The sequence below is a fragment of the Pipistrellus hanaki genome (assembly GCF_964339955.1).
Source record: "Pipistrellus hanaki genome assembly, chromosome: 17".
Classification (NCBI taxonomy): Eukaryota; Metazoa; Chordata; class Mammalia; order Chiroptera; family Vespertilionidae; genus Pipistrellus; species Pipistrellus hanaki.
Window position 1 is genome coordinate 11,702,170 of NC_140519.1, and position 144,179 is coordinate 11,846,348.

General features: G+C 37.3%; 1 long non-coding RNA gene across 2 annotated transcripts; it reads right to left on the reverse strand.

Annotated features, from left to right (window-relative positions):
• Positions 1-61,388: 61,388 nt before the first annotated feature.
• On the reverse strand, positions 61,389-111,489 carry LOC311612266. 2 transcript variants are annotated; one of them, XR_014793264.1, is made up of 5 exons: positions 111,216-111,489; positions 104,735-104,822; positions 72,193-72,260; positions 68,573-68,667; positions 61,389-62,340 (listed from the first exon to the last, which is right to left on the reverse strand). It is a non-coding gene; the product is annotated as an uncharacterized lncRNA (long non-coding RNA). The 2 variants fall into 2 exon arrangements; XR_014793265.1 differs by lacking the exon at positions 61,389-62,340 and adding an exon at positions 65,697-66,479.
• Between the last annotated feature and the right edge of the window lie 32,690 nt (positions 111,490-144,179).

A 144,179-nucleotide genomic window follows, 5' to 3' on the forward strand; every position in this document is an offset into this window, starting at 1 on the left:
ACATTCTCCCCGGCTTTCATTCTCGTTTGCAGGGGAAGGCTACTATCAGCTCTCGCTGCTGTCTCCAAGCTTGACAGCTCTGCGGTCATAACTCATAAAGCATCGGGATCCAGGAAATTTGTTAGACTTCAAAAATGAAAAGAACTGCATAATTTTTATTTCTTAAATAAAATAAAGTCTGATTTAGAATGCAGATGTTTCTGTCTTTGATGTTTCAGTTTTCTGGGTAAGCATATTAATGAGACTCAGCTGTATTAGTTTAGCTCAGGTAGATTGGAGTTTTATGATCTTGTGAAGTTGAAAGAATAATTGTGTTCTTTTTTTTTTTTTTTTTTTTATAAATGCTTTTGTGGATCATCCCTCCCCCCACCAAAAAAAAAAAAAAAAATTAAAGCAGAGGTTACTCTGGCATGCTCTTTTGAACATGAGCAATATGGATATTGACAATATTTATTGTAAATCTCTATCGAGGAGGACTTTCTTTTTGAAGAGGAGTTTGGTGGCAACAGTTAAGTGGCTCAGAAAAGTTTAAGCCAGTAAAATAGTAGGCATATTTTCCACAGTTGGCTGTTTTCCATGCAATGGGTGTGTTTTTTTAGCACACATTCTTGGCCTTTATCGAAAAACCACAGATAGCTATAATTTGGGTTGCTTTTACAGATAATTTATGACTTTTGCACTCAACTTAATGGCCCATAAAGAACTCAACCAGCAGAGTTAGGGCATTGCTTTAGCAGTCGAAGGATTCTGGAGGCTGAGAGGGCTTTAGAAAGGGACTTCCCTGTCAATGGAAATTTTGAATTGGACTTAGAGCATTGTTCCTTGGTACAAACATCGTTTGTTTCAAAGTTACACCCTGCTCTGCCTCTGGGCAAAAGAAAACCATTCCTGTGTTTTAGGTAACCTCCTTTTTTAATATGCAAGTATTCACTAAAGCAGTTGTCAGGCTAGAAAACTAATGAGAATCTGTTGTGACTATTCACTGGACCTGGACTGAATGGATGTATTTCGGCCATAGCAACAGATGCCTATGTTTTTTGTTTTATATTTTCCTCCATGGGTTTTAAACAGTTAACATCACCTGCTGCTGCTCCTGGTGAAACCCCACAGGAAATGAATGCCAAAGGTACAAGATGAAAGAGAAAGTAATTTTCTGGGAGGGGAGGAAGAGTAATTTTGTGCTGTGAGGTGAAAGGGTGAGAAACCAAAAGACGTGTGAGGAATTACTTTATGAAAGTGGAAATGAGGGTGAAAGTTAAGGCAAGGGGAACAAACACAGGAAAGGGGAAAAGAAGAAAAATCCTTGAGCCACAGAGAAATATAAAGGGACTATAGATGGAAACATAAGGTGCTATTCAGAAAGTAAGTCATGTATTATATATATATATATATATATATATATATATATATATATATATAGAGAGAGAGAGAGAGAGAGAGAGAGAGAGAGAGAGAGAGAGAGAGAGAGAGGGATATCAGAAACCTAGTAAAATATTGCATACTAACTCAATATATGCTTATATGCTTGATGGGAAATATTTTTAATATATTCGTATTGATTTCAGGAAAGAAGAAAGAGGGATAGAGGGATGGAAATATCAATGATGCCAGAGAATCACTGATTGGCTGCGTCCTGAATGCCCCACACTAGAGATCAAGCCTGCAACCCAGGCATGTGCCCTGATGGAGAATTGAACTGTGATCTCTTGGTTCATAGTCAATGCTCAACCACCGAGCAATGCCAGCTGAGTGGGGAAGATTTTAACAGATAAATATTCTTAGGTATTTCTAATTCCTCACTGTTATGAATTATTTTTTTCCTGGTCTTTCTTTGGAAGAATAAAGGGAATGAATGTGTAGAGAGGGTGAGCAGATGCAAAAACTTCTATAATTATTATTATAAAGGAGAGAATTACAGGATACATTGGTAGATGATAGATGATAGGTAGATTACAAATATGATTGTGGGCTGAATTGGGGAATAGAAAGATAGGTATTTGCAAGGCAGGGGGTAGATAGGCTGAAAAATGAAATGGAGAAATTCTGACTGTATTATCAACTGAGGAACATCAGAAGATATTTAGACAAGTTTCAATAAGCTGGTTGTTATTGAAACTACAATACGTTTGTGTGAACATAGCGCTGTTTTAGGACTGGGCCTCTATAAGGGTTATAGGTGAAAATGCATACCAACGAAATATTGGAGTGTTTGTCTCACTTAAGATCATCATTGATAAATTTATCCCTGGTGAATAACAAGCATTCATCACTAGCTATCAGTATCAACTTCATGTGGGCCTCTTTCTTTTCTGGACACTATCTAAATAAAAAAAAAGAAAAAAAAAAGAATAGTGGGATGAAATCTCTAAGAACTACAACTTGCATTAGTTTGGGAGAAACGTATGTTCTCTAAGGACAATTCAATGTTGTCAAAATTAGTAGAGATGAGAAAACAATGGAACAAGTGAAATAAAGAAAAAATGGTCCTAGCTGGTTTGGCTCAGTAAATACAGAATCAGCCTAAAGGGTCCCAGGTTCGATTCTTATCAAGGGTGCATGCCTGGCTTGCAGCTCAGTCCCCAGTGGGGGGCATGCAGGAGGCAGCCAGTCAGTGATTCTCTTTCATCACTGATGTTTCTATCCCTCTCTCCCTCTCCCTTACTTTCTGAAATGATATACAAATAAAAGCATAATATCCTAATTAGACCAGACATCCTTCTGTACAACCTTCCAGATGAAGCCAAGGCTGCAAGGGAAGCCTGGGTCCTGGGTGCCTGCCAGCAGCTGGAGGGAAGCACCGGTCCTGGGTGCCAGAGGGAAGTCGGTGCAGGCAGCCGGCGGAAGGAAGGTGTGCTCTTGCATGAATTTCATGCATCAGGCCTCTAGTGTGTGTGTCTTTGTGTGTGTGTGTGTGTGTGTGTGTGTGTGTGTAAAAGAAAAATGAAGGTGGCAAGTGGACTGTAGTTCAATAGTGGTAGCAGTAAGAGCATGACCACAACATTATACTTCCGAAGAACAAAGACCATCCCTTGGAGTGTGGGCATCATGCATGCAGACTGATAACGGTGCAGCCCCTGCAGTGGAAGGCCAGATGGTAGTAAGTTTTTTGAAGCCAGTTTTGTTCTTAGAAGCAGAGGATTCAAGGCTACACCAGGGGTGACGGGTGAGTCTCACTTTAGAGAGCAGTAAGTTTCTGTTATCACCCAAAGAAGAAAGGCATTCAGGAGGAACTCAGAAGGGTAGCACAGAAAAATAAATAAAGCTGGTCAAATAACAAGTAACAGGTACAGACCAGGCATGCCGTTTGTATTGGTTTTCTACTGCTACATGACACATTTCAACAAACTTAGCATCTAAAAATCATCTACAACACTGAGATGTTTGCTTAATGATGAGTAATGACTGTAGTAGGTTTGGGAACAACATGAAATTGTAACTCTCTCTATGTAAGCTATGTTAGAACTAGGATTTGTAATATCCTTATAAAGGAAAGCACAGTACAGCACTGCCTTCCCATAGACAGCATGGTGGTTTGCCTCAAGGGTGGACACAGTGCATTTGAGGTGCGGAGAAATGAGGATGCACATGGGCGTGCTGCAGCCGCCTCCCCGCACATATTCCGAGTCTCCGGCCTGGGATTTCTGTTCCCCTGTGGGTGTAGTTGTTGTTGTTATACTGTTCTCCATTTAAACTTTCCTATCATCAGCATACATTGATGCAATTGGGAATAAGTAATATTCTCTAAATTGATGTTTTTCTAAATTTTCAGTAGTGAATGATACAATTATTTTAAGGCTACTCCTAGAAGATGAATAAATTAATTTATTACGATGATTCCTTCCTTCTCTACAATGTGTGAATCTGATCTCCATCAGTTCTCTTTTCTCCCTTTCACACTTTTACCTATTAAATCATTCCTTTAACATCCAACTCACAAGGCCATTAAAATATATCTTAAAATGTGTATTGCATTTAACTATTTCCAACACACATTGTCAGCCCCATGTTTCTCATTTTTAATTTTTTTTTTTAATCTTCACTTTTAGTATATAAATTATATGAAGTAGAAGTTGTTTCCATTTTGGTTCTTTTCCTCTTACTTCTTTCAAGATATATTTTATTTTGACTTTCTAAAATGTGAATATGATATATTGAGGTGTGTATTTTCTTGTCGGTGGTGGTGATGTTTTGCTGTTGTTGTTTGTTTGCCTTTTTTGCATTTATCCAAAAATGGTCAAGTATTGACATTTTCACACAGTTCAACTAATAATGACCACATAAGGATTTGAACTGAGTGCATATTATTCCATTTCCTTTACACTTGGAATTCCTGCCCCTTAATTCTTTCTACTCAGAAACACTTCTTACCACCACCCTCAGTTAGGTTAGAAAAATTGTATTTGTATGCCTAAAAATATAGGCAATTTCATATTGTTCTTCCCTGATGCACATTTTTTAATCCATCAATAATAATAAAAGCATAATATGCTAATTAGACCAGGCATCCTTCAGGACAAAGCCTGGGCTTCGAGGGCAGCCTGGATCCTGGGTGCCAGAGGGAAGCCTGTGCCAGCAGCCAGGGAAAGGAAGGCCTACTCTTGCACAAATTTCGTGCATCAGGCCTCTAGTTTAAAAATTATAGTGAAAGGAAAGCCACTTTTTTTCTGATCCTATATCTTTGAAAATCCTCTCCGTCAACATGCAAACCTTGCTTATTCCACACCCTCCTCTCCTCCATAGTCCTGAGCACTGACTAAACTCTTGGCTTTCTCTTTTATGATAACTTTTGTTCCCACCATTGTTAAGATATATAATGAGTTTTTGTTTTGCTTTTTCAATATTTGAGTACACTTTTTGGTAAAATTCCTACATTGACATAGGAATCTTACAGGTTTTTAAATATGTTTTTTCTCTACCTCTGATCATTTTCCTTTTAATATAATTGCTTTTAAAATTACTTTTCCATTGAGTTCAAAACAGGGAGTAATGGTTTTATCAGATGTTCTCAAACTGTGACCTTTAAATCAAAGTATATGCAAGAAAATAATTTTCCACTGTAAAATGTTACTTTATCCAGTAAGTGGTGTTTAAGTCACTGCATATATACAGTGTTAAGGAAAGTAGGTAATTTGTAATCGCATTTGAAGATACTAGAGCTAAGCGTCAGATCAGATCCTGCTAATCAACGCCCAGCTTCAAAGGGCTAATGCAGCATTACCATATACTCCCTAAGAGCAGCATTTCCAGGCATCAAGGTGATATAATGATCATAGACACAAGAGAAAGATTTCAATTAAGGGTAGCACAGCAGCACATGCTAAAGGCACACAGCATCTCGCTAATTAAAGTACAATAAGCCCACCAAAGTCATCAAACATTATACCACCAGAGGCAAAATAGAAAAACTGATGAACCAAAGCAATTGTTTTGTTTTTAAAATCAAAGTGCCAATACACTACTGACTAATGAAATAAGAATGAATGCGGGTCTCTACGGACTGGAACAGTATCAAGTATTGAAAATTTAAATCAACGCTTTAACCAGCTGACAAGAACTGGAACTGGGGAGATCTGAATATGCCCCCCAGTTACAGTAGGTAAATAAAAATATATAATTCTATCGCACTAAAGTTCATGTGTAACATGACTGAACAAATACCCTTATTGAACATCTAATATAAGAAAATCAGCGATCAAACTAAATGATGCATTCTTATGCTTATCAGTGAAATCGTCTTGAAATGGAAACATGTTTAGCTTCAACATTTCTCTTTGTACATGAAACACCCATGTTTGCAGGAGACGTGGGGTTACATCTGCCTGTTAGACTGAAAGCGACAGGCAAGTCGAATAAGTGAGCATAAGAATACACAATTGTAGAAGTCAATGAAGTAAGCCAAATGAATGCTTAGGAGCATCCTTTCTCTAAAACAGAAATGGAAAACAATTTTTTTTTCAATTAGGAGCTAAAATCACTGAATAGGCATCAAGTGAAGGACATTATTTTATAGATACAATAATCAAAACCATTTTAACTTTGTAGTGATGTAATTTGGGTTTGTAGCCTGTGGTTTTAGGGCCCCGTGCACATCAAAGCGTGGAAGACGGGTCCAAAACATTTTGAAGAGATATAAAGAGTATAATTAAAAATAGCATGATGGGTGCTCAAAGGAATTCTTTGAAAGATCTCAAATAAACAGGACATTAATGAGAATGTTGTAATAATGGGCTATGATTCTCGGTTGTATAATGTGAATTACAACATATAATTATAGCATTTACAATCCAAGTTATGAAATCAGCTAGTACAAATGGCCAGTGTCCACACATGCTGTTGCTAATGGCTGGCAAACATACACAGCAATCACTGTGGTTTAAAAGGACTCCCAATTCTCATCTTTTATCTTTGAAAGCCAGTCCATTGACATCTAGCATTTGAGCTAATCCTTCCACAAAATGTTTAAACAAGCAAATTTGGGGCGTTTTCACAATATTTTTATATGAAAGAAAGAAGACGCATACTGTATCAATGAAGGATATCTAAGCAATTACTGTCACTATAGGGTAATTACATATGATTGCTCCCAGTCCTATCAGATATCAAAGTTGTCAATTAATTCAGCCAATGTTGAGAGATACATATTCACAGGTGATAGGGATATTTTAAATTTATCAACTCTTGTGAACTGGAAAGGCACTGTCGATTTTGCAAACTGAAAAACAACACAAAGAGAAGTAGTCTATCTCCAGTGTTATTATCTACACAGATCTATATTACCCTTCATGGAGAGACCTCTTCACCAGATAGTAGAAACAAACAGTAAATTGATATTTGTTTCAATTGGCGTTCATATACATGGTCTATATATCTATATGTTTGCTTTAAAAAATTGAGGCTGCAAGGCAGGATTCAAAGGAACCTGTTATTCTGAACAGGTACAAAGGAAGTGGTTTCCTTAGCAACAGAAAATAGGTTTCAGCTCCCAGGCGCGATCCTTCCACCCATGCCCCTTTTGAGTTTGGTAATGTTTCCAAGCTCAAGTAGGAAAAAGCCTGAATTTATCATGTAGACATAACGCTGCTAGTTAGGGACTCTTCGAAGAGCTGATGAGCTGGCTGATCCCTTGTTTGTGCTTGTTGGCATGACAGAGGTAGCCATCCTAGAGGCTGGGTTACTTTTATCCTCTCTGTATAGTCCTCTACGTCTGGAAGCTTTTAAAACTATGTTCCTAATTCTGAATAAATGAGAAGGCCCATCCTGACAAAATAGCCACACATAGAAATAGATTCACGGGGTTTTGTATAAACATGTAGTCATTCCATGAATTTATGAATTCACCTATGATTGTGTTGCCTGTTATTTTTTAAACAGAGACATAGCAACTCCGATTACATAGGAAATATTTTAAACACGTTAGGAAGAACCTTACATTAATTAGTTAATGCCATGAACTCTTCAATGATAAGTCTAAAACAGACACATAAATATTTGTTTTAACTTAGGTTTTTAGCAACACCTTTGATGTTTGGCACAGTGAAGATGTGCTAGAAAAGGAATGAATAAATTGGTTCATTTTTTATGTGTTTCTGTTTTTTAATCATTAAACCTATTTTACTGTAAGGAATCATAGAAATCAGAACTTTCTGAGGTAATTTTATTTAAATACTTAATTTATCATGCACTATACTAGAGGCTGGGAGTATAAAAATGAAGAATGAGAAGCACTGGCCCCCAAAAGGCCTGCAGTCATATTTACTCCAGGAACTTTAAGAATTCAAAATAGCTTAATAATTAGGTCCATTTTTCCTGTAATCGTTCATAATTCTGTAAATGAATATTCTTGCATCACATGTGAATTTCATAATTATTATGCTTAGTAATAATAGAGGACAAAGAAGAAAAATGAAGCAATACAATTAGTCACTGACAAAAGTCTTCAGTAGGAATTTGATTATTTTAGATGTTTTGAAAAAAAATTTTGTAATAACTCTTATGAAGCAAAGAAGGCTGGGAAAGCACATTTTATGTAGAGATAGCTTTAATGTTTAAAGTAGTAGTGATGGTTAAAGAAAAAGTCACTCTTAATCCAAGTGAAATAGTATAATTAATCAAAATTCAAAGCATGTCACACAAAATACATTTATCTCAAAATTAAAATAGCTTTATTTTCTTATCATAAAAATAATCCATGTGAAGTTAGACAATGCATAATAGTTCACTTAAATACATAGCAAATAACTGGTGATCCCATCATCTAACTAATCTTACTGTAGGAAACAAATATAAACAGTAATTCTAGAGGAGTGAATTTTACTAAGTTATTACCCTGTGTTACCTCTTGTGCAATGTGATTTATATGGATTGAGTTCATCTCATTTAATAAACTCGCCAACATTGGGAAATAGGTGATATTAATAATCCTGATTTCATAAGTAATGAAACTAAATAACGTCTAATGTCAAGCAGCTAGAGAATAGATTAGAAATATCTCTAAAATTGTGCATATATCTAGTAAAAACCCAAGCGACCATTATGGTGGAATGACCAGAATGACCGGTTGCTATGATGTACACTAACCATCAGGGGGCAGATGTTCAGCACAGGAGCTGCCCCCTAGTAGTCAGTGCACCCCCAAAGGGGAGGAGGGGGGAACACCGCTCAGCCAGAAGCTGAGACAGGGATAAGAAGCAGCCAACGAATGGTAAGGAACAGTGTGCAGAAGCGTGGTAAGGAGTGAGGGGTCCGAGACTGCAAGAGGGCAAAGGCCAGGCTGAGGGATCCCTGCCCAGTTAGACCTTTAAGGCATGATGGAATACATGAAGTATATAGTGTCTCTCGTTTCAGACACAATAATTTAATAATATTGTGCAGTTGTATTCTTGCCAATTTATTTCAAATGTAAAGTGTAGTGTAAAGATGATAAATCTGTAAGTGGTATTACCTGAATAATGTAGTTTATCCTGCATGTTTTTCATTAACTAAGAATGTTTAAAAAAAGAGAAAACATTATAATGAGGAGAAAATGACCATTTATTTTCTGAAATATCTACATGATCTCTCTAACTGCTGTGCAAACATGTTTTGATCATTAAGAATGGATAAAAGGAAAACATGAATTAAATTAAAATTTAAGAACCTTGAACAAAAATATAAAGTGACTGTAAAGTGTTAGAATGGAGACATGGGTTACACCATCAGGACTAAATGTATCTGGGCCTTTGTACACAAATGTCAATTGAACTTTGTGTTCTTTAGAATCTGTTTACTAGGTTCTGCAGATACTCCAGTGAGTGAAACAAGTTAACTGTAATCATGGATAATCTATTCTAGATGGTCTCTGAATTTTGTTATAAAAGATGAAGGAGCCCAGCCCCTGTTGCTCAGTGGTTGAGCATTGATCTATGAACCAGGAGGTCACTATGCGATTACAGATCAGGATATATGCCTCGGTTGCCAGTTAGATCCCCATTAAGAGGCATGCGGGAAGCAGTGGATCAGTGATTCTCTCTCATCATTGACGTTTCTATCGCTTTCTCCCTCTTCCTTCTCTGATCAATAATATAGATGTAGATGTAGATAGATAGATAGATAGATATAGATAGATATAGATATAGACATAGTATAGATATGTATTTCTTTAAATATATGAAGGAAACAATCCCGGTGCCTGATGAATACAGATTGCTCAGGAACCAAAGGAAGGTGTTCATAAGAATCCAAGTCCTATGAGCTTCTGCCTTCTCTTTTTCCTCAAAGGCAAGAAGCAGGGGTGGTCTTTCTTTTCTTTAAAAAAAAAAAAAGTCCTTTATATTTCTACAGCTTTTATTTCATGTTGTGAAGTTTTATTAGAGTTCCGCAGCTCCATGGAGTGCTGTTCCAGGGTAGAGTTAAGTTGATTGTATATTTAGATTTTGCATCATTTTACATATTTGCAGGGTTAGATATTTGATTTTATTATACTTTCCAGGGTGCAATATATAAACAACCACAATTCCTTGCTTGTGTAGCTTTTCATATATTTAAAAATATTGTTATTCCTCATACAACTTACTATTCATAGTGTCTTTTAAGGTAAAGAAATACTTAATATTAATAAGAATATGAAGTAATTGAATATTAGAAAGTCTAATGCCCTCAGGTGTGGAGGTAATGTTGACAGAGTTGGGGAGGAAATTTGGATTTCTACACTCAATCACATTTACTACTTAGTTTATTTGGTTAGGTCCTGATTAACAAATTTACTATAAACAAGCATGTGTTCAATTACTCAAGAGAGAGATTTATAAGACTGAAATCAATGATTAACTGACCACACAAAGTATGTTTAAAAGAAACACCGTTATTGCCCATTGCATTTCTTTTTAGATAAAGTATCTCAAGATTTCCCCCCCCCAAAAAAAAAAAAATTGAGTTGCTTGGTAAATACAGATTGGTCTATGAGAACTGAGAAGTTTCGTAGGAGTGATTCTGATCAACTGTGGAGGTCTCGTGCATTATACATTACAAATTTGGGGATACTTCTGATTATTTAAAATGAGAGCATACTCATCCCATGGACTGTGCTAGAGAAATATGATAACTTCTTCCTCAACTTCTGTTTTGTCCCCCTAGGCTCTTGGATGATCATCATCATTGAGTTTGCACCTGTTATTATATCATTCTTTCTCATTTTAACATACTCCCTTTTCATATTAAAATTTTAAAAATTTCCATCTTCATTTACATTTATTAATGACTTCTGGGAGGCACCTTAATCATATCAGTAATGAGTTGTTGGCTTCAATTAAAGAATGTGGCCCTTCTCTAACCTGGTTGTCCTTTTCCTGATCTTTATCTATCAAATTTCACAGGTTACACTCACAGCCTGGCTGGCCAGTAATGACATGAGTCAGTTTCTCGCAGCCCTAAACCTGTGCCATGGACTCCTTCCTTGCTTTATTTGGAATTGTAAGTGAAGTAGGAAAGGGGATGTATGTTGTAAAGGCGTATACTTACAGCAGAGAGAAATATAATGTAGTACATAAACACACGCACACGCAACAATCCATGACTCCTGCTATAAGAAACAAGGGGCATTTTTGTGATAGTTTTCTCTGTAAAATACAGGTGCTGAGCATTCATGTGAAAGAGTGTCAGGGAGAATCACCTCATTTTTGGTTAGACCTGAAAGGCAGGTGGAATACATGTAGTATCAGGCGTCCTTACAGAGGAGAAAGCAGGGGTAGGCAGAAAGTAATAATGCAATATATTCTTAAAAAGTCACGGGACTTAGTAAAATATTTCAAATATTCAAGTTCTGCTTCATGTTATACTTTAACTCGTAAGTGATATCAGACATGGGAGACTTTGACAGAAATCTCTGAGTGCTAAATAACCAAAGTTCTGCCTTAAGATTTAGATGATGCCGATCTACACAGCTGCATGACAGGAATCACTCACACACAGTATATATGGACCTGCTATTAGTTAATAGGATATTTATGAAAACGTAAAGGGTAATTCAAATTAAGTATGTCCAGTTTCTACAGAGCATGCTCACTCTGCATTAACATTTCCCACATTCTGCTTGGTAGTTATCTCCCTAATGTAGCAATCTACCTTCCGTTTTTTAAGAGTTCTGTCTGGCAGTTTGTACCTCCCAATCTCCCTCACCTTTTCTGCCCATCCCCCTTCCCTGCCACCCCCATAAGCCACAGGATGTGAAGCACAGCTCAGGGAATAAGGTCAATAATGTTGTAATAACTTTGTAAGTGGACAGATGGGTACTAGACTTACCATGGTGATCAGTTGAGGTATATAAATGTCAAATCACTATTGCTGTACATCTGAAACTAATATAATATCAAATGTCAACTATACTTTCATAAAAACAATAATAATAAAAGAATAAAAGTCTATCTGGGTAAGACATTTGCATGAGGATTGAGTAACCACTAAAGTAATCTAAACTTTTGGAAGGAACTTTGCCTGTCTCTCTCACATTGTATTTAAAAGTACATTTCTGTAGGAAGATATTATCACAGTAGTTGGCGGATAACTCTTTTTAAAATGTGGAGAGGAAGTCTGGGTGACCCATTCAGATAAAAGGCAGTCAAAAGATAATGTGGATAAAATAAGACAGTGACACAAAACGTAATATATGACAACTTGGAGAGACAATTGAGGGGGAAAATGTAAGTAAGATGGATAATGAGAAATTAAGACTATTTGAAAAAGAAGTCTCAAAACAAAAATTATATGATTATCATGGAGAAAACTAAGTTGAACATAATTTGAAGAAGAAAAATAGGTGAAATGTATAAAAATTTCACACAAAAGTTTAAAATTAGCTATAATTGAATTGTTAAAATCGTTAGAGAGCTAGGAATCTATTTACCACATAAAAGAACAGGATATTGAGAGATATTGAGGATCAATTTCTATAATGTAAATGAGCAAGTGGAAGGAAGTACTTTTGTCTTAATTAAAGTACATTAGAGGATATCTTGTATAATCAACCTCACCTCATTAATTCTCTTGCTCTTGCATTTTATTGTTGTTTTGATGCGTAAAGAAAAAGAAATAGTGGCTTTGAGCTTTAAGCTTTGATTATGTTGCTAGATTTAAGAAGTTAGATACTATAACGAATTGAGTAATTGCTGTAATCTTTTGAGTTTAAATGGTGCAGATTCAATTGAGTTTTCTTCTTCCATTAGAACAAACACACATTTATATGCATATGTATAATTAAATGTTTTGAGTGACAATTGCATAAAACAGCACATAATGGAGAACATAGGTGAATAAAGTAGCATTTTAGGAAATCAAACATCTCCTCAATCTAAAATTTTATTATTCAAAATACATTATAAAATGTGTATTTGACTATTGTTTTAATCAAACTCAGAAAAAAATGATAAGTGTAATAAGAAAGATGAACAAATTCATAAAGCCACTAGTCATGCCTGCATCGATAAAATAATTATCACATATAGTTTTAAGTTAACTTTGGTCATTGTGTTATTGCACTTAAATCATTGTACAGAAATTATAACAACTTCCATTTGAAGAAACTGGGTAGATATAGCATTAAGACTTGATCACCTTCGATGTACTGTCTAACATATGCCTTTATTTTTGACACTTTTATGTGGTACTAATTCAACTCAAGTTAAAAAATTATTAAATACCTGATAATTAACTAACAGGGTTAAATAGAAAAGTAAATTAAAATAAAGGTAAAAGAAAAAGGTAGTTTATTGAAAAGGCTATCCTTTTCATTGAGTAATCTTTATTAATCTGTGTTTATTTCTGGGCTCTCAAATCTCCCATTAGTCTGTCTATTTTTACACATACTGTTTTGATTATTGTAGCTTTATAATAATATTAATTTAAGTCAGGAAGTGTGATGCCCCAGCTCTGTTCTTGCTCAAGTTGATTTACTGCTTGAAGTCTTTTGTGATTACACATAAATTTTGTTTGCTTATTATATCACTGTGGGGGAAAAAAGCCATTGGAATTTAAATGGGGATTACATTGAATCTATAGATGGCTTTGAGTAGTATGGGTATTTTAGCATTATTAATTCTTCTAATCCATTAACATTAAATTCTTCATTTGTATCTTTAATTTCTTTCATCTAAGTCAGTATACAGGTCTTTCAACTCCTTGGATAAATTTATTTCTAAGTATTTTATTATTTTGCTGCTATTGTAAATATTTTTTTCACTTATTTTTCCTATAGTTCATTATTAGTCTACATAAATGCAACTAATATTTTGCAACTTTACTGAATTCATTTATTAGTTCTAGCAGATTTTTGTTGGTCTTTAGGTTTGTTTACATATAAGATATGTAACTTGCAAACAGGGTGTCATCTATGGAGTAATCAATGATGAGGAAAGGATAGTAAAATAAGTTTGAAATTGAAACCTTATCTTATACCACTCACAAAATTTAACTCAAAGTGGATAAAAAAAACTTAAATGTAAGACCTGAAACCATAAAACTCCCAGAAAAAAAAACAGAGAGAGAAAACTCATTGGCATTGGTCTTGGCAACAATTATTTTGGATATGACAACAAAAGTACAAGTAACAAAAGGAAAAATAAACAAATGAGACTACATCAAACTGCAAAGCCTCTACACAGTGAAAGAAATAAGCAAGAAAATAAAAAAGAGAACCTACAGAATGAGAGAAGTATTTGCAAACCACATATATTTTGGAATGTGTGACAATTGACAAAGGGTTAATATCCAAAATATATTAAGTACTCAGACAACACAATAGTAAAAAAAATAAATAACACAAAGAGAAATACAATTTTAAAAATGGGCAGACCACCAGAACAGACATTTTAATAAAGAAGATGTATCGTTGGCCATCAGGGAAATGCAGAATGAAAGCACAGTGAGCCATGTCCTCACACCTGTTGGAATGCCCATTTCCAACAAGATAGTAGAAGAGAAGACTGACAAGGGTGTGACGAAAAAGTCACCTTTGGACACTATAGGTGGGAATGTAAAATATGCCATCACTATGGAAAATAGTGTGGGTGTTTCTAAACAAAATAGAACTGGAACTACCATATGAGTCAGCAAACCCGCTTCCGGGCATCCATTGGGCGGAAATGAAACCTGCACTCCCTTGTGTATGGCAGCATGATCCAAAATAGCCAAGACACAGAAAGCAAATAGACACATTGCTAGATGTTGTTGATGAGTAGATGATCCAGGCCACATGGAAAGATTAAATTCGAGTACAGTCTATGTTGACTAGATATATGGTAGCTGAGGTTGAGGACGACCCAGAACCCAATGTAAGAGAGCAGCAGCCTGAAATGCTAAAGGAAGAACTCTCCGAGATAGAAAATGACAGCTGTCACGTTCCTGTTCAATGGCACGCTCATGGGTTGCTTCCTTTCATTAGAAGGCTTAAAAAAACAAAACAAAACAAAAAAACTTCCAATCTCATACTTTACCAATCTAAGCACTCTTCATAAAGCAGCTATTTTCTCTTTAACATTTCTAAAACCTTGGCTTCCACATTTGCTTGATAAGTGGAAAACATTATTTGGACAACATTTACTGTACAGTTTTGCTTTTCTCTGAGGTTCTGTCATGCAGCATTTGTCACAGCTTTTAAAAATACACATCCTATAGTCTAAACGGGAAGTAACTTTGTACATACATTTTACATAAATGTGATGTGTGCCTTTACTGTTGGATTGATTTTCAAATAGGATCATTAGACTTACAGATCATATGAAGAGTTCTTATAGATTTTTCTGGGGGCCATAGTACCTAGGGAATTAGAGAACGATTCTGTGAATAAGAGATGGTATTCTGAAATGCTAAGTCATATGACAATATTTTTCTCACATTATATCTTGCTGATCAACAGGAGAGAGAGAGAGAGAGAGAGAGAGAGAGAGAGAGAGAGAGAGAGAGAGAGAGAGAGAGAGAGAGAGGAGAGAGAGAGAGAGAGAGGAGAGAGAATTATTAATATGACCACTCCTTCAGTGTAATTGGACTGAAACATAGTGTTAGGAAGGCGGCCTCAGCAGGAAGTCCTTACAAACCTCTGTTCCTAAGTTTTCCTCAGCATCTGAACTCAGTCTCTCAATTCACACTTCATATCTGATGAAAAATGACCTGTCACCTTAAGCACAATTCTAACACTTAATGTTCTGGACATTTTATAAAACTTGAGTTCACATTCAATGGACATTTATCTTCTACAGTATGTAGTAGCTGCTCATTTCACAGGAGACCATTTCACATATCTTATCAGACTGTCAGTAATGATTGCTAAATAGTGAGCATTTTAATATATTCTTTGATTTTCATGAACAGATTTGTTTTTCTACCAAAATTAGAGTTTCTCACCTCCACTAAAATTTTCCTTAAAAATTAAGGAAATTTAAATTGATGTACATAATTTATGTCCAACACAGATTTTGTTGGCTCTGGAATACCTGGTTATATTTTTTAAATGTTGAAAACTTTTACTAGTATTTTTATTGTTTGGTCATAAGCATGTACCTTGGTTAAGGCTGATTTATTACAAGATTTTTAGTAATTAAACATAGGAAAATTGAGTAATTTATAATGAAAATGTAATTTTAGTTGAAAGAAATCATTAATGGTTTTATAAGTGAAATTCATCAAATACCAGCAATTACCAAACTCTACTTCCTATAGTGATCTATAGGCCCAAAATTAAATTTTACAATATGGACCTTCGAGTCAAATATAAATTTTTCACTAAGTGCATAGCATTATGGGGTTTTTCATCAACAAACGTGCCGATGGCTTTTGCAAAGCCTAGAAAAAATAATATTTGCTTTCCCCCCACAAACCATCTATTCTTCTATATAGTCAGTCAATTTCAAATATAGAAAGCTGACTATTTCTGTGGCTGTGGAATTTGTAATGGTTGTGTTCCATTTCTCATGTGGATTGCTGACATCATCATGATGCCCATAGACAAGCTGCTACCCTAATTTCAAGCTCCATTTGCAGCGTGGGGCATATTACATTGCTTATATTTATAGAATTGAAGAAATACAGACTTTCAAATAATTGAAAGCAAAATAAAGAGTACTACTGTTCAAGTTTGAAATATAAAGATTATACATCTAATATCATTTACTTTTTCATTGTTGTACTTACAGTCCTAAGAACAAACTGCATTTTGAATAAAACTAATCTTTGAAAGTTTTTAGGGATCATCATATTTGGAATCCCACTATTTTTAATAATAACTTTCTGCCTTGGTATATAAAAATATTTAAGTAAAAATTTGCTTTGAAACACAGTAGTGTATTATTTATGCAATGTGTCTCAGACTGAAATAAATACATTCTAGAATGAGAAGAAGGTTAAAGAAATGTAAACATCATAATTCTAATTTGGATATTTTCTATCTCTCTCACTCCTCTTTCTGTCCCTCTAACATTGTGCATAAATCTTGCCATTGTGTCTGGGTACCAACTCCTTTATTTGCCTGGAATTGCTTTGTCTCCAAGTTTTGTTATTTGTTCCTTCACTCACATATCACATCCTTGGAGGCTTTCCTCAAACCTCCAAATTAAGTGACTCCAGACCAACCCTCCTCATTCCTTTAACTTCTTTTGTTTCTTCATAATTATTCCCAGTTGAGATTGTGATGTTTCCACAGTTATTGTCATCATCCACTTTCTATACTCACAATGCCAACTCCACTAGTATTTGAATTCCAAGAGGCCAAGCAATAAAGTTTGCCTCTTTCCCTCACTTTCATATCCATAGTACCTGGTATAAAGCTTGTATTATCATAGATGCTCAAGAAGTATTTTTAATTAATTAATTATAACTACCTTAATTCCTTCTTCCATGTGGTCAAACCTCCCATACTCTTGGGATGCTTATTTGATTCAAATTGAATTTCTTTTTATCTCTTCAAGGTAGGTACAATAAGAACCATATTCAGATCAATGAGTAACTTTGTTCCCTTTGACTATTGTTGATATTGTAACCACAGTTTTGCTACTGAAAATAGTGTTGGCTGAACTATATGTGTGGGTTTTTTATTATTTTCTCATTGCTCAGTGATTTTAACGGATGAAGGAAGATGATGGTTACTGAGATATAGAAAACTACAATATCTGCTGCACCTGACTCAGAGACCCCTCCTTCAGTGACATGGTACTGCCACTGGCCCAATTTTTGTTCAGGCACAGGATGGGAAAGTATTGAGGAGGGAGCAACTCTTTTTACTCATGTAAACACTGTTTTGGTCAGTCCATATTCCTTAGGCATAAATTTCTAATGCTGAGGCTCAATGCTCTTATCAGTCCAAAAAATTTTGTAATAGGACAACAGAATATGTAATTAAAGGCACATGAGAAATGAATAATATTTAATGCATCACCTGATAAGAAAACTGTGTTCAAGTTCTCAACACTGTCTTCAAGAAGAGACTCTTCTTATTACTCTTCATTCTCAGAGTAATTTGCCTAAGCACATTGTTAAAGATGGCTGTAGCACCCTAACCGGCTTGGCTCAGTGGATAGAGTGTTGGCCTGTGGACTGAAGGGTCCCGGGTTCGATTCCAGTCAAGGGCATGTGCCTTGGTTGTGGGCACATCCCCAGTAGCGGGTGTGAAGGAGCAGCTGATCAATGTTTCTAACACTCTATCCCTCTCTCTGCCTCTTTGTAAAAAATCAATAAAATGTATATATTTTTAAAAGATGGCTGTAGCAGTTTCAGGCATCAGAGGTAAACAAAACCACACCTGGTTGATGAGGCGCTCTGTCCCTTGTGTGTCTTTTCATTGGTTAGAAAAATAGTTTGAAGAGCCTCCCCACAAACTTCCCTTTAGACTAAATTGGCCAAATTGGATCACATGCCGATGCCCTCATTGCAATGAATTATGGGAAAATGAGTTTCTGGCCTCTTTATTCTTTGTAGTGGGAGACAGATTCACATCTTCAGAAAAAAAGGAAACAACTCTTTGTCTCAGAGCTCTTGTTTGCTATACACATGAAGCCATTCTCCCAGTGGGTGAGAACCCGGTGACTCAACAAGAGGAATTTTCTGTCTTCAACACCTCATTCCCTAAACAAACTCTTTTCATGCCCTCTCTGTCACATTTCTGAAGCAGTGAGTCAGGGTTTTCTAGTTCCTGGGCATAATACATTTCTAAACATTGAATATGCACTTATCTCCTAATAGAAAATCCCACATAGATATAACTACACTAGAGATAAGACAAACATTTAGGGAGGTCATCAAAGATACCTACCTGCATCCCACCAGGAGGGGCCAGTGGCTAACTCTCTCTCTCTCTCTCTCTCTCTCTCTCTCTCTCTCACACACACACACACACACACACACACACACACACACACACACACACAGTGTATATGAAGGGAAAACCAGAGCTTTCTGGGCATTTTCTCAGAACAGAATATGAAAAGGCACAGGGGAAGTTTTTTCCATGAATGTACAGCTGATCATTTTTGCTGAAGCATAGAATGCATGAGCACTAGGAATGTGAGTGAACACAACCATGGAGAGCAAAAAGAAGAAGAATATTTTTAAGGGATTAGCCTTTGAAAAGGGGAACAATATTTCTTTGGTTGGAGTTGTTTTATTTGTTGCAGTCAGCTGGATAGACTGAGGGAACCTGATTTGGAAAAACTGTATGTGTATACTAGAAGTGAACAGTTTTAGATGGGTACTCAGAGGAGGGTCTGAGCAATGGGCAGCACCCAGAAGAGAAATGGAGGAACAAAGTTGTCATAATCCTGACTAAAAATTAGCAAGGCAGGAGTTATGGAAGAACAGAGGACATTGGAACCCCAAATGCCAATGAGCCAATAAAAGTTTCTAAGCAGAAACCTCATTTAAAATGGAGATAGTTTGTATTTGAATACTCAAAACACAAAATCTTACATGGAGAGCTCTTTCAAGAAACAAAAAGAATGTAGTCATGTCAAAGATGAAAAGCCAAATGGGAAGGAAAGTTGTAAGAATGGGAACATCAAGAAATTGTGAGGTTGGTATGAACCTTTCCAGTTTCTGGCTGCTCATCACCCATTTCTTCTTCTTTTAGTAAAAGTAGCTCTTAAGGAAACATTCCTCCTCTTTGTATTTTTTTATTGTTTTTTTCCCCTTAGAAGTGGAGGAGGGAAGATGAGAGAAAGAGAAAGAGAGGGAGGGAGGGAGGGAGGGAGGGAGGAAGGGAGAGAGAGAGAGAGAGAGAGAGAGAGAGAGAGAGAGAGAGAGAGAGAGAGAGAGAGAGAGAGAGATTGATTGATTCATGTGATAGAAATATGCATTGGTCACCCTCTGCATGCTTCCCAACTATGGATTGAACCAGAAACCTGGGTATGTACCCTGACCGATAATCGAACCCATGACTTTCCGGTACACAGAACAACCTTCCACCTAACTGAACCACACTGGCCAGGACCTTTCCTCCTATTTTTTAAGTCCATGTCGTTCATGTTAAATCTGATTCTACCTCTACCCCAAGGGTGGTGATAAAACCCACCTGAGACAGTCCATGCCACATATGAACATGGCCATAATAGTTACTTTAGGACTGGCTGAATACACAATGCACTCCAGTCTAAAAATATTCTAAAAAAAAATCTGTGGCCACTCAAAGTTTAAAATGTAAGCTTGGAAGAGTTCTGAGGCCTAATGTCCCTCCGGGGTCACCTGCTTTAGAATTGAGCCAGATTCATTGAAAAGCACAGAGGAAGAGGAGAAAGTGAGGCCTAAGAAGGATGATGTAAGAGCCCCTGGATGCAGCCATGCCTGAAGGTAGACACACTCTCCAGACAAGTTCTACATCCGTTCCCTTTTCAGCTGATGTCTATTCACATTGAACTTCTGTCATTTTCAACCACAGACATTTCAGATTATAAATAACTGCTACCAAGTTTTACACTTCTTGAGGAACAAGGACAAAGAAAAAAATTCAATAATAGGATCTCAGCAGTAAAAGATTTCTGATAGCTTTAAGTTGATTATTGTTCTTTTTAAATCCCTGTTCATTTCGTACAAATCTTAGTAGTTCTAATCAGGACATTAAATAATTAGATTTAATCATATACAGTGTGACTTTTTTTTTTTTTTTCACCTGAAGTGACTACATTTAAAACACAAGCAATAGCTGCCGTCTTTTATGCTCTTAGGGGAAACATGGAAGCAGTGATGTAACTTCTTTATAGTTTTCACCCTCTTCTGTGCAAATGTCTGCTATTAAGGAAATACTTCTCTGTACTATCGAGCTACCCCAGAAAGGGTTGAAAGTATTATCAACCTCGGTAAATAATATAATAAGTACAACTGGAAGTAAATTAATATTTAGTGCCAAAAATAGACGCTTTATTTCAGTGACTTGGGGAGAAAAGCTACAATTAGGGAGCTTTCAAGGATGATAGCATAATGACACAGCTCGCTATCTGATTTACGGAGATGGTGGTGGCTGCTTGAAACAAAGGAGCAAAGTAACGAGCTCAAATTAAATGACCTGGATACTCAGATTTCCCCCCTCTTAGATAAGAAGATATCATTTGCCCAAAAGAAAGAGGGGGGGAAAAAAGGTGGACTCTCTGGCTTAGGTGACTGCAAATGGAATACCTTTCACCTCTAATTGACTGACTGAAATGAAGGCAGTCTCCATAGAGACTGAAATTCCTCCACGAGAGGCTGCTGATGGAGGGCCCTGTCTCCAATTCTATGAGATAAGGAGCGTGACATTAGGATGAGATGCCCGCCTTTCCATAGCTAATCTGAGCTGTTATCATTCCCCCATATTTTAAAATATAGAGCTCTTGAAAAGGATTCCATTTAAAGAATGATAACTTGTTTATGGTAATACATGGAGGCTTTGGGAAATTTTTTGAATCAATCTCTTTTCCGAAACTACCGCTCACACTCTTAAGCTTCCTGTCCTGTCCATCAACGTGGATCGGATTTGGCTCCTGTATGATTATGCTCTGAAATCCCGTGATTATGTTGTCACAAATGTGTTATGATTTAAGGCTTCGTGCATTCTGCCTCTCAAGTGTAGGCAGCATTTGAATAATAAAATGAAATATTTTAATAGTAAAATAAAGGAAAGGGAGGTCTTTCTTTAACTGCTTAAACTATCCTTGTTCTGCTCCTGTCCTCCACCCACATTTTTAGGGTTTTCCGCTGACCTCATGGGCTGCTTCTGCTTTGAGCGTTTCTCTCTGGACTTTTCTCTCACTGAGGAGAGCCTGTGAGGACAGGGTGCTCTGACAAGGACACCAGGCCCTTATCCTATCTGCCAGGCAAGGCCTCCTAAGCTGGTGCTCTCTCCATGTCCATTCGTGGTCCCTCTACTCCAACTCAGAGTGCAGTGTTTTTCTCAAAACATGAATGGGATCACATTACTTCCATGCTTAGAGCCTTTCATATCTCTGTTACAGAGAAAAAAAATTCACACTCTTTGCAAGACTCCGATTAAGTGTTCCTTCAGCCTTTTTCCCGTTCCTAAATGCCAAATCTGTCTCCTCTATTTATAGAGTTCTTACCACAACTCCAGTGCGCTCCCTCTCCCTCCCCCTCCCTCTCCCCCTCCCCCCCCCCTCTCTCTCTCTCTCTCTCTCCCTCTCTCTCTCTCTCTCTCTCTCTCATCCTTTGTTCTCATTGTATACACAGTTCGTATGTACAATTGATTCAAAGATGTTTTTCCTAAACATCTACTTATAGTGTCCCCAAATAGTCTCAATATCAGTCCTTAGCATGCCTCCTCCAAAGACATACTAGCACCTGTACTAATGGTCAGGATTAGCCTATTTGCTTCTATATTCTTTCCTCTCCACTAGAATATAAGCTGCACAAAGCCCAGCTTCTGCATGACTCAGCACCAAATCCCCAGAGCCAGCACTGAACTGGATGGCTCTTCATTGGGCTCTAATCTAACACGTTATCATTTTTACACACACTCATCTATACTGTGATTCCAAACACAGGCGTTCCACCTGCTCTTACCTTAGTTATTACCATGACGTCCTCCCTGGTCCCTCATGACTTCGCTTAGTTGGAACCTTTTCGTTGAGATTACCCTCTCTCACTAGTCCAGGTCCCTGCCTCCTTTTTATTTTCCTCAAAACCTTTATCAAATTACAATGTAGAATGCCTTTAAATTCATTATTTTTTATTGGTTCTCTGTTCTGTCAACTCATGAGTCATTTTATGACTTTTTTTTTTTTATTGTTGTTTGGTTGTTTTCTACTGAGATAGCCTCGGTATTCAATAAATGTTAGTTGAATATTTGGTTGATATTCCATATTGAGTATAGGGAAGGGTTTCTTGGTCCTAATGAGTTTGGGAAACAAGTCAATGTATATCACTGTCTTGAACATTCATAATATTCACCAGTTCCCAGCACCTAAGAAGGTGCACTTTGTAGCTGATAAACCATGCTGACTAAACTGACAAATACTTGTGCTGAACATCATTCCCGATAAAGGAAAATTTATGTGCGCAGACTCAAATCACTCCTATGATGGATATGCATATAGCTTGGTGCCTGAAACATAATAGATGCTCAACGAATATTTGTTGTATATAAATAATGTGTTGTCTCTAAACACCTTACTTCAGTAGGACACAAACTATTTTAACCAGCCTGACATATCCTGTTTAGTTAGGGAAAGTAACGTGAAATACAAGAATAGAAGTGGTTGGAGCCCTGAGAAAGTTATTTTAAAAGGAAACATTCTTCAAAATGCCTCCTAATGGTTCTGCTGTTGTTAAATTATCTTGCAATGAGCACCTGCCTCCTCTGGTAGCTCATTACTTCCTGGCATTTAGCATCATGGTATAACCCCTTCATTTTTGCTCTTAAACCATTCAACCATCTTACAGGTGCTAGCTTCTTATCTCCTGAGTTCAGTTCTTTTCTTAATATACTAGAGGCCCAGTGTATGGATTCGTGCACCTGTGGGGTCGCTAAGCCTGGCCTGTGGGGATCAGCTGAAACCAGCAGTCCTACATCCCCTGGGGGATATAGTAGTGTGGGGAGCAGCAGGCGGCCCTGGAGGACCCCATGCCCAGGCCAGGTGCCATGCCACTCCCACTCATCCCTCCCTGCTGAACCTGCAGCTGCCACTGCTTGGTAGCACTGCCCTGGAGGTGGGAGAGGCTCCCATGGCCTCAGCTGCACTCATCAACTGTGAGCCTGCGTCTGGAGCCTATTTGTCAGCTGAGTGGCGCTCCTCCTGTGGGAGCACACTGACCACTAGAGGACAGCTCTGGCATTGAGTGTCTGCCCCTGGTGGTCAGTGTGTGTCATAGCGACCAAACGGTCAACGGGTCAATCACTCAACCGGTTGCTTAACATTATATATATATATATATATATATATATATATATATATATATATATATATATATATATATATGACAGCAAGCAATCATTTCTTCTTCAGACTTGCTTGGCAGTATACATGAAGTCATCCTGCTCTTACAGTTATATGATTGGTGACTGATATAAATTTTTTCAGAGCTGAGCCTTTGAAAATATGTGTAAGGAAGACAGGAAAGCTTTGATTCACTTCAGAACCCAGAAGGGTTATGGCTTATTTAGAGTATGTTTGTTGACTAAACTCAATCATAGTTACTAGGGCATGGAAATAGCATCCTAGCAGTTTTCCAACTGAAAACTTCTATTTTTTATGCTTTATCACTCCATATCAAACTCATGCAATCTTGAAGAATATGTGAGGGCTTGTATAACTTTGGCACGAAGTTTCATTGAAAAATATATTGAAAGGTATCTTGGTATATTACTCAAACACACTACTCTGCTCAATCCCAATTGTATTTGGCACAGAAATACTTTTGTAAATAAAGCCTCCTACTAAAGTACCTTTTCCTACAACCCCTGTGTAAGGACAAGGTCCCTGGGAAATTGAATCTGAAATAGAGATTTTCATGAAGAAAGCCCATCAGGTTTTCTCTCAGTGACATGTGTAAGTCAGGGAACTGGAGGGGAAGGTGGCATGTACCGCAGGTGAGACAGACCTCTCAGCCAATGCAGAGACCTCTGGAATTGGGGTGCTCCCTCAGACAGGTACTGATTGAGGCAAGGAGCCAAGTCACACTTCTGTCACTGCTAACAAGCTGCATCTTGGGAGAGGTCATGACCTTGGTCTGGCAGCTCTGTTCTACTTGAAGGCAATTCCCTGAAAATGACATAGCTGTGAGCCATTAGCACCAGGCATGTGGGACAATGAGCATCTCAATCCTAAAGGGATCTGAGTGGTGGACTACAGCATTTACTTTATTTACATATTGATTAGAAATTAACTATAATTTCCAGCTATCACATTTTTGTTTGTTTTGTTAATCCTCACCCAAGGATATTTTTCCCATTTTATTTTTTGAGAGAGAGAAAGGGAGGGATAGAGACAGACATCAATCGGTTGCCTTCAGCACGTGCCTTGACCAACTGGGGCCGGGGACTGAACCTGCAACTGAGGTATGTGTCCTTGACCAGTATCAAACTCACAACCCTTTGGTCTTCGGGCCGACATTCTAACCACTGAGCAAAACTGGCTAGGGCAAGTATCACACTGTTAAGTAATAAAGTTAACCTCATGTCAGATATATTTATTAAAATAGCCATTCCTTGGTTGAACTTGAAATCCTCCATTTATATATTTTATTTCTTTATGTGCTTGTTTATATCCTGTCCGCTGACCCCCCTTATTAATATAGAGGTGCATAAAGACAGGGATTTTGAGACTCTTGTTCACATCTGCATCTCTGTCACTAGAATATTATCAAGCTAATAGCAGACACTCAGTAATATTTGGTATATAAAGGGATAGATCAATAAGAGCGAACCACTTCTAGAATGTGTATTATCTCAGATTTCTAACCGGAGCTCATGTACTAGTTTCCATAATTCTAACATGGATTTTTAAGTTTGAATTGTTTCTGAATTTGTGGTGGCTACATATCATGCATCCTGTTGACATGACTCTCAAGAGGTATGTGCTCTGAACCTGGACTTGATTCATCATTAGATGCCTATTCGTGCATTTCTGTGATATGTTGTGACTCACTATCACTAGATAAAATAGGGAAGATATCAAGTGTGGTTCAGCCAAAGGTCATTCTTTTAGAATTTTATGAAGTACATGCGTAAAGCAAACTTATAACTGTCCAAGAAAAGCCAGAGCTGGAGAAGTGGGAAAAACAAATTGCATCCATGACTATTGCAGTAGAGAAAAGAGACCTCACTATAAATCCTGGCACAATTCTGAATACCCCATGGGCACGTGGAACGTATAGCCAATGAGCAAGTGGATAGGAAGTTGCTAAAAAGAAACACCAGGGGTGCAGAGGGTTCTGGTTAAACCAGCCTAAAACCCTCTTTCCTGGAGATGGGCCAGGATGATCAGACATCACCTGGGAGACAGTGGAAGATGAGGAAACTGATCAGATATATCCAAAGTGGGGAGTTCTGGTTAACCCAATTAGCATGGTTCTTGCTACACTAGATTGTTGTAAGGACATGCACAGATGAGTGAAGGAGAAGGTTTAGGAGCCTGGATAACATTCAGTCAAGAAAACCATCTGTGACACCAGATGATGATGATGATTATTATTATTATTATTCTTTTCCTTGGTATGCTGAGAAAAAATGCTGCCCATCTGGTGCATGAAAAGCCTCCTTGATGCAATTAAATAATTTGAAAATTTATAATACCCAGTAATCTGCTGAACTATTTTGTTTTTAACAATCACACGTGCCTTTAAAAAATCTTAGTTGCAGATCTTTTATACTTAAGGGAGAAGGCCAAGACCTGAAGAGCTTTAAGGGACTTGCCCCAAAAAATCACATCTTAGGTTAGACCAGGAGTGAAGACCAGAAGAGAGATCTTCCATACATGGGGTCTTCTCCCTGGCTTTTCTAAACATTTGTGTTACTGGCCTCACTCCTGAAGACATTGAATTGGGGACTCCAGCAGGCAACTACTCACTCCACCCACTCAGACATGTGTCCTGTGTTTTATGTTGTAGAGAGGCCAGGCTTCCTAACATGGAGGTTCTGGAGGAGAGACAGAAAGGTACACACGTGTGTCTCCGTCCAAGTGGGCAAGGCGGTGATGAGGTGCTACTTCCCCAAACCTCCCCCTTGACATGCCATCCGCAAGAGGTGCATTTCACAAACGGTGACTCCGAGGCCCACCTTTGTATCTCCCACAGTATCGTGTTTCACTGCGGTTTGTTGCACGGAATATAATGGGATTGAGTGAAACGTGAAACCCCTAGTTCCTATGGATTTTTGTCCTACATGTGCTCCCTGGCTGTATTTCTCTGTTCTCCAGATCTCACATCTCTGTCCTCACTACTGCATGCAATTTCACCGGTGCTGCAAATTTGATGTTAAAACTATTTGGGGGTTCCTAAGGGCCCAGCTTAAAATTAAAATTTAAAAAGGTGGCAGTGGTCTATTTTTGTAAGGATACTTTCTTATGACAAAATAATTCTTTAAACTAACAATACCCATTAAAGAAGTTAATTTTATCCCTGAGTGGACATTTGGAAATCCTATTCTCTGATTACATGAAGGGTCATTACATGTCTGTTGGCTGGCCTCATTCAAATCAGTTGTTGCCAATGAATTCAAATCAAGTCACTGAAGTAAGCTGTCAGCTGGGATATGAAGACTAAACTGCCATTTATCAGCTAATAACCTAATCCTCCAAACCAAAATATTAAGTAGTGATCATTTCGGTAGGTAAATTAATTAATATTGAATCGATTTATGATGTCCTCGCTGAAAAGTTCAGTATTGGGCTTACCCCCTCTTTGTTTCTAAGTTTCATTTGTTTCTTCTAATAGGTTTGTTTTGCACTTAGAAAATGCTCCTATGTCAAAATAAAAAAATATATTTATGCCCAATCTTTAAAAATCTTTAGAATGAGGCTCCCTGAAAGATCAACCTCTTTCATGGTTTTAATTTTTTTTATAGCAATTGAAAAGGTCTTCTGCATACTAACACCTATTATAACTGTGCACCTGAAATGTTAACCTGTCCAAGATGTTCTGTGTACAAGATAATTAGGACATTTTCTCCAAAGCAATGATATTAACTAAGGTTGGTAAGGGACTGATGACATAGGAGAAATAAAAATGTGGAGAAAATTGTCGGAGGCAATCTTTTAAAGATCACCAGTTGAAATAGAGAGCATCACTACTTGACCTAACCCAAAACAAGCCAAAGGAATTACAAGTCTCCCCCTAATTCTATGCAATACTGATTGAAAACATATAGGAAAATAATTAGCGCCTGAAGTTCTAAAAGTGTTCAATAACCAGTTGCAAGTCTTCAAATGGAAGACGGCAAACATCTGTGGCTCTCCAACATTTCTTTCCTTCAACACTTTCAGTGGATTTAATGACACAAGTGAAACCTTGTGGCAGTCACAGAACTGCACAGCTTCAAGATGGACTTTGGATATATGGTGTTCCTTTCAGGATGTGTCAAATATTGCAAACACCCAGAAAAACGAATACTCGGTGAACACATCCATCACTTGGTAATAGTTTGATGGTGGTGTTTTTATTTATTCAACTTTTTGCTTTCTTTGCTTTTCCTCTTTTTTTTTTTTTTCAACCAGGGTCAAATGTTGTCTCTCTGATCTGCTACCATCAGGTGCTCTCTGTAGAGCGCCCCTTTGTTCTTCTGTGGGGCCAGCGTTCACCCCCTTGATGTGGCCCTTTTGAGGATCTGAAAAACCAGGGTATTCTTCAAGGGCTACTGATGTAGATGCCTTCATTGCCGGAAATAGATCAACGGAGGCTTTCTCCCCAAATCCAGAGTCACATCACAAAGAAAACCAGGAAGATTAAAAGTTTTGCTCTTCAATCACACCCTCACCACTAAGCAAAACCTACACCTTCTTTAAATTATGTTTAGTAGCATTACCAGGGAAAGTGGCTGTATTAACATGCTAAGTCAATAACTCGTTGTTCTGCAAAATGGACAGATGATCCCAGTTCTTTCAATTACTTAATGGAGCTTATTTCCGCCAGAATCAGCAATACGTTTCAGATTTAACGCATCTGTATTGCCAGGAGTTATTATGACGTTTGAGGCTGTTGAGGCATCAGGACTTTCAAAAAGACAGTGAAAATACTTACCTGCCTGCATTGTGCTGAGGAAGGGAGATGAAGGCTTGAATTGACAATATACATGAGGGAATTGTGAAAATAGTCATCTTGGAGCTAAATGCTGCAAACTAATTATAAGTGGACTTTGGTAAAACAAAACAAAACACATACACACACACAAAACGGTGTACTCTAGAGTTGGTAGAAGCAGTTTGGTAAATATAATAACATGATACATTTAATTGTTGTGATTATGATTATGGTAAAACCCAAAATAATCCTATGTACCCACACCATAAATTAATGCCATTTTTAAAAAATACATGAACATTGAAAGTTTAACTATAGCAATGTAATTTTTACAAAGCATCTTCGCCATTAGTCTGGCCTAAAAATGCGTTCTACCAGAAAACATAAGCTGGATGGCTTTTTGATTCATGAAGCCCATTCTCACATTCTCTGATATCCAGTTACTTATTTTTGCCATATGCACAACCGAGATAAAGTTACTCAGTATTCTATCCAGGGGTCAAAAGTCACTCCCAGCCTCTTGTTCTTCTGAGCACAGAGAGGGACATTCAACCCCTATTTCATCATGTTATTATTGACAAAATGAAAAGAATAAAAAAATACAACAAAAAATAAAATCAGAGGATTATGAAAAGAGGTGATGTTTTAGAAATGCTCGATAATGTTTGGGAAAAAGACGACCAAACATAAATACAAGTTATTATTATTAATGACTTTAAAAAAAAAAAACACACAAAAAAACACCTGTCTAGAGTTTGAAGAATTGGGAATTATTTAGAGGATCATGAGTTGAGTCACCTGCCAGATGTAAAGCTGTTGCAAATTAACCAGAGGGGAGCAAGGAGCTGAAGAGGAGACAGGGACATCACAGGGAGCTTTTAGTCACAGCTTAATATTTATAGTTCTTTTAGGCAGGGTGAGATTAGTGAAACTTGTCTAAATTGGATTCAAAGTGATACCATGTGGCCTGGATTCTGGATCCACACAGCCTTAACACTATTTTACTGAACCAATTGTCTTTATAGTAAGCAACCTATTGCCTTTTTATGTGCTGCTGAAATTTATATAACGTGAAGGTAATCTTTGAAAGAATAAGGTAAAGGTGATATGAAGGATCCTAAAAAATCGGAGCTGATTAAGATGTGTATCCTTTTAAATACTTTATGCGAATGATGATCTATTCCTTTCAGAAAAGCACAAGGAAGCAAAGATGTTGAATTTAGATTTGTATAAACAAGTGTAGGATCTTTGACTATAATGCTTAAACTGTCGTGTGATCTGCGGTGAGAGCTGCTGTAAACTCACTCAGTTTCCTTTCATGGTTTTTAGCTTTCAAACGAAGGCCCCATTCTTCAGCCAACCCCTCAGTAGAACTGAAAACAGTGATAATATTTAACTTACAGAGGTGTTTTTTCTATCAAAGGTACTTTTAAAAGTTTATTATATTGTGTGTGTATAAAATATCATACTGAGACCATTTATAATCACCCAGTTCAAGGGAGCACAATTTCAAGAAATGCAGTTTTTAAATGTTTTCCCATAAAATGTCGATTTATGGCTCTTTTATGGTTTGAATCATGCTGCATCTTTTTTTTTTAAACAAAGAGGAACCACAATACCCATGAAATATTTTCAAATAAGAAGTAAAGCAACATTGTGTATGTAATAGGAAAACATTTAAAGCTCTTGCACAAATGAGTACACATAAACTGATTTCAATTGAAGTGGTTTGATCTCTGAAAATCAGGCTAACTTCAAGGAAAGTCATTAGGACACATTTGGCTGTTTCACAAACTTACCTCAAACGATTGTTTTAGAATCAGAACTGGGTGATATTTATCATGTTGAATATTTTACACCCACAAAAGAGGGGGGAAATCCCAGTATCCAGCAAAAAGTAGGCTGTATATTACCTAGTCACTAAGTGGCTCTTGATCAGAATGGAGCTTAGCTAAGAGGCTTTCAATGGGAGAGGTCACTGCTCTCTGTCCCCGATGGCCATGCTGCATCGCTCTTTACAGCCTATTTTAGGAGAGCTCTAAAGAGAACCAAGCTGTGAGTAAAACAAATGTCCAGTGTAGCTGGCCAGTTCAGTGAAGTGCCCAATTGCAAACCCTGAAATCCAGTGAAGATACTTCTAAGGTGTATCTTGTGAACGAATTATTTTTTTTTCTTAAGAATATTAGCATTCTATGTTACTAGAATATTCTATAAATGAATTGCTATCATTCAGAGGATTGGATGCTATGGAGATATTAAATGTTGAAAGTCATGGTGCTATTGAATGCAAAAGGCTGAATATAAAAAACATTTCACCAGGACATATATATATATATATATGTAAAATCTCCAGGGACTGGAACAGTGGAATGACCAGAATGACTGGTGACTATGACCTGCACTGTGACAGCCAACCAGCTTGATCCAGGCTGATTCCCAGTCCCGGGCCAGCCGGGCCCCCGATCAGCCCCCAACATCCAGACTGGGAGTGGGGCCAGCAAGCCAACCTCCTGAGGCCACTCCCTCTTATTGGCTTGGCCTAATGGGCCCCCATTGGGGCAGGCCGACCAGACCCCACCTGTACACATATTTGTGCACTGGGTCTCTAGTATGAAATATAAAATAGCAACCAAAATGGGATGCAGAATATGACATATGGCCAATTTTTATTTTTTTCTTCTATCCTCCTTTCTACTCTTCTGCCCCTTGTTATTTGTCAGCTTCCTTAAACTCTATGGTCTAATGAATAAATTTATTTTAGCCCCCCACCTCCAGCCTCAAAATTAATCTAACTTCCTTTCTCTGGCTACGCTGGATATTTCACTGTGACCTTTGTGTCACAGTTGGCTGTTTTTATTACCCTCTCCCTGTTCTCTGCAAACATAGTTTCTTCTCACATGTGTTTATTTTCTGTGTTCACCTCAGTGCTTCTCAAGTTGGGCTGTGCCCTCTGGTCAGCAGAGGGCCTTGAAAACCACCTCTTTGTGGCCCCAGGATGCTTTTTATTGATTTTATTGCTATGAATGGGTCTTAGGGAATCTTTCTCTAGTTCACCAATTACTTCTCATGTTCAGCTAGTGATGCAGTCCACAAAGCAAGCAAGGCATACATCCTCTTGGAGATTCGGACAATATCACCTCCATGTTTTGTTGGCTCCGTGATCACACCCTCTGGGGAAAATCCTTGCTTTTCTGCCAACCAAAAGCAATTGCGCTCCATTCTACTTCTATGGTTCTCAATACACAGGGTTTTAGACTTCTGCCACTTGTAGGTATTGTTTTTCCTGCTGTCTCGGGATCAGAGATGATGTGGGTTTTTTCATCTTTGGTTGGTGCTGTGCCTAATATTCTCTAGTTGACAATAAGGTTTGTTATATGAGTCTAATTAACTGTTGTGATGCATTATCCACAACTAAATATTTTCTGGGTCCCATCAGAGTAAATATACATGTTTTATAATCCACATATGCAATTTGTCATGAATTACAAATCAAGTAAGGACTGCACTCTTAAATACATATGCATATTTTGAGATGTATGTGTATTAATAGGAAATAAAGGTTAACAATAAGAAAAAAAAAAGAATGACAAGAAACATATCCAAGGTAACATCTTTTTTATTTAAAAAAAAGGAACAAAACAAAAAAGATATACCAGATATTTGTCTTTATAAGGTATATACATAGTTTCATTGCCCCTTGAATTCTTCATTATTTTAATAGTACTTGAGCAAAAATAGGTAATTAATAACATTTTATGTATTTTGAGAATTGAATAATGAATCTATTTTTATGTCTTTTAGAAAACAAGCATATTTAAGATGTTGAATCATGGATTTAAACTAGAAGCAACTTGAATTTTCCACTGTAATAATCAGGGAATGATGAGAAAAAAAATGTAATCATATAGATTTAACAAGTTACTCCCTGAACATTAGTCCAAGCAATCTGGGACATTATTTGTATAAAGTGGTTTAGGTATATTCTTCTTGGTTAATCTACTTGACCGTTGGATGGTATTTTACCTTTAAGATAATAAATTTTTACCAGACCAACCTTGATTTATGAAGCAGAATTATTGGCAAAGTAAGATTAAAAACACAACTTCAATATATAATGTGTGCTACGCATTTTGTTCAAGTGGCTTTCTTTTCTGGACTAGAATGAGTTTTATACCATGCTGATTCTGAGCTGTTGCCATGGTAACTATGGATGTCTTGGAAAACTGTAAACAATTGTGTAAAATGGTTAAATAGAGCACATGTTTATAACTGTCCTAAATCAGTTCAAATGTATACCCCCTCCCATTTTAATGTTATCTTCATAAAGAAATATTTATTCATTTCAGATGTAGGCTCCGAAACTTCTTCCAAAAGATTAGGACTATTTGTGTGTGGGTACATGGTGTGTAATTGGGGAAAGTGACTTTCCTTTCCATTTTCCAAAACATAAAACGAGGTGATTATAATACAGACAACTAGAATCCACGGTTCATCCGTATCATTATTATGAGTTGTCTATGAAAACATGCCAAGAGCTTTGCTAAGAATTAGGCCCTCAGGTATAAAGATTAGCATGGTTAAATTGACTGCTGGCGATTTGAACAACCTCTAAAGGTTCTGCATAAAATCCACCAACAATGAAAATTTTCATTAAAAAAAAAAAATGTGCTGCCATGGGCAATTCATGGTAACCAATTTATAGTCTATTTTAATAGGACTTTGGAAAAAAATGCTTTTAAATCAGCCAAACAAAACCCCCTGAATTTGTTAGAGATTAATACATGATGACTTTGCCACCATAAAGAAAAGGAAATTATAGGTAGTCAGGGGGCATGCATCTACTACGGTTGAATTGGGGGTGATGTTTGTGGTGTCCTCTATGCTAAATTTCTGAATGAGACAATGAAATGTTGAGATAAAATCCTTTTCTAAAACTTTTTATTCCCCAAAGAAAATTTAAAAAGCCCTCACAAGATAGATGTTAATTGTTTGTAGCAATATGACAGTCTTTAGATATTCCTATGTTTAAAAGGACATACAGAAATAGTAACTATATAAAAATTGGCTCACTCAACTAATAAGTGTCTTTTCTAATCATCAATACATACATAATCATGGTCACATTTGGGGTTTCCAATGGAACTTGGATAGTACTGTTCAGCAAAGAATGTCCTATCTAGTGACACAAATTTTCTTTTAAATGTACTTTTTTTCTATTTTATGTACATGTTTTCCATTTACCCTATTTTCCAGACTTGATATGCAAAGTAACAGTAGTGGATAAAATTAAAACTTAACAAAGTATGTGAAACAAAAGTCTAGATAGCAGATTTTCCTAACCAGAATGAAAATGCAAGAATTCACATGAGTGCTGTTTTCTTTTTTCTTTTTTTTTTTTGGTTTGTTTTTTGTTTTTGTTTTTGTTTTAACGGGGATGTGCACTTTTTCTGTAGGCACAAAATATACAGCATATTTTCTCATTTCCATCATATGATAGATGCCATTTTCTTATCCTAAAAAAGTGTTTACTTCGTTTTTAGCTATCTTTCATATACCAACACAGAATAAAATTACAGAAACAACTAAGTAAATCCAAGAGAAAATTGCTGTTGTAGAAATTACAACATCTAGCTTCTTAAAACCTCCAAGGAAATCTTTAGAATTGTTTAAAGTCAGAAACCAAAGGTTGCTAAGTACCTGAAGCAGTATTATAATGTAACAAATACCAAGAGAGAATATCGGTAAACATCTCAGACTAATGTAATGATGGTAATAAGCAACAGGCCTGTAGAAAACTTACTTTATCCCAGGAAAAACAGATTGTGTTTTTATTTTATTTTTTAATATTTTTTAAAAATATATCTTTTATTGATGTTTTTTAGAGAGAGAGAGTGGACAGGGATAGAGAGATAGAAACATCGATGAGAAAGATCTGCTGCCCCCTACATGACCCCATAAGGGGATCCAGCCTGCAACCAGACATATGCCCTGACCAGTAATTGAAATGGGGCCTCTTGGTTCCTTGCTCAATGCTCAATCACTGAGCTATACTGGCTGGGCAGATTGTGTTTTTAATAGACTTGTGAGATGAGCAGATGGATCAAAATGCAATAGCATATTTATATCTTTAACAAAATGCTCAATATTATGTTTCATGTATTTTACCTGCTAAATAATTCAAAAGGCAGCTAGCAATATGAATTGTTTTCACATGCACTTAAAACTAAAGCATACAAAAGAGTTCCTACAGACAGTAGCTTTTCTTCTAGTAGGGAGTTACCTACCATAAAAAAAAATTAAATTTAACTTCTGCTGTATGACTATGTGACTTAACCATATACTGATATAATTTTAAGGAAATTGGGAGTCTATAAAAGAGAATCAAGAAAGGACACCATCAACCATGAGGGGATACAGCCATTGCTCCCTATTGTCCCATGGCCTCTTCCACATACAAGATCAGCACATCCTCTGTTCTCTGGAGGAGATTTAGCACAGATGGGCTATTGGTATTTCGCAATTCCATTATTATAATAACCTGATACATTTAAAAATATCTATTGGACAATTATCGAGTACCAGTTCCATTTCTAGACACTGGGAATAAAGTAAGCTATGAGACATAGACCATCCCTCCTGAATATAAACACATTATAGTCTAAATAAGCAAAAACTAAGACAAAAATCTAAACTTTAAATTGATGGGCTAATGGGGGCAGATATAAGATTGGTTGTGAATGGCATTTCAAAAGCAAAAAATGAACTGTATTTGTGATAATACTGTGTAATTCCTGCACCATATAATTTCTTTATTTTACATCAATGCAATGCAAGAAAATTTGGCACCACTTATCCATAATAAAATGAATACAGAAGAAGTGCTTAGGACTTTGAAAATAATAATTACTGGGGTACTGAATTTGGTTCAACCAGCTATGTGTGTGTGTGTGTGTGTGTGTGTGTGTGTGTATGTCAGACACTCTGGGATAGTAATTGTCTACAAAGAGTAATGACTACCACATAAATTTTTCTCTCAAGGACTAGGTGAAAGGTAAATTTTTAGTTAAAATAATGTTATGAATGTTAAGAAGAAAAGGAATGATAGTGTATAGATAGGAAATTGCCATGTATGGGTGTGTGGAGATTTTTCCGGAGTCAAAGATGTCCCTTACTATGTGGTAACTAAGAAAAAATATGTTAGGACAGTAAGTCTATTTTCTGGGACGAATTAGAAAAAACACACAAAATAATAGTATGTGTGTAAGAGGTCATAGAGTTTTATCATTAAACGTAGTACAGGAAAATGAAGCAAATTTAGTTATGTAAGTCATCAACTTTTGGTATTTGTGTTAAGTTTGATATTTATTCTAAGAATGTTGGGAAATTGTTTAACTGTTTTCTTTTACTTTAAACTGAAATGTTTTAATAACTGGGGGTGGGGGGAACAAGCTGAAAGTAGTGAACTCAGAAACACAGTATTTCAGGAAAGAGATGATAAAGTGTTTACATGGAATCAGAGTAGTAGAATAGACAAGGGGCACATATTCCTGGATAGGTACTTAAGAGATAAAATAAATAAGAATTAGTGATGAATTGTATCTGACTCTGGAGCAAGAGAAAATTGAAGAACTTTCTACAACTCTGCCTTAAAAACTATCCTTTTTAAAACATTAAAATATAATTGGTATACAACATTGTAGTAGGCTATAATAACTTCAGGTGTACAATATAGTGATTCAACATTTTTGTACCTTAAAATGTGATCATCCTACTAATTCTAAAATCATCTGCCTATAAATTTATGGCAGCATAATTGACTATATTCCTCTTTACCTTTTTCATCTGTCCCCCACCAACTCACCTCTGGAGACCATACCTTTGGTGTCTATTTCTATGAGTCTATTTTGTTTTGTTTGAACATTGACTTTGTTTTATTTGTAGATTTCACATGTAAGAGAAAGTATATTTTGTTTTGTTTGAACATTGACTTTGTTTTGTTTGTACATTTCACATATAAGAGAAACTATATAGTATTTATATTTATCTCTCTAATTGATTTTACTTAGCATAATATCCTCTAGGTCCATCCATGTTGTCTCAAATGGCAGGTTTTTTTCCCCCTTTTTAAATAATATAATATATAATATTCCATTGTACATGTGTGCCACATCATCTTATGCATTCATCTATTGTAAATAATGCTGCAATGAACATAGAGGTGCCAAGCACTAGTCTTAAGTGTAGTAAATTTGGGTACTTGAGAGAAATAAGTGACAATTGAAGCTTTCCACACTTTTTAGTCTTGTCAGATATTGAGAGGAATGTGGCCTCCTGTCTAGAGTGAGCCTACTTAATTATTTTACACTTCACCATCTACTTCTTTTCTTCAACAAAAAACTTGAGCTTGATCTGGAGGTTGGGTGTCAGTGCAGGAGTGAAGTTTATTCCAGCAATATGTGGAGTGCTTACTTACATGCCCTGTTGATAAATTTCCTGAGAAACTTTTCCTAGATTAAGGAAGCTACGTATACAAACTAAAATGCTATGCTATGAGTTGATTAATAGATTGATCCAATAGCATTTAATATATTTAAAAATATTTTAAAGGATAAATATTATTGCAACAAAAAAACCCTGGGATCCATGGGGAAAAAAAACCCACAAAAAACAAATTAATACTAACAACCAGAAACTGTAAATTTATTAAATTGTAGCCTCAAACTCATCAGCATTACATGGTGTAACCACTAGACAGCAAGGTTTGTGAACATAAGGAACAAACTACAAGCACCTGCCCTGAAAATTCTCAAGTGGAAGGAGTGACCTGAGGTGATTACTGGCTCTGCTGCGACCTTGGTAGATTGAGCTCTAATTTGACCCTCGAGTGACAATTTCTCTGAAGAACAGCAATGAGGGATACATGAGGACCAGCCATTTCCACAGAGCACTGTCAGAGGTGAGCTGGCTTCATGTCAGTGTCAAAAGGGAGAGGAAATTGAATGCATTTTCTAAAGAGTGAAAATCCGGAAACATTTAAGGATCTAACTTATCAGTAGCCAGCCAAGGATCTTCAAAGAGAAAGCACAAGTGAACTCAATGGACTGTCATATATCGAGTACACATAGTGGGTGTATTTTATTTCCTAAGATTCTACAAACACAAAAATTATGTAAATGTGAAGGTGGGTATATTGACTTATGTTAGTTTATGTAAATTTAAATACTGTACTATGTGCAAAGCTTTGTATGATCTTATGTACTTTTACTTTTGGGTCCCATATTTGTAGTAACACAATCATGAAACCAAGGTTGCTAATAGAATGATCTAGATTTTGCCAAAACACCACTTAATTTTACCTCCAATTTTTATTTTCCCTCCTGGGCTATACCCTCTTCTTTCTGTTCAATTAGTCCAAAATGTCCTATTTATCATTTATAGCACATGTCTAATTTCTTTGTGATTATTTTTCATTTTCTGAATTCCTATTTTATTTATTTTTATGGCAGGAAAGTATCTTTTTTCTCTATTTAGATTTTACAGGCTACTCAGAGCTGAGCCATAGTAATTGGTTCTCACTAAATTTTATCTAATACTGATTTAATATCCAGTTATGTGCAAAAGTGGTAACAAAAAAATATCTCCATTCCGCATATCTGGGTTATAAAACATTTAAAAAAATATATCTTTACATTATTTTAAATACTCAAATAATTGGCTCCCATATAAAGTTTCTCAATGAATACTTACTAATTAATTGATTATATACTCCCCCAAAGAAAGTATCCCTACCTTCAAATATTTCATCACTCTAACATTTTTTTGTCATAAATATAAATGTTGTATATGTTTCTTCTCCGGCATACATGAAAAGAAAAAAGGAATAAGAATATTTAACCCTTGCAGTGAATGCTCCCGTGCCCCTGCCAATTAGTTGGGGGAGAGGTGGAGGCACCTGTTCCGCTGTTCTGTGAGTGCTGGCTAATACAGGCAGACATCAGAGATACTGTGGCTTAGGTTCCAGGGCACTGCAATAAAGAAGATATTGCAATGAAGAGTCACACCATCTTTTTGGTTTCCCAGTACATATGAAAGTTATATTTATTCTCTCCTATAGACTTTTAAATGTGCAATACAATTCTGTTTAAAAAACAATGCACATACCTTAATTAAAAATATTTTATTGCTGCTCAGATGGATGGCTCAGTGGTTGAGCATTGACCTATGAACCAGGAGGTCACAGTTTGATTCCCTCTCAGGGTTGTCACAGGTTGTGGGTAGGAAGTAACAGATTAATGATTCTCTCTACTTATTGATATATCTATATCTCTATCCCCCTCCCTTCCTCTCTGAAGTCAATTAAAAAATACTTTATTGTTAAAATGCTAATCGTCATCTAAGCCTTCGTGAATCTTCTTTCCTGATGGAGGGTCTGGACCAACAGACTTCCAAAAAGAGGCTGCCTTCCCTGCTTGCCCCTCTCCCAGACTTGAACCAGTGACCTACTGACACTTCAGCACAAGAGGTTTGTCTCTCCTTCAAAGGGAAGGATGTGTACAGGTCCACGTCCTTCCTTCACAGAAGGTTTCACCTTCATCGTTACTTTATTCATTTTCCTACTTGGGAGTGTTCATTCCTCCCATCTGCCTGACAGCTCTCCAAAAGAGATAGAGACCACGTCTCTCTTAACCTTACCGTTAAAACACCAACAACGAGTGAGTAAACTTTCAATAAATATGTACTGTTTGTATAAGGAGGACAAAGTAATAATGTAGTTTACCAAAACAGAAGTGGTTTCTCTTGGCCCTGTGTAAACCCAAAGCATGACCTGTCTTTTCTGTCTTGACTTCTTATGTCTAGAGTTTGAGTATGTCCTAGTTTGCCCAGCAGAGTCCCAGGTTATACCTCTATGACATTACCAGTACCTTCTCTGTTTAGTCTGAAAAATATCCTGGCTTGAATAACAAATTAAATGGTCATTCTAGTTATGTCTCTGGAAACCTCTCTTTCCTAGTCTGTTATTTTATTACTTTTTTCTTTGTGACATTATCATCATTTTTGGATGAGTAAAATTTCACCACTTAAAAAGTACAATATCTTACATTACTCACTTAAACCTCTTTAAGTTTATATTTAGCAACTTTAAAAATATACTAATCATGACATTAATTATTTATGACGTGTATAGAGATAGGAACCTACAGAAACTGATATTAGGTGTTCAAATATTTTAAATAACCATGCAGACCAAGTTACTTCATTTTTTGAGTTATTTATGTGTTATTTCCCATCCATTGCATTGAGGATAGGTAATTTATCTAAAGGGAGTTTGGAGAAAGTTAGTACATAGGCAATGTACTTTCTAAAAATTTGTTCTCTCCTTACCAACTTCCTATTTTGATGAGCAAGTTTTAAAATGTGTATATGTAAATTTCAAATATTTAATAAAACATATTAAACTTGTTCATTTAAATTAGGAGTTAATTCTTTCCATGCACACATCCAAACTAATCTGCAAACATTAATCCAAATAAAATAAAGTGTAATTATCATTTTTAGTTGCTTTCAGTGAGTTTTCTTTTTTTCTTTTTTTTTTTTTAAGAATCAGAAAGGAGGACCCATTTCAATACCATCTGAAAATGAAATTTGTTTAATTTTATGTTACCTTTTAAGTAATAATTTGGGTACATACGGTTGAAAATACTAATACTTTGAACAGTTTTTGTTTATTCCAGTTTAGCCATCAAAGCAAAGGAAAACCTATAAAATCATGACAAGGAAATTAGAAAACCAATTAATTCCCTTTTAACAGTGTGAAGATTTCCAGGTAGAAGCCCAACTCCCCAAATACATTGAAAAATTATGTCTTTAATTGAGTTCACCGGAGTCCAATAACATTGACTCTCCCTCTCCCAAAAACTGGCAAGTAAATAAACAAAAACCCTTAAGTCTCTAGTCATTTACACAAAGGTATAGGAGAATTGAGTCAAGTGCCAAGATTACTCATGCCTAAAAAATATTTTCTAAAGCATTCTATTCTAGAGGCCCATTGCAGGGAGATTCCTGAAATAGGGCTTCCTGCTGAGGTCTACACTGCCCCGGCTGCTTCCCTCCCTTCTCCCCTGCCCTTCTTGCCTGCCTCTCCACAGCTTCACTCCCTTCTGCAGCACTTGGCTTCCTTCTATCCTGTCTTTAGTCTTTGCTCTGCTCCTGGATATGCAAAGTAACCACCATCTTGGTTTGGTTAATTTGCATATTTGCTCCTGATTGGCTTCTGGGCATGGCTTGTGGGAATAGCAGAGGTATGGTCAATTTGCATGTTTTCTTTTAATAGGATGAATTCTGCAACTTTAAATAAGTGCTGTTTTATTTATAAAATGATTATAAGGATCAAGTCAGAACTTTAAAACTACAATTCGCTGGCCTTTCTTTCCTCCACAATTGCAAGTAATAGCAATGCTGGAAAATGAGGGACAGCTAACCAGGGAGTGATGAAGAGGAAGATTATCTGTATCTGTCAGAAGCCCTATAACATCTGAAATTATTCAATTTAGTTCATGTGAGCAATAAAACGGAAAAACTAATGGGTAGCGATTTAGTGCACTCTGGGTGTTTCAGTTCATTTGATACGTGTTTTTGTTTTGAATGTTAAATGGTCTTTGTTATGTGAATGGAACGAGCCACTTGGTGACTATGGAGACATTGTTTCTACAACCTGCCAAACATTAGCTGAACAACTGCCATGAGTGATGATGGGGAACTAAGTCCTTGCATGTGCTAAAAAAATATAAGAAATAAACTCCATGTGTATTGCATGGCCTTCCATTCACAGATGGTTAAGCCATTAAAAAGTACTGCACTTTTCCAATCTGCTTCACACTGAGTGGAATTTATGATTACATTTGTAAAATTAACATCTATTCCCCTCTGTAATTCAGAGGCTGACGATCTTGTTTTCAACTTCCAAGACTACAACATCAACTCTTTCTCCTGCTAGTCCTTTATTTGTTCTTTATTTGTTAGTAAGTTAAATAGGGCTTGAAGTGGGGAAATGGTGATTTTAAAAATTGTGTGACATAGGAGGTTGGTAGGTAAGTAATGGATGGATGGAAAGAGAGAGAGAGGGAGAGAGAGAGAGAGAGAGACAGAGATATATGACTAACTACATAGATAAAGCAGAAGATGGAGGGGAAGAGATATATATGCTAATACCATTAGTCAAATCTTGCTAGAGCCAAGGACCCTTTCCTCCTTCCTGGTTCCTCCCATGTTAGGTTTGTAATTTTTTACTTTCAGTGGTCTATTTATATTGGACAAATTGGTTTTATTTACTAGTTTCTTTCTGGCTTTCTTGATCATACAGATGCTTCTACTTCCTATTCAGTGTCTGATTTCACCTGTATATAAAGTGTTCCTCTGAGAACACGGGATTGAAGTTGATTTAATAGCTTCTTATTTAATAGTTGTATAACCTCACATAGGCCCACTTTTCTTCTCTGAGTGCCATCTAACAGGTGAACTTATAGTTATGCTTTTTTTTTTTTTTTACCTCATAAGAAGGTTGTAAGAATTGAGTGGGTAGTAAATGTGAAAATTTTTGTATGGTATGATGTGTACTTAAAATTAAAAAAAAAATAAAGCTCAAAACCATATGCAAGATATGCCTTGAAGGACGTTTCAGTCAATTCAATGTGCCATTCACACACATAAATAATTAGGCAAAGGGTAAAATAATCATTTGGCTTGATTACCTTTGTTTATTAAAAAATATTTTCACATATATTAAAAGGTAGAAATAAACTAATGGAATATTCCATAATGACTGAATTCCTTAATGGTTGAAATGATTGCTTTTAACTAATTTTGATAGAAAAAAATGTATTCAAGCATTCACATTAGAATCACAGTTTTGTTTCAACCCTGGGAATTATAATAAAATGTGATTAGTGTTTCTAATTAAAGGTTGCAATCAGTGCAAAACTTGAATATGGTATACATAAGATTAATTTATAGCAATATATACATAAAATGATACTGATTTTTACAAAGAATCATTATGAATAAATATGTGACAGCACAAGTTAATTTATTCAGTAATACAAGTATTTATTCATTTAATCAAGTAGTTTTTCAAATGTATTTTTCTACAAAGATAAACCTTAAATGGACCACACACTGTTCAGTTTGTATCATTGAATATGAAGACCCTAAATTAAACAAACCATAATATGATTCTGAATATGAAACAAAGGGGAATTAACTTTGATCTTAATTTAATTTGATAACAAACCAAGGTTTAGAACATTACCCAGACATAGAAGAAAATAAGTAGTCATTTGGGAAATTGGGGGAAATGGACAACCTTAATACTTTGAGACCCAAGACATTTGCATACTTTTCAGAAGTGTTTTGAGAATAACAGATATTTGCACATGTTTTTTATATTAAAAACAATTTCAATTGCCAGTTGGAATGTTTGTAATTCCCATACCCTCATAGGTAATGTAAAGTTTCTTGGAAGAAACAGAGATAATCATTCTATGTTTTCAATAATTACAAAAGCCATTGAATGCAGCTTACTTTTCTCAAACTCTTTACTAAGACTAATGTAGAGGATCTGAGGCATTACAAAGCTGTGTAATTTTGTTACTTCTTAGGAAAATAGAAGAGTTTGATTATGCTAACTATCTAGTAGATAAATAAACAATAAAAGCAGAAAGGCTGTACAGAATCTAAAGTGCAATTCAGGTCAAGTTAGTTTAGAAATATGCTCTTCAGTTAAGATAAACTCCTCTTCATACCAGTCATGGTGATAGAGAACTGTAGTGTTTATGGCACATGTTTTTCTGAGATTTGCTTAATGAATTAACAAATTCTATTTTAAATTGGTTTTCTTTTTTTTCAATATTTCTGGAAATTTATTTATAAATTCTCTAAGACCTTGGGAAACGTTATATTTTTTATCAGGTCATTGTATTAATTGGGTGTCCCAGATGAGCCATTAATTCTGAGAGTTTTTCTCTTTGAACCGCCTGAATTAAGACTTGCATATACTTTACATGAAGCCCCTCCCTTCATTTATTTATTTTTCTTTATTGATTAAAGTATTACGTGTATGTGTCCTTACCACTCCTTTCTTGTCCCACCTCCCACCCCACGCCCCTGCTCATGCCTTCACCTCCCCCTGCCTTGTCTGTGTCCATTGGTTATGCTTATATACATGCATACAAATCCTTTGGTTGATCTCCCTTTATTACCCTCACCCTTCCCAACCTTCCCTCTGAGGTTAATTGTTTTTCTATAATTTCTTTTCATATCAATGCAAAATCATTATTTTCTTGAGACACAAGACACTCTTTGGCTTTAAGCTAGTAGTTCAGAAGGTATGTGTGTCATCCTGAAAGTCTTGATAAGTTCTTCCCCAGAGATGATCTGGCTTAAACAAATGGCTTTGGAGTTTTCTCCATTACAGCTCATTAGAGAAGGTCTGCAGATTCTCTGGTATATTGCTAAGGAATATTTGTCCTAACAGACTCAGAACCTCCCAAAGAGTATTCACAGAATCAACTCGGATTACAAATTAGGCTCGTCAGTATAGTAGCCAGGGTTCAGAATGCCATAAGACAGGCAGGTAAAATTTGGTTTAACTAGTAAAGATATTGTTTTAGTTCAGTTGTTTTGAAAGTTGTCTCTGTGGTGCATATTAAAATTATGTGGATTTTAAGTATCTGATCACTTGAAACACTGGTTATTTTTTAAGCTAAAAAAATACAGTTTTAGAAAGAGAAGAAGGAAAAAGAGAGAACGAGAGAGAAGAGGAAAAAGAAAAAGGGAAGAAAGAGGAAGAATAGAAGAGAGTGGGAAGGGAGGAAAGAAGAAAGGAGAGGAGAGGAGAGGAGAGGAGAGGAGAGGAGAGGAGAGGAGAGGAGAGAGAGAGAGAGAGAGAGAGAGAGAGAGAGAGAGAGAGAGAGAGAGAGAGAGAGAGAGAGAGAGGAGGGAAAGAGAGAGAGAGAGAGCGAGAGAGAGAGAGAGAGAGAGAGAGAGAGAGAGAGAGAGAGAGAGGAAGAAAGGGGAAAGATAAGGGAGTTATAAAGAGTATGAAATAAGTTGAGAAGTAAATTGTGAATGCTTTAATTGTTTGGGTCCAAAGGAAATGAAATCCGATTTTTTTAAAGAACCCAGTCTCACTCACTTTGTGCTTTGATCCACTGATTAACATTTGCAACCATTAACTCCCTTTCCTGATGGAGGGACTGTCAGATGGTGCCGCTCCCAGAGCCGGGCCCAGCGTTTCCAGCTGTGGATGCAGACAGATCAAAGCATCTGATGGACCCTCTACAACACAGTCTATCTGGAATACTAATAATAGTCTGTACTACTTGTAAAGAATCAAGTCATTTTTCTCCACTCTTTCAAATAATCAGCGTTTCCTTGTACATGCTATTAATTGATTCAATATGCAGAAGGAATGTCTGAACTTTTCCCACGCCTTACACTTACTCGCTTTTTATTATATACATTAGTCTACCTCGAGAGGTTGTTTTAATTCAAGTCAGGTTTTTTTTTTTCCATAAAAAAAAATAGAACGGGTACTTGTTATGTTTAGCTTTATATGCTATGCATTTTCTTATGTTTTATAATTGTGGGTATATTAGTCATCAACTACCCTCCTCAATTTTGATGCTGCTTAACTTGCTTATAGTATAATTTCATGATCTGCTGTGCTAAGTTTTGAGATTTTTTTACTATAGATATTTTATAAGATTGCTCTCTCGCTGAGACCGGTTTGGCTCAATGGATAGAGCGTTGGCTTGGGGACTGAAAGGTCCCGGGTTCGATTCCGGTCAAGGGCATGTACCTTGGTTGCGGGTATATCCCCAGTGGGGGGTGTGCAAGAGGTGGCTGATTGATGACTCTCTCTCATTGATGTTTCTAGCTCTCTATCTCTCTCTCCCTTCCTCACTGTACAAAATCAATAAAATATATTTTAAAAAATAAATAAATAAATAAATAAATAAATAAATAAATAAAGATTGCTCTCTCCTCAAACCCTTCATTAAGATTTTGAACCCAGTAGTTCAAAATCCTTGCTAATAATTGACAATGATTTTTAGGCTTATTATACTATGAAAGACTGACGTGTTTTTTTTTGTTGGTGGTGGTGGTAGTGGTTTTTGTGAGTGTGTGTGTGTGTGTGTGTTTGTGTTTGTTTGTTTGTTTGTTTTTGTCTGTTTGCTTGTCAATATATTCGTTTGCTTTTGATGTGACTAAAACTATTTGCTTTTATTTTATTTCTAATTTACCTTTTGTATGTTTATAGTTTACTCTCTTCTCAGGAAATTCTACAGATTACTTTTTCTTTTTTACTTAAGAAATAGTTTCTGTTGTCTGAGTATCTTGGGGTTCTGGGCTATTAAAGACTCACCTACAGTTGTGATATATACCTAACATCTTTAGAAGATAGAAAGGTTGAGGGGCCTAACTCTTGGTCAAATAGGCAATTGTTAAACAAGTCAGTTGTGCAAAAGCTGTGTGGTTGAGGGAGAGTAGAATAATAAGGTATTTAAAAACAAGATTTCTTCCCTCACATAGTTTAGCATTCATTTTTTTCTAAGATGATATAAAAGGTCCCTGAGAACTCAATGCAATCATTTCTTGTATAAGCACAGAGCAGGTAGAGCCGTGCCCTTTAAACTTTCTATATGCCTGTGAGTGAAGGGAAAGGATAAGCCTGGAGTGTGATGAACAACTGAAGTCTGTAGGGCTAACAAATGTAATGCCATAAGAAGGGCAGTGACACGGTCTTACTTTGTCATCAAACAGGGTTTTCCATCTTCCCACTACACATTTCTCACAGCTACCCTGTTAACCCAAAAATAAGACAGTGTTTTATATTAATTTTTTCTCCCAAAGTTGCACTAGGTCTTATTTTCAGGGGATGTCTTATCTTTCCATGCGCTAGGTATTATTTTCGGAGGATGTCTTATTTTCGGGGAAACATAGTAGTTTTATTGTTCTCAGTTGACTGAAAGAGTTAGATTCAGTGTTATCCCTCTGGTTGGCATTGCATATATGGCATAAATGTGTGTGTTTTCTTTTGTAGCAAGTATGATAGAAAACAAAATAAAGGAAAAACCACATGGGATTTAGGGAACGCTAAAAGGTTTCCCTAAAATACGGCGGTTTGGTGGGAACTTGGTTTATAATAAAATGCAAGTCTACCTGTGGTTGTTTGTGAGAGTCTATCCGGACTATTGTATTCTATCACAACACTACTTCTAAGGGGCTGCATTTCAAATGTGCTGCTTGTGTAAGTCAGCGGCCGAAAAGAAGTGGTCAGAGGCAGACAGGAGCCAGCTTGCAGGTTTCTCAGTTGGGCGTCTCAGGAATGATCTGAGAGAAACAAAATGTGGAAAGCAAGCAGAGTGTGTTCTGCACACTGATGCTTGCCCATGGCACAAAGGAACACAGACGGAAAGAATTTCTTTTTATTTTGTTTTTTTAAGGTTTCTGTTTTTATTGAGTTTTAAAGAATTCACTTTCCCAAGAATTATACACCTAGGTTTTCAATGTATTGGTATGAAGTCTATTTCTGTTCTATTCATATGATAGATTTAATTTAAACTGTATAGTTACCCATGCTCCTTTCTTCATTTCTAATCATGCTTATTGTAAGTATGATTTCTTTTTTTCTCACTAGTGAGTTTATAAAGAGGTTCCTCAGTATTATAAACTAGAGGCCTGGTGCATGAAATTTGTGCACTCAGGTGGGTCCTTCATCCTTGCCTGCACTCTCTGGCAGTCTGGGAGCCCGTGGGGGACGTCTGACTGACTAAGCCATCAGTTGGACATTCTTAGCACTGCTGTAGAGGCGGGAGAGGCTCCCACCACCACTGCTGCACTCATCAGCTGTGAGCCTGGCTCAGGACTTCTGGCTGAGTGGTGCTCCCCTTGTGGGGCTTCTGCCCCCTGGTGGTCAGTGTTCATCATAGTGACCGGCTGTTCTGCCATTTGGTTCATTTGCATATTAGCCATTTATTATATAGGATATTTTCAAAGACAGCAACAATACAGAAATGTTCATAGTGATTATCTCTGGACGATTTCTGTTATCTTTACTTTCAAAGAATTTCTAAATCCTTTTTTTTCTCAAATTAGTCCAAAGTTTTTGAAAAATATAAATGTAAATGTAGATCTAACACAGTTTTACTAATTAAAAACCTAAAGCGTTGAGTAAATGAACATGCAAATGTTAAATGAATATTAACCCTTGAATTTATAAGGAATGATTGACAGTGTCTGATTGTTATGAAGTGGACTGTATGGAAAATAAATGAGAGTGAATTGGTATGTCTTCAGAATTATCATTCCTTCTACAGCTTTTTAAAAGCAATACACATATGCCTAGTTCTCAAATAATGATGTAGACTTAAAAAACTGCTTCTTTTTATAAGGGTCATCATTTTTTCAGAGTTGAAAAGAATTCTCCTTCCAAAGTAGACTACATTTTTATCATAATTCAATACCTTGATATTTTAAAAGTTGTTAATATAATAAATATTTGATTATTGTACAAGAGAGCCTATTATAGTATTACCGTGGATAATACATAATGGAAGAGATAATATACATCTAATCAAAGTCAAATCAAAATTAATATTGCAATACTCTTTTGAGACTCATCTCTTATGTATGTTAATATTATGTAATAGATAATAAAAAGAGAGCAGGAACAATTTACATTTTGGAAAAAGCCTTGAAACATTCTGCATTATTAAATTAGACAAAATTAATTCTTATGTTGTCTCATAACAATGTAAAAATATTTAAAGACAATGCTGTCAGGAGACAAGTATTCTGATGAGAGCGGAGAGCATAAATAAACATTCTGCACAAAGTGGTGTCTCCCATAGCCAGATGTTATCATAAATGTAGCAATTTTAAAATAATTGTATTCGAAGATGTGCTCACAGGAAAGATAACCAAAAACTTGAAATTGCAAGCTCTTGGAAATTAAGCACTTCATATTTTTATTGTGCATTCTCTGAGGTAATTATCTTTTATGATATATTTCAGAGAAAGCTGATAACCAATGGGACAGTTGACCATTAAAATAGGTAGACTTGTAGACATTTGAAGAACTATTTTACTCCTAACAGTCCTATTTATTGTACATTTAATATGTGTTTATCACATATCTATGAATGTTACCATGTATGAAACCATTTGTCACCACAATCTTAGAAGATAGACGCTAGTTTTACTCCCCATTTTACATTTGAGCAAAGGTAACAAAACTTGCCAACATTAGCACTAGGTTTCAGTCAAGTACTGGCAGCCTGGACCCTGGGGTTCTGCTCGGAACAACAAAGCTACAGAGGGTAAGAGTCATGGAATTATTGTCCATCTAAAAGAAGAAAGCTTGGGCTAGCATTTTTTGTCTGTTCCTTAAGACACTCAGAAGATGGACTCATCAAATTTGCAAAGACAACATTGTTGAGTAAACTGATATAATAAATACATTCTTAAGTTGAATGTTTGAGATGAACTTAAAATTAATTACAATAAGCACACTTTAAAAATTCTAAGTGTGAACATACCCTGTAGTCTTTTTAAAAAGATAGTGCCATAAGAGACCCCAGCCTCGGTGCCCTCTTCGAGATCAATATTCAGTCAGCTGTCCACAAACAAAAGCAGCTCTGGGAGAACCCTGGGGTCCAATTAATAAACATCAGCAACACAGTGAGACAGTAAGAGCAAAGCATTCTGCTGCATTATCCCATCTCCCAAGGCAGCACTGCTCAGGGCCACAGGATTTTGTATGCTATTTTCCATGTGTTTCAAATGCCTCTCAGATTCCTGGGTCTTTCCTGGCTCTCATTCTCGACAATGCTGTCTCCTAAACATCATGCAGAGAGCTCTGAGTCTATCAGTGTGTGTGTGTGTGTGTGTGTGTGTGCATGCACACATCTCAGAAGACTACCTAATGTGGGAAAAGGTAAATTATCAAGCCCATAATGATTTCATAACCAAAGGCCCCGTGCATGAATTCGTGCACTCCGAAAGGAATTGTGGGCCGTGATGCTGCAGTGAACACAGGGGCAGGTCTTGGTCCATCCTCCATGCCCCTGCCTGGCCCCTCCTACCCCTGGGTCCCTTCTCTGCCAGCAGCCCCTGCCTCTGCTGCTCCCAAGCACTGAAGGTGCTGGCCCCTCTCACACCCCCACAGAGCAATTGGACCAGTGCCAGCAGCTGGTGTGAGTTGGGCCTGTGCTGTCAGCAGGCAAGCAGGGGCAAGCAGCGGCTCTGGTGCTGGCTGCAGGTGCGAGCGGGGCCAGTGCCGGCAGTGGATATGAATGGCGGCTGCTGCCCTGATTGTCCTTCAGGAGCAGGGGGAGGTGGAGAAGCCCTGAGGAGCTATTGGGGCTGGCAGCCAACATTCGTACCCATTGACAGCACTGAGCAATCGGGGCCATTGCCGGGTGCTGGCAGCGGGTTTGAGCAGGGCTGGTGCTGGCAGCAGGTGCAAGCACCAGGTAGGACCATGGCACATGGGAGCAAAGAATTTTCAGTGACCACCAGAGGCTCACCCTGATGACATTGACCAGCACCCCGATTTGGTCTGGCGCCCTTGCTCACCTGCTCCACCATCCTGCCACAGCCAATGCCCACCATGTTCCGCACTCTGCCACCTGCTGCTGATGCCCATCATGTTCCACGCACGGCCCCTGAGAGTCAGCATATGTCATAGTGACTGGTTGTTCAGTTGTTCCACCATTCAGTCTATTTGCATATTAGGGTTTTATATAGATAGATGATAGATGATAGATAGATAGATAGATAAATAGAGATATATGTAGCCCTTACTAGTCTGTTGCCTTTGAAAGTCCACAAGAACCAAAATAGTTTCATCATTTTGTGTTTAGTGTGAACCCAAAACATGTATTTATACTATTTAGTTTGGAAATGACTAAAAAACTAGTCCACTGGCTGCGGCATGAAGCAGACGTATATCCTGGCAGTGTTGAGCATTCAGATAAACCACCTTTCACAGGAGTGAACAGAGACTGGACAGTGTGGCTGGCTGACATTCCCTCAGCCTCAGTATCCTGCTTGGGCTAGGTTGGAATAAAAGAAAACTCTGCGACAGAAGCAGCTCCCACCTCTACCGCTGTTCATGGCCTTGATGTTGGAGAAAGGAGTTATTTTGGTGCCTGTCATTGACTTCATTGGAAGATGCATCATCTCCTACCCGTCACTAAGGTCAGCAGAAGGAAATGCACTGACTGACGTAGGTCTGGATGACAAGGTCTAAGTGTCATAGATCTGGGAGTGAGGGCAGGAATCAGCTCTACTCAAAACAGACAAACTGAGTGAGCAGAGGCTGGGTCACCAAAGCTCAAACCATAACCTGTCACTTTAAGAAGAGAAGGTGAGGATCGGGTGGCAAGAACCATGAGTATCTACATTTCCCGTCACACATAGGGGACTCAGCAAATGTCTGTGGAATGAATGAACAAATGGCACCTCATAGAAAGTCATGCATTTAAAATATCATTGAAACCTGATACAGTCAATAACATGCAGCAAAGGATATAAATAAGTGTATTATACAATGAAAAATATCAAAGAAAGCTTAGACATGAAACAGAAACCTTGTAAAAATTATTCATATATACAAACTCTATAAAATATTATCCATTAAAGTGAATAAACCAATATTTGGCTTCAAACAACTTTATATAGAGAAATAAAATATAGTATGGTCTTTCCGGAGAGTAATAGGCAATATGTAAAAGGAGAGAGAAAACCTTTGAAGCTGTAATCCCACTTTGGTTATAATATCCAAGGAAAATAATTCCAAATGAATAAAATATTGCAATATACCACTATATTAATAGCTATCGTGTGTGTGTGTGTGTGTGTGTGTGTGTGTGTGTGTGTGCAGCCATGCACCACATAATGCCTTTCTGACCCAAGCCAGATTGCATATATGATGGTGGTCCCATATCATTATAATAGAGCTGAATGTCCTATAAGAAACCAAAGAATATCTGATTCAGAAGGGATTTTTTTTTCCTGTGATGGGAGTGATATCTGTGGTGCTTGGCAGTAGATTCCCTCTCACTTACAGCACCTCACTGTTGAGCAAATAGATTCCATCTGATCAGTCTGTCACTGGCTGGTGTCAGTCAGAGGAGCCTGTCCCGTCCACACTGCATATTCTGAGGGTGCCATGGCTTTCCCAGGGCTAGCCAATGATCCTCAGAGCACACTGCTGCAAATTCATTGTTGAGGACCTAAGAGTTTTCACAGGACACAGGTCCACAGGCGCTACCTTAACAAGGATTAGGATCCATTGTCACCGTAGTGGAGGTGTTCTGTGCTAGTGTTGAGTTAGTCTGTACTTTGGAAATATTTATAATTCTTAATGTTGTAAAGCGATAGTTTTATTTTTTTCCCCATCAGTTCAATGCCAAAGAGAGCCCTTTCCACCAGATAGGGTCAATAGGAGCAAAAACAATATCCAAAGTCACACATTGAGTCCTCAGTTCTACACCTTCTCCATGTTAAACACCCTCTTTCTCTTTATGAATACCATGAAGTTCCTTAGTCTGATCACTGCCCCAACATGCAAATGCACATGGCCATGCCAATCTCTCTGTCCCATTAGCTTTCCATCCTGGTTTCTCACTCCTGCTGACCCCTGGCCCCCATTCACTCCCTCCCGGCAGTCCCTGTAATGGTGACCTATTCCTCCCCCAGCCAGTTTCTCCTCCACATTCCCAATCCAGCCAGACCACATCCCTGTTTAAGGAGCAACACTGTACGTGTTCTATTTCTGAGCCTGTGGGAAGGAAACAGGGGGAGGGATTGTGGGAAAGTACCTATAAAGTCTACAGTAGTACATGGTTATGCCCAGGCCTTCCCATTCACTCACCACTCACTTGCCGACTCACCCAGAGAACTTCCAGGCCTGCAAGTTCCATTCATGGACCTGCTCTGTTTAGGTACATACTTAGCCATTATGTTTCTGCTGCCTACATATTCAGTATGTGGTGTGCTGTGTGGGATTTGAGCACAGGAGCAGTAGGCTGTGCCATATAGCCTTGTAGTGCAGTATGCCGTGCCATCTCTGTGGAAATACACTCTGTGATGTCTATACAATGAAGGAGTCCCCTAACGATGCAATTCTCAGAATGTATCCCCATCATCATGGCTCTTGACCATTTTTTCTTTATCCATGCGTCTGTCCTATCAAACACTCGGGTGTTCCCATTTCTTGGCTGTTGTGAATAATGCAACAACGAATACGAAAGTGCAGTACTTCTTGAGATACTGGTTTCATTTTCTTTGGCTAGCATACCAGGAATGGGAAAGATGGATCATGTAGTCAGTTCTATTTTTAATTTTTTGAGGAACCATGTTGTTTTAGGTACTGGCTATACCAATTACTTTACCACTTGGAGTGTATCAGGGGTCCCTTTTCTTCACATCCCATCCAGCACTTGTTATTGTTTGTCTTTTGGATAATACCCATTCTGACATTGTGAGGTGATACCCACTGTGGTTTGTATTCACATTTCCTTGATGGTTAGTGATATTGGTCACTTTTTCATGTACCAGTTGACCACTTGTATGTCTTCTTTGGGAAAATGTTTAGTCCGGTCCTTTGCCCATTTTTTTTAATTGGGTTATTTCTTTTCTTGCTATTGAGTTGTTTCAGTTCCTTCTATATTTTGAAAATTAAACCCTTATCATATATATGTTTTGAAAAATATTTCCTCTCAACAAACAGTGTTCTCATCACTCTGTTCAATGTTTCTTCTGTTGTACAGTGGCTTTTTACTTTTTAATTGGATACAACTCCATTTGTCCATACTTTGCTTTCCTGTGCTTTTGGTATCACAGTCCATCCTTGCAATTAATAGTAGGAACTAAATTGACTGATCCATTTTCTTTAATTTTAAATTTATGTATTTCATTGAGAAAACTTAATCAGAAATTACCACTTTCAACATGTTTAATCATTAACATAACATATTAATTCATATTACTTAGTATAACAATGCTGACTACATATTGGATAGAAAGGATTAGATATAATAAGTAGATCACAAATCTTATATCTCTCATGTATGTATATGTATGTGATATTGAGAACAACCAATTGACTACTAGAGGAATAGTTGAATATGAGGTGTTTATTTAAAAAAAAACATATGTGTTTTAAATTGCAGTTTGAGGCCACATTTATAGCTAATAATTTTGTTTTTACAGTTTCTGACTTTAAAATTATAAAATATTTGTAGATATTTCCCAAGGTGGCTAGGAAAAAATAAAACTAATTCACATTCAAAATGTTACTTTTATCATATAGCTTAGTATTTTTTTTCCTTTCAGTTAGATGAAAGAGAATATTTGAAAGAATATACACAAGATTTGAAGAAAGTTTCTTTAATAAACTAAATTTTAAGGCATTTTATTTAACTAAATCTTAAAATAGCGTTAGAAAACAGAACTCAAACAAAAAATTCTTCAAAAATATAATCCTCAATGTATATCACTGAATGCTGATTTGATTGAAAGGAGGTATCTACCAGGGGGTGAGGGCATGGGAGGGGTTTTTGGGGGGCAATGGGGTGATAAGGACACATATGTAATATCTTAATTTAAAAAAAGGGGGGGTGTCTAATAAACTCAGCAAGAAACATAAATTACAAGACCACATCAAGACTAGGCAAAAACATGGATTGCAACAGTTAACTTCAGAATCTAAAAAGACATTATACACCCCAAGCCCAAGAGATAGAGTTTTGCAACTTCTTTAGTTGATAATATTGCTTTTATGATACCGCGATACCCACTTGTATTGAATCCATATATATAACATTCTTAAAGCTATCAATCAAATTTAAATGTCTGGCCCCAAATCCCCCAGGCTCAGTCTTACATTTCTCCACATTTGTCAAACCCGTTTATATTGAATTTCCACTTACACGAACCTATTGGTTTCCCCAGTAATGCCATGTTTTTATAGGCTCTGTCTCTCTACTTCCTGGTGCCGTGGAGAGGAGGCCGAACATGGAGCAGATGCTTCCAGTGCGCTTCTCTACAAATATCGAATTACTTTGTTTTATCGAAATTTCTGTCTGTTCCTTGGAAATTAGATATACAGTAAGCTTATTTCATTTTCTATAGAGTTAGAGCAAATAGTTGGCTGAAACTGTGAAGATACTAAAGCTTAATGAAATATGTAACTTCTCTCTGTCTCATCCTGATTTTAATTGTTAGTTTTTAAAAATCTTGCAAGTATTTTAGGATAATTCTTCTCTTTTTAGAAAAATAAAACAGTGCACAAATTTACTTTCATTTTAGATGGTAAATGTGTGTTGTTTTTAATATCCAGGACATAAATTGCAGAGTCTATCTTGGGGCTGTTTGGCACCAGAATCCACAGAGAGACTGTAAAAGACATGATCTTGTGAAAGTATGGATGTTGATATTACCATGTTTTTGTTGTTCAAGCATTCTAGGTCAGTCACAGAAATTTACTTTTATTACATCGAAAGAAGGATTCTTTCTGTTGTTCCATTTTGTCTGATTAGAAGGAAAATTTTTTTTGAAGTTTCCTAGGTTTGACTATGTGGCTTTACTATTCAGAAGGAACATCTGCAATTGAATTGGGTTTATTGGATATCATTTGCATTTTTCTTTGATTTCCATAGAAGGAGCCATTAAAAATCTGTTTTAAGGATAAATCACATTGAAGAATAATGCATTATATAAAGAATTATCTATTTCTAGTAAGTAAATACATTAGGAGACATTGTGAACACAGTTATATTCTAAATACTGAGCTATATTCTAAATACTGAGCTTCTGATAAAAGAGGAATAAAACAATTTAAGGGCGAATAACATTCCTGTTTATAGCCAACATTTTGCAAACTGTGTTTTATGAGGTGTTTATCATTGTTCTGTGAAAGGCTTCCTAATTGTTTACCTACTAAAACAAAATTTTTATGTGACTTTGAGAAGTAAAAGTTTCAGAAATATTCTATAATTATTAAAACTAATGATTATGAGGAACATCATTTTTTATTAATGTGTTGTAGATATTGAAGATTTCTAGAGATCACTTAGCCCATCTCCCTGGAACCTCATCAGTTAAGATTGGCTGAGAGAGGGTTACGTAGAGCTATAAAAATTGTCAAAGGATAGCTACATATCATTCTATGCTAAAGAACTAATTAGTCAGAACTTATTGTTTGGAATTCTGCTTCCATTTCTTGACAAGATTCTTATTCATAATTTACTTAATTTTTTTTTAAATTCACACAATAGGGATAAAAATTATATAATGATTGTACTGAGGAATAATGATGTATGAAAATGATGTATGAAATTATTGAAAAGAACTCAAATCAAAATATGTGAATATGTATAAATATAAATATTTATATGGGTAATACATATTCATAAATATCACAATGAGCAACCTGTGAAATAACATATATTAAGTAGAATTGAGAATGTGAGACTATGTATATTCTCCCACACACATATAAAAACAGAATATTCCCAGTGAAAAAAAATATACATAACTGAGAACATATATCTATATACATGTATATAAATGTGTACATATCCTTACTTATACTTCATGTATTTTATTCACAGATTGCTCATCAGAATATTATATGAGCATATGTTACCTATGTAACTATTATACACAATTCTGAGATTATAAAGATCTGGTCATCATATAAGGATATTTACTAACATAATTCTTATAAGACTGAGAATTCAAAAATTTTAGTCTGCTTAAAATTATTTACTCCATCCATTATATCTGTATCTCTAATTGCTGGACAGTATTTCCAGAAACTAGGAACATACCACACAATTTTTCTATAAAGATAAATAGCAAGTATTTAAAAAGTTGCAGGATTTATTGCAGTTAATAAAATGAAATTGGATGAAATATTCAAATTATAGTTGAAATCATTCACAAATGAGGATCTAACTTATTTATACAGGTTAACATACAAGGATAATACTGGAAAAAAATTATAGCAATTGATGGTCATCAAATGATCCATAAAAATAATTCATAAAATTAGGGAAACTTTTAATATTCTTTAACCTTATTTATAATCATACTCAAATTATCCTTAAATTTAAAGACAATGTGAAATGTAATTTGCACTTAGCACAATTTAGTTGAAATATGTGTATATATACTCAAGTCAAAACTTCTTTTTTTTATTTTTATTGTAAGACTTAGCACTGGAAACTTAAATTTTGTTAAATACAAGGTGAAATAAACTTATTTTAATATATTTTTATTTGTTTGTTTGTTTTCAAGATAGGCTCCCAGTAATACCTTTTATTTTCCATAATTTATTAAGAAACTTTTCATACCCATAAGTAACTTTGCAAACTTTCTTATACAAATTATACTCTAGTAGTAAAGATCTTCAAAAATTTTGAACTCAGTTTAGGAAATGCTAACAAGTATTGTAGTATGCCAAATCTCATGAATGAGAAACTATGACAGCTTTGTGTTTATTTTAAAATGACTGCTTCTAAGTCCATTGATTCATAATCACATAACATCTATGAAGTGCCAACTACTGTCTGTAATGGAACTAAGTGCAGTAATGGGAAAATAAGAATATATAAAGTCAGTGCTACACTGGTGGAACTTTATAGCATGCAGATGAGATTGACATATAAATCACACTTTGATTCAAGCTATCAATAGAAATGTACAAATAACCATGTGAGCAATAGAGGATGGCTTTTTTATGATCTAAGAACAATGTTCTCTCATATAATTCAAAGATCCAAAACCAGGCCTACCCCATTAGTTAACTCTATATACAATTTAGTAATTTATTCACTCAGCAAACACTTTGGGCATCTTTTGTGTGCAGGAGACACAGACACGAAATTACATTATAGTGTGATAAATTCAAGAACATAGCCAACTAATTAGCTCTGCTGCAAACAGTAGCAAGAGGCCCCAGCGAGGAGGGAGAGGAGGGTTTTGAACAGTCTCTGGAAGAACAAGCTCTCTAGACCAGGGCTAAGGGGCTACAGAAGAGGATGGAGACTGGGTCCTGGGCAAATGAGGAGCCATGCATGTAAAGAAGGGATGTGAAAGTTCAAGTGTTTAGAAAAGTTTTTTACCCAAAATAAAAATTAAGACATTATTTTCAAGAAAAAGTTCCCTAAGCAAAATTTATACTTCCTTATTCCTTCCCAAGTTATAAATCTCACATTAAAGATGTATAAGAGATTGGATACAAGCACAGTGACCCAATTACCATGAACTATACATTTTTAAAATAGCATAAAATAGATGATATTAATCTTTTTTTATTTTTAATTGAGATATAAGTGACATAAACCAAGCTAGTATTGTGCTCAGCTCCATGATTTTTTAAACATATATAAGCACTCATGTAACCACTGACCACATCATGTACACAGCATTTTCAGCATACCCCCTTCCTTATGCTTAATCTCCAATTCACTACCTACCTACCCAATGTAATCATTAGTCTGACTTCTATTACCATGGATTAGTTTTGGCTGTTTATGAAGTTCATTTAAATAAAATCACATGGCATGCATTCTGTTATGCCTGGCTTCTTTCAAACAAAAGTTTGTGATTCATCATTATTATGGCATATATCGGTACTTTTGTTTTTCATTTAATTTGTGCTATGTTCCATCTTGTGAATATATCACAGTCTAATTATCTTATTTCATGTTGATGCCCATTTAGGTTATTTCCAGTTTGGGGCTTTTAGAAATAAAGCTGATGTGAATATCTCTGTAGTGGATATCAGCATACATTTCTGTTGGGCATATACCCCAAAATGAAATCCTAGGTCATGTTTAGCTGAAGTAGGTATTAAATGTCGCTATTTGGCAAGTTAATTTTTTCTTCTAGCAAAACAAATAATGCTCATGGTAACTGCATTAGTTTACTAATGCCACCATAACAAAATACCAGAATGGGTGGCTCAGACAACAGAAATGTATTTTCTCACCGTTCTGGAGGCTGGAAGTCTGTGGTCAAGGTGTTGGCAGGTCTGGTTTCTCTGAAGACTCTCTCCTTGGCAGCCTTCCCTCTATATCTCATGTGGCCTTTGCTATGTGTAATTTTGCTGAAATGAGCTACTGCACAATGGGGACACGTTCTGAGAAATGCGTTGTTAGGTGATTTCTTCTTTGTGCAAACATTTATAAAATCATAGATGATACAATCTACTACACACTGAAGCTAGATGGTATAGCCCATGGCTCTACAGAGGAAGGAAAATACTTTTCCCTCTACCCTTTTGGATTCTTGGCTGATGCATCCCTGGAATAAGACAGATTAAGGGGAATAAATGTTTCCACCACACCTCATCCTCCCTGTGGGTCCCTGGAATTGCTTTTCCTCATGACACCACAAGAACCCCACTTCCACCGGCAATAACATTTTTCTGAGCTCCTAACTCCTAAATCTCTTAAATTTCCCCAAATTATGTGCTTCTATTGCCTACTCTTTCTACCTACCCTCGCTCTGTGGACCCAACAAGGTCTAACTTCTCTCGCCAGCTCTCAGATCCCTCTTCTCCCATTCTTCTGATGGAAGAACTTTATACAGTCATGGGCAATTGCTCTAATTGATTAAATATTTCCTAGTGGACAACACTCTTCATTCACATATTAAAATACCACGTCACAATAAAACTAATCACCAAACTTTAAGAAGTGTGTATTGTAGAGCAGAGCTAACCTCAGCAAAAGGCTTCAGAAAGTGTCCAGGGATATTCGGATCAATTGAATTTTTAACCTATCAATAGATCTAAAGGTTAGGTGGGAATTGATTGGGTAAGAGGGTTGCATGTATATGAAGTTGTCCTTCATTAGGAGGAGGCTGGTGACTTTGAGAGGGCCAAGTGTGACTGTAGGGTAAAAAGCAGTGGGGAAAGATGTTAGGGATGAGGCTGTTGAGAAAGGTAAAAGTGATATTATGCGGTACCCTAATGTGTATGTTATCAATTTTGATCTTTGCCTTAAAAATAATTGAAAATTGTTAATGGTTTTCATCAAATTGGATATTCTAAATGATCCTTAAATGAGAAGGTGTTAAGGAGTGCCCAAAGCAGATGCTGAGGAGCCAGAGACCTTTGGTTGTTGTTAGTTCCTTTCTAACAGAAGTAATAATACTTTGGCTGCAGATTGATGAAATCTGAGCGCATACCAGGTGCCAAACAGGAGGTACCTTTCTGCATTGTTCCACTGAATTTTCACAGAACAACAAGCTTCATGTTAAAGGGGAGGAAAATGAACGAGAGATTATAGAATTCAAATCCAGGCGCTCTGCAGCCAGAGCGCATAGGCTCAGCCAGTGCAGTGTTGTGTAATTTCCTTCCCCACACCCTTATAACCAATAGCAGGCATGAGAAAGATGGCTATAAAGAATGAACAATAGAAGCTATAGACAACATAATCTGTCTTTATGTAACTATTGTGTTTCCATTTAATCAGAATTATCTATTTATACATTCAATATTATTTTGTATTAGTTCTATTCCTGTAACTATTAAAACATCCAGAATGCAAACCTAATTATACTTAATACAATATTTACTTGAACTTGCAAGCTTTAATTTTTGCTACTTTATCTATTTGAAAAATACAATGATATAGTACCTATATTAGTAATAATCTATTTTTAATATCAAATATTTTCTAATAACTAATATTTAAATCAAATTACTAATTTTGAGGACTTTGCATATTTTATTACTCCATTCATTTTTTGAAGAATTCTACAATCTACACTATTAAAAAATAATTATATTCCACATATTATGTTGAACACTCACCTCCCTATAAATAAAATCATTTACTTTTCACAAAATCACTCTATATTACTATACTGCTCATTACTTCCAAACTCATTTAGTGCAGGTTAAAGATATAATTTCCTTTCAAGTTTAAATAAATAGAATGCTAGAAGAAGTCCAACATGTTGTGAATTAAATTATCCTTTATCATAAATGCCTTGTATTATAAAATATTTAGAAGTATCAGAATATGTCCTTTTGCCATTTTAACTACAATCCATAAACACAGGTTATAGGATCTCTGAGGTGTTCCTGTTCAATATCAACAATTGAAAATTAACCACATCTGCTGGTGGTGAATTTTCTCCCCATGAAGTCTCTCTTAGTTTTCTAACTGGGTTGTGTGGAGGCTGGAACTTTCCTTTTAGGATGTAGCTGGTTTCCTCCCTTTTCACTTTGGGTTGAAAAATACTCTCCTATGTAATAAGGAACTAATATGCTAATTAGAGTGAACAGCACTGGAAGACCGTTTGGGCGACCTTCTGGACAGCCATCCGGGTGACCTTCCATACAAAGCCCGGGCTGTGAGGGCCGGCTGAGGCAGTGGGGGCCACGAGGGCTGAGCCCCTTGCATGCATTCCATGTACTGTGCCTCTTGTGAATTTATATTTGACTTTGAAAAACTCTAGTAGAAGAAAAATGCTAAAAATACATTGAGTGAAGTTAATAATAAAGTTTTATAAAACCTTTTACTAAGAGCCAAATATTTTACAATTGATTTAATAGTTCCAGTTGTAATCCAACTCTATAGCATAATAACTCAATTTCTGGAAGTTTTCTAATTCCATTTACACACACACACACACACACACACACAGGCGCATACACATACACTCACACTCTCACACACAAAACAACCATCAGGTCTTCTCTTTAAAAAAGATGTAAAATATGTAGAAAGGAATATAGAGCAATCCACACACAAGGAAGAAATGAAAACATTCTGTGACAGTTGCATCAGATTTTTTGATACCAGTAACATTGTAATCCTCCATGTTCTCCTGTCCAGTCTTATAAGCATGCTTTTATATTTTGTTAATATAAATATCACAAAAGGCATATCTAGATATGTATATTTATGATTTTAGTTGACATAATTTCAAAACCGTATAAAATGTTTTACACTTTATTTAATTATTTCAATATTATGCCTGAGACCAATGTTGATATGCATAGCTTGGGTTTCTAAATTTTTAAAAATATATATTTCTTTATTGATTTCAAAGAGGAAGGGAGACGAAGATAGATATAGAAGTATCAGTGATGAGAGAGAATCATTGATTGGCTGCCTCCTGCATACCCCCTACTGGGGATCAAGCCCACAACCCAGGCATGCGCCCTTGGCCAGAATTGAACCTGGAACCCTTCAGTCTGCAGGCTGATGCTCTATTCACTGAGCCAAGTCAGCTAGGACTGGGTTTCTAAATTTTGATGGGTGTATACTATTCCATTGTTTGGTTATGCTGTGATATGCTTCTGTTTCTCTTTTGATAGATATTGAGTTGCAAGGCTTCAATAAGAATCCTTGTACATGTCTTTTTTAGAACATACAGTAAATATTCTGTATAGTATTTTCTTATGATATACCCATAAGTATAAATTTTAAGTCACAGGCATACACATTTCAAAAATGCATACTAAATTGTTCTCCAGCACTATTATAGTAATTCCACCAGTTCTTTTTTTGTCAATGTCTTGTTAATTTTCTTGACATTGCATTGTCTGCTTTGTTTATTTGGCTTTCTTTATATGTGAATCTGAAAAATATAAAAATAAGAAATCAATAAAGACCATGTTTAAATTTGTAATAAGAAATTTCTACAAAAAACATATACATAATACATAAACACAGACAACAGTGTGCTGATAGGCAGATGGAAAAGGGGAGGGTGTGAGGTAAGCAAAGTGGGGATAAATGTGGGCAGAAAGAGACTTCGCTTTGGCTAAAGGGGACGTGGTGGAGTGTGCAGATGATATTTTGTTGAGCTGTACACTTGAAACCTGTTTGGTTTTTGTGAACCAATATCACAAATTCAACTAAAAAAACAATATGGTAAGTTCAACTAAAAAAAACAACAACCAACAACTCAAGAAATTATTACATTCACTGGATGTATTCATCCATTATAATTCTTTTAATACTAGAGGCCCAGTGCACAAAATGCATGCAAGGGGGGGGGGGGGTTGTCCCTCAGCCCGGCCTGCACCCTCAATCTGGAACTCCTCAGGGATGTCTGACTGCTGGTCTAACATCCCTCTTGCAATCCAGGACTGCTGGCTAATAACCACTTGCCTGCCTGCCTGCCTGATCACCTCTAACCCGTCTGCCAGCCTACCTGATCACCCATACAGCTGGCCTGATTGCTCCTAACTGCCCCTCTGCCAGCCTGGTTGCCCTTATCTTGGCCCCTGCCGGGCTGATTGCCTCTGCCTTGCCACCTGCTGGTCAGATCACCCTTAACTGCCTCTGCCTTTGCCCCCAGCCTAAGCCATAGTCTGACCTCCCTCTGCCGGAGGTGACCTGGCTTATTATGGAAGGCTCTTTCCCCATCAGCCCTCCATTGCTGCCACTGGCAGTCACCATGGCTTCCTAAGCCTCAGGCCTCACAGCTGTACAAATGGCTGCCTGAGCCTCAGGCAGCCACTGGCATCCGGATAGCTGCCTGGAAGATGTCCGCCCTAATTAGCGTATTACCTTCTTATTAGTATAGACTAGAGGCCCGGTGCATAAAATTTGTGCATGGGGGGGGGGGGGGATTCCCTCAACCCAACTTGCTCCCTCTCCAATCTAGGACCTCAGGGGATGTCCAACTGCTGCCAGTTTAGACTTTAAACTGGCAGTCGGACATTCCTCTCACAATCCTGGACCTAACTGATCACCTGCCTGCCTGTCCTAACCACTCTGCATGCTGGCCTGATCCCCCTAATGTCGCTCCCCTACCAGCCTGGTCACCACTAACTGCCCTCCCCTGCCGGCCTGGTTGCTCCTATTAACTTTTTTTTTTTTTTTTAAATCTTATCCCCTTTATACACAATTGTATTTGAGTTCCTTATTGGCTTCTCCCTCTCACATACTTTTTCTCTTTCTTTTATGCAAGACTTTTCCTACTGACTCATCATTTATAGACTTTTCTTTCCTCCTTATTTCCTACTTCTGTTCCATCATCCTTCTTCCCATCTTTCTCCTACCCTCCCTCCCTCCCCACATTCCTTCTTTCCTTTATCTTTACCCCTGTCCTCCCTCCCTTTTTCCTTCCTTCCCACCTTAATATTTTTCTTCACTCCCTCCCGCAGATCTGCTTTGCTCCCTCCCCCATTCCTTTCTTCTCCCTATTCTTCTATTAAGCTCTACCAGCTCCTCTTTAAACTTTTCTTCTCTCTCCTGACTTCCCTCATCCTTGCACACTTCCCTTTCTATACTCAGGATAGCAGTGGTCTGCTACAAAGTAACTCACATTATGTCATTCAGCTGCATAAAGTCCTCCAGCTCCCTCAAAGGCAAGTCCCGAGGTCTTGCACGGTGTTCAAGGTCTTACCCAACTTGCCTCCTTTACCTGTCAGATACAATGTCTCCACTTCCCTTCATGCAGCTGCAGCCTCATTGCCGCCTTCACGGTTCATAGGACACCAACTCATTCCCACGTGGTTCCGTGTTGCCGGACACGTCCTCCAGCTTCCTCAGGCTCTGCTCCTGTGTGCCACTTAAGTCTTTCCTCAAAAGCACCTCAAACATGCTTTGGAGCCTCTATATTTACAATTTCAACAACCTTCACACACAGTGCACCCAAACTATTATATCCCCCTTTCCTTCCCATATTTTTCTTCTTAATTAACTGAGCGGGACCTATAAATACGTCAAACATAAACACTATCGGGAACGGGTAGGGCATATGAATACGTCCTTGAAATATATGTTGCGCCCCGAGAAGGACGGTATATATTTTTTGTAATCTTTTTTTAAAAAAAAATTTTATTGATTTTTTACAGAGAGGAAGGAAAGGGGAGGGATAGAGAGTTGGAAATATCGATGAGATGAGAGAGAAACATTGATCAGCTGCCTCTTGCACACCCCCCACTGGGGATGTGCCGGCAACCAAGGTACATGCCCTTGACCGGAATCGAACCCGGGACCTTTAGGTCCGAAGGCCGACGCTCTATCCACTGAGCCAAACCGGTTTCGGCTATTTTTTGTAATCTTTATCATTGTTTGTAAAATTTATAATGTTTTAATTCGACGTCTCCATTTTTTTTGTCGGTATTCTTTTCTATTTTTTTTTGTAATTTTGTATTTTCCTTTGTGCTTTATATATTTATTTTCATTAAGCATAAATAAAAAATAATAATATAAAATTACATCCCCCAGGCGTGACGTACTGACACGTCCTAGTGAAAGAGTACGCGCCCGTTACAGGTTTCGTCATTAAAAAGGGAACTCCCCGGTTAACAGGTTAACACATTAATAGCTAATATTCAATATGTTTAACTGGGTCCTCAGCCCCTAGCACACTACCTGAAACTACAGATACACTTGGTAAATATTTGTTAATTTAATTAAATATCTGTGCTGGGGAATGTTCCAGTTTGACCATAAGCTTTAAACCACATCGCAAATACATTTAAAATATATGCATTTAAAAGAATGTACCTACTTATAAATGTTAACTTACTTTGGAAATGAGTTTATAATTAAAGTAATTTCTTTATAATACCTGTGAAGCAGTATTTTTAACACAATTTTCATTGACTTTAATGACCATTAGGTTTTTTGTCATTTTTATATGATTTTATGGTGCTCCTAAACAGAAGTTACTGCCATATTCCTGCTTTTATACTATATAGTGAAATGTTTTGCATACTAAAGTAGGTATGTAACTATATAACCATTAATATCTTTTAAAAATGCTATTAGTCTTTATGTAGCTGTAAGAAGGGATTCTTTGATATATTAGGCAAAGGATATCTTTCATGATGTAACTAAAACATTATTACTGTTTCTTTGCTTTCTGAAAAAGGATGTTTACTCAACTATGTTTTTTTCTTTATGTTTATCTAATGCTAATTTTCCAATACAGCAACTTTTCCCTAGCTAAAAATATTATCAATATATATATATATATATTCTCAAGCCTTTGAATGCATCAAGGAAATGCAGAACGCATTACTGAGAAGTAGATGCGAATTGAATTTATTTGAAAATGGAAGCACTTAACATACCTGCTGTGCAGCCATCATTAGAGTGTGGTAAGCTGTAGTTTTAGGCTCAGTTTTGCTCGCAGTACCTAACTCATTATAAATTTACCCATATTTTTCTTTAATTTAATAGCGTTTACTTTTCCCCATCATCTCCTGCCTTTAAAATAAGCGAACCACAAACTTTTGATTATGATCCCGCAGCCAGCGAAAACTTGGAAAATATAATCACAATTTAAAATTAACTCTTTGTCTCTAGGTTGAAGAAATGCTTTGAATTGCATATCTCCCCTTAACCACAGGTGATATTTCATAAGTTTAAAGCACAGTCTCAAAAAAAGGGCACTTTCAAATAATTTTCCATGCCTTCATGCAGCAGGTAACCCAAACCTTCCTAATCCCCAAATGCTGCACTTCAAAGTTATGCTCAGGGAAAAAATATTGAAAAGAACAGCCTCCCTTTCCAGTTGATTTAAAACATCACTAGCTTATTTTCAGTACACATATGGAGTTACTTTTAAAGAGAAATCTTGGAATAATGCCAGGCTACATACAGGAAAGTCTTGTCTCCAGAGAGAGCTAAAATTCATTATCTGAGCTTTGGGACGCCCATGTTCCTTCAGAATGTGGACATATCTTTGTTCCTCCGTGATTAGTGATAGGACTTTGACTTAACAGAAGAGACTACTCCATGTGTACTTGGAGTCTAAAGAAACCAAATGATTGTGTTATTTTGAATCGAAACTGATGAATAATCACACACTTAACGATTAGTTGTGTGCTAGTTTTATAACACACTACAGAGTTTTTTGAAAGTTGAAGTTATTTACAGAAATGTAACACTAGGTATGTATTTATCAGTCACATAGATCAAAGGTAAATTTTGGACCTTTTCTTTTCTTTCTTTTCTCATTTGGTAGTTGGCTTCTCTCATTTAAATCCATCTATTTTTTTTTGTAAGAACATATCACTATGTCCAAGGAAGCAAAGGACAATATAATTATTTCATTATTGCTATAATGAAATAATAGGAGGGCATTGCTGTTAGTGACCATTTTATGATAATAACAACTCAAAAAGTAGGTTTGATGCATGAAATAAATCTATCAAAGCAAGCAACAATTAAAATCATATTAATTTTAGTAATAACCTGTAACATTCCATTGTCAAATATCAAAAAAATGAAAATTATTTTTTTAGATTCCTTATGTATGTTTCTATGTATGTAATACATTTAAGTCCCCCCCCCTTTTTTTGTGAAATGGTAAAAATCTCAATCCTCATAATTGTTGAGAAGAAGCCTATCAATACAAAACAATTAATATAATTAATATAAAACAAATTAAGTAGACACAGAACAAGTTCTACATATGCAGTGCTAACATGGGCAGTGAATCCATCCATTGAACGGGTGTTAACAAGTGTATTTTTAAAATTCATGGAATACGTAGAAATAATAACTATATTTTGATGTATGCTAAATTAAAAAGCTAAGTGACTTCTTTATCCGATTTTTAATTATTAAGGAGAGAAAAATCTAGAAATGCAGAAATCATTAAAGTGAAGAGAAAGCTTGAGTACGTCAGCCGGGGGGGAGGGCATTTTCTATTACATGTGAGCATTGCCTGTCCTAGGAGTTTTTAAGCACTTTGATTTTGTCCACAAAGAAGGCCTGGACACTTTCTGCATCTGCATAATTTGACAAAATCAGGGATTATGAATTTAGTGAAGAATTATTTCAAATAAAACCAAAGCACAAGCTCTATTTGAAAGACTGACGGAAGGACCAGGCAGGAGTCCTTCAGTAAAATGGATTAGAGCGCTCTGAGCTGTAGCAGATCAGTGACCAGTCCAACTTATTGTAGGGCTGTGGCTCTCGGAGAAATGTGCCCGGATCACCTGAGCACCACAAATCCTAGGCCATATTTTTATTTCCCGCCTCACCTCTGTGCAGCTTCCAAGCATGCGGGCCCAGCTGATTTCAAAGGCAGTGGATGAGAGACACACAGGAGACAGGACTGTCCTGCCTCAGCCATGCTCAGGCCCTCCAAGGTCACTGATTCTGGAAGAGTATGGAGAAGAGACCAGCTACCTTCTTCATGCTAGTCCCTCGGGCGTGTGTCCAGTTTACCTTAGCCAAGGATTCTCTGTGTCTGGAAAACTACAGCACGCTTCCTCCCTTCACTCCGAGGACTCATAAAACCCAAATGAAACGTAGCTGTCCAAAGAATTCATTCCAGCCATGTTAACATTTCAAGAATGAAAATAAATGGAACTATGAGATCTGAATAATTTTATGATATTAAATTTAATAATAGTTTACAATGTTTAAACACCATTGTTAATTTTTAAACTGTGATTTCTAGAAAGTGTATATTGCATGAATCTGGGGAATAGCTACATAGTTTATTACTGAAATCTGTGTTTCTGATTCTAAACTTGGAAAAGCTTTCTAATTAATATTTCTCCCATATTCTTTATAGGGAAACACCTTTTTATTCCTTGGAAGGTATTTCTTATTTCCACTTAAATAGAGTATGTATTTATATACATTTAAGAGACACATCCATTTATAACACTCTAGTAATGTGTTTTGGTGTCCAGACTATTTTTAACTAACCCATAATTGGGCTAAGATTTGCCAAAATAAATAAATACCTATAGTTTTTATAAACCATAAATAACTAAACTATCATTATATTAAAAAAAGAGTGATATAAAGCTATTGAACGGAATACATTAGGTTAGGAAACAGTAGAGGTATGTGCTACAAATAGCTAATATTCATTGAAAACTTACCATGTTTCCATCATTATGCTATGATATGCATGATCTCATTTAATCATTGGAACAATCCTGTGAGTTAAGCAGCATTCTACCCCGTTTTGCAGAATCTGAAACAGAGTTAGAGGGTAAGTAAATGACAAGATTACACAAAGGGCAAAGCTATAACTTAGACCCAGACCTATTTGAATGGAGACTACTGTTCTGGTAACACAGTGGTGACTGGGAAAATTCTGAGGCATGACTTCCAGGTTAGAGAGGGTGTGCGGTTATACAATAAATGCTTATTTAATTGGGTTTATCATATGTATCCTATTCTGACACTATGGAGCCTCTTTTGTGTGGCAGCCATGTGCAGAGTGCAGAGATCAGAATATATGATCCTGGTCCGTACAGAGTGAACCCTGGAAAGGAGACTTTTTTTCTCTAAAGGGCCAGATGGTGAGAATTTAAACTTTTAGGATCATATCATATCTCAAAATGAATTGTCTCTGTCATTTTCAGCATGAAATTTGCCACAGAAAATCTGTTAATGGATGATCATGGCTATGCCCCGATAAATCTTTATTAAAGACTCTGAAATTTGAATTCCATATCATTTTCAGGTTCACTAAAATGTTATTCTTGTTCTTTTTCCCCCTAACAATTTAAATGTGTAAAAATACATGGTAGTTCCCAGGCCATACTAAAACAGGTATTAGGCTGGATTTGACCATGAACCAAGGTTGACCAACTCACCACCTATATGGCTATTGAATATTGAAATTTAGCAAGTCTAGTGGATATGAGCTGAGAGTATAAAATAAACACCAGATTTTAGACTCTTAGTATAAAAAAATTATAAATGTCCCATTTAAAAAAATTGTTTCATTTATAATTTTTATTTTGATTATATTTCTAAAGAATGAGCTTTTGATGTGAATTAAACGTTATTCAAATTAAATTCACCTGTTTTGGGTTGTTCCCTCCCCTTCCCCTTTCTCTTAAGTCCTAGAAAATTTAAAATCACACATGTGGATCATATTATATTTCTGTATATTTCTACAATGCTACTTTAGAGGTAATAATATTTGGAGGTAAACAGATACCTGCTATATATAGATTTGTAAGAATTTAATGATTTATTAGATATTGAAGTAGAATAAAGAAGTCATTAGAGAACGATTGTGAAACCTGATCAAGTTTCAAAAGTAGAATAAATATTTTCCAGACAGAAAAAGGAAGCAAGGCATTTGAGATGCAGCTATGTGTTAGTGTATGCCAGGGAAATTAAACATTGCTTGTTGCTTGAAAATAAAATGTGATAGGAGAAGGCAAAGCACGATGGTCCACCAGATCATGATGAAGAAGATCACGGTGAATGAGGGTTCTGTCTGCCACACTGAGGGTATGAAATTATATCTGAAAAATGAAGCCACTGGTAGGTGTTAGGCAGCGATGGGCCCTGCCAAGTCACCCGGAATTGCCACGTTAGATGGTTAGAGGGCCAGAGGACCCAGAAATAAGTCTCATGGTTCTAGCTTGTGTTATTGGGAGAACAATAATATCACATAATTGATGACAAATAAATGTAGCCCTAGAGCAGTGGTCAACAAACTCATTAGTCAACAAGAGCCAAATATCAACAGTACAACGACTGAAATTTCTTTTGAGAGCCAAATTTTTAAACTTAAAACTTCTTCTAATGCCACTTCTTCAAAATAGGCTCGCCCAGGCCGTGGTATTTTGTGGAAGAGCCACACTCAAGAGGCCAAAGAGCCGCAGTTTGCGGCTATCCTAGAGAATACTGTTTTCTGTGGCATGATTGTAGGTTTATTGACTTTCTCAATTCATGGAGGGTGATATAGGCTGAGAGAATGCGGGAAAGTTCAAGTTTAGACACATGGGAACTTTGCAATTGAATAGCAGTAGTTTTTCTGATATGCGGACATTTCAGCTTAAAGCTCAAACAGGACTGAAGAGGGTCATAGACTCACAGATGCTGAAAATTGCCAAGTTACTTAAGTTGGGAGTCAGTCACTTGCCAGGTGCTTGAGTTCCTTGACTAACAGGCATTCTACACAGGCATCTCCAGGAAGACTGAATGTTCCCAGTAACAAGCAAGTCATCACCACTGCGATCTACAGGCATCATGACTATCAGAAAGTCATGCTCTGTGCTTAACATCAAACTCAGGAACCATTCAGAAATCCTTCCACAAGCTGGGCCCTCACCACATTTAATGTCAGGAATCCTAGTTAGCTATGCATTTCCAATGACTGCTATTGTATGGATGAGGTAAATCACTGGTAATTAGAATGATCCCAAGGACAGAGTTCTTTATTGGAGGAGTACTCAAAAAGGGTAAAGTTGCATGGCCAGCATGACTCAGTGGTTGAGAGTCCACCTATGAACCAGGAGGTCATGGTTCAATTCCAGGTGAGGTCACATGCCCAGGTTGCAGGCTTGATACCCAATGTGGGGTGTGCAGGAGAAAGCCGATCAATGATTTGCTCTCATCCTTGATGTTTTTATCTCTCTCTCTCTCTCCCTTTCTCTCTCTGAAATAGATAGATGATAGATAGATATGAAGAGTAGAGTTATGTATGACCCCTTTTCTTTGTGGTGAGCATGTCAGATGGCTCATGACTTCAAATACCAATGGGGCATCTTGACCTTGATTGTCTGGCCTGCTCTTCAAGCTTAATATGCCAATAGAAGATTTTTCTTCTCCAAATGCAAAAATGATGGGAAATGACACAATCATATCCATCAGGCACATTAAGTTAAAAGATTTTAACTCAAGGGACTAAGGCACTATTATTCTTTTTAACTCTCTATCAAATTCTTTCCTTCTGCCTTTTCTGCAGCCATTTTCTTTTTATTTAAATATATATTTTATTGATTTTTTTACAGAGAGGAAGGGAAAAGGATAGAGAGTTAGAAACATTGATGAGAGAGAAACATCGACCAGCTGCCTCCTGCACACCCTCCACTGGGAATGTGCCCACAACCAAGGTACATGACCCCGACCAGATCGAACGTGGGACCTTTCAGTCCACAGGCTGACGCTCTTATCCACTGAGCCAAACCAGTTAGGGCTGCCGCCGGTTTCTTATTCCATAATTGTTTTTCATGGTTTTTATTGTCTCCTCAATCATAGCTGATTTTTCGGTCTTCCTTAGATACCCCTTTCAGCATCTGGCCTTCAGGAGAGGTGTTTCAGTGTGTACCTTTGTTACCCTGTGGTCCCGTGGACAGCAGTGGTTTCCAGGGCAGGAAGTCGAAGGGGCAGGAAGGGAGAGCTACCGTCTAGGGGTGTCGAACTCAATCAGAGAAGGGGCCAAAATCTAACATCCAGCCTAAATCGCGGGCCGAATGGTTTACTGAACAGTCATAAACTGACAATGTCATAAACTGACAGCGGAGTGCAGTGATGACAGCGCGGTGCGGGCCACATTGCAAGGCCTGGCTGGCTGGATTTGGCCCGCGGGCCTTGTGTTTGACATATGTGGTCTAAGCTTTGGACTCTATTCCAATGAGTGTGGTTCTTTTTCTTTTCTTTTTTGTGGACTTGCAAGTAAGACTTCCTTACTGTTATTGTTCCACTGTTTAGAAACTTGGCCAATTATTTCATCTGGCTTCAAAATACTTACCAACTTAATTTTCCTCCTCTTTCCTTTCTCTTATCATGGAGTTATAACAGATGGTAAAATGGAAGATTCTGTGGAGAAAGCAAAATTGTTTTAAAAAAAAATTGAAATGCAGAATGTACCAAGGACAGGAGAGTTGTGCTATTCTAGGGGCGTGGCCCAGATCAGGGACATGAGGAAGGGATGTGGTTGAGAGAGAGTTGTAAGGTCACATCTTCAGAGAGAAATTATCAATGTTACTATCCCCCTTCCTAAAGTTGGGAGGGCTGTGGGGACTACATTTTTATCTCATGCCTTGTGAGAGGGCATCCGGAGGTCTGTGGGAGGTGTCTGATAGGTGTTCTTAAACCTAAGTGGGGCCAGGGGAGTGGACTGGTGCCTGATTCATCCCTGTGAAAACAGTAAAATACAAATGGAGGCAAGCCTGGCCGGTATGGCTCAGTTGTTGAGCATCAACCCATGCACCAAGAGGTCTTTGGTTTGATTCCTGGTCAGGGCACATGGCCAGGTTATGGGCTAGATCCCCATTAGGGAACATTCAGGAGGCAGCCAATCTATGTTTTTCTCTCATTGATGTTTCTCATCTGAATGGCTCAAAAATAGAAGTGTTGAACCCAGTTTCCCACCAAAGATGAGGGAGGAAGTAGCAAATTAAGGCATTCAAATTTTAGTTGATAAACCCTATTCATATTCCAAAATCAGATATTCTTTAGCTCCAAACAATGTAGAATCACAATACATTCCTAATAATAACAATAACAAAAATGTAAAACTTTTATAGAAACTTTTATTCCAAGAGTGAAACCACTTAGGTATGCAGTAATAAGCTAAATTTGAATCTAAAAGCATATGACCTGGTCCTTAATTTTGATTGCCTATACTGTTTAAATCTTTATTTTCTTTTGGAATTTAGCATGCTTCAGAATTTTTTCTTTCAATATTAATGTATTTATCCTATTTGAATTCAGCTATTTTAGAAACTCATATGATGGGCTGCTTTGCACTTTGATAATAATACTGCTCTTTTCAATATAATTACAAATATCTGTTATGGCATCTTTTTTAAACCAATGTTAATAATAATCGTGTTTGTTCACACAGAAACAATAACAGCAATATCACTAAGTTGAAGGAGACATACCTGTGTCCTTTTATCATAAGTTTTTATGCCAAAGTCTCTTTTGGTTTTTCTGGGCTATTGGCTATTTGTGTACCTTATAGTTTCAGTTTTCAGGGTTATATTTTTGTTTGTTTGTTTTGTTTTGTTTCTAATGCAGCAGGTGAGTTGCAATGTCAGGGTTACTCCTCTTACAAGGAGGAATTAGTTCAGGAATTGAGATTGCTTAGGAATTCTGAACAACATAATATGAGATGCCTAAATTTCCAAACCATAAATAATAAACTAAAGTTCAGAAGTTGATCTAGAAGTATTTTAGAGTTTTGTTATACAATAATAAGATTTTCCTCTCTGATTCATTTGAGCATTTTTGTTTAAAAGATTACTCTAAAAATATGGTTTGTTGTTGTTTTCATATCACACACATGCAAAACTTTACATACTGGAAGTTTGTTGCTAAAAATGTTATAGCATTTTTCAATGAATTCAGTAATTTTTGAATATTTCAGTAGTATGAAGGAGATTGTGGGAAACATTGAAATATTATCAATATATTTCATATACTCTTAATTCATTCACCAAATACTTATTGAGCACCCGGTATGCACGGTGCATAATTCTAATGTCAAGGGATTTAAAGACAATATTACCCACTTCATGGATTTCATATTTCAGGAAAGGAATATATTCCAGTAGCACACTTCATTTTTATATTTTTTCCTTGACTTTGAGAGAGTGAGGAAGGAAGAGGGAGAGGGAGAAAGACATTGATCAGATGCCTCCAGCATGCCCTCTAAGGCGGGGGGGGGGGGGGGGGTGGTGGTGGTGGTGGTGGGGAGGTATGTCTAGCTCGCCAACCAGGCATGTGACATGAACTGGAATCGAACTGGCAACCTTTCGGTGCACAGGACGACACCCAGTCAATGGAGCCATGCCGGCCAGGGCTCCAGTAACACCCTTTCAAGTGAAACATTAAAAGAACTACACTAGAACCATTCACTGAGCATTGTTTGATCACATTTTCTGTTAGTTTCAGAGTTCTGAGTGTGTTCTTAAAATGTCAAAAGCAACTAACTACTTTTGATGATTAACTTTCCTCAAGAATGTGAAATTGAAAAAAAAAAAAAACCCTGAAAACAAATATCTATACTTAGGTCTACATATCCTACTCAAATTGAAACCAAAGAAAGTTTTAGCCGCAATTTTAAAGTACCTGAGAAGTCACTGCTGTGCTGGCGGGCATTCCTGTAACGCGATTTCTTTGACTTCTCTTGGAGAAAAAGAAACCTTTTTTTCGAAGGCACTTCAATGTAGCATGTTAATTCAGCATTAATTATAGAACATGTCAAACTGTATTTCAGTCAAAGCTCCCTGTAAGTCTCCAGAGCTTTCTTAATGACAGTAATTATAGGTCATAAAAGGAGTCGTCTAAAATTAACATTTCTCTCATGTCTTGATGGGAAAATGTACATGGCTGCACCGTACAGATGTTTTGATTAGTAAAATTTACACTTCCTTTCTGGTTTCAATGCCTGTCAAACCCCCCATGCTCCGCAAGTCCTCGCTCAGCTCTGGGAGGAGATGAAGGTGCCTCTGAGGTGGGTGGAGAAGTTCTGAAAACCCTGCGCCCTGTGATTTTCTCCCGCACCTCAACAAAAATAAACCAACAGCTTCCTCCTCGATACATGCAAGGATTCTTTTAAAAGATGAGCAACATAAAAGTTCTTGGCTTCTAGGAAACTTCCACAGAGGAGGTTTGAAGAATTGCATTTGATGTGTGGGTCCTAAATGGAAATTTTCAAATGGAGAAGAGCATGGAGTCAACTTATATGCTGACCGAAGTCTCCAGGTAAACCATGTTTCATCACCTGCTATCGGAAAGCACACACGCAATGTGCTCCATCCTGAACTGTCCAAGTTTACTTACGAGGAAATGAGAATGGAAACATCCCGGTTTAAACAATGTTAATATCATCAAACATCCAGGGAAATATAACAAATTAAAAGAGAATCACTTCGAAGAATAAAAGGCCTACACCTTAAGTAATAATAAATCTGATACTTGACATTCATCTCCCTGGAAAATAAAATTAGGTAAACTTGTGCAAGGGCATTTGGAACCTCCGATGCGGTTTATTAATAATTTCCTGTTTTCATATCAGAAGCTCATATGATCTGGTGGCAGCCACAGTAGACCTCCGCAGATATTTAATAAAGCTGCCATCCATAATCCTCTCTGATTACCTCTAACCTTTCCTCTAAACACACACGGTGCAGTCACCCCTCCGAAGGACAGCACCGAGTCACCTGCTAGGCTGTTTGACAGCTTATTCTGCTGCATCAAGCTGGCACAAAATTACTTTTTCCAAATCCATCTCTAGTTAATAACCAAAAGTAATAATGGTGTTCAGCATGTGTAATATCCCAAGAAGGCAAAATGAGGCAACAGAGGGGAAAAAAGATTAGAGAGTGATTATCATGGAAGGAAGATGAAAAACAGAATCTTGTAACACAACAACGTTTCCGTTGCAACGCCACGTGGCGAGGTCTCCGTATCACAGGACAAAATGCGCAGTGCGGGCCGGGAGACACGGAAGACATCGCCTATTGTACTTGCAACTAGGCATGTGGCTATTCTCATTCACACAGGGTGGCATTTGAGCATTCTCTGAGTTATTCTGAGACATTCTCTTGGGAACAAGAAATGACTCACCTTTAGTGGAACATGTCTAGTTAATGGAAATGTATTGCTTTGCTCTCACCTATGGTTTGTAAAAATAATAAGGCATTTTGCTTATAGAACAGATCAGACTAACCTTAATCCAAATTTACAAGCACACCAAATCCAATTCAATCTATTTTAAAAAGATGAAACACCAAATTAAAAGTCTGAACCCTCAATTGAAAAAAAAATAGATTTTTTTAAATCATATAGGCAGGGTCCAGTCAGTATATACATTTGTTCTCATTAATAACAGCGGAATGACCTTGTTATGGGGCTGAGTCTGGCTGTGACAATTACTAGGGAAGAGGTGAACGTGTTTTCTTCCTTTCTTAGCTCCTTGCTTTCTATTTTTATTTTCTTCCTACTTCCCACCAGTTCCTCTCACTTTGTCTTTCTCTTCTTTCTCTTTGCCTGTTTCTCCTACTTCCCTTTCTTCCCTCTTTCCTTCTACAATATTTTGCAGAAAGGCTTTATGTATTTTACACTGGGGTCCCAGGGCACAAATTTGTGCACAGGTGGGTATTCCTTGGCCTGGCTGGTGATTGGGGCTGATCGGGGCAGTGGGAGGTTAGTTCAGCCGAGGGGCCACAGGAGGTTGGCCAGCCAGCTGGGGGAAGGGTTTTGCAGGAGGTTGGCTGTGGGAACGCACTGACCACCATGGGGCAGCTCCTGTGTTGAGCGTCTGCCCCCTGGTGGGTCAGTGCTCATCAAAGTGACCAGTTAACCAGTCTTTGGTTGTTTGGTTATTCAATTGTTTGGTTGTTCAGTTGTTCAGTCACTTAGGCAACTAACATACTACCTATATAATAATTCTATATTCTAAATGGTCTCAGATCTAAAAAAAAAAAAAATCATGATTAAGTTAAAGACTTTTTTAAAAAAATCAAAGATGTCCACATATGTTTATATTTCACATATATATAAATAATGGGACCACACACACACACACACGTGCGCGCGCACGTGCACATACACATACACACACACACAGATGAAAGGTGTTTCTCACTGCTAATCCTTGCTCTATATATCGGACATTGCAACTGATACCTTGAGTGTCCAGTAGGACTCTAAATCTGCTTCCTTCATAGGGTCTGTGTCTTCTTGGTAATTTGAATTTCTTTCCAGGTGTTCATGATTGAAATGGGACCATGTTCTTTGACACACACCCCCTTCACTAGCCCCTTATCTAATTCTTCTCAGGGCTACTTTTTAAATGTTATTTTTATTGAATTTATTGGGGTGACATTGGTTAATAAAAATATGTAGGTTTAAGGTGTACAGTTCTGTAACACATCAGCTGCACCTTGTATTGTGTACTCACCATTCCAAGTCATGTCTCTTTCCTTGTCTTTGAAGCCATCCACTGACTTCTCTCCACTCCTCTGCCACATATCAGCCAAAGCCACCCTCATTACTACTTAGCTAGCAGCTAGACCAGCTGAATGACCTCCTGTACCTCTTTTTTATCCAGACTGAACCTGACATTCTCTGCAGGGCAATCTTCTGCAATGCAAACATCATGTCCCTTCTCTTTCGGAAGCTCTTCAGGCACCCATTGCTTTTGGGATACCACAGACATCCTTGTGATGAATGACTATGAGGAGACGGATGATTTGGCATCTGCCCACTTCCCCGGCCTTTCCCTAGCTCATTCACCAGCGTTCATGATATCCAGCCATGTGGCCATTCTGTTCTGTTTCTCAGCCTTTCTCGTTGGCTGCACCCTCTTTGGGGGAAGTGCCCTATTCTATTCACCTGTCATTCCCTTACTCATCTTTGGGATTCTGTTTAAATTTGACTTCTTCGGTTACGCTTTCTCTGACAGCCCAGTCTAGTTCACTCCCCTACGTTGGCTTTCACAGACACATGCAAGTTTCCTTTGTAGAAATCCTTGCATTTCTAATGGAGTATATTGTCCATATCCTTCTGTGTCTACCAGCAGAATGAAGGCAGGGAGAAGTCTTGTTCTCTTCTGTGTCCAACTTGCCTACTCAGTGCCTAGCACCTAGGAGCTTCTCAATAAATATATTGTTAATGAATTTACTGAGTGTATGTGTTTTCTCTCATCAAGCAGATTAGTCATTGCAAGGGTTGGTCTAAAAGAAAGGTAATCATTGTGCAGAAGTGTTTGTGCATAGTATCTCCCTTAGGTTGGATTGCCCAGAAATGGATCTGGGACAGGATTTGTATGCAAGTGGTTAATTAAAAAGTGATCCTAGGAGAGACCAGGAAGGAATTGAGAGGAACAGCAAAAAGAAGGTGGGAGGCAAATAAGCATGGAAGGGATTTTAGGCCAAGTCCCTCCCTCAAAGGCTAGGTTCAGTCGGCCTTGCATGAGATCTATAAAGTGCAAGTGATTCCTCAGCTTTGTCCCTTCCTGAGGCAACTGGACTTGTGGAGTGATGTGAAGTCAGGCACCTCCCCTTCCCTGCCAGTGGATAGAAAGCGATTCACAGCAGTGGGCTGTTCTCCGAAGAAGAATAAAGGGCAGTTGGTCACGATACTGCATTTTAACTATAGCCCGCTGGTAGCTGCCCTTGTATGTAAATGTTTTGAATATTTCTAGCTGATTTTTTAAAGTGATATAAACCGGGGTGTCCTTCTGTGGTTAATCATATAAGGTCTGATAACTTTTTTAAAAATGTATCCTACCATCTTGTCCCTTGAAATGTCTTTCCACTCTTCAGTAGAAAATAATTTTTATTTCCTATAATTCTGTATAAACATTGAAGCAATAGTTTAATACAATACCCCTGAAGACTGTTACCCATAAACTAAGTTCCATTTGTGAGCTCAGGATCAATGGTAGGCCTTGGTGTGCAGATTCAAAGCAATATTCAATTATATTAGTTTAAAATCAACATTTAGGGCTTTGAACAAGTCTGATGCACCCTCGTTCCTGTGTTTCATCTACCTCTTGATTGAGAAATCCCCGAAGTTTCCTTAAACTTGACTCCCTACCCCAGGGATGAAATGGTTTTAAGTTGACTCAGGGAATATTTCTAATAGATACAATAATACCTCTCTGGTTTCTGTCATTCTGTACCAATAATAAAAGAGAAACTTTCTGAGCAAGGAAATTAAACTCAAAAGTAAAATAAGTTAGTTATCCAAAGGATAATTTGAAGATTTCAAAATTTAATTTCAAATTAATGTAAGCTGGCATATACTATAGTATCTGATACCAGGGAACTATAAGGGTTTTGCATATGTTCCAAACTTAATTACTTTATTTTATTAATGCTGTTATAAAAGAAGGGGGTTTATTTGGAGTTTTACAATCTCATTTGGCATAGAACAAGTATAGTATCATTCTGGGGTTTTGGAATATTACTAGAAGCTAGGACCTCTGAGAGAGGTATATCCCAGCCATCAAGTCCAAATGCATCCCCTCACAGTCTTTGAACACATGAGCTAAGCAATCGGGCTGTTTTCAATGCAACTTTAAGCTGACACAAGATAGTTGTCTGCTTAGAAATAGAAAGTCACTGGATTATAGAACAGGTGAAATCCTGCCAGATAGGTATATGCGAAGGAAGGGAGGGAGGGAAGGAAGGGAAAAGAATTGAGAACACCATTTTTAGTATTAGGAATTTACACTTAAAATAATAATGATGGTAATTGTTCATATTAGACACTAGGCTAATAAGTGCACATTTTCTTCCTTTACATTCTCACAGCAGCCATGTGAGTTATGTTACTTTTATTCTAGACATAAAAAAGCCTTAAGTTCAGAAACTTTAAGCAACTTGTCTCAGTTCTTACATATACTAATTGTTTAGAGCTTGACTTGAGTTGTTTGAATTGAGAATTAAGTCTTATCTATTATTACATAGTGCCTTTTATATTATAAATTAGGCAACTAAAGAGCCATTTGATTTATAATTTAACTATTATTGCAAATTGCATATCAGTGGAAGACTCATTAAACATTCGGAATAAACCTAAGGACAGTCACTATGATATATATTTTAGGGTTATGAAAGAATCTACAAATAAAATAATACTAGTGAAACACAAAATCATTTAACTCTGAAACTAATAATTCATAAAATTGCAATACATTTGGACAATAATTTCATATTTTCAAAATGTTAACAACCTATATGCCATAGGCATCAGTAGATTATTATAAAAATATAACTAGTCAATACCCGTTTTTAAGATTTATTTTCTTGAGCCATCTTGCCTAATAATAGACAAACATGTCAATTGACCATATCTCCGCTAAGAGCCACCAGCCAATCAGGAGGGATATGCCAGTAAATCCAACAAAGATGGCGGTTAATTTGCATACATAGGCGCCCAGTGATGGGGCAGGACGCAGGCATTCTGCCCCACCCCCGGTCTCTCAGGGCCTCCGGGCAGCATGGGAAAGTGGGGCTGGAGCAGAAGGAGGCTGGGCCGGAGCGGAAAAAGGTGGCTCTGAGGCCCAAGCAGAAAGGGACTGGCCAGAGTGAAAAGGCAGTGCAGGTAGCCAGGGAAAGGAAAGCCCATTCTAGCACAAATCTTTGTGCATCGGGCTTCTAGTCTATAATAATAAAAGTGTAATATGCTAATTAGACCAGACATCCTTCTCGATGTCCTTCTGGACAACCTCCCAGGTGAAGCCAGGGCTGTGAGGAAGCCCAGGTCCCAGGTGCCTGCTGGTGGCCGGAGGGAAAATTCGTACCAGAGTAGGGCTTCCTTCCCCAGCTGCCAGCACCAGCTTTCCTCTGGCCCCCGGGCCTGGCCTTCCCTCAGGGCACCCCAGGCACCTGGGACCCGGGCTGGCTTCCCTCCTGCCCTGGCTTCCTGAGGAAGGATGTCTGGAATGACATCCTGTCTAATTTGCATATTGCCCTTTAATTACTATAGATAGGCTCATCATAGTCACCCCAAACTTATCTAATTAAAGACATTGCTCTTCTTTTATAATTTTCCCATAGAAATAGGAGTAGCATTTCTGACCCAATGTAAATGTAAAGATACATATTGCTTTAAATGTAAAGAATTATAGGTCTGTTTTTGTTCATCAGTTTATTTTGTTCAAAAATAGATTCAGAGTCATGGAAGCATAGAACAGACTGTCAAACCTCAGAGGGAAGGTGGGAAGGTGGGTGGGTTAGGAGAGATCAACCAGTGAACTTGTGTGCATGTCTGCATAACCCTTGGATACAGTCAATGGGGTGGTGATGGCCTGGGGTGGAAGGCAGGGGTGGGTTAGAAGTCAAAGGGGGAAAAGCTAGACATCTGTAATACCTTCAAGAATGAAGTTTTAAAACAGAGTTAATATAATTTTTTTAAGTTCTAAATGATAATTAAGACCACACATTGAAACAGTTAAATGTGCTACTTTGTTTTGTAGCATACCATCTTCACTAAGGATGAAAATGGATTGTTTAAATGACTTTCTGCCATGCATTTTTTCAAAAAGAACATTTACATAGGCAAATATGTTTATAGTAGTTGCATTTTAAAAATTGAAATGAAAAAATGTCCTTTAAATTTGCCATTCTCCAAAAGCATTCTGCTCACTGTTTTGTAACACTTCTGCTCAATACAATGCATCATTATTATTTTAATACACAGACTTTCCTACTGAACTTCCAGTGATATCTGAAGAGCATAATTACAGTTCTGCTATCACACATTAATTTTATTTTATTTTTTTCAAAATAATGCACACAGTTCCAGTAATGCCTCTGGATAATATATGCTTTCTCTGTAATGCATTAATGCAATTGGCTAGCGGCTTTTTCTTGGACTTCGAATTTGTGATTTTAAAAAGGCAAATATAGCAATTAAGAACCCAGAAGAAATCCCTCATCAAATTAGAATCAGCTGACAAATTTGAACCTGAGCTAATTAACTGTGCTCTTAAGAATTTTTTCTGAGAAATGAACTCAATTTAAACTTAAATTAATTAAATTAAAATATATTCTAAAATCTGATAGATCAAAACCCATTAATTTTAGTTTAGCTGGTTCAATCCAGCCAAGTCTTGTGCTCTGATCTGTTATATGTCTCACCCCCGTTAATATTACAAAGTCCAGGGATCATGCACTCAAGTGTCAGATACCATTAACGTGGCCTAATAAAACCAGAGGTAGTGCTGCTATAACCCAGGCATAAATGAGTGGAGAAACAAAGCCGCCCCTTTCTTTTTAAGGTAGCTGTAGCAACTTGACTGGTACATAAAACAAAGGACATTTGGGGCTGTACTATTTTAATTGATATTTTACAGAGAGTAAGAGAGAGGGATAGAGAATTAGAAACATTGGTGAGAGAGAATCATCAATCAGCTGCCTCTTGCACAACTCCTACCAGGGATGTGCCCGCAACCAAGGTACATGCCCTTGACCGGAATCGAACCTGGGACTCTCAGTCCACAGGCCGACGCTCTATCCACTGAGCCAAACCGGTTTAGGCATGTACTTTTTTAATTTATGTTACAAACTTCCTCTTCAGACACACAGTTTTTTGTTGTTGTTGTTTGTTCATTTTGTTTTGTTTTGTTTTGTTTTGTTTTGTTTGGGTCTGGTCCTTTTCTCCTTATATACATGTTGGCCTTGTCACTGTCTAAAATAGGACCAAGGTGAGGTAGAAAACAGCAACCTATTTTATTCAATTTTTTAATTTACTAGTATTATCATATGAAGATTCTAAAAAGTTGAGGAAGAAAATATTAATAAAATGTCAAAAACCAAATATGTTTAATGAGAGACTAACAGGGAGATAAAAGACCACTAGGCAGGTTAGTGAGAATGTAAACCACATGCACAAGTTCCCTCACTAGTCCCCGGGCTTCAGGGGAGATACTGTGGGAGAATGGTTATTTCACCTGCACCTCATAGTGACCTCATTGTGATGGGGTAAAGCTAAGCCTCCATCTTCCAGGACAGTGCTGTTTCTGCCTGCTATTCTGGGAACAGCAACTATGAGCAGCGCCTTGATTTGGACATAATATCATATAGGTGCTTAATTATAGGATCCCCTATTTAGAGAAGTCTGTTCAATTGCATGACTGACAGTCATATATTGTGAATTCCCTCCCAAAATCAGAAAAGTCATAAGATTCTCAGAAAGTTAGAAATAAGCTAAGATGACTAGACTAAACTGAATGTCTCTTGGTGAACAGGGAGAATTCCACTTCTTTACAGCTTTTCAAAAAGTCTCTACCTACGCAGAGGAGAGGTTTGAACACACTTCTGCAGGTGGGAGGGCCGGCCTCAGGAATCCAGTTCCGTGGTCCACAGAGCAAAGTACGAGAACTTGGTTCTAGTGATCTTCAATTTTATCTCCCTTTTCCCATCACTCTTTTTGTGCATGTTTCACAATGTATGTAATGTAAGAGTTCAATAGAATTTAAGTAAATTTTAATAAAACATACTGAAGGTACAATCATAAAATCTATTCTGATGGGCTAGATCCGTGGTCGGCAAACTACAGCTCCTGAGCCAAATGCGGCTCTTTGGCCCCTTAATGTGGCTCTTCCACAAAATATCATGGCCTGGGCGAGTCTATTTTAAAGAAGTGGCATTAGAAGAAGTTTAAGTTTAAAAAATTTGGCTCTCAAAAAAAATTTCAATCTTTGTGCTCTTGATATTTGGCTCTGTTGACTAATGAGGTTGCCGACCACTGGGCTAGACAAACAAATTGGTTTTGACAATGCTCACTGCCATGTGCTGACCTTTTATCAAACACTGGAAAGACTATGGACAATAAAGCAGTCAGAGAAAGATAAGTATCACATGACCTCACTCATTTGTGGAATATAATGAACAACATAATCTGATGAACAAAAATAGAACCAGAGTCATAGAAACATTGAACAGACTGTCCAGCCTATTAGGGAAGGTGGGGTGGTGAATGGGTAAGAGATTGACCAAAGGATTTGTATGATGCATATGAGTGTAATCAATGGACACAGACCAGGGGAGCGGGGGAGGGCTTGTGCTTGGTGGTGGGGGCAGATGGGAGGTGGTAAATGGGAGAAAAAGGAGACATGTAATATTTTAAACAGTAAAGAATTTTTTTTTAAAGCACTATAGACACCAAGAGAACATAACCTGTCCCTAATCTGCTATTTAAAGACCCCAAGACAGTACCTGGAACATTTGACAATGTTATATTACCATCCTATCTAATAAAGGGGGAACATTCAAATTGACCATCACACCATCACAAAATGGCAATGCCCACAATGGAGGCAGGGTTTCCATAACACAAGATGGCTGCACCCACTGCAGAGACTTAGTTCCCCCAACAAGCCTTAAGGAGCAATCAATAGGGACCTGATGCTGCCTGGTCCCGGGCCAGGGCAGGGGAAGAGAGCCTGTGTCCCTTGCCTAGTGGGGCTTGACCAGGAACCTCAAGTCATGCTCCCCAACCCCAGTGTCAGGCAGGGGGAGTTTAGGCTGTGCTCCCCTCCCGCGCCCCTGACACCGGGCCAGAAGACCTCAGGCCATGGCCCTTACCCAGCAGGCTGCTTTCCCCGCCCCAGCACCTGGGGACTTGAGGTTGCACCCCCCTGCCTGGTGCTGGGCCAATGAACCTGAGGCTGCACCCCTTGCCCAGCGGGGCTTGATGGGGCAGGGCCGGACAGGTCTGGATCTCACCCAGTGGGGGTGGGGCTCACCTGTCGCAGGCTCCAGATTCTGACAGGAGGAAGATTTTCAAATACATTTTACTAATTTTACTAATTTTCTTTTTCATCTTTGACACTTGTATTATAGAGAAAGGGCAAATAGCAATATTTAAATATTTCCTCTAATCCCCTTTTAATGCACATGAATTTTATGCACTGGGCCATTAGTCAATAATATTCTGTAAAAATAAAAACAGTGTCATGCCTACCTTTTCTTTCACTGTTTGTGTTTGGTGTTATATCTAATACTAAGAGGTCCGATGCTGTGAAAGTCATGCAAGTGTAGGCCTTCCTTCCCCCAGCTGCTGGCACCGGCCTCCCTCTGGCCCCCGGGACCCGGGCTTCTCTCCTCGGTCATCAGCAGGACCCCAGCTGGCTTCCTTCCGGCCCCAGCTTTGTCAGGAAGGACCTCCTGTCTAATTAGCATGTTACCCTTTTATTATTATAGATTCTTAGTTAAAAGTAGCTGAAGTTAAGTTTCCTATGCAACAGAAGTCAAATGTTATCCCTATGATCTAGCAAAAGGTTAAAATTAGAAAATTTAAAAGGGCAACATTGCTTAGACACTAAAGTGCTTAAAAAGTCATTAGGAGAATAACTAAAATTATGACAAAGGCCATTAATATTTAACCTTACATCAGCTCATGCAACGATGCTGTTTCATTTATTCTGTTAAGTATTTAGCATAGTAGGTTTTTAAAGAGTAATGAGATGAGAAATACTACAGCTTTAATGTTGAAACATTCCAAATTCCTGGGCATCTTAAATTTAGAGTCAGATTATAAAATTTACACTAGAGGCCTAAAGCACAAATTCATGCATGGGGGTGGAGAGCAAGGGGAGGGACCACAGGAGGTTGGCCGATGGGCCCAAGGAGGGGGCTGGGCCTCAGCCCCCTGGGAAAGGAGCTGCATCTGCCATCACCCAACCCCCACTTCCCTAGCGATGGGCCCAAGGAGGGGGCTGGGCCTCAGACCCCTGGGAAAGGAGCTGCATCTGCCATCACCCAACCCCTACTTCCCTAGCCCAGCCCAGGCTCGAGGGCCCCAGGCAGGGTCAGGAGAGGTGGCAACAGTCGCTGGGTTGGGTGCGGAAGGATGGACGCCTGAAGCTGCCTCCACCACCACCACTGCTGCCCTGCACATGATGCAGTTCCCTGCCTCCTCCCTTCCTCCTTCCTTAACTGCTGCCTGTGCCACCACCATGGTGGGCAGGCGGCCCCCAGGAAGGGAGAAGAAGGGAGCAAGATAAACCCTTGTGTCAAGGGCTGACTTTCAATAGACAGCAGCAAGGGAGCTGCTCTGCTACATACGAAACCCCAACCCAGAAGCAGGTCTCTATGAATGGTTTAGCCCCAGTGGCCAATGGGGTCTGCTGGCCAGTGGGAGGGGCCATGGGAGGGTGGGGGTGGGAGCACGCTGACCACCATGGGACGACTCCTGTGTTGAGCATCTGTCCCCTGTGGTCAATGCACGTCCACATAGGGACTGGTCAACTGGTCATTCAGATGTAATGGTCACGTGGGCTTTTATATATTTGGATAGTGCCTTTATTAACATACTTTTCAGTATGAGAATTCTTCACTCTTTGGAATAGATACTGAGGCAATAGTGTTCATGTATATTGAGTTCCTGTCTCTCTATATGAAGAAACTGCAAATTTTGCCACATTTGGTGCATGGCAATTTTTCGACACTTCAAGTTTCTATTTTTACTCAAAGGAATATAATGTGTAACTCAAACACTTTAACTACAGATATGGTTTTTTACTGTCAACTTATCAGACGGAATTTCTTTTAACATCAGCAAAAAACTGGCACCCAGAAGAGAGACCATAAGTACATAATAATGCATTCTCTAGTGCCAATTTCATACCAAATACTGAAAACAAAGCAAATAAAATCACATGAAGCCATCTTTAAGAACCCGTAATTTAGTGCCTACTACAACAGGATAGGTTTTATATAGTTACAAAATTAAACCTAAGTATAATTTTCATAGTCTGTACAGAATTCTTCCCGTGAAAGAAGCACAGCCCTAAGAGGGACCTCTGTATGGACTTTGAGGGGGAAATAAGTCAAATGTCTTGTGACAGCCTATGTTACTGATCATAGGAGTTCAAATATCCTAAAGGCTAAAGAAAAATATGTTTGATTTTGTACTTTAATGAAAAATTGAACAAAAGTACTACAAATAATTTATACCCCTTTCAAAACTGTTTTACCTTTTTTCAAGGGTCTGAAAAAATTAAAACAAACAAACAAAAAACACAGAACTTTCCTCAAGAAAATATAAATCCATATAAAATTCTTTAAATGATTACAATGAGATATATTATTTTTTACTCAAAATGCCATTATTACAATTAGTTAAGGTAAAAATTGTTAACAAAATTAATAGTGTATGGTGCTATAGTAAATATGGCATTTTAAAAACAGATATGTGTACTAATGGAGAAAGAAAAAAAAAGGAAAGATTTTTATCTTCCTAAACTTGTTTGTGTTTTGTTATGATCAAAGTTTGTCAATAGAAACTGGTTTAATTATGTACTAAGAGCATAAATTGCATAATGAGCCTGAAATCTATGATGTCTACAGAGACAAATATCCATTGACAAATTGATAAATATTAATTTCCTGGATTCCAAAACACACTTTTAATTAAAATTTTCAGGAAAAAAGCAAAGAAGCAAAAGTACTGTGATTATGCATATATTTACCACAGTAAGCTACAAGAATGTTAAAATGTTGAAAGTGGTGAGCTTTGAATTGTGGGAATATAGTACATCTTTATATATTTACTTGGGTCTCTGCTTTTTAGAAGACATATATAATGCTGTAGATGTGCATAGATAAATAGACTTTCCTTCTTTTCTAGTGTGAACAGTATAATTTTGATTTACTCTTATTCTGTTCAAGTCAAACCAAGAGATATGGGCTTGGATTCTGGGCTGCCACTGTCTGAGTGAGTGACCTTCCCTGGTGGGTCACTTGCCTCTTTGACTTTCAGTTTGTAGCCTGTACTAAAGGAGCTGTGCAATGCCAGTCTTATTCTCAGATCAGTTGAAAGAGTGGAGTGACAGGATTTGGTGCTAGTTTTGTTCCTTAGGGGGAGGAATCAATGCCATTTTTGAGGGAATCATGGCAGGCAAAGCATTGTGTTGGGCAGTGATGGAACTCATGGTCAAGGTAAGCAGTGGGTGATGAGGGACTATGATGGGGGCTGTCAGAGTAGGCACCTGGGGCCCAGAGAGGGAGCAGGCACAGAAGAAGCTAAAGGGAAGGAGGCGTACACTCAGCCAGCAGGAAGGGTGGCTCAGTAATAACTGTTCCCAAGCCATAAGTGTTCACTACTGCTGGGCAGAGAATAGGGTGTGTAATATGATAGCAAGGACCAAGGGTGGACCTTCAAGCAACCATTAATTCTAAAATGCATTCTCTCCATAATTGCTAGTGAAAATAAAATGGTCAGAAACCCAATCATCTCATTTCAAGGGTAACTCCTAGGATACAAAAAACATGTAATTTGTGATATGATTTGCAATGAACAAAACAAAAAACAGATGTGTTGTCTTTGGGGAAGAGAGTATAACACAGTCTGTGGAAAGATTTGAATTGCCCAGTCTTAAACCTACCCCATGATGTTGCTGTGTTGAATAAATAAGATAATACAGTTAAACTAGAGGCCTGGTGCATGAAATTTGTGCAGTTGGGGGTGGTCTCTCAGCCCAGCCTGTGCTCTCTCAGAGTCCAGGAGCCCTACAGGGATGTCTGTCTGCTAGGTTAGGCCCGCTCCCTGCAGGAAGTGGGCCTAAGCTACCAGACGGACATCCTTAGCACTGCTGTGGAGCCAGGAGAAGCTCCCGCCACCACCACTGCACTCACCAGCATGAGCCCTGCTTCTGGCTGAGAGGCGCTCCCCTCCGTGGGAGTGCATTGACCACCAGGGGGCAGATCCTGCATTGAGCATCTGCACTCTGGCAGTTAGTGCACATCATAGTGACTGGTCGTTCAGCTGATCAGTTGATTTGCATATTAGCCTTTTGTTATATAGGATAAATTAGCACAATGTTCAGCACATATTAAGTGTTTTAAAAATGCTTTAATTAAATTTATTGGTTAATAAGATTATATAGGATTCCAGTGTATATTTCTATAATATATCATCTGTATATCGCATTGTGTGCCCATCACCCAAAATGAAATCTTATATCACCATATACTTGAACCTGTTTACCCATTACTATGCCCTTATTTCCTCCCCTCTGGTAACCACCATACTGTGGTCTGTATCTATGAGCATTTGCTTGTTTTTCTTGTTTGTTAATTCGTTGTTTTCAGTTTTATATCCTACATATGAGTGAAATCATATGGTTCTTGACATTTTCTGACTTATTTTGCTTTGCATGATATTCTCAGGACCCGTCCACATTATCACAAATGGAAGTATTTTATCTTTTCTTATGGCTGAGTAGTATTTCATTGTACAATAGATAGGTACCACACCTTTTTTATTCAATCATTTATTAAGGGAAACTTTGGTTGATTCTGTGTCTTGGCCACCATGAATAATGTGGCAGTGAACATGGGGTTCACTTCTCTTACAGATAAGTGTTTTCAATTTTTCAGGGAGATACCTGGAAAGGGGGTTGCTGTGTCATAAAGTAACTATTCTTAATTTTTTGAGGAGCCAACTAACTTTTTCATAGTGGCTGTACCAGTTTATATTCCCACCAGCAGTGAACAAGGGTGTCCTTTTATCTACAAGTTCTCCAACACTTGTATTACTGGTCTTATTTTAATAGGTGTGAGGTGGTATCTCACTGTAGTTTTGATTTGCATTTTCCTAATTTCTAGTAATCTTGAGCATCCTTTCACATCTCTGTTGGCCATTTGTCTGTCTTCTTGGAGAAGTGTCTGTTCAGGTTCTCTGTCCATTTTTTAATTGCATTGTTTGTTTGGTGTTGAGCTATAGGAATTATTTACATATTTTGCATAAAATGTTATTTTCAGTTAAAACAGTTAGAAAAGTGAAGTTGATAAGTGAAGAAGCAGAACAATAAAACTTATGATGAGGAGAAAAAACTTATGATACTGAATCAAAACTAAAACAGATATCAGCCTTTGAAAAGACATTAAGAGTAATTTCTGAATCCCATATAATCAAAAATTTAAGTAGATACATGCATAGTATTAAAAAATTAAATAAAGTCTCTAGAAATGAAAACTGGAGTGTCTAAGATCAAGCATATACTAAATACCTGTATTAAATTCCTATTTTAAAAATACTAATTACCTTTACTAAATCATTTACTACAGCTTCTACCTTCAGAAATGAGAAAAAAATGAACAAATATAACTGTAAGTAATCAAAAGTCAGGCAATAATAAAATCAGAAAAGATATCAATGAAATAGAAAGCCAAACAAGAGAGAAATATCAATAAAAATATAGTTCTTTGAGATCAATAAATTGATAAACAGTTAGCTAGACCAATAAGAACAAAAAGATAAAAGACATAAATTACTGATATCATGATTAACAACCGTGACATTTATACAGATTCTTCAGATATTAGAGGAAAATGAAATATTATGAAAAATGTTTTAATGTTGATAAATTTTAAAACTTAGATAAAAGGGAAAATATGTTGAAAGACAAGAACTACCAATGTTCATTCAAGAATTATATACCCAGTACAGCCTTATACCCATTGAACTAATTATTAAACCTTTTTCAAACAAACCAACAAACACAACTTAAGTTCTAGGTGATTTCTGAAGGAAACACACCTACCAGTCAAAGATAAAATGCTACCAATGCTATGAGAACTCAGAAAAAGTTGAAGAAGTGGGAGTACTTTCTAATTCATTTTATGAGACCAGCTTTACTCTGACCTCAAAACCAAAGACACTTCCAAGTACTAACAACTTGTATCCTCCAGAAACATCAATGCAAAAATTCTCAGCAAAATTTGGGGAAATGTAATGTATAAAGTGATGGTCTTTGAATGGATGATACTCATTCATTTTTAATTGCCTGCATTTTAGGTCAGGAGATAACTCTCCGTGGGTTTCTTTGGCTTCTGAATGTCTTAAGAGTGAGGCATGATATTTGTTCAGGAATATTTTTTCAAGGATATAGCAAACAGCCCAGGAAGACACAGAGAGTGTCTCTCTTTGGGTCAAAGGTCAAGTTTTCTTTCCTTGACAAGACTCCATAGTTTTTATCTTTGGAGCCACAGGCAGATTTCCTTACTCATCAGTATGAGAAACACACTGTCTCCCTCCATGTTACTAGTAGATATCAGGCAGGTTTACCAACCATGAGAAAAGATAACAGCCTTCTAAATGCAGTCACATTCTCCAATAACATGATCCTCAGTGTGTTCAATGTCATGTGCTCCTCTTTGCTTTGCATGGTGGGAAATGAGACTTGGGGCACTGGTACTGATACCCTTGTCCTCAGTTGTGATAAACTACTCTTTGTTTCTGATCCAGGAGTCTCACTGACAGCTACCTGTACCAAAGGAAGTTTGGCGGGTTCGTTAGTAATATCTCGGACCATTTACAGTTCTTGACACCACTTTCCATCAAAATAGGTGCAATTCCTTTGAAAACTTAAGGGCCGATAATAATCCATTTATTATGATCTCCATTAGAGATAGGCCCCTCCCACAAACGTCTTCAGAAGCTCTTCTCTATGAGGAGAAAAAACTTATGATAAACCCCTTGAAAGCTGCTTGCCATTAAGATTTTTAGAGCTACAATGTTTAATAGGGAAATTCTGTGGAGCATATCCTTACAATATTTAATTTTTATTTTTCTATCTGAAAGTATCCATAAAACACTTCCTTAAAATTCTTGACAGTTTTAGAAAAGGTCTTACAATCATATATTTTTAAAATGTGCTACAAAAATAAAAATGAATAAAGGTGAATATGTGTACCTGAAACTCCAAAGAAACAAGTGTCAAAGTTACAGAAGGATATTTGCGCTATGATACACTGGCAATGCCACTTTATAAAAGTTAGAACCATGCAATACATAAGTACATACTTGTGTAGCAAATGTATAAAGCATATAAAAAGTGAATGGTAGTCAGACTCTGTTTTAAAAAGATATATTGTAGAAATTTAGGGGATGGATTAGATAAGAGAGATTACTAAAACAGAGCTGGTGAAGAAGTATTGAGTAAAAGGCTGTTCTCCTAGAAACATTTGATGAGAAGGAGTTTAATGAGAACATATTCAATGAGAAGAAAAAGAGAAGAAAGACCAATAAAATATTTCAGCAGGAGATCAATAGGATCTGTTAATCCATTTGAAATGGGAGGCAAGGAGAGAGGTAATGTATATGTATGAAATATATACGTTTTATATGCCCAGCACTCTGCCAGGTGTTTTACATATGCTTTGCAATTTAATCCTGATAATAGCCTTGTGTGATACACATATTTATTTCTATTTTAAAAAATGGAAAAAATGAGACTCTTGCAGGTTATTTAATTTGCCTAAGGTCAAATGGCAAGGAAATGGAGATGCCCTATTTGGAGCCAGGTGTGTTTGATTCAGAGGTCATGCTCTTTTCATTTCAGAATGAATCCTAATACATCACACAGCATTTGAATGCTGTTGCTTTGGTGAACGGCAGTGCCATTAACTGAAAGAGGGAATTCAGAAAAGTAGCATGTTAGGCAGGTTTTAACTTTGAGAACTCAAGGTCTTGGAAAAAGTGAAAAGCTAACGATGCAGGCCTGTGCTATTCAATAAAGTAGACTCTGGCCTCGTGTGGCTATTTAAGTTTATATTAAGTAAAATTAAAAATCCAGCTCTTTCATCACAATAGCTGCATTTCCAACACTTTGCTGGCCTCATGGAGATAATAGCTGCCATGATGGAGAATAGAGTTGGATAGCATTTTCATCTTCATAGAAAAGTATATTGAATTGTGTTGGTCTGGAGCTTGAATTCAGCAGTTATCATTTGCATTAAATGGGAATGTATTATTAAAAACAATAGAAATGATAAGATATCTCCTATTACTTATAAGCTCTTGGCACCATGTCTATAACTTTGCACACATTATCGTATTTGATCTTCATTAAAATCTTTTGGAGTCAACACAATCACCTCTTCGTTTAACACTGGAGTACTTTAAAGCTCAGAAAACAAGTTGCTCCAAGTTACCCAGAGGCAATGAGAGACTTGGAATGCAAGCACAGGGTCTGGTACCAGGTCTCAACCCCATTATGGTGGTGAGTACAAAGAACAAATGTGAAGAATGTGAAAGAATCCTAAGGCTACATGAACTTTCAACAAAAGAATTTAGAAGCGAAGAGCCTGTATAATGGATTTAAGATCTGATGTTCAGCAATGTGCATATAGTTAATTATATGCACTTACATATTTGTTATGAGGATACATTTTGTGTTTTGTGATTTTTACCACAATAAAAAAGCAAATCTACCTTTTCTTCTCAAAAATAAAACCTCTTCCACTTATTTCTAAAGAAAAATCAATATTCATTCACTTTTACATGATAAAAATAGTCAAACTATTCCATGTAATCTTCAATTATTCTTAACATTCTAGAATCAAGTTTCAAAGTTAATTAGATGGCCTTTAACATTTTCATATCTAATTAAGAAGTAAAAACCCCTCTAGATTTTATACGTAGGTCTTACCTTACTAATAACATTTATTGATAGTTTTGTTATATTTATGAATGAGTTATATTTTTAGTATACTAGGTAGAGTCCTATTTAAAACTAGCAAATGAAAATTCCATTCAACATCATAGCCTTTTAAGTCCACTAATAACAATATTTCATAAGTACATCATCTGCCATTTAATAAAACAAAAACTTCTGAGACTTTTTCACTTTAAAATTATAAATCATTACTTTTCACCACCAGGGTACATGCAACATTTCTCACATTCCCCTATTTTCCTTCCACCTGCCACAAACCCCCGCAGCCAAGTCCAGGAATTGATGAGTCAACTATGCAAGGACTGTCACCTTCCAGGGATGAAAGGAGTTTCAGGAATTTTGGAAACTGGAGGAAACTGGTAGTAGTTGGTAGGAGATGCATTTTCAGAGTGAGGGAGAACTCAGTGCCCTCAGTGCCGGGAAGCATTAACCCCTTTCTGGTCTGCCAAAGCCCAGGCAGAAGGGCCAGAGGACCCTCCTTCTGGCTTAGTTGCCAGGGGCAGAAGGCGACTTCTTCACCCAAGAGGGGGTAGGAGCCATGATCCTCGCCTGGAAGTCCTTGTGGCAGGGGCTGGCAGGAGGAGGCCTAAGAGCAAAGCTGGTTTTTGTTGGTGGTTTCCACTCCCTGTGACACCGGCAGGTAGGCTGTTCTCTCATTGGAGGGCCCGTTGTGGATTCAGAGTTCACTGAGGAGTGATATTACTTAGACTTCTAGCTTTGGAAAGAAAAGTGTGTTCTGCTGGCCACAGATCCACCTTAAATACACATCACAGGTTGGGTTTCCTAGATAATACTACAGGCTTAGTTTATTTTTTTTTGTATAATTCTGAAGGTAGGAGTGGATATACCAAGGATAGAATCAGGTATTCTGGGGTGCCCTGCTCAAGATCAAAATCATATTCTTCTTCTTTAATATAACTCCAGAATTGTGTGACAGACTAGAAAAATCACACCAGACGCAGTCATGCAGCAGTTCATATCCCATTCCCCTCGTGTGGCAGGAGGTGATTGACTAAAACCATTTCAGTCACTTTGGAATGCCATATTTTAGCATAGAAAATTCAGAATAAAAAGTCAATATGCAAGAGTATTATCATTACAGGGACTATAAAATGGAGGTCAATGTTTGGTATTAAACAGTTGCCCAATTATGGTGCCAGAAATCTATTTAATATACCAGGGTGAGTTTATTAATAGGGAGGGTTAGCCAAGCCTATGTGATTCAGTGGTTGAGCATCAACCTATGAACCAGCAGGTCACAGTTCAATTCACAGGCAGAGCACATGCCTGATTGATGACTTGATCCTCAGTAGGGAGCATGCAGAAGGCAATCAATGATTCTCTCTCATTGAAATTTCCATCTCTCTCTCCCTCTCCTTTCCTCTCTGAAACCAATAAAAAAATATGTTTTTTTAAAAAATAGGGGAGGTTAAGTCACAATTACTTTGGAAACTGATGACCTTTAGTAGATACTTCAAAGACCAATAGGTTTTAGGAAGTGTTATGGGAAACGTTAAAGAGTATGTGGGTGAAGTTTGAGATGTGGGTTAGAGATGAATAATTAATAATAGTTAATAAATGATATCTGACTGGCCTTCATAGGTATTGCTGTCCAAAGTAGAAGGGCAAGAGTGAGGAAATACTGGATTCTGTGTTGGAAGTTTGCAATAGATGAGATTCATTTCTATCTTGATCTTTCAGGGTGGACATTTATATGGTTTTGTGTTTGATCATATGCACACACTTATCGATATATGCATATGCACATTATCATTTCCAAATGAAATTCGGGGTTTGGATACCAAATAAAATTTTCTACTGTATAAAAAAATAACAATAGAGTATGAATATATGCATTAAACACAGGAAAGAGAGACCCTTAATGCACATAGAGCCAGATCATGCTCAGGGGTCTAATGTTTAGAAGTGATCTAGTTGAACTCTCATTCCATAGATGAGACCTATGATTTAGGGACTTACATAGCCTGTCAAAAAATCCTACAGACTTTGGTTGCTCTTTAAGCCTGGGTGCTTGTGTGGCACTTTAAAATAGAATCTCAGGACAATGTAAGAAAATGTAGTGTAATTGTTTTGTTCCAGAAATAAGAATTTGCTGAACTACTTAGTATGTGATTGTTGACAATAAATATTATTTTTTATAACTAATTGTTATACCTATGTTTTTAAATTCAGAAAAAAAGTTACTGGTTTTAGATCGAAGGACTTTAAATGTATTTTTGGTATGTTTACATTTATATAGGAATTATAAGCAAAATAGAATAAATAGAAATCAACATAAAACAGTTCCTTGATTTGATAGCCACCTGTGCTGGAAGAAGATATTGGCAGAATATTCTGCTTGCATAATCTTCAGACACTCTTTGATCCCAGAAATTAATGTACTAGTAAGATTCCCTGAATTAGGTCCATCTCTGACTTAGAAATGAATCAGTGATTTCAAAGATGTATAGAAAAGATAATACAAATTATTCTGTTGATACCAACTTATAATTTTGTTTTACTTCCACATTAATAGTCTTCCCAATTAAAAATACATTTTTGTAATTAATCATTACTGCATAAAGTCTTTGGTTCTTCCAAAAAACAATGTTGCAAATTACATAAGCCTGATAATATGTTCTTGGTCCTGCTTCGCAGGACATAGAAAACCATAGGTTGTTTCATTTCAGATTCTATATGTTTTTCTCATGATCCACAAGCCAACAAGTTTACCTTGAACTTGAGTATTTTCTAGTGGATATTTAAAATATATTCTTTATGTTTTGATAATCTTGGATTTTATGATTTACACCTTAAATGAATATGCATGAATTTGGTTGAGGTAGGATTCATCTTTTGTTCTAGCCTTTGCAGTAAGGTTTTCCTATGCTAAGCAGAAGTGATTGGGTGAATTCCTAATTAACCATTTGATCTCTAGAGAGAAAAATGAGACACTCAAAAGACTTCAGCTGTGTGCACCAAACTCAAATATACAGCTGCTTCCCAGAGTTCAGGTACATCTTCTAACTCCAAGTGATGATGGCATATATACATGTGTGTGTTGCTAAATGGATGGCTTTCTAGGGAATGGGATGACATTACAACAAAGCTTAAACATACTCAGTTAATGTGGAGAAGATGAGATCCGGACTTGAATTTAGCTTTTCCATATGTAATAGTTGCTTTAAATTGTTATCTCATTTACTATAGTACTTTGTGGATACACATTGAATCACTACTCACAGTGATATTTTAGTAGTTAAACTTAGTAGAGTCTGAATGATTTTTTTGTTTTCTTTAAAGTCTCCATCTATACATCTGGACAAAATATTCTAACTATATAGCCCAAGACCCAGTGAAAGGAGCAAAGTCAGTTTGAAGCCAAAATAAGTACTTAAATCATTCACCCATTTATCATTAGATGACACATATCACACCTCATATGGAGACAATAATTCTGACCTATCCCAGGAAATTGTGAGGACAAGCCGAAAGAATAGGACGGCGTGCTTACACAACATGGAGCAGCTACACAGACATACATATATGAAACCAGATGAGTGTGTCTACGTGTAGCCTTCAATTTCCAAGCCTTCCTGTCCTCTTCGATGATTGGCCTAAAATGTAGGCTCAGACACAGAAAATAACCGAGCAGTGTAGGGTAGCACAATTAGATTGTAAGTAGAACCACGTTCCGAATAGGAAGCAGATGCATCCTCGGAGAAAAACAAAAAGAATGTGAACTCTTGTCAGCAGCCAATGAATCAATCGCTTTCTTCTTACAAGGGTTATGTTCAAATTGTATCTACCCTAGTTGGCAAAGGCTAAATTCGAAGAGCCTGCAAGCTGAAATGGCATACTTTTAGACAATTGTAAGAGAAGCGGATTTTTTTTTCCCCTCTAAAGAGACTAATAATTATTTTGCAAATATGCTGCTGGTCTTGAAGCAAAATGTTTTGTTTTTTGTTTTTTTTCTTGCTAGCTGGTTCCAGGCAGTAACCCAAGTGCACTTAAAAGCAGCCCTCCCCGCCCCCTGAAATTTTCATTTGCTGATTGCCAGAGGCTAATTTATATCTATTTACCAAGATATAAATAAGGACACTATTTTTAAGCACATTCACTTGTTTAATCTCGTATCCATTCTGTTCCAATGCAACAGTTCATGGTGGAGTTTTGTCATTGAAAAAAATTGTAGCATCTTTTATCTGACTAAAAAGGACCTGTGTCTAGTTTGATGATGTCTACCAATTGTTGAGAACCACAACTGTGTCCAGCACACCTTCTGCAATACTGTCTGTGTTGTCAGAACATCCCTGTGAGGAAGACATGGTTCTCTCCAAATTACAGACGGAAATCTGAGTCTTGGGAGCAAAGAAATTTGTTCAATGTGGATTATAAGAATTCAAAGCTTATAGGGATTCAAACTCAATTCTATCTGACTCTACAGTGCATTATGCATTATGCCAGCGTTTTTCAACCGCTGTTCCGCTGCACACTAGTGTGCCGCGAGATGTTGCCTGGTGTGCCGTAGGTGCAGACAAGACAAGAATTTTATAATTTTTCACTATTTTGTTTACTTAATATTTCATAATAAAGTAATTATAAAATACTTTCTTTGTGTTTATTTGATTTCTATTCAAGAGAATTACTTTATATATAGTCAATATAGGCACAGAGTTAAATTTTTTAACATTTTCTAATGGTGGTGTGCCTTGTGATTTTTTTCATGGAACAAGTGTGCCTTTGCCCAAAAAAGGTTGAAAAACACTGCATTATGCATTATGTGATGTGGTTCAACGATTGGTGTACTCTATTATTTTTAAGGAAAAATAAGTAATATATTCAATATATCAATTTTAAATATGTTTTCATAATTCTGAATTTTATGTGGCATTAACCACACATATTGCTTACAATGGCATCCAGGAGAAACCCTTTAAGAATAGTGTCTGTGTTACTATTGAAAAGAATGTATGTGCTCATCTTTTGTCTACTTCCACATCTGAGTAGCTGAGTGCTGGGTTCCTTTATCTGCTGTAGTCAAATGCAGCTGGAACATAGGAGCCTAGACATCTAAAAAGCTTCTTTTGTGCAAAGCAGCATTTCTGCAGAGCAGAGTCAAGCTCATGGTCTGATACTTAACGTGGGCTGGCGGGAGTGAGATTGACTATGTGATACCATTTAGCTGAAGAGGTTTTTGCTTCAGAAAAAAAAAAAAAAGAAAAGAAAAAAAAAAGATGTATTTCTTAGGGTAAATGTGTCTCCATTAACAAATGCTTTACCATACTATTCAGCGATTTTGATTCCTCAAGGCTACTTATTAATTATAAGAAGGAAACTCATACCTTACATTTTACCTAAGCAGAATTTATTTCTTGCATGAGCAAAAATTTACTTTCACCTCAAGCACAGAATAACATATTTGAAATATTCACCTAAGGGTAAGATTTTTGTCCCACTTTACATTCTTGCTATTTACCCACTGAACCTAAACTCTCAGATTTACATTAAACCATATGCCATGAAATATAGAATCCTTTGATAAATATATTTCTTACAAAACTCAGATTTCATTTACTATAACTCCTAAATAGAAGATTATTGAAATTTCACCAGAAAATCAATGTTCTCACCCTACATGCACCACAAGGCCTGAGGTCGGCCACAGAATTCATCTATTTTGATTTCTTCATAATTAAAAAAAAAAAGTGGATGAAACCACCTTCAAGCTGAAATACATTAATTTTCTAGTTGGATAATACAATTGAAATTCAGTGTGTATATGAGGCTACCATACAATACCAATGCAAGTGGGTATCTTTAATTTTTCTCAACCTTGCTCTCTCCTTTTCTTCCTTTTGTGCCCAATGAAAATTTGTTCAACCTTGCTCCTTCCTTTCTTCCTTAAATGCTTGTGCAGGTTGCCCCTTAACTATGGCATCATTCCATAGCACCTGGAAGTGTGCACGTGAATGTAAAAGTTAAGTTAGACTTCCATCAGGGGGAAAAGTAAAATCTCTTCTGTAGAAAGCACTGTCTTTCTAAATTGTCTTCCTTTGCCACAAAGGCTCACGTGGTGTCTGGCCCTGTCATGACGAATCCACTCATCCCCACACAGTGGATTTCACAACTTTCTGTTTCTCACACACACACACACACACACACACAAATTATTCTAATAAGGTATTAGGTCAGACATCCTGGCTAATTTGTCAAACGGGTGATAAATCTAGGCAAAGTTATTCCAGCGCTTAACTTGAGAATAAAAGCAAGCATCCCAACAAAGCTTTTAGAGAGGATAGCACTCACCCAGCCTAGTGAGGCCATGGAGGTAGCACAGTTTTGTTTGCAACTTTGAGATATAAAAGCCCTGCCTGTTTGTTTTCTCCCCAGGAAGGGAAGTTGATGATTTGACAGTTATTCTGGCTTTGACAATGTGTCTCTGTTCCCCTTTTTGCCAGGGAGATAACTATTCTTTTCCAAAACCCAACAGGTCCCCACAGCAAGGTCAAAAGAAGCCCCCTCTGCCAGCAGGATGGGGGCGATGGGTCTCCGTTCTTTTCTCTCAGTTTTTCTCACCTCAACACTTCTGTTTGACCACATCTCTTCTCTGAAGGAAAATCCCAGCATCCTTAATTGAGTCAGCAGGAACACGTATTTTAGCTCAAGTTTGTATTTACTGATGTCAGGTGCACAAACTCAGCGATTGTCCAAGCTGATGCCTCCTAGAATAGTCTTTCTGCCTAATTTTGCCTTATTCTTTTTTTTGCTATTAATTTATATCTTTTTTATTGTGTTTTCATTTAAGGTTTTTCCAAATCCTATTTGAAGTTAGTAAATACACACACACACACACACGCACACACACACACACACACACACACACACACACACACACACACTAGAGGCCTGGTGCAGGAATTCATGCACAGGTGGGGTCTGGTTAACCTGCCCTGATGGGGGCCAATCAGGGCCAGGCTGGTAGGGGAGACAGGCCATAGGAAGTCTGTGGGCCCTGCCCCTCTGCCCCTGATGGAGGGAGGGCCAATTGAGGAAGGGCTGGGTGGGGTGGGGGGGGAGGCCCTGCCCTGATCAGGCTGGTTGGCCAGCCACAGTAGTCATCATAGAGACCAGCCATTCTGGTCACTCCAGTGTTCCAGTCCCTCGCAATATATATATATATATATATATATATATATATATATATATATATATATATATATTTGCAAACATATTTGTGAATGTCATTTTTCACTCCTTAAGAAAATTAGAGAAAATGTATAATGGTGAATATTCAGAACTTTTTTTAGTATATAGAGTCTTAGTTCTAGTAAATGTTAAATTAATATATATGGAACTATTTGCATTGTTAATTCATATTCCTCTTATTTCTACAACTGTATTAGTCCACTGATTAACATTCTATCCATGTGGTTGTATGTAGGTTGTATGTAGTATGCATGTGTGCATATAAGTAATATCTTGACCAGGTGGGATAACTCTAGTTCTGCTTACTGTTCTCTAAATCCCTGCTATTTTGTCAGATGATTTTATTTCTAAAACCATTTTTATTTTCCTGAAATGCCCTCAAATTTTGCCTACATCCTGGCCCACCCATATGGTTTCTCAAATGTAAAGGAGACCCTGATAAAGGTCACCTTTGCACGTTACAATCGTTGCTGAATTATCTGATTCCTTGTCCTATCAATTGCCTGCGTTCATTCTTGTATCCTCCATGTCCACTTGCTTCACATCTTCTGTCTGTCCTCCAATTCAAGTCTCTATGGCATCAGGACATAATCCTTCCTCACATCTTTCCATCTACTACTCTGCCATATCTCTCTGATTTTTCTCCACCTGTTTCCATCTTTTAGGGCTGCTGTAACAAAACACCATAAACTGGGTGGCTTATCCATGACAGAAATTTATTTCTCACAGTTCTGGAGGTGGGGCAATCAAAGAGGAAGAGGCCCACCTATACCATGTCTACCCATGGTTATCTATTCTCTATGGGGTGAGGACAAACATTCAGACCACGCACCACTTGTGAACTCCTCTTGCTTAACACACATATATTTCTTTTCCTCTCCCTCCCCCAATCTAGCATCCCCCAAACACACATACTTCATTGTATTTCACTAAAGCTTCCATTTCCAAACCCATTTCTCTCATTCTTAACACAATAGATAGTGAGAGGTTTAAGATTGGTACTGAACTTTGATAAAAATTAAGTTTTTATTTGATATATTTAGTAGATGCTAGAGTTCAGGCTAGCAACTCGGCATCCCTCCCTAGGTGACTGGAGAAGCATCAGACCAGGCACATAGCAAAGTTCATTCTCTTATTAACCCAAATTAGTTCAAATATGGGAATGCTGACAATGGTCCAGGGAGATAGCAACACATACAAAGCTATCCAGTGGGAGGCATGGGCCTTTTCTGTGACACCCATAGGTAGAATAAGGAGAGATGAAGCTGTGGTGGAGTTTGGATGGGTGCTGTGGATTGAGTGTGGGAGAAGGCAGGCCCCAGGAGGAGCTGGGCCCAAGATGTCAATATTTCAGGTTGGTTAGAAATGAGCCAAGTGAAATGTTAAGAGAAAAGAGCGAGAGATTCAGACGATTGCATCTCTAACATGGGCACTGGAGTGTTCAACACTCTTCATTATCTCCCTGTTACTTCTAACAACATTACACTCCTAAAACGAACATAGAGACCACTGACAATGTGGTTTCAACCTGTGTTCATAGGCACCCAGTCTTTACAAAATAAATTGCTCATCATTTTCTAGACCAAAAATATCCTTTCTCATTGTGAGGTTTTGGGGTTTTTTTTCTTCCTGGTCTCCTTGTTCATATAAAATACCCTTTCAGATATGACACATTTTGAAAATATAGTTACCAATTCTTGACTTTTTAGTTACCCCTTCTGGAGTAATTATTTCTGTACTACAATAAGTGTCCTTTATTTTTAAAGAACAGATCACACACTACTGAGTTCTGTGAACATCTGTTTCCATGAATTTTTACCTCACTAGCTTATTAGCATTTCATGGTGAAGGAACACATCTTAATTTTTTGTGGGTTTTTTTTTGTGTGTGTGTGTTTGTATGTGTGTGTCCCTCACAACCTAAAGAAATTGTGCATTTAGCTTTCCAATGAATTGTGGACCAATATATAGCTCAAGCCACAAATGTTCCTAAGAAATACATCTCTGTTTTAGTTAAGAAAGCAATTCAAAAATCTGAGCCCTAGAATTCATGATTTTATAAAATTCTTAGTTAGTTACCTCACTATTAATCTAACATAGCACTATCCTGAGAACAAACTGGGAAGGGCTAGACTCCTTACAAAACGCCAAGGGTTTGCGATGAGTCTCAGTATAATTAACTCATATAATTTTTGCAACAGAATACAAAATATGCCAGGGTGGAAAATATTACTTATCGCTCTGGAAGGCAGAGTTCCATCACACTCGGGGAAATTTTGCTTTCTTTTGAGGTGCCCAAGCACTTAAAGCAGAGAAGCACAGGACAGGACGTGACCTGATTTATATTCCACTCGGTTCATTGAGAAATAGGTCCTCATGGTCATAGCTAAGAAAGTTAAAAGTTTTGGAGAGGGAAGTAATGTGTATTTAATCCTAGTCATTAATTTCTTAGACAATATTTAATCTGTAAAAGGTAGGAAGAAGCCTGCATTTATACTTAGTGTTGCCATTGACCTCTATAAACTCTTTTTATAAAACCTAAGAACTTCCAATAGCAGAAGTGGATTTTAATACTTTTGTTACAGATTTTATAGGGACATCAAAAGACTTCTCTTTGATTTTGTTTTCCCTTAAACGTTGACACTACGCCTGAATGTCCACCATAAGCCAGGCAATAAGTTTCTCTTAAAATGCTTCATACTTAAGAGACAATAGGAAAGTTAATAACATTTTCAAGTTAGAAATGTCACAACAGACATGTGTTTCCATTCATAAAGTATGTCATGAACACATACAAACTATCCTTTGTCATCTGGTTCTGCCCCATTTCAAAAATTATTCTCTGCTATTAATTAGAAGTGACTACAATTTGATTAATCTCAAACATGTGTCACAGAGGAACAACGGGGAGAAGTGAATTCAATATTTTTCCACTAAGAGTATACACAGTATTCATTGAAAGAAGCCAAATATGTTTTTATAAACCAAAAGCTAGTATTATCACACTAACTGAGAATATTGTCAGTGTAACACATTCCAGTTTATTTGAAATATTACATTCACAGAAGAACTTAATTATAAAGCTTCTGAGACCATAAATGCAAAATTAGGTGAACTTCTCTCTTTGTTTTCCTCCTAAAACTCTTTTTCTGGAATCTATTTCTTCACCTTGAGAATGCACCTGATCTTGGTCTCTCTTTGATTTTTTTTATTTAACTCTGTTGGCAAAAGCTTCCCCAAACCTTCAAACTCACAGTAGACAAATCCACTTTGACTTAGCTGAGAGAAAGGAAAGTTTCAATTAACAAGTGGGGAATGTGTCTTTTGCTTAATTTGCATTATCATTATTATTATGGGATGTGTACTAAAACATTCCTTTTCTATCAACATGCTAATTAAATTTCTATGAATGCACTAAGCTCCCTCTAACCAGATTACAAAAGAAAAATCATATGATCAAGTAGTTGTGAGTTAAGAAACAATGATTCCATTTAGGTTTTTCTGTTCAACTTTCCAACAACAACAAAAAAATGTTTTTCTTTCTTATTACACAGCCTGCAGTAATAAGTGAAATATAATCCTAATTAATTTTTCCTACAGCTGTGTATAAATCAATAGCTACAACATCCCAAAGGAAATGCACATTGCACCGTCCTCCAGGTTCCTAATGAATGCAAATAGAATGACCTTTTTCTGACAACTATGAATATTGTTTCACAATTTTACCATTAAAACCGCTGCTATCAGCAATTCATACAGCAAACAGGAAGCTACAATAGTTGTAAATAACTATTCATTATGGTGAGAAAGGAATGGAAAAACACTAAGTCTTCATTATGCAACTTTTAAGCCTGGAGTCTGATTTTAATACTTCATTTTGATATGAAAATTCTGTGTAAAATGTAACCGAGTCTTTATTTTAGTTCTCTATTTTGGGGGGAAAAAAAACAAAACACACAATTAAAATCATTCAGTTCTTTATGTAACTTAATTGATATTTTCTATATTGAAAGGTTTTAGTAAATAAAGATTTCTCAATCAGTACTATTGCAAAGTTCTGAATACTACATTCAAGTCTTAGAAGACTGTTGTTATAGTCCATGAAAGATACCTGGAGGAAAAATGTGCATAGAAAATCCTATTGTTGTACTTACCAAGACATACTGCTACTCATGTAATGAACATGATGAATTTAGAAGCTTTCCAAAGAGATAATGACATAAGGATGACACGTATGGGAACCTGAGACAAGGGAGAGAATAATTCAACTGCATTGTTGTCCATTTTGACTGAAGAACCACTTTAATCCATAATATAACATAATGGTATGTCCTCACACTCCATCCTGTTCTACTTCCCACAAAATGTCATCATAGCCACGAAGATGTCTCATTAAGTAAAAGTTAAATTCAAATTTTATAACAAAAGTAGTTAAGAAGTAAATAAAAGAAGTAGTTAATTATGTCAAACCTAATTCTGCTGATCATAGATCTACATACTGAAAACTCCCATTGGAGTTCACTATAGCCAAGAATATAATTAGCCAGTAGAACTCAAACACTCATTAAAAATAGGACTCCCCAAGTTGCAACCAGTTTTAAAAAGGGACTCACAACAAGAGGACTTCATTTCTTTCTTTTTTAAAAAAAAATATTTTATTGACTTTTTACAGAGAGTAAAGGAGAGGGATAGAGAGTTAAAAACATCAATGAGAGAGAAGCATTGATCAGCTACCTCCTGCACGCCCCCCACTGGGGATCGAGCCTGCAACCAAGGTACATGCCCTCAAGCGGAATCGAACCTGGAACCCGCCAGTTCATGGCCCCACTCTCTATCTACCAAGCCAAACCGGTCAGGGCAAAAGGACTTCATTTCCATGAAATCCAAAAATCATTCTTCTACCCCCTATTCTGCCATTATATTTTATACTTCTGTGCAGGACCAGGGATGACCATCACATGACTATGTGATATCCCAAATGTGCATTAGAGAGACATGGGTTTACGTAGCACATATTTATAGATGTTCCACCTTGTTAGCATAGCATCAACTTCCTATAATTCCAAGTCTGAGAGTTGTCTGAAACCCCTTTTAAACCATTTCTTGAAACAGTTAAGGAAGCATTTCTGTGACCATGCGGCCTTATCAGTCACAGAGAGCGTCTTCCAGCTGTGTGACACGGTCTCCACTCAATGACACCTCCCGAAGACGTCTGTGCTCTCACACCTGCAATGCTTTCCCGCTGAAGATGAAGCCGTGCTACGTCTCACTCAATATCGATCTCCGAGGCCTTTCTCCCAGTCCTTTTCCCAGCGTGGTCACTGAACAGTATCCGAGTTCGATAGGAAGATCAGCTGCTCATCCACTTTTTTGCCAAAGCAATTTGTATTATGGATTTATTTTAGCAGTCTACAGTGGCAGTTGCTGTTTTTACTATTTAAATGCTTTGATTATCTGACCTTGCTTACTTTATCTTTCTAAGTGCTAGGCACGGGCTTTAACATTGATCAATACGCGGGGATTCCTCTACAGGATTACGTTGAAATCAATCTCAATTCAGACTTTTTTTCCTTTTTTTTTTTTTAATGTTTATTACTTGATCTGTCTTAATTGCATTCCTTATTGAGGGAATAAGTTTAAACACATACTTTATTTTACAGATGAGAATCTTCTCAGATCCACACATATTATAAAAATACCCTGTATTTTGTATGCATTATTTTATTCATTCCTATAATATGAAAAAGGAAAGGCTTAATTACTAGGTATTTTATTCAAACACCTTTGCATTATAAATAAAAGGCCTAGTCCATTAGGAGAAAAACATAGTTACATATATTTTAATAACTGAAAAATCTTGACACACATTAAAGTGCTATATTGATTATGATAACTGTGGAAGTTCAACAAGTGCTGGCTACACATAAATGTGCTTGTAAGACTTTTTATAAAACAAATTAGCACTCCATGAAATAAAGTAAAATTCTAAATATGTGTACCTTTAGAAATCAGTAAAAAAACAAACTATAAACCTGTTGATTATCATAAAAAATTAATATTTAATATGTATGAGAAAAGTTTATCAGCTTCACCCTCATTATTCAGACTGAATGTTTTATCCACTTTTTATTTTGGATTTAGAGAAGCAAATTAGAAATATAAAATGCTCTGAATACTTTTAAAATCAAATCTATCAATTTCAGAATCAATGATCTTAGAATAAAAATTAACTTCTAAAAGTCACTATTTAAGGCATAAACTTTATGGACTATGAATTATATAACCATTAAAACTTGTTGCTAGATTTTTTTAATCTAGTTTAATCATATATCATATCTTCTGGGCTGGTATAGTCACATGAAGCTCCTGAATTTTATCTTTAAATCAATTGATTCTAACATTACATTTTTCAAAGTCATAAATAAAAGAAATCCAGGTGTGATTTTAATAAAAGGAATTGATGTCATTGTTTTTTAAAAAGTTCCCATTTTCAAATCCAATCCAAGTCTAAATATATCCGTTACCAGCTCAAGACTAAATTACAGTGAAATATTTTCCAGATATCTATACTAGAATATAAGATCTACAGTTGGCTTCAATGACCAAAACATTCAAGCAGTAAAAAAAACTTGAGGTACATAAACATATGATTATACACAGAATATATGCAATATGCTCACCTGTGCAAATACATTTTTATCTAGACAATTATTTAAAACTCTCACAGGACTATAGAAATATGACATATATTCTTTCTCTCACTCTCTCTATACAATTATTTAACACTCTCACATGACTATAGAAATATGACATATATTCTCTCTCTCTCTCTCTTTCACACATATATTTTCATACTTTGAACTTATTGGCCAAAATGATTTAGTATTTAATACCTTTCATGTCAGACTATATTATAGATTATTATTATAATAATTTTCTTCTGCTTCTCACATTAAATGATATAAAGTATAAATGAATAAAAACAGACCATCACAAGACAATGCATTTTCATAATTACCTGCGTGAAGTGAGGGTAGGAAAATTAAGGTTCCTGAACATAAAAAGAATTAGGAAAATATGAAGAAATTTAATTACCAAATAGTTGCCATAATGATATTTCCAAAACCTGTTATGAGCAGTTAGTTCCTTCCTACTGTTTGAAGCCAAATAGCATTTGAGAGAAATCCTTTTCCAGAAAGTTTTGCATCTCTGTAGATCACAACCCTGGCCAGACATGTCCATACTTTTTTCCTCGAGTGGGTAAATGTTAAGAGAGAAGAATTCAAGTTTCATGATGCAGCAACACAAAGCTGGGAAGTGAAAATTATGTTGCAGAGGAGTCTTGAAAATATGACTGTAAAAGTTAATCAATAAAATGTCTATTCCTGTCTATTCACCGGAGGCCGCAGCTGCATAGCTTCGCTCAATCGATACTACAAATTATTACGATTTCCAGGTTCCCACTGGACATTCAGAACAAATCTTTCAAGTGTAACAGGCTTATACTGAGTATATGGCGTGTGTTCTCTGCATTTAGCTCGGAAAGAGGAGGGGGAAAATAAAATGTAAAGCCTCCGTGTTCTTTAAAAATTCCGCTTTATGGAACCAATAACTTTCGGGTCATATTTTAATGTTAAAAACAATCTTGCTTTTGGTTGCCAATTTTTTGGTGTGTGCTTCTTTTTTTTAACTGTTTCTTATTTAGTTAATACACGACTTAACCTGGCCAGTTCTGACTGGCTATTCCAAAGTAATGACTAAAGAAAATTACCCTGATATAATTACTTATCACAAAGTCACTTAGGCCCAAAGATAAATGCAGAACCCTGGTGTACATCTCAGATTGCATCAGGTATCTTAAAATACATGTTCATGTTATTATTTTTTATGACTTAGTCCTACATTTTAAAAATCAGGTTTCAGATTTTTCGCTTTCTTTTTTGTAAAATAAAAAACATATAATTTCAGAAATAATTTTCTCCTTTTTTGAAAAAAAAAAAAGTCCCAGAATATTTTGTTCTACTGCGATCCTCTGTTCTTAGCAGGAAAAGTTGTAATTCTAGATTCTGAACTCCAGAACCCCTCAAGCCTCTGACCTCAACTTTATGCTCCATCCATTTCCCTCTGCATCCCTCCATCAGAACCCCAAGACTTTTCCATTTGAGGGGGTGGTGGGGTAGGGGACTCACTACAGGGCTGTCCTGTCTGTGACACCTGAAGTGCCTTTTCTTTCTTCCGAGTGGTGCACAACATGAGGTCTGGCACTGCCCAGGACGGAATCAATTGGTAAATTTAATCAATTCATGTCACCTGTCGATTGAGTGAGGTGAAAACGTAAATAAATAAACCAACTTTTTTATTTGCTAGGCCATAAGGCTTTGACTTCATTTCCCATTTAAAGAGTGCTATATATTTTTCATGGTAAGACACATGTACCTAGTATCAGCATATCCTGTGACAAGGTATGTGGAGGCTATATTTTAAAAGATGAAGCTGTTTCTCCTAAGACACCATCATTGCTTTGATGATAACCATTTATCTCTTTAAAATTCAGCCATAACTTTTTCTTATAACATGTCATAATAATACAGGGGTGAGCAAGAGTTGTAAGTATGCAAAACAGTTTATTTCGACATTATTACTTATTCATGATTATATTATTTATTTGTATTACAACTGTTAACATACTTATGCCTACCCTGTACTTAAAATTTTTTGACCTTTAAGATACTTAATTGCTAAAAACCAATATAAATAAATTTTTGTAAGTTTGATACAATTTTAACTACTTCTTGCATGAGAGGTATATGCTTTGCTCTCAATTTCACATTAAGAGAGAATATTGTACTTACTATCATGATCAAGCTTTATCAGAAAATAAAATGGATGAATCTAGATCAAGCATAGAGAAATTGAGTTTGCGTTTTCATTGTAATCTAACTGGATGAATCACTGGTTTATTTACTGATAAAATTTAAGGTTCAAAGCAGGTCATTACATGCCAGTTTTTAGATCAAAAATGATATTTTTTGTGGGTATACAGAATAATGTACCTCTCTAGTGATGTTTAAGTGCAGGAAAATGTTGGCCTTATTTTAATAACATTAAGTGAACATCACACACTGTCAATAGTTTTATATTAGTGTTCAAAATCACTTTTATATATTTTTTGTTCTCTAAATATACCTTAAACATATATTATTTTCTAATACAATTAAGCTTTTTAAAAAGACAATAGTACTTATAACAATACTATATTGCATAGCCATTCCAAAAGACACTTGCCCAATATGCTTTTCATCCTGGGTACAAATGTCTACCTTTTAATATTTGTTAAATGTGGCTTTTTTTTGTTGTCTGAATTCTGGCAACTGACTAAAGGAACATTAATTGCAAACAGGGTGTATCTGAGTGTTTAATTTTATTTAGAAGCATGTAAAATGTCACCCTAGATTGTGTAATTATTTTAGTGCCTTATAACATTAAATCATGAGATTAAAACACAGAAATAAATTCCTCATGAACAATTTCAAATATTTTACCTTTAACGTTACAAACTATAAATCACAAAAGAATTGTACTTACGTTCATCACACGTAATATTTTGAAATCCTATTGATAGATACATCAAAATATGCAGTAAGTCATGTAAGTTTAGAAGCTGGCTTCCAAAGATCATTGAATATCAAATGCACATTTTAATTTTGGCCTCAGGATTGTGTTCAAAGAGATGAGTGACAGGGGGGAAAAGTTTAAATGCTGTGCTTTATTTAACTGTGATTACTCCATGTAACCAAAGTTCGGTAAGTAAAGTGTAATTTTTAATAGAGAGAGAGAGAAAGAGAGGGAGAGAGGAAGATTGATTCATCTGGGCTATGCTACTTTCATAATTATTAAAAAAAAAAAAAAAAAAGACTAAAAAAATCAAGCAAAAATCACAGAGCATAAGAGCACTTTATCAGAGCACTCAAAAATGAAACCATATCATGTTTATTTGAAAAGCAAGTGATAAAATCTGAAAACATCGGCTCAGGTCTAATAATTGCATAAAGATTTAGATGAAAAAGGTTGAATACAAGGTGTCTCACTAAGAACAGCTTTCAGGAACCTTTCAAAACAGCACGGATCTTTATGACTTTTCTTCATAGTTCCTTACGTGCCTCCATCGTCTGACCCAAAATTCGACTCTCAGCGTCTCTCAGTTTAATAGCGCCTTGCTTAGAGCTGCTACTTGAACAAAAAAGAAAGGCAACAAGAGCCATATGTAACCTTTGGACTCCAGAAACAGAAAGAGAAGACCATTGGCAGATAGATGCTGCGGAAACGCTGCCTTCTCTCTCTTGCTCCTACCTTGAGCCTTTCTTGGTCGTTAACAAGAAAGCTGACTGCCACATCATTATTTAGAATCTGGACTATGACAGTTACAAGTTTCAACATGTGCCATTTCAGTTAAGAAACATTGCAAATTTAAAGCTTATCTGTTTTGGAACCAGCAATTCCTTGAGCAAGCTAGCACATTCACACACAACCTTTTGCAAGACACGGAGAGTTAACTAAGCCACTAAAGTCACCCAAGGACTGCCTTGATTTCAGTACGCAAAGTAAAATTTTCTGAAATACTCAAAAACAACTCACTTGCAATCACTTTTTTCTTCTTCAGAGGCCATAATCCTTTCTGTCACTGTCTTCGGCTCTGCCTGGGCTTTTCTACTGTTCTGTTCTTGGCGAACTGTTTCTGCTATTTGCTCAGTTAGCTGCTCTTGAGTAGCTTTCAAGCTGGATTCCATTAGAAGAAGTTTTTCATCTTGACTGGCAAGTTCTTGGGCTGAAAGATAAAACAAGAACATTGCCGTTGAAAAAGCCAAGAGCATGTTTTTTTTTCCCCTTTTTGTTTTTAGTTTAAATCGTATGCAATGCAACTTTGACGAAGATTTAAGCAGATCCTTCTTGTCAAAATACAAGCTCATGCATTCAATTTTCAGCTCCCTTCATTTAAGGCCCAAGTAAACAAAGGTATGTATGAAGGAATACAAGATGCATAGCGGTAATCTCAAGTTCATAAAGCATTTAAATTCAACAATTAGATGTCTAATCAGACAACATTGGCTGAGCTTATTTGGGGAGACTTCTGCTCCTACATTAATAAAAGAATGATGTTAGTATATAGCATTTATGTTTTGTCTTTAACATATCAATAGATCTCAGATATATGTATATGTATATGTATATATATATATATATATGTGTGTGTGTGTGTACACACATATACCTATATAGCACATAGACAAAGACTGATATGTTATAAATTATGTCAAAATGATGGCTTGCCACTGATTTGCTTTCATGAGCAATATGTATGAAATGTAAGCACTTTTTCAAGGTCATCCAATAGGTGGCACTCTTTCATTAGACCAAAGAAGTCTTAGGCAGTATGCTTCAAGCTCTCAAAAAATAAGTGATTTAAGACAAAGACATTTTTCCTTTGTTCTTTGTTGACCGTATTTCTGGAGACATATATCTGTGCATTTCGTTCAAGTACATCCCTTTTATAAAAGTATTTATATGAGGTTTTTATGTATTGCCTCAAATATAGACCGTCAAGTGTGTTACCAGGTTTTTATTTTAGTTTTTAATCATATGTTTGGGTATATATTTATATATATTGTAGTATATAGTGCTTTTTTTTTCCTTCAAGGTAATTTAACGGGATGTATAATCCATTACATTGCAGATAATAGTGTTTTATGAAAATCTGTCATTTTAATCTTGCAGTCTTAAATGAAGGGGGAAAAATACTTTTAGAATCCCCAAACCCATATAAATAGAAATGGAGAAGGCTATATTGTTATAAAAAAAGATATTCTTTCCTGTTAATGATTCTCATTTCATGTCTAAAATATGGTGTTTATATTAAGTTTCAATAAAGTTGGAAACTAAGGTATTACCATCTTACATCAGAGGTATCTTTTACCAGCAACCTCATAAAAAAAGATACTCTTTATAAATATTCTGCATCTATCACTCATCTTTGAAGTTGAATGATGTCTCCCTCATAAGTCAGATCTAAGAAAACCTGATTCTCAGCTTCTCATTTATAGATTTTGAGCCACTGAGTGCTTATATTTTCTAAATATATGCATGCATCTTTGCATTGTTTTCTTGCAAGTGTTCAAAATGACCACTTTTGCCCCAGAAAAAATTATAGCACCTACTACTTTAATAACTTAAATGTGCTATATATTAACAGTTCAAATCTGTGCCTTAGGAAACCACAGAACTAATGCAAATAGCTAAATATTTAACAAGGAAGAATGCATCACCCAGACTCATCTTTATTAAATTCCAAAGACATTGAATTCTCTCTGAACAAATGAGTTAAATGTTTAATAATTTCAATACATGTCCAACACTGTAGGGATGGGGGAAGAAATCCAATCAAGAATTCACTACAAGTTTGCTTTCAAGATTAAAGGGGGGAGAAATTCTTCAAGCTTAAAAAATATGTAAAGGCACTAGAGCAGTCCCTTCTCTCAACCAATAAGAAAATGCAATTAAATGAAAACAATATCTTTATAGTGATATGTTTTCAGTATTTTTCATATAGTTGCATGAATAGCTTAAGTGCATTATTTCACTTTCTATGGTTTTTTAACCTTTCACAATATAGATTTCTTTTGAAAAAAGTAAAACTACACCCAAACTTTAAAATTAGTTTTGAGGAGAATTTTCAGACGTTGAAATGGAGAGGTTAGTGGTTGTTAAGTTTCAAAGGACTTTGAGCAACCTGGCCACATACAGATAATTATAGATACGAGAATGTGTCAGCAAATTTCTTTTTTGAAGAATCTGCTTGTACCAATAGACTGACTTCAAGACTGCTTTCGTCAACTTGGGCAACCACACAGAAAATACCTTTTATCAACTCTACAGGAAGTGAATTTTCTGTGAAGTTTGCCATTTCAAAAACGCCTACGAGATTTATGCCTCACAGTTCTCCTAAGAGTCTACTCTAATTCATTATATGCTGGTTAAAAAGGGGTAAATTATTTCGAGTTTACCTATGCCTTGGACTTGAGCCTGAGTTGATCCCAAGCCAGGGGCGCTCACAGCTGCATGCTTTATTTACAATCCCTTTGTCAGACTTACAACTGCCCCAGGCTATAACATAGTGTACCTAATGTTCAAACTGGCAGGTAATCTTATGTCAAACATACTTCTTTGATTTAAAGTGATCAATAGATTCTTGTAAAGAGGTAATTTCTCTGATGTTTCCACCTTGCCTTTTTTACAGGTGATTCACACAAAAGCCTGCTTATATGATGTACGAACAATAAACAGAAAGCTATAATCATGTTTTTTCAGATGTTTCCGGTGCACAACGATTTGGGATCGATACACTGTGTAATACAATTATCTGCAATGATCTGGTTGTATTGAAAAAGAATTTGCAGGAGACCTCTGGGGGTTTTATCCAGAGACACATATCCACCAACGTTGTGAATAGTGAGAGGGAAAATTAAGGGGTGGACAAAGGCTGTCTATTAGGGACCCACTGACACCGCTAATGTTCTAGTTCATAAAAGTGTCACCACACCACAAAGTCTAGTCAACAATAACTCAAAGGTAATAGTAATAATAATAATAATAATAATGGCCGGGGCTCAGAGCGTTTACTTATATGGGAAAGAAAACCTTAGCAAATGTGTTCTTTACAGGGATTCAGTGTCACCTGAATATGGGGTAGTACAGACTAGACTTGTAAGCATTATTGATTATTAATGGACTCAGTGAAATAAGTTATCTTACTTCTATCATAGCGAAACTATGGAAATGCTAGTGTCTGTGAAATACGTTGGTGTGTCTTCAACTACGTTTTTAGCTGGAATGGTCAAATTCTATAATAGAGTGATGATCAATTTGAACTCTTTAACAGAGCACTGCACAGTAAGCCCTTTCCCCCAAGCTTTTTCTTTTTCTCTTTTCTTTTCGTTTCTTTTCTTTTCTTTTCTTTTCTTTTCTTTTCTTTTCTTTTCTTTTCTTTTCTTTTCTTTTCTTTTCTTTTCTTTTCTTTTCTTTTCTTTCCTTTCCTTTCCTTTCCTTTCCTTTCCTTTCCTTTCCTTTCCTTTCCTTTCCTTTTCTTCTTTTCTTCTTTTCTTTTCTTCTTTCTTCAAATCCCACATGAAGATTTACAACATCAGGGAAAGAGCTAAGATGGCGCCACCTGTATCCAAAAGACAGGACACATTTGCAGCAGATTTCTGTGCAGGTTTGCTTTTGTGGCTCTTTTAAGACGCTGACTCCTCATGGTGTCTACCTAGCAGCCTGGAAAGAGCCACACTTCTTATTTTCAGCCTCTCATCGCAGCTCTGTCCTGTGAAATTCCCATTTGTCAGGCGGGCCTGATTCCCATCCCAGTGAAGTACACACTTGGGGGTGAGCTGGCCGCTGGCACAGAGGCGGTCTCTGCGGGGTCTGCAGGTGGCCCTCTGAGGCCTGGGACTGCTCCTCCCCCCAGCCCTCCCTGCACATCCCAGACATTTGCTCTCTGTCTCTTGACCTCACTCACTGCCAAGCAGCCTCACCTTCCCCACTTTGGCTCTGAGGGCTGCACGTGCCTGCAGGAGGCCAGCTCCTGACTTCCTCAGAAAGCCCCATCCTTCCCAGACAGCCTGTGAAGGCAACAGGCATTCCACCGGTGCCTTTTATGCTGGACTTTTTATAGTGCGTCCTGCTATTTTGGGCTGGAGGATCCTGGAGATTATACAGCCCCTCATTAGCAACTGGGTCAAGTATCCACATCTTTTCTGGGATCAAAACCTTAAAGGGACTTCCTTAAAAAAAAGGGGGAAGGGGGAAAGAAGTCAGTTGGAAGGAAGATCCCCCATTAGCCTAAATGCAGAGTTAATCAATAGATGAAAGTTCAAAGGCTAAAGAAAACATTTCCCATGATTCCTGGGGAATTAAAAAGGAGCCGGGTAGGCTCCAAATGAAGTCTTTCTCTTTAAAATGTAAAGAGGAATTTAATGAATACAAAAAGTGCATTTAATCTCTTTGAGGCACCACCTGTAGAACTCTTTCATTTAGCTCCAAAGCAAAGGGCACTGATGTGACATACAGGGAAATCCCTCCCCTAAAGGTAATTATGATCCCCTGGTGACACCCCACACCACTCCAGCTAATTAGCTTCAGGGGGACACCATGTTTGTCACTTTCTTTTTCACTCTTATTATCTTTCTAACTCACCGTGTCTGGGCTTTAAAGTCAAGTGAGGAGAGACACGAAACGGAATGGAAGACAACAAATGAATGTGCTTCTTCCAAAGAAAACTCACGGGGCATTCCTGGTGCTGTTTTCATGTCCATCAGTGTGGTAGGCATGCCCGCCTGGGTTGCTTTTCGTTTTTTGTTGCGTTTTTTGTTTGTTTGTTTTTTGGCTCCTTGCCACACCTTGACTCTCTATCATGCTCCATCATGCTTCTTTTAATCTGAATATTTAGTGTTCTTTCATGTCTTAATTACAGCAAATTGCGGCACAGTTGGCACCATTTCTTGAAATTAATCCCAGAGTACTTTGTTTCTGTCAAGCAGTGAAAGCCTTGGAGAATAATAGTAAATGTTATTGCAGATCCAAATTTAAATGACTGTCTATGTATTTAACTTAAGCCTTTAATTACTCGTGCTGCACTGTTTTTGGTTGAAATGTTAAACATTATTCATTGAGAATGTGGAATTACTGTAGGCAGGCTTAAAACCTGCAGATATGTTTGGCTCTAATTTGAACAAAACAGTTATTTATATTAAAGTATGTTCTCAGGTGTGGAAAACCCAGGAAATGCCATGTAATATCTTCTTATGGGCATGTATTTCAATATTTCATTACTTCCATCATTAGTAATAAAAGGTATGGATTTAGGCCCATTCAATTCTAAATGGCTTTTCCCTAACCAACTGTTAAATTTGAAACCAGACTCAAGAATGTCTTGGTATCACCATTGCCAATAGCCTTTAAGTAACTCAAGGCCATGAAGCACTTCAAAGTTCTTAAAAACATTACAATTACATGGTTTTGTTTGTTTGTTTGTTTGTTTATGGAAAAACCTAAAATTTTTAGAATTCTCAACACCAATTCTTTCACTTCCTCATTCTGAGCAGGCTCTGTGAATATCCAAATTTAAAAAAGAAAAGCAGTACTTTATAAAATCTTCTAAGCTATCGAAACTGGTTTGGCTCAGTGGATAGAGTGTCAGCCTGCAGACTGAAGGATCCCAGGTTCGATTCCAGTCAAAGGCATGTACCTTGGTTGCGGGCACAACCCCAGTAGGGGGCATGCAAAAGGCAGCTGATCAATGACTCTCTCTCTCATTGATGTTTCTAACTCTCTATCTCTCTCCCTTCCTCTCTGTAAAAAAAATCAATAAATATATATTTTTTAAAATCTTCTAAGCTTACAAAGCCAAAGGTAATAGAATTCACTATTCATGTTTTATGAGTATGTATTTAAGAACTCAGGAATTGGAACATTAGGATGGATCCACACATACTTTTAGATCCTGATTTCAAAATAATTGGCTTTTATGTTAATTTGTAAACAGAAACATACTTTCGATGAAGAGTAAAAATTGCATACCTTGTAACGTGGACACACCCTTCAGTGAACTACGTAGGCGGTCCCACTCTGTGCCTCACGGTGGTCCACGCAGAACTCCAGCCCAGACACGCACTCCATGGACACAAGGACTCTGCCCTACGTATGCATCTGTGTGTCCCCTGCACCCAGCACAGGGCCCATACGTAGCTCTCTATACAGTAAGCGCTTGTGAATTGAATGAGAGAGGTGTAACCTGTCAGAGGTGTCACTTTCCAGGGGAGGGAAAAAAATGAGTTGGTTGCTTTTGCTTCTGAAACACAAAGTGAATATGGAAGGATTTACACATACATTGTTTGTATCTCCAACCATCCCCCACGTTAATAGATATCACAACTTCCTTTAGTCTATTATCTCTACATAAATGAAACTTGGTGGCATTTCTACCACCAACACTTAAGGTAGATATGGTATTTAAAGACAAACAACAAGAAAATGAGAGATTCCCAAAATTTAAGGTAAAATAGGTATTTCTCAATAATTCCGAGGATAAATGAACGAAGTAATGGGTTTCGAGTTCCTCTCCTTTTCAGCGGCAATGTGAGTTTTGAACAGATATCTGTTCCCCTGTCCCCCCAATCTCAAGGGTGAGCTGATCTCTCCAACTACAAAGTTTCCTGGCAGCTGCAAGATCGCTTTCAAGCTGCGTCATCTGTGTTTCTGTTAGGTAGCTATCACATGCGAATGCAAGGACTGCAAGGTCTTTGCTGGCTTTTCTATCACCGGAACAGCTTTCTCTCCACGTATTGGTCAAGTGTATTAGCTGTTTCAGCTTTTTCTTCCGTGATCAACGCAGATTCTTAAACTTTCATCGATGTTTGCATTGCATTTGAGATCCTGGCTATAATGAGCAATTAATGTGCATGATGCCATCTCTATTCTGTTCATTATATTCTCTAAACATTATGATAGACCTACTTAGGAAAAACAACAACAAAACAAAATAAAACAAACAAACAAAACAAACAAACAAACAAACAAACAAAAAAACAAGCACGGCCGAAACCGGTTTGGCTCAGTGGATAGAGCATTGGCCTGCGGACTGAAAGGTCCCGGGTTCGATTCCGGTCAAGGGCATGTACCTTGGTTGCGGGCACATCTCCAGTGAGGGGTGTGCAAGAGGCAGCTGGTCGATGTTTCTCTCTCATTGACATTTCTAACTCTCTATCCCTCTCAATTCCTCTCTGTGTAAAATCAATAAAATATATATTTAAAAAAACAAACAAACAAACAAACAAACAAAAAAAAAGCACATCTTTGGTAGTACAGCTAGTATAAATGTAGAAACTGAGGACTATCAGAGTGAGACCAATGGTCTCAGCCCCGGGTTCTGTCACATTGGCTACTGAGACATCCTGGGAATGAAAAGTCTAAAAGCGGGATTTCCACACACTTGTTTTACGTAATGGAGATGTCCCTCTTAAGAATTGTTTTAATATGTTTAGTCAATTTGATTTCTTATTTTCCCAGTTAATTACCAAATAATTAAGTTGAAACTTTTATTGCATTTTGCAAAAGCATTTCATACCTATTTTCTCATTTCCCATTCCTATTGTAAAGTATTTTCACTCCATACAAAAGAATACAATTTCAAATCCTTTGCCCTTCCTTCTGTATCATGCTATTCTTTTCCTTGAGAGATTTTTGGTTTTATAGTATATATTAATTGGTCAATAAATTGATTAGTCAAGGAAAGATTGTGTTTATATTAGAATAATTACAATACACCTAGTGATAGTGATGATATTTTGCTCAAATTGAGTCACACATCAGTACGTCCCCTAAATAAAGTCATCTCTAAAAGTCATCCACTTGTTTTGAGTGATAATCGTAATGCTTGCTTAGCAAAGGAAAATAAGTATCCCTTTGATTTTCCCATCCAGTGAGGTTGCATTTTACCATTTGCATTGGCAGAAGGCAATTGTGCATAGTGGAGGATTTCCAGAACCAGGAATGCAATCACTATCAAAAACCAGATAACACTGGCAGCTATTAATGTGTAGTTTGACCGTTTTGGGATTGGGTGGTAGAATAGAAGATAAGGAGAGAGGGACATGTGCTTAATCACAGAGAATAATTCAGATAGACCTGAAGGATTGGGGGTACCACACTATAAGCTGTCAGCCTGTGTATCGTAAGGTAGAATTAAGGAAGCTGGAATCTATGCAGCTAGCACAAAGATTACAAGATGGAATCATGGGACGCAGGACCGCAGTCACACGCACTAAAGGTTTTAAGTTAAAACCCAGAGATACTAGGTGTGGGCAGTGAACACCAGGTGTTACAAGGTGCAGAGTAAAATGATGGTTTCTCTAAATCTCAGTTTTCAAAGGGCCTTCACTGGAGCTTGCTGCTGCTTAATGTGCCAGAAAATCAGAAAATTAGTAATTTGGCTAGTACTATTACCATGCATTAGGTGATTATTATTGATTGTTGTGATTCAGAAGTCTTCTGTGATTGTTACTCTATACAATGTATTACAGTTATTAGGACATTACTTTATGGAGGCCAAGAACAATGTTATCTGTTTTTGATGCACTGTTCTGGCAGGTAGGAGGTACACACAAATGCATGCTGGGTTGAACTGATGCCTTCAACAGAAATACTGATAGTGACAGTGGGATGTTAAACACACACCAAGCTCCTATATAGGCATACATCAGAGAGATTGCCACTTAGGTTTCAGACCACAGCAATAAAGCAAATATCATAATGAAGCTAGTTACTCAAGTTTGCTGGTTGCCTAGTGCATATAAAATTTATGTTTACACTACACTGTAGTCTATTAAATGTGCAATAGCATTATGTCTAAAAAATGTATGCACCGTAATTAAAAAAATAATCTATTGTTTAAAAAATGCTAGCCATCATATGAGCCGTCCGTGAGTCTTAATGTTTTTGCTTGTGGAGGGTTCTACCCTTGATGTTGATGGCTCCTGACTGATCAGGTTGGTGGTTGCTGAAGGTTGGGGTGATGTAGCAATTTCTTACAGCAAGACAACAGTGAAGTTTACCTCCTTGATAGACTATTTTTAATTAAATTTATTAGGATAACATTGCTTAATAAGATTATACAGGTTTCAAGTGTACATTTCTATGATGCATGATCTGTCTATTGCATTGTGTGCCCACAACTCAAAGTCAAATCATCTTCTGTCATCTTCTGTCACCATATATCTGGCCCTATTTACCCTTTATTACCACCCCTTCCCTCTGGTAACCAGCACAATGTTGTTAATGTCTATGAGTTTCAGTTTTATATCCTATATATGAGCGACATCATATGATTCTTGGCTTTTTCTGACTTATTTCACTTAATACAATATTCTCAAGAACCATCCATATCGTCACACATGGCAATATTTATCTTTCTTCATGGCTGGGTAATATTCCATAGTATGTATGTGCCACAGCTTCTTGATACAGTCTTCTATCAAAGGACACCTTGGTTGTCTCCATGTCTTGGCCACTGTGGATAATGCTGCAATGAGCATAGGGGCACATATATCTTTGCAAATAATTGTTTTTTAGTTTCTTGGGTAGATACCCAAGAGAGGGATTGCTGGGTCATTTGGATACTCTAATCTCAATTTTTTTAGGAACCTCCAAATTGTTTTCCATAGTGGCTGTACCAAGTTACATTCCTACCAGCAATGAATGAGTTTCCTTTTTCTTCACACCCTCTCCAACACTTGTTATTACATGTTTTGTTGATAATCGTCATTGTAAAAAGTGTGATGTGGTATCTCATGGTAGTATTCATTTGTGTTTCCCTAATATCTAGTGAAGTTGAACATATTTTCATATATTTGTTAGCCATTAGTATGTCTTCATGGGAGAAGTGTCTGTGCAGATCCTCTGCCCATTTGTTATTGGATTTTTTGTTTTGGTATTAAATTGCATAAATCTTTATATCTTTTGGATTTTATCCCCTTGTCAGAGCTGTTTGCAAATATTATCTACCATTCAGTTGGTTGCTTTTTTTTTTTTTTTTTTTTTGGTGGTTTCTTTTGCTGTGTAGAAGCTTTTAAGTTTGACAAAGTCCTATTATTATTATTATTATTATTATTATTATTATTGCCTTTACTTCCCTTACCTATGGGTTCAAATTCATAAATTCTTCTCTAAGACCAAGGTCCATAAGTTTAGAACCTATGTTTTCTTCTATGTATCTTATTGTTTCAGATCTTATATTTAGGTCTTTAATCCATTTTGAATTAATTTTTATACATGAGCACAAACTATAATCTGGTTTCATTCTTTTGCAAAATATAGAACTAAAGATAGGCTCATTCTTTCATGAACAATATCTCTGTGGCATGTGATGCTGATGATAGTATTTTACCCACAGAACTCCTTCCAAAATTGAAATATATCCTCTCAAACTTTGCAGCTACTTTATCAAGTAAATTAACCTAATATTCTAAATCCTTTGCTGTCATTTCAACAATTTTCACAGTGTCTTCACCAAGAATAGATTCCATCTCCAAAAACTACTTTGCTCATCCATCAGAAGCAACTTCTCATCCATTAAAGTTTTATCATGAGGTTGCTGCAATTCACTGGCATCTTCAGTCTCTAATTCTAGTCTTTTGCTATTTCCACATCAGCAGTTATTTCCTCTACTAAAATCTTGAACCCCACAAAGTCAGCCATGAGGGTTGGAAACAACTACTCAGCTACTATTACTGTTGCTACTTTAACCTTTGAAAATGAATCACAAATGTTCCTAATGGCATCTAAGATGGTGAATCCCTTCTATAAGGTTTTCAATTAACTTTGCCCAGATCCATAAGAGGAATCACTATCTATGGCAGCTAAAGCCTCACAAAATGTTCTTAAGTAATAAGACTTGAAAGTCAAAATCACTCTTTGATCCATGGGCTGCAGAATCATCGTTGTGTTGTGTTAGCAGGCATGAAAACAGCGTTAATCTCATTGTGCAGCTCTATCACAGCTCTTGCATGACCAGGTACATTGCCAATGATTCATTTTTCTAGGGTTTTTCAAGTGATGAATGAACATTGGCTTCAACTTAAAGTCAGCAGCTGCATTATCCCCTGACAAAAGAGTCGACCTGTTCTTTGAAGCTTTGAAGCCAGGCATTGACTTGTCCTCTCTAGCTGTAAAAGTCCTCAATAGCATCTTCTTCAAATATAAGGCTGTTTTATCTACATCTGATGCTTAGTGTAGTCACCTCCATTGATTATCTGAACTTGATCTGCTGGATAACTTGCTACAGCTCCTACATCAGCACTTGCTGCTTCACCTCTCGCTATTAGATTAGGGAAAGGACTTCTTTCCTTAAACCTCATGAGCCAATCTCCACTAGCTTCTGACTTCTTCGGCAGCCTCCTCACCTTTCCCAGCCTTCACAGAATTGAGGAAGTAGGGCATTGCTCATGATTAAGCTTTAAGGGAATGTTGTGGCTGGTTTATCCTATCCAGATCACCAAAGCATTCTCTATCTCATCAATAAGGCTATTTCACTTCTTACCATTCATGTATTCACTGGAGTAGCACTTCTCATTTCCTTGAAGAACTTTTCATGTGCTTTCACAGCTTGGCTAACAGTTTGCCACAAGAGACCTAACTTTAAAATTACTTTGGCTTTCAACATTCCTTCTTCACTAAGCTTAATCATTCCTAGATTTGATTTAAAGTGAAAGACATGTGATTCTTCTTTTCCATTGAACACTTAGAGGCCATTGTAGGGTTATTAATTGGCCTACTTTCAACAATCTTGCATCTCAGGGAATAGGGAGGCCAGAGGAGAGGGAGAGAGACTGAGGAATGGCTGGTTAATAGAGCAGTCGGAACACACACCATGTCTATCCTCTAAGTTTGACATTTTATTATAGGTTGTGGTTTGTTTCACCCCAAAATCACAATAGCAACATCAAAGATCACTGATCACTGAGTACTGATCACCATAACACATAAAATAATAACGAAAAATTTAAAATATTCGAGAAATACCAAAATGTGTCACAGAGATACAAAGGGAACAAATTCTATTGGGAAAATGGCGCTGATAGACTTGATCAACACACAGTTGCCACAACCCTTCAGCTTGTAATTAAGAAGTACAAAGTAGTGGTTACAAAATTGTCATGGGGATGTAAAGTGCAACTTAGGGAAGATAGTGAATAGTATTGCAGTAATTATTATTGTGCCCAGCAGGTACTGGAAATATTGAGGGGAACACTTTAAAAAGTACGTGATTATCTAACCACTATGTTGTACACCTGAAATCAAAACTAAATAATATTGAAATTTAAAAAATAAAAGAGTATTCAGTAAAAAAAATACCTTAAATTTGTAAAATAACAACATTCATAAAAAGACTGTACATTGTAAAAATAGATAAATTCACGAATTTGGAATTTTATGCAATAAAAATCAATCAATAAATAAGTTTCCAAAATCTGAAAGTGAACAGGTTAAATGAGCAATTGTCATTACAATTATGAGCTATAATATTCTCTTTTAAACGTACCATAATTTTGTGAGAAAACATGGCTACTTTAATTCTGAGGAACAAACATGATGATTGAGCATATTTTTCACAAAGAACATCTGAGTCTTTTAAAAACAAAATGAAAACCGCAAAAATAGGTTTGAGGTTCAAAAGTGATATTCTTCATGTGTTTTCAGAAAACACTCATTGTTATTTATATTCAGGGTTTGTGGCTGTATCTTGAGCAGTAATAATTCTCACTAGAAATTCTGTGCCTATGGAATGTGGGGTTTTTTGTAACATAAATTATTCAAAATATATGTTTAAACTAACGTATGGCCATGTTGAATTGGAATCCAGAACAGGGCTTCCAAGCCATCTTCAGTTTCCACGAAAGCTTCAGTAGTCATTAGCTGTGTAACACTAAACTCCTCAACCACCCTGAGTCTCAGCTTGTTCACTTCTAAAGTCTATACCAATAAAAGGGTAATAAGCTAATTAGACCAGATGTGCTAACAAAGCCATGGTGGTGGGGCCAAGGCAGAGGCAATTAGGGGTGATCAGGCCAGCAGGGGAGAGCAGTTAGGGGGATCAGGCCGGCAGACAGGCAAGCAGTTAGGAGTTAGCAGTCCCGGATGGCGAGAGGGATGTCCCACTGATGGTTTAGGATAACATCCCCTGAGGGATCAAAGATTGGAGAGGGTGCAGGACCAGCTGAGGGACACCCCCTCCCCATGCGTGAATTTTGTGCACTGGGTCTCTAGAGTCTAGTGAGAACATAATATCTACTTCATACAATACTATAAAATAAATAATACATTTGGTACATTTTGACATGGTATTCATTCAATAAAAAAGCTATTAATATTATTATACTAGGTAATTACTTTTTACCTTAAAAGTTTAATTGTAGGAAATGAAAATTACTATAGAACCACCATGTATAAAAATCACTATATTTTAAAATATCATTGTTTTTTCCTGGCCAGCCTGGCTCAGTGGTTGAGAATTGACCTATCAACCAGGAACTCAGAGTTCCATCCCTAATTAGGGCACATGCCTGGGTTGTGGGCTCAATATCCAATGTGGGATGTGCAGGAGGCAGCCAAACATTGATTCTCTTTCATCATTGATGTTTCTATCTCTCGCTCCCTCTCCCTTCCTTTCTAAAATCAATAAAAAATGTGTTTTTAAAAACATATCATTGTTTTTCTGAAAGTTGAATTTCTCCTTATGCTCTTGTATTAAAATATTTCAAAAATATTTTTTGCAATTATGTGTTTAACTTTCTCTGATATCAATACTAATAATAGACAAATATGTAAATTGACCATACCTCTGCCACACCCACAGCCAATCAGGAGTGAGTATGCAAGTTAACCTGACAAAGATAGCAGGCCTGTGGGCAGCACACATGCATGCAGGCACCAAGCAGCCGGGGGCAGGGCAGGATGTCCACAGCCGGGCCTGAGGGCAGCTGGAGTTCACAGTCCTTTTGGTTTGTGCAGCCCCTGAATCTGAAATGGAAACAAAGAGCACAGGGAGCAACAGGAAGGCTGGGAATTGTAATTTTGGTGCACCAGGCCCCTAGTGTTTTTTATAATAACAAGTCCAAAACAAGTTTATGGAATTTTTAGAAACCTGCTTTGTGAAATTATCTAGACACAAATTGAAATTCAATTAAAATTACCTTTAACAGAGTGGAAGTGTCATCATTAAATGGAAAATTCTTTGTCTTCAGTTTTCAAAAGTTTGATTCTGATATATTTAATGTGGATTTCTTTGGGTTTATACTTTTTGGGTTTTACTCAGCTTTCTTGAATCTTATGGTTTATGCATTTAACCACATTTGGGGAATTTTCAGTCATTATTTCTTTGAGTAATTTTTCAGTCCTGTGCTCTTTTTTCCTCACCTGGGATGTTAATAACATGAATATTAAATCTGTTTAAATCATTCTGTAGGTCACCAAAACTCTGTTAATTATTTTTTCTTTACTGTTCAGATCAGGTAATCTCTATTGTTCTATCAAGTGCATGATTTGTTCCTCCTCATAATCAATCTACTATTAAGCTGACCCAGTGAGATTTTATTTTTTATATCTATATTTTTACAGGTTTTATGATTTCTTTTTGTTTATAAAAACGCATGCCATTTTTGGCTAAGGTTTTTAATGTTTCTCATTTATTATAAGAGTTTATAATTATTTTTTGAAGCAAATTAATGAATTCTACTTTCAAAGTCTTATCAAATAGTTCCAATATCTGAGCTGTATAATTGTGGGCATCTTTTAATTGTCTTTTCAGTCAAATTGTGATTATTCTGGTTGTTAGAACGATGTGTGATTGTGGACTGTATCCAGGACTTCTGGGATATGTGGTGGGATCCTGGATCCTATTTCATCTCCTTTCCCTGTAGGCAGGCACCCTGATCAGCTGGAGCACGCAGGTCTGGGCAGTGGTGGGTGTGAAGGTTCCCCCCTAAACCACTGATGCTGAGTCTGCAAAGGCAGAGAGCAGTACTGAGCCTCCTTGCAGTTGCTGGGTGGGGATAGCAACTCAGCTCCCTGCTGACTCCACTGAAACTACCAGAAAAGCAGTGCCAACTAGCAGTCTCCCACCTCCTCGCCTCCTCCTACTGCCTCACAGTGACAGGTGACAGAAGGGTGAAGCTCATTTCCACGCTGGCTGCCCTGACACTGGGGAATGAGGGAGGAGGGTGCTGCATAGCACTAACTTGCACTGCCTTATTCCACTGTGTTGCTGCCTTTTGGGGTCAAAGTTTATCTCTTTCTTTGGCCCAACTAAGAACACTCTGAGGTGGGTAATCAGAGTACTGCCGTGGGGGTGAGGGGGGCGGTGAGGAAAGTTTCTCCATTGGCATTTAGATGGAGTAGAGCAGGCGTTGGCAGGCCTGGCCCTGTACCTCAGTTGATAGGAGCACCAGCCTATTGTAATAGGCCAAGGTTTCAGGGTACATACAGTAATCAACCAACGATTGCATAAATAAGTGGAACAACAAATCAATGTCTCTCTCTCTCTCTCTCTCTCTCTCTCTCTCTCTCTCTCTCTCTCTCTCTCTCTCTCTCTCTCTCTCTCTCTCTCTATTATAATGAAACTATGTAATGACATTATATATGTTTTATGTACTCATACAGGATGTGCCAGTACCTATGAGTTATATCCATAAGCAGCTTCTTTTTTATTCTTTAAAGAATAGTGTTCCTGCAAGCCTAACTTAGCAAACCATTGGTTATTGATGTTATAAAAAATGGAAATAATTTTGAAATTGTGTTTAGCCAATTCATTCTCATTAGCAGAAGGCTTCTCCATTGTGTAATGGGACTAAGCTGGTGCTAGGAAGCAGCGAGGTGGTGGTGAATTCTGTCATTACCCCTCATGGCTCCAGGCAGTGAGGAGGTCTCCCCGAAGGTCACGCTTCTCATTTGGAAATGGTATCCGTGGGTCTCTGATAGACTATGTTATTATCTCTACAATCCTTTGCAGCTCTCAAGTTTTTCAATAGATAAACTGCCGTATACTAATTTTTAGAGGTACTAGAAATGAAATATGATTCAAAGCAGGCAAACACAAACAAAATTGCATGTTTAGGAATAGGAAGAATGAGTGTTTAGCAGCACCTCACTCAGTATATTTGGCTTTTCTTGGATACAGGAACATTTATGATCAAATTCTTCCTGACCATGGCCTTCTGAGGACTACAGCTGGGCCTGCTCTGAGCCCTCTCCACTGCGCTGGTGGCCTGCTGTTTTGCTTTCGAAGGCCCCGGATAGGCTCTTGCTAATACTTCAGACCTATCCCTCACACTTGAGCCATATCTCTCTAATGAATGCCTGTTCACCATCAGAACTCAGTGCCCAGGGAGAACCAGACCTCTTGATCCTTGCCCTCTGAACATCTACTTACTGGCTCTCAGGGTCCGCCGCTCTGTGGGGTAGTCAGCCTGGTAATGTGCTCTCTTCAGGAATCCCGGGTTCAAACAGCTCATGTAGCCACTAGCTGCTATGGTGATAGATGACCTCAAGCTGCTTAGACTTTTCCAGACTTCAGGTGTATGAATTCCTGGAAGTCTGGACTTGCCCCTTTGATGCTCTAACCACAGTGTCCCTTCCGCTCTCTCTGGGTGCCTATCTCTAATGAGGTTTTTCCCACCACCATGGCTCCTTTCCTGTCCTATCCAGGCCTCCATATGCTCACCCAGGCCAGCCAGAGAGCAGCCGTGATTGTTAGTGCCCCGCTAAGGCACCTATTCCCATTCCTTCCTTTAATAAGAGCAGAAAATGCGCGAAGCCAATGCATTATACTCCTTTCTTATTACATCTTGATCTATTGATGCAATGCCCTGGTATTTTTCTCCCAATCAGGACAGGCATTTAGCTCCATTAGTAAGCTAATCAGATGCTGTCTCTTGCCCTCAGAAAGGAATCTAAATGCATGGCTTATCCTAAAAGCCTTTGTAAGAGTAGAATTTTGAGGAATTTCAAGGAAATGGCTAGATAACAACACTAGAGAAAGAGAGATAGATAACCCTAATAGATAAAGATAAGAGAGGGGGAAAAGAGAGAGATGACAGAAAGTTGTTAGCTCACAGCTGTACAGGGACCAGTTTTTAACATAGCCCACTCTGGATTTGATCATCAATTGAATCATTTTTTTCATTTGTTTAATTCTTAAAATTTAAATCTGTTACATTTAAATAGTATATAGGTGTTTTGTTTGCATTTACTTTTAATGGAAACTACCAATGTATTTGCATTGCATTTAGTGCAAAACTACACTATACAGCTAACTGGTGAAACAAGTTTTATACAAAAGTAAGTACTTAGGTAGAACTAAAGGACCTAATGCTTATGCTGTGGACCAGGAAAACTTCTCTCTCCTCTCAAAACACCAAAGCTGAGATGAATTGTAAAATGGAACTCAGAGGAGAAGATAGCATTGGACAGTCCTGATAATTGTTTTTAGACATAAACTATCATAGGATACAGAACTCCGAGGTATATATATCCAATGAAGTCATTTACTCAGGACTGAGATTCAGGACACCTGAAAGTTACCTGTGCATGTTAGACACTGCATGACCACAGGTGAATAAGCATCAGGTATCAAATAGCATTTAAAAACTCAACTGTCTCGTATGGAGGGACTAGAACAGTCAGTTCAGGCAGCTGACAGAACAGGAGCATACACAGAATAAGACTCAAGCTTATAGAATACTAGGAGCCCAACGCTATTCAAAACCATGCAGCATTGCCCACCCTCAAGTCACTGGTCCAGTCCTGCCTCCCTTTCTGGCCCTTGAAGCAGCCCTGTCCTCTGCTGATCAGGCCCTCCCCCAGCACGGGCGTGGAGGCCCCTGCCGCCCCATTCCTGACGCTGTGTGCACAACTTCTTCCTGTCCAGTCAGGCTGTTACAGCGTCCCTGTTAATTAGCATATTTCTCTATTATCTATTTGGTGCTCTGGGTAATGTTTTGCTAAATTTTATTTCAAGTTTTTGTAAATGGGTTCATGGGTGAGATTGGTCTGGAGTCCTCTTCATTTTTCTTTCATTTGGATGAGGCAAGGGGCTATGTGGCAGATGGAGTGGGTCTTTTATCACCGTGTGGTATTAATATCTTTCCATGTTCATAAAACGTCGGAAGCTCTCTTTGTTCTATACTCCAGGGAATTTCAAATGGCTTTGAAATTAACTCTTTCTTAATGAATGGCTCTGGGAAACAGTTCGACTTCTGAGCACAGGTCTTTGACAAATCTGTTTCTTTGATGGCATGATTCAGTTCAGATTATCTGTCTATTCTGTGATTGGTGGTGGCAATTTTTATTTTCCTAAAACATAATAATATGTCCTTCAGGTTTTCAAATGTGTTGGTTGGCATGGAATGGAGAAAATTAGTCACACGTGACATAGTTAACATTTCCTGAATCTGTGATTATTTTTATTATCAGTGTGTATGTGTGCTATCAATTATCCCCTTGTTTACTTTCAAAAGTGAGTTACACATTTTATTGTTCGGTTTCAGTTTTTATGTTAATTTTATAATTTTCAATATATTTCCTTGGACAATTAACCCACCTAGTTCCACTCTTATTATTTCCATTAATGTACATTAGGCCATGAGTTTTCTTCCTTAAAAGCTTTAACTTCATTCAATAAATATAAAGAGGAATTCTAATTACTTTCAAAGTATTCATTATACACACAAACATACTTATTATACATTATAATATACTGTATACATGGTACAGTATATGAGGTATACATTTTATAATATACTAGAGGTCCAGCACATGAAATTCATGCACTCAGGAGGGGGGGGTTCCCTCAGCTCAGATTGTGAGAGGGCACAGGCCAGGCCAAGGGACCCCAATGGTGCACAATTGGGGCTGGGGAAGGATGTGGAAGGTTGATCAGCCAGGGAGGGACTGTGGGAGGGCTGCAGAGCATGTCTGGTCTGTCTTGTTCAGTCTTGATCTGCAGGACCCCAGCAGCAAGTTAACCTATTGGTCAGAGTGTCTGCCTCCTGGTGGCCAGTGCATGTCATAGTGACTGATCAACCAGTTGATTGTCTGCCCTTGGTGGTCTGTGCACATCATAGTGAGTGGTTGCATGGTCTTAGCATATCGTTAGCATATTATGCTTTGATTGGTTGAATGGCCGACTGGCTGATAGGACACTTAGCATATTAGGCTTTTATTATATAGGATACTATATATGCGCGCGCGCGCGCGCGCACGCACACACACACACACACACACACACATCCTATTTAATAAAAGGAAACATGCAAATTGACCATATCTCTGCAATGCCCACAATCCACACCCATCAGCCAATCAGGAGTGAGTATGCAAATCAACCTAACCAAGATTGTGATTAATACGCATATCCAGGCACAGAGCGAATACTGAAGGCAGTGTAGAAGGAAGACAAGTGCTGCAGAAGGGAGTGAAACTGCAGAGAAGCAAGCTGGGTGGTTGGGAAGCAGGCGGCATTGTGGAGAAGTGAGGGAAGCAGGCAGGGCTGCAGAGATGGGAGGGAAGCAGGCAGGGTGGCAGAGAAGGCAGCAGGAAGCCCTATTCTTATAGGAATCTTCCTGCAGTGGGCCTCTAGTATATATATAAAATCTCAAAATGAGCAAAAGATATTAACAGACATTTTAGTAACGAAAACATAAAAATGGCTATGTTGTGATTCATGAGATAAACTGTATATTTGGTTTTCCTCCACATTCTAGAATTTCCTAAGTGAGAAGAACCAAAAGGTGTCTATTATGTTAATTATGTGACTTTTGGAAAACTGTGACGCACCTGAGAATGGGGATTGGTTGCCGAGGGTCCCCATCACATGATTAATGGGTTGGAACCTTCAGATGAGCTGGAGTTCAGTCACCAAAGGGCAATGATTTAATCAATCACACTTATGTAAAAAAAAAAAAAATGTCCAAATAATGGGGTACTGAAAGCTTCCGGGTTGGGGATGTAGAGAGGTTGGTGCAACCAGAGAATAAGCCCCACACCTCTTCCCACATACCTTTCCATATGCACCTCTTTTACATGGCTGTTCCTGAGTTACATTTTTTTTTTTATAATAAACCAGTAAGGTAGTAAGTAAAAATGTTTCTCTGAGTATTGTGAGCTGCTCTCTCAAGTTATAGGAACTCAAGAAAATGTTTTCCAGAACTACAGATGACCACCTGGATTTGATTGGGCCTCTGAAGTGGGGTGCTTGGATGGGGAAAAGTCTCCTAAGACTGAGCCTTAAATTGTGTCATCTGATGCTATCTATAGGTAGGCAGTGTCAGAACTGAGTTAATTGCTTCCTGGTGTTAGAAACACAAATATATCTGAGCTAATAAGTGCATGACGGCATGGTCAGTGGAGAAATACAAATTAAATCTAAAGTGAGAGACCATCGCATAACCACTAGATCAGCTACAGGAAATAAGACCAACAATAACAAACACTGGTGACAACGTGAAGAAATAGAATATTTCATACAGCCACACTGAAAACAGTTTGGCAGTTCCTCAAAAAGTTAGACATAAACTATCATAGGATACAGAACTCAGAGGTATATATATCCAAGATGTATGAAAACATATGACCACTCAAAGACTTGCCCATGAATGCTCAATGCAGCCTTATTCATTATAGTTGTGAACCTCAAGAATATTGGTTTGATGTGAACCCTGAGAAGATTTTGTCTGCTGAGATGACTCCCTGTGTCAACCAAGGACCCAGATTTTATGAATAATAAGAGCTTAAAGAATATTTTGCAGGAATGGCTCCTTGGGTGCTCTGTATACAAGGAAGAACCTCAAAGTGAACTCCAGCTTCCTGCACTATGCCACCTTGGTTTATGCCTTCTGAGTCAACCACTGCAGGAAAGCCCTGGTTTCCATCTTTCTGCCAAAGGACCAAGACCTGCCCTGTCCAATCCGAATTGCACAATTTGGATACCTCATTTACATAAAATGAACCTAGTTGAGAACCTAGGTGGGAACTTTCATTGTAAAAGGCAGCCTCTCCTTGGCCTCACAGTGGGACACAATTTGGATTGCTACTTGAATCTGTGACCTGAGCTGCAGCGTCTTTTTTGCTGAAGTAAATGCTTTTTATTCTTTATTGTGGTGTAAAATCAATTTTGCTTTACATAATCAAAAAGTGGAAACAACCAAAATATCATCAAATGATGAATAGACTAAGAGTTGTATATCCACAAATTAGAATACTATCTATAATAATAAAAGCATAATATGCAAATCGACCAAATGGCCAAACAGTGGAACAACCATCAGACTACCATGCTATGATACCCACTGGCACCAGGCCAGCCAAGGAGGGTGGGATGCGCCCCATGACCACCCTGCAGAGGGAGACCCAGGCCACCGACCAGCGGGCTGCAGTTGGTGGGCAGGGCCTACCTCTTTGGGGCAATTGATCGCAGAGCCCCATGATCAATTTCCCCACAGAGGGAGGCCCAGGCTACCTGGCTGGTGGCACTGCAGTAGGTGGGTGGAACTACCCTCTGTGGGGCAATGGATCCTGGTGCTCCCAGACTATGTGAAGGCACAGGCCAGGCTGAGAAGACTCCCCCCACCACCACCACCAGTGCACAAATTTCATGCACCAGGCCTCTAGTTCAGTAATAAAAAGCAAGGAATTACTGGGCATGCTGGACATGAATTAACTTCAGAAAACATTATACTAAATATCAGAAGCTAGACACAAGAGACTACACATGTTGGGAGGTTCCATTCATTTAACATAACCAAAAAAGCTATAGCTGGTTTTTGCTCAATGGTTAGAGCATCAGCCTGGGGACTGAAGGGTCCTGAGTTTGATGCCAGTCAAGGGCACATGCCCAGGTTGCAGGCTCTAGCCCCAGTAGGGGGCATGCAGGAGGCAGCTGATAAATGATTCTCTATCATCATTAATGTTTTTATCTCTCTCTTTCTCTCCCTTTCTTTCTGAAATCAATAAAAATATTTTTTAAAACACTATGGAAATAATTAAAAAATAAAATCCCCAACAAAGGCAATTTTATAGCAACAGTAAACTAATGGATGCCTGGGGCTGGAGGTGGACAGGGGGATAGATTAAATTGAGCTGTACTGTAAACGGGCATGAGAAATCCTTCTAGGAGGTAAAAAAAAAAAAAAAAATGTTCTAAAACTAATTTATGGTGGTTGTTGAACCAGTTGATAAAGTTGCACAGTTGAAATAGGTTAATTTTAAGATATTTAAAATACATCTCAATAAAATCATTACATAAATATGTTCACACACATATAATTTTTAAATGTATACACTATTGTTTTTTATATTTCCCTACATAATTTTGTGCTGTCTTATGTCAAACCGTAGGATGTAATTTATATTAGCTGACTTTTCAAAACTGATTAAAGTATTTTTGTGACATTACCTGTGCCAATATTTGGAAAGTTCATAGCATTTAGAAAAAGAATATTTTCTATCTTAAGTGTTCAGAATTTGAAAAATCACTACTATATATTAATAGTATTAGACATTTTTCATATTCACTCTTGTTTTAATTTAATTTAGCATAAAATAGAAAGGAAGAAATAAAGGCTGTTACAAATGTGTTTCTATCCATTTATCCTAGATTTTCCTGACAATTTAGTTCTATGACTATTATTTAATGAATGTATATTCCCTTTCTCTTCATCATAAATTATATCATTTTTTTTATTATTATTTTGGATTTCCATTGCTAAATCACACTATTTTGTTTTTATGTGCCTATTCCTAAGATGTCTATATCCTTTTTTTTTTTTTCTATATCTGGCTTTTCTGAGATATTTTGTATTGCCTGTATTTTTGTATACAATGTATTACTAGGGTTTTGTTCTGGAATCCCAATAGAAAATCTTTTACTTTAAATGGTTCAGTTAAGCCCATTTACCTTTATTTAAATAATACATATGCTTGGTTAGTTGTCATTTATTTTTCCCCACTGCTTCCTTTTAATCTTTCATTCAGTAAACAATGTTTGTTTTCATTTCGGTATGATTGTGTTCTCTTCTGATTATCTGGGATGTTTATACATCATCTTCTAGTTTTCTTTATAGCCATTATTTCTAGCAGTGTACTTAGTTATCCAAATCATTGGACAGGCTCTATTGACTTCCTCTTCTACTTATGTCCCAACCACTGCTTATTTTGTGTCAATCAGAACAGACTAGGTTGAACTACAGTGAAAAAGAACAACATTCCAGTGACATGTCACAACAAAGCTTACTTCTAGCTCAGAGTGCTCTGCAGCCTGGGCTTCTCCCCACAGCAGCTGCTCCTGTGGCAGCTCAGATCCCAGCCTGCTTGGACCTTGTGGCACTTACCTCGCCATACAAGGGTTCGGGGGCCACTCTGCAGGGAGGGGAGCTGAGTTCCTGCTGTAGGAACTCAGTGCATCAGTCAGGAAGTCACAGCAGTCATTTCTGTTGACATCCCTTTTGCCACAAAGTAAGTTCTAGGAAGGAGAAAGCATTCCTTGTAGGCACCAACAATGAAAAGTGAGTGAGATATGTGTAGTACTTATAATACTTAATACATGATTCCAAATATATTATTTTGTTTGAGATATATATATATATATATATATATATATATATATATATACACATACACATTTATATGTATATAGTCATTCTTGCAATAATACTTTGATATGATACTTAATCATAAAATGATTACTGATTATAAAATACTAGAGGCCTGGTGCATAAAATTCATGCATGGGGGGATGTGTGTTCCTCAGCCCAGCCTGCACCTTTTCCAATCTAGGACCCCTTGAGGGATGTCTGACTGTCCACTGAGATCGGGCCTAAATGGGCAGTCAGACATCTTTTTCACAATCCAGGACTACTGGCTCCCAACCACTCACCTGCCTGCCTACCTGATTGCCCCTAACTGCTTCTTCCTGCCAGCCTAATCACCCTTAACCACTCCCCTGTCAGCCTTATTAATGCCTAGCTACTTCTCTGTTGTCCCAATTGCCCATAACTGCCCTCCCCTGCTGACCTGGTCACCCCTAACTGTCCTCCCCTGCAGGCCTGGTCACCTCCAACTTTCCTCCCCTGTTGGCCCAGTCACCCCTAACTTCTCTCCCTTGCCAGCCTGATCACCCACAACTGCCTCCCCTGCCGGCAATCTTGTGGCTGGACATCTTGTTTCCACATGGGAGCAGCCATCTTGTGTATTAGAGTGACGGTCAATTTGCATATTACTCTTTTTATTAGATAGGATAAGAAAACTGGACTATTTATTCTCTTGTCTATGATCTGTCCTCTTCTAGTCTTAGCTCTATGATTTATAGCATTTCTACAAGGTCAGAGGTTATAAAATTGCTCACTATCTTTTGAAACATCTGAGGGAGCATGGTCTCTGTTTTACTAATGTATGGCCTTGGGCCTCACTTTCCACACTCTATGTAAGAGTGTAATAATATTTTACATGATAAAAGTCTCATGAACATAAAATGCAGTAACATGTTAAAATGCTGAAAACATTTTTAACAAATAGCAAACCCTCCATAAATGTTATATGTAAAACCCCAAAGGTTAGTAAAAGTTCACAAATAAATGAAGTTTTTTATTAACATGTTTTAGAATAAGGGAAAATGTATCAAAATAAACACCACCCCTCAACATGTACACATTATTTACATCAATATCAAACCAGGATACAAACTTTTAAAAATGTGTAGGAAATAATAAGTATATCTCTTACCTCCCCCATGTCCCCTCCCCTCTAAGGTTTGATGGTCTGTTCGATGCTTCTCTGTCACAGGGTCTATTTATGTTCATCAGTTTATGTTGTTTATGATATTCCACAAATGAGTGGTTCATGTGATATTTGTCTTTCTCCAACTGGTTTCCTTCACTTAGCATAATGCTCTCTGGGTCCATCCATGATGTTACAAATGGTAAAAGTTCCTTCTTTTTTTAATAACAGCATAGATGTGTAGATATACCACCATTTTTTAATCCACTCATCTGCTGATGGACCCTTAGTCTTTTCCCAAATATTAGTTACTAGAGGCTCAGTCAGAAAATTCTTGCATGGGGGTGGGTTGTGTTCTTCAGGCCAGACTGCACCCTCTCCAATCTGGGACCTCTCAAGGGATGTCTGACTGCCTGTTTAGGCCAGATCCCTAAATGGGCAGTTGGACATTGCTCTCACAATCCAGGACTGCCGGCTCCTAATTACTGTCCTGCCTGCCTTCCTGATTGCCCCTAACTGCTTCTGCATGCCAGCATGATCACCCCCTAACCACTCCCCTGCTAGCCCAATTACTCCTTACTGCCCTCCCCTGCAGACCAGGTCACCCCTAACTGCTTCCCCTGTAGTTCTGTGTCTCCCCCCAACTGCCCTTCCCTGCAGGCCTGGTTGCCCCCAACTTCACTCCTCTGCCAGCCTGACTGCCCTCCCCTGTAGGATTGATCTCCCTTGCAGGCCTGGTCTCTCCTAACTACCCTTCCCTGCTGCCTTGATCACTCTCATCTGCCCTCTCTTGCAGGTCTGGTTCCTCCCAACTGCACTCCCCTGTTGGCCATTTTGTGGTGGCCATCTTGTGTCCACACGGGAGCAGCCATTTTTGACCACATGGGGGCAGCCATCTTGTGTGTTGGAGTGACAGTCAATTTGTATATTACTCTTTTATTAGATAAGATTGTAAATTGTGCTGCTATGAACGTAGGGGTACATGTGTCCTTTCTGATTGGTATTTCTGATTTCTTGGGATATATTCCTAGAAGTGGGATCACTGGGTCGAAGTTCCATTTTTAACTTTTTGAGGAAATTCCACACTGTTCTCCACAGTGGCTGCACCAGTCTGCATTCCCACCAGCAGTGCCTGAGTGTTCCTTTTCCTCCACATCCTTGCAAACTTGTCCTTTTTTGATTTGTTGATGATAGCCATTCTGACAAGTGTCGTTTTCATTTGCATCTCTTGGATGATTAGTGACTTTAAGCATATTTTCATGTGTCTCTTGGCCATCTATATGTCCTCTTCCAAAAAATATCTATTTAGGTCCTTTGCCCATTTTTTTTATTGGATTGTTCATCTTCCTTTTGCTAAATTGTATGAGTTCTCTATACATTTTGGAGATTAAACCCTTATCTGAGATAGCATTGCAGCTATGTTTTCCCACACAGTGGGCTTTCTTGTTGTTTTGTTGATGGTTTCTTTTGCTGTGAAAAAGTTTTTTATTTTGATGTAGTTCCATTTGTTTATTTTCTTTTTAGTTTCCATTGCCCTAGGAGCTGTATAGGTGAAGAAATTGCTGCAACGTATGTCTGATATATCGCTGCCTATAGATTCCTCTAAGATTTTTATGGTTTCCTCTCTTATGTTTAAGTTCTTTATTTACTTTAGTGTATGGTGTAAGTTGGTGCTTTAGTTTAATTCTTTTGCATGTATCTTTCCAATTTTCCTAACACCATTTATTGACTCCATTGTATGTTCTTGCCTCCTTTGTCAAATATTAATTGAGCATAGTGTTTTGGGCCAATTTCTGGGTTCTCTGTTCTGTTCCATGGGTCTATATGTACTGTTCCAGTACCAGGCAGTTTTTAGAACAGTGGCTTTGTAATATAGCTTGATATCCGGTGTTGTGATCCCTTCATCTTTGTTCTTCTTTCTCGATATTGCTGCTGCTATTCAGGGTCTTTTTTGTTCCATATGAATTGTTGAAGAGTTTGTTTTTGGTCTGTGAAATATGCAATTGGTATTTTCATAGGGATTGCATTAAATCTATAGATTGCTTTGTGTATATGGACATTTTAATGATGTTGATTCTACCAACCCATGAACACGGTATAATCATCCATTTGTTTACTAGTATGTCCGAGTATGTCCATTTGTTTCCGAGTACAGATCTTTTACCTCCTTAGTTAAGTTTATTCTTAGGTATCTTAATTTTTGCTGTAATGGTAAATGGGATTTTTGTTTGTTTGTTTGTTTCTCTTTCTATGATTTCATTATTGGTGTATAAGAAAGCCATAGATTTATGGGTGTTAATTTTTTTACTGTTACATTGCTGGATTCATTTATTAAATCTAGTAGGTTTTTTTTTTAATAAATTCTTTAGAGTTTTCTATGTACAATATCATGTCATCTGCAAATAATGAGTTTTACTTCTTCTTAAAGCAATATCCTAATTATTACCACCAGATTTTGCAGAAATTGGTTTACTATGTAGCAGGTAAATTATTAATTAAAAATAATTATCTATGATAAGGAAAACAAAGTCTTCGGATAGATAAGCAAGAAAAAAAAATGTCCACAAAGGAAGTACAAACACTCTGGCTTCAGAATCAAATAATTGCAGAATTCTTTCTTCAACTACTTTCGTCCAAAAGATGATTGAAAAATTTTATAACCAGCAAAATTGTTGTTTTATATATGAAAGGAACTAAAAAACATTCTCAGCTGGGATAAGACTAGGAAATACATTATCTACATAACTCTACCAATAGGCTTTTAAAAATTAAATAAATACTTACTGTTATGTGACTATGAATTGTGTCACTTCTCAAATTCATACGTGGAAGTCCTAACCTTTGGCACCTCAGAAAGTGGCTTTATTTGGAAATTGAATCATTAAATATTTAGTTATTTGAGAGAAGTAGTGTGGGCCCCTAATCTGATTTGACTGGTATTCTTATAAAAGGGAAATTTGAACACAGACACAAACATAAGAACAACACCATGGAAAATTAAGGGGCAGAAATTGGAGTGATGCATCAGAGGCTGAAGAAAACAACTGATTGCCAGCAAATAACCAGAAGGTCAGAGAGATGTGAACCAGATCCGTTACCCATCTCAGAAGGAGACAGCCCTGCCAACAGCTTGGTCTCTAGCTCGAAAGCCTCTAGATCCATAAGGCAACCAATGTTTCTTGTTGAAGACACCAGGATGTGGTATCTCCTTACAGCAGCCTTAGCAAACCTAAATATTTCCTCAATTGGGATAGCAAACAAGTAAAGAACTAACGAATGGAAGGCCCATCACATAAAAGGACTAATTAAAAATATTGAACGCGGATCAACATGGCAATAATCTCTAAATGATTGTTTCAAATATAGTTACAAGACAGAATGCAAATGTCCAAATGTTACCTGAAGGATTAATAATGTAGGACACAATGGGCACGCATGTGAATGGTTAAGTCAAATACCTTTGTCAAAGTCAATTTCCTTTGAAATGTCTGCCCCTAACTCACAAGTCTTCCTCCATAAGTACGTGAACATAGAAATGTGAATTTCTTTTTCATGAGCATGAGTAATCCCACATACAAAACTAGAATATTCAGTAATAAAGCTCCTGGTCAACGGAAATGACTTTGATTCTCAAAAATGGAGAAATTGGTAAATTAGCCATGTGACCATTATGATCTTTAGTTCTATTTCAGAACTTTAAATGTAAAGCCTTAAAATTTAAATGTTGAGTTTTGAAATTATTTTTAAAGGGTATTGTATAACTGAATGGACAGACATTTTATGCATACTTGATTTTAACAGCAGCTTTCACAGTTATTCAACAAAGTCTTGCATATAATCATTACTACACTGATGCTTTTAAAGGCTTACTAAATACCACCTAAGTAAATTTAAAAAAGGTGTTGGAATTCAATTCCAATATTTAGCTTATTCCACACAATGTGTTTCTCTGCCTAAAATAGGCTTTAGTTGAACTGGAAGAAAAAAAAAAAACACCACAGAAACATTTTGTTCACTTTATAGAAATATTTTATTTTGTGTATATATTTATTATACAAAATAAATAAAACACATAGTTATTTCCTCTCACCTGTTTATTTATTTTTCACGAAGCAATTTATGTCTTTGTTCGAGTTTCACTTCAACTCTTGAGTTTGATTTCTTTGATATTCTTTCAAATGTAAGTAAATTCTCCTGGTGTTCCCTAGTGACTGAGTAACTTATTTCTGCAGTAGCAATATTTTGTTTTTCTACTGCACTCAGGCAGTAACCTGAGCCTGTTCAACTGAGTCTGCTCCGAATTTAAGTACTGCATAACTTTCAACTTTTTATAAGCCTAAAATGTTCAGATTTTTTTTTTTCCTTTTGTGGCCTCTCAGGAATTCTAAAAACCCCAAACTTAGAATCATTTTATGCTTTAAACAAAAAGCTTGGCAGGTTTTTCAAAATGTTGGTAAAACAAAATTTTATAATACAGTTTGAGCAAGTTTTGTTCAAGGCTAAATGACAACATAACATAAATTTAAAAATATATATATTTTTGCTAATGAATCATAATATCACTTCCAATAGGATCCTCTAAATTAAGATAATGAAAAATTTACTTGTGCTTCTATGAATGTTATTTTCTAAAAAGCTGTTATGGGAGAAAGTAATGTTTATTTGGCTATTATAACAAAATAACCCATTCACACTTTTGTCTCTATATTGGTCATTTTTATTTAATGACTGTAATAATTCCTGTTTCAAGATTATTAAGTTTTAAGTGGTGAAGTTACTCTCTCAAAGTAGTAGAAAGTGCTTGTTTTCAAAGGAGGGCTTCTTTTAAGAAAAAAAAAATGATGGATTTTGCTTCCTGTTTAAAAGAAACACCTTTATTTCCTATTAACACACAATAAAGATTTTTTTAGTGATGTGTATGATATTGACTGTGAGGATGATTAGGGTTATTATCCCCATTTTACTGAAAGAAACTCCAGACACAGGATGTTTATGTTCTGACTGTTAATTAGAAATAAATGATATTTTTTATCTTTGAATCACAACATTCCTCGACTTCTATTACTTTGTTTTAGTTCAGTTATACTTCATTGGTCAATACATTAATTGTATTTATTTATTAAAAGCTAGACTTACATTTTCACTTAGATCCATTTAAATACTTAACTATTTTATTTCAGACAAAAGTAAAAATATTATCTAATTTTAAATTCATATTTCTATGATTTTGTGTTTCTAAAAGTTGTCAAATCAAAGTTCTCAAAATATGAATGATCACAAAACCTTTATTTGGATACATTTATTGTCTTAAAATATCACAAAAATATTTGTGTTATATAACAATAACATAGATGTATTGATGAGTAAAAAAAAGAAATATGAGTAAATACACATGTTTTTCTCATCTCCTGATGAAATATTACCATTGAAAATATTTTGATATAAAAGTATTTGTTTCCTATAGTAACAAAATCCCAAAATTCAAATTTTTCTTTGTGTTGTGTAATGTATTGTACTTCTATAAACTAGAAGTAATAATACATGTTCATAACTAATAACCTCATTTTAAAATTAAAAATTTGGTTGATTTTTACTGTGCTTTATCAAATCTTATTTTACTGGTAAAATAGATTATTCATTTGAAAATGGACATGTATTTGACTTTTATATATTGCAATGCGTTCTTTAGTTTCTTAGGCATGCTCATGCCAATGCATAGGACCAGATGAACTTAAATCAAAATCACCAAACATTGTTAAGATGGGTTTTCTCCTATGTTTCTGCATTCTCATTAATTATGTTCTCATTTCCTTTCATAATCTCGAACATTTTGTGAGCAAAGACTGGCATTAAGAAATCACCTGTTCTTAATTTACTCCTTATCTAAAGCTAGACACAATGTTCTATTTGTAATATTAGGGCAGTTGGTTGATGTAAAAAAACCCAAAAACAACCTGATATTAATTACAGAAAATTGTCATTGAATGGAAAAGAAAAATGAAGAGTCCTGTGGAGGCTTAATTCTGATTATAGCTCAAAATTGCTCCCTCCATTAACACGATCGACACTCCCAAGGAGCAAAGTTTATGGGGGGACAAGTAACCAGATATTTTCTGGGGGAAATCTGTTTTCATTTTTTTAGTTGTTTTTATTTCTTTTCTCTCTGCCAGTGTAGCAATTGTCAGCTTTTAACGTCTTGTGTAAATATCTTTGCAGGAGTATTAAGAGAAAAAGCCTACCTGATTATTAACATTTCTCATTTTTTTTACTATGCATATAGAAAGTGGTTGTAAAGCAGCAGTTACACAAATCCACTCACATAAATGTTTTAAATATAAATTTTACATGAAAAGATGGCATTGGCCAAGGTAAATAGTCACAAGAGATACACGCTTTAACCATGTGAATTGGATTAACTTCACAGGATCCGAATGACATTTGGTAAATAATCACTGTCAGCACATTAGTGCACTGGAACCTTCGTATTTTGGGAAGAGATAATTCACCCATTTTGGTAAGCAATACTCTCACGAGAGAGCTGAATTACTGCCCAATCAAAGCCAGTACCCTATATTCATGGGACATCTGGTTTGAGAAATTAAAGGCATTTCATAAACATTATTTTAGCTACCATCACAGCTCTAGATTCTGCATTAGTCCATTTGTTATCTACTCATCAATTCACTAAGTTTGGACTAGCTTACCTCCCTGTGCACACTAGGATATGGACTTTCACAAATGAAGTAGAAGAATGCAATCTTCATAAAGTATCACCGAATTTCCACTCATCTTCTATTACCCTTACATCCTGAGCTCTTTGCAGGCAACATGCCAGAAAAACTAAAAGTCTTAAAAGCTTTTTTTTTTCATCAATAAAATACAAATAATACAATCTATACAAAAATAGATGTGTATTTTCTAAGAAATGTTTCTAGTTAACTTTTATATCAAATATTGTGTTTCATCTTCAAACCTTGGAGATTCAATCTCTTCACTCCATAGCTTCAAGGTGTTCATCTATAATTCAGTGTCACCATTTCCAGCTGAGAATATGATCAAGCAGGAATCATGGAGAGAGCTTATGGTTAGAGAAAATGATATTCAAGTACTCATCTTTTTGGCATTCTTCTAGATCAACAGTTATTTCCACAGTTGCGAGGGCTCTGATGCCTTTCTTCGTGTGTGATATTTGGGGGATGGCTAGGAAAGTTTGATATGCCTTTTATTGAGATCTAATTTACATATCATAAAATCTATCTGTTTTAGTTGTACAGTTCATTGCATTCTAGTATATTTTCCAAATTGTGCAACTATACCACAATCTAATTTTAGTAAATTATACATCACCCTGAAAGGAACTTTGTGCTTTTTGACAACCACATCCCGTTTCTCCCCTCAGCACTGGGCAACCCATAATCTCTTTGTCTCTTATGTTTATTTTTTTAAAAAATGGAATAATACAATATGTGTTCTTTCCTGATTGTCTTCTTTCACGCAGTACCATCTTTATTAGGTTCATGCATGTTGGGACATGTATCCCTACATTATTCCTTTATATTTGCACTAGGGGCCCAGTGCAAGAATTTGTGCACCTTGAGAGGAACGGTGGGCCTCAAGGCTGTGGTAGTCACAGGGGCAGGACTCAGCCCATCCTCCGTGCCCCTGCAATGGCCTGGCCTATCCCATTGCGGCCCCAGGTCCCTGTCAGCCAGCAGCCCCTCTCCCGCTCCCACACACTGATGATGCAGGCCCCACTTGCCCCTGCTGATGGCACAGAGTGATAGGGGCTGGCACCAGCAGCAGGTGCGAGCAGCAGCTGCTGCCCAATCGCCCCTCAGGAGCAGGGGGAGTGGAGAAGCCCTCAGGGGCAATCGGGCAGGCAGCCACCACTCCCATCGCTAATGGTGTCGAGCAATTGGGACCAGTGCTGGGTAGCTGCAGTGAGTGCGAGCCATGGCTCCAGCACCTACTGTGGGTGCAAGCAGAACCCACACTGACAGCGGGTGTGAGTGCCAGGCAGGACCAGGGTGTGCGTGAGCAAAGAATTTTCAGTAACCACCAGAGGCTCATCCTGATTATGGTGACCAGCACCCTGCCTTGGTCTGGTGCCCCGAGTTCACCTGCTTCACCATCAGACCATGGCCAACACCCACCATGTTTTGTGCACTCCCCTTGGTGGTCAGCACCTGTAACAGTGACTGGTTGTTCCATCGTTTGGTCTACTTTAGGAGT